This window comes from Hibiscus syriacus, unplaced genomic scaffold, assembly GCF_006381635.1.
Source record: "Hibiscus syriacus cultivar Baekdansim isolate YM2019G1 unplaced genomic scaffold, ASM638163v2 tig00016563_pilon, whole genome shotgun sequence".
Classification (NCBI taxonomy): Eukaryota; Viridiplantae; Streptophyta; class Magnoliopsida; order Malvales; family Malvaceae; genus Hibiscus; species Hibiscus syriacus.
Genome location: NW_024062387.1, coordinates 201,890 through 346,068, shown reverse-complemented (window position 1 = coordinate 346,068; position 144,179 = coordinate 201,890). Strand labels below are relative to the sequence as shown.

The 144,179-nt window shown below is 34.8% G+C and overlaps 10 protein-coding genes and 4 pseudogenes across 10 annotated transcripts in view; 6 read left to right on the top strand and 8 right to left on the bottom strand.

Annotated features, from left to right (window-relative positions):
- LOC120208475 (50S ribosomal protein L1, chloroplastic-like) overlaps window positions 1-1,332 on the top strand; it is an 11,053-nt gene extending 9,721 nt beyond the window's left edge. The window contains exons 2-4 of the mRNA XM_039207755.1: window positions 600-736; window positions 1,017-1,144; window positions 1,285-1,332. Of these exons, the coding sequence (XP_039063686.1) occupies window positions 600-736; window positions 1,017-1,144; window positions 1,285-1,332 (313 nt within the window). The remainder of the gene's footprint in view (window positions 1-599; window positions 737-1,016; window positions 1,145-1,284) is intronic.
- A 20,975-nt stretch (window positions 1,333-22,307) lies between these two features.
- LOC120208394 (phenylacetaldehyde reductase-like) lies at window positions 22,308-24,868 on the top strand. Its single transcript, XM_039207679.1, has 6 exons — window positions 22,308-22,467; window positions 22,536-22,705; window positions 23,866-24,057; window positions 24,143-24,305; window positions 24,401-24,587; window positions 24,667-24,868. The coding sequence occupies exons 1-6, from the start codon at window positions 22,350-22,352 to the stop codon at window positions 24,812-24,814; spliced, it is 978 nt and encodes a 325-aa protein (XP_039063610.1). The 5' UTR covers window positions 22,308-22,349; the 3' UTR covers window positions 24,815-24,868.
- A 292-nt stretch (window positions 24,869-25,160) lies between these two features.
- Window positions 25,161-27,818, bottom strand: LOC120208363 (cation/H(+) antiporter 2-like). The gene is made up of 3 exons (XM_039207651.1): window positions 27,663-27,818; window positions 26,599-27,582; window positions 25,161-26,506 (listed from the first exon to the last, which is right to left on the bottom strand). Exons 1-3 carry the CDS (start codon window positions 27,816-27,818, stop codon window positions 25,301-25,303), a joined length of 2,346 nt encoding a protein of 781 aa, XP_039063582.1. The 3' UTR covers window positions 25,161-25,300.
- Window positions 27,819-28,756: 938 nt separating this feature from the next.
- On the bottom strand, window positions 28,757-33,340 carry LOC120208393 (annotated as a pseudogene).
- Window positions 33,341-53,316: 19,976 nt separating this feature from the next.
- On the bottom strand, window positions 53,317-57,542 carry LOC120208474 (annotated as a pseudogene).
- Window positions 57,543-77,941: 20,399 nt separating this feature from the next.
- On the bottom strand, window positions 77,942-84,334 carry LOC120208473. Its single transcript, XM_039207753.1, has 14 exons — window positions 84,210-84,334; window positions 84,057-84,117; window positions 82,461-83,964; window positions 82,325-82,356; window positions 81,998-82,130; window positions 81,552-81,649; window positions 81,182-81,226; window positions 80,669-80,774; window positions 80,306-80,432; window positions 80,038-80,153; window positions 79,415-79,491; window positions 79,001-79,135; window positions 78,528-78,596; window positions 77,942-78,400 (listed from the first exon to the last, which is right to left on the bottom strand). Exons 1-14 carry the CDS (start codon window positions 84,332-84,334, stop codon window positions 78,128-78,130), a joined length of 2,901 nt encoding a protein of 966 aa, XP_039063684.1. The 3' UTR covers window positions 77,942-78,127.
- Window positions 84,335-88,082: 3,748 nt separating this feature from the next.
- Window positions 88,083-90,626, top strand: LOC120208391 (UDP-glucose 6-dehydrogenase 2-like). The gene is made up of 2 exons (XM_039207677.1): window positions 88,083-88,167; window positions 89,112-90,626. Exon 2 carries the CDS (start codon window positions 89,131-89,133, stop codon window positions 90,568-90,570), a length of 1,440 nt encoding a protein of 479 aa, XP_039063608.1. The 5' UTR covers window positions 88,083-88,167; window positions 89,112-89,130; the 3' UTR covers window positions 90,571-90,626.
- A 507-nt stretch (window positions 90,627-91,133) lies between these two features.
- On the top strand, window positions 91,134-100,327 carry LOC120208472 (chorismate mutase 1, chloroplastic-like). Its single transcript, XM_039207752.1, has 7 exons — window positions 91,134-91,304; window positions 92,788-92,867; window positions 98,487-98,718; window positions 98,810-98,896; window positions 99,602-99,745; window positions 99,895-99,987; window positions 100,081-100,327. The coding sequence occupies exons 1-7, from the start codon at window positions 91,134-91,136 to the stop codon at window positions 100,315-100,317; spliced, it is 1,044 nt and encodes a 347-aa protein (XP_039063683.1). The 3' UTR covers window positions 100,318-100,327.
- A 3,151-nt stretch (window positions 100,328-103,478) lies between these two features.
- Window positions 103,479-105,074, top strand: LOC120208392 (lamin-like protein). Its single transcript, XM_039207678.1, has 2 exons — window positions 103,479-103,737; window positions 104,488-105,074. The coding sequence occupies exons 1-2, from the start codon at window positions 103,557-103,559 to the stop codon at window positions 104,832-104,834; spliced, it is 528 nt and encodes a 175-aa protein (XP_039063609.1). The 5' UTR covers window positions 103,479-103,556; the 3' UTR covers window positions 104,835-105,074.
- A 1,942-nt stretch (window positions 105,075-107,016) lies between these two features.
- LOC120208471 lies at window positions 107,017-120,917 on the bottom strand. Its single transcript, XM_039207751.1, has 9 exons — window positions 120,869-120,917; window positions 120,676-120,759; window positions 119,972-120,295; window positions 119,720-119,855; window positions 119,466-119,628; window positions 119,251-119,379; window positions 118,477-118,671; window positions 118,216-118,338; window positions 107,017-107,130 (listed from the first exon to the last, which is right to left on the bottom strand). The coding sequence occupies exons 1-9, from the start codon at window positions 120,915-120,917 to the stop codon at window positions 107,017-107,019; spliced, it is 1,317 nt and encodes a 438-aa protein (XP_039063682.1).
- A 4,721-nt stretch (window positions 120,918-125,638) lies between these two features.
- Window positions 125,639-127,465, top strand: LOC120208346 (transmembrane protein 230-like). Its single transcript, XM_039207645.1, has 3 exons — window positions 125,639-125,792; window positions 126,323-126,648; window positions 127,229-127,465. The coding sequence occupies exons 2-3, from the start codon at window positions 126,378-126,380 to the stop codon at window positions 127,306-127,308; spliced, it is 351 nt and encodes a 116-aa protein (XP_039063576.1). The 5' UTR covers window positions 125,639-125,792; window positions 126,323-126,377; the 3' UTR covers window positions 127,309-127,465.
- A 1,892-nt stretch (window positions 127,466-129,357) lies between these two features.
- LOC120208365 lies at window positions 129,358-130,984 on the bottom strand (annotated as a pseudogene).
- Window positions 130,985-131,900: 916 nt separating this feature from the next.
- LOC120208364 lies at window positions 131,901-133,420 on the bottom strand (annotated as a pseudogene).
- Window positions 133,421-136,987: 3,567 nt separating this feature from the next.
- Window positions 136,988-138,424, bottom strand: LOC120208389 (NAC domain-containing protein 92-like). Its single transcript, XM_039207676.1, has 4 exons — window positions 138,223-138,424; window positions 137,846-138,123; window positions 137,138-137,617; window positions 136,988-137,102 (listed from the first exon to the last, which is right to left on the bottom strand). Exons 1-3 carry the CDS (start codon window positions 138,407-138,409, stop codon window positions 137,144-137,146), a joined length of 939 nt encoding a protein of 312 aa, XP_039063607.1. The 5' UTR covers window positions 138,410-138,424; the 3' UTR covers window positions 136,988-137,102; window positions 137,138-137,143.
- Between the last annotated feature and the right edge of the window lie 5,755 nt (window positions 138,425-144,179).

Below are 144,179 nucleotides of genomic sequence, written 5' to 3'. Positions count from 1 at the left end.
TTGGAATAAAAGAGAGAATAAATCTCTTTCATCTTTATCTTAAAACTCCTTGCAAATTTTACTTCCTTATCTCCTTAAAACTCTGCGTGGAATTCTAACTTTTTAGGGCTCTCCTTTTATTTGACGTGATTATGTTAATGAGGTGAATTTATCTATTCAGCATTATCATGCACAAATTAACACACACCAACAATATCTTTTCCACAAAAACCAACCAAAATACAATATCAAACTTAATGGTAAAGGAAACTATGAAATCATGCATGAAAGACTAATAATGCAACTAAAATGGACTCAAGTCTAATAATAATTATGAGTAAAAGGGTAAAAAATATAATACTTTTATACAGTTAACAAGAAGCGTCGTGATCAATAGCTGAGAGCAACAATTAGTTTTTTCTTCACTTTTCACCTTTGGTGTTAAAGTTATACTTGCATGGATTTAAATTGGGGCGCTGTCGGATTTTCGGTTGCGTTGAGTTTATAGCGATTATGGACATAATACATAATATGTGCTATTGCAGTCGTTACGAGTATGGTATATAATAACGGTTTTAGAAATACTGTTGATGCTGTATAATTGACCGCTATTCCGATAGTGACCGCTATACCTATAGTAAACCTCTATTTAAATCCCTCTTGGTATCCTACTTTTCTTCTCACCCTTTTCTTATTATTAAAGGTGAGTTTCCCCTAGGGAATTGGCTAACTTTTAAAGTGGCTGTTGTTACTCGAGGTATTTAGTAGTTTCTTTGCTTTGATGCATGGTATTAGTTGGCTACTGCTTTTCACTTGGTTTTCAATGGTAGTTGTTTCTGATAATGTCCAATTGTTGTAAGAGATTGAGTGGATTCTTAGCTTTCATACCAAGTTCAAAATTTTGATAGTGATAAATGCTAAAACTAAGGACTTTAGGCTGCTGATGATTGTTGAACATCTTATCTGGTTTGGGTTATCAATATAACTATTAGTTGCTTTTCTGGTTTGCGTTTCTTCCAAGTACGATGTCTTTACAGGCGAAAAGTTCGATAAAGCAATAACTGCCGGAGCTGATATTGTCGGTGGTGATGACTTGATTGAACAGATACAAAGAGGTTTCAGGGAATTTGACAAATTAATTGCTTCCCCAGATATGATGGTTAAGGTGTTGCTTTGCTGCTATTAATGGACACCTGATTCCACTAGTCAGCGATATCATTGTTTCATGGTCTTTCCCTTTGGTTCAAAATCGCTATAGTATTGTACTATGGGGTTTATTTTAGCATCTTCTTCCCTTCTGATTAGGTTGTTAGCCTTGGGAAGCTTCTATGTTTACTTTTTATCATGAAGTGAGCTTAGGCTGATTTTCTAGCACACTGGTATCAGTATGGGTAATACCCCAAATTTTGATTAGTGACTAAAATGTATGTTTTAAAAGTTTGGTGGCTAAAGTTAAAGTTTGTAAAAATTCAGGGACCAAAATATAATTTTTAAAAGTTATATATTTTAGCCCGTAAATGAACCGTTTGACCTAAAACAAGAATTTTCGTGAGAATTTTTGATACGAGATTTGTGTTAAAAACTATAAAGCGATAAAATTTGGTATAAAAATCGGATAATCGGATCGAGTCGGAATTTCACTAAAATTTGAAGGATGTTATTTAAGGGTTGAAAATGTTATTTCATATTTTAGATTTGTGAAATTTAGTTCATATTAGTGTATTTTTTTCAGATTTGTCCGAACAGTGGAATTTTAGTGACTAAAATACAATTTTCAAAAATTACATGGCCAAAGTAGAAAGTCAAAGCTAAATCGATTCATCTTTGACTATGAGATATTTTAATAGAAGATATTTTAATGGCAATTGGTAATTATCATGATTCATTAAAGGTGAAATTGGAATTTCTCATAAATTCAATTTTAAATTCAATTTTATTAGAATAGTGCCAAGTGTTTTAATTGATAATTACAAGAAAAATCAAATGAATTTTCAGCTACTTCTCCTTGCTTTGGCCGAACCTCCGTAGCCATTTAGGTAAGAATTTTTATTTTATTTTTAAGCTTATTCGATTAATTTTTGGATCAAGCTATTAGATAGAGAATTAATCTACATGAAATTCTCTATCATTTGGTATAAATATTACATGGTGATCATATTTATTTTAAGATATCGAAAATTAGGATTTATGTAGGGTTTATGGATTTTAAAGAATTGATGAAGGATTATTATGTTTTTCAGGTTGGAGATTAATTCTAAGGCATGTGTGATAATTAAAATGATATGTAGAAGCTTATACATCATTTGACCATATTAGGGTTTTTGTGAATGTTGAGATTTTGATGTAGTGTGAAGTTGTGATGATTAGAATAGCATGAATTTGATAAGGAAGTTGAATTCATGCTTGAAATTTAATGGAAATCAAGCCTTAGGGGTCTCAATATATTTGACCATAGGGGAATAAATTAGGGGAAACTATTAAAAAAATTCATAGGGTCTAGAATTGATATTAGAAGTGTTCTATGTGATTTAGAGATCAATTTGGAAGCTTGAAATATTAAAAAGGGTTATTTAGCAAGTTTTGGGAATTGTGGGATCTTAACGTGTAAATATGCTAATTAAGGAACTCAATGTTGATTTATAAAATTGAAATGCTGGAATTTTAAGTTATAATGTTGTTTGGAACCAAATTTTAAATTTGGTAAAATTTAGTAGTGGAATTCGAAAGGTCTTGATATTATAGGGACTTGTTTGTGAATTTTAAAATGTGTTGATATTATTTTGAACAATAACTTACAATGCTGATTTTTTAGTTTAAATATTGAGTTGGGATTTAATTACAAGTTTATAAAGATGGATGGTTGAATTCGAAAAGTCTAAGAAACTTTGGGATGAAATTTCAAGTTTGTGAACGTTAAAGTATTGATTTGAGGATCTTATTAAGATGTTGGATGTAACATCCCAAAATACGGGTTAGTGACTAAATTGTAAAACTTCAGAATTTGGTGATTAAAGTAGGATGATTGAATAGTTTAATGATTTATCTGGAAGGATTGTTAGTAATTAGTAAGTGAATTGAAGGGTAAAAGAGTCATTTGACCAATAAATAAATTAAAAGGTGATAAGGATGAGATATATACACGTGAGAAATGAGGGGGAGAGGAAACAAAGTTTCCAGAGTTCTCTTCATCCTTCTCATTTCTCTCCATCGTGAACCAAGCTAGAGCAAATGTGAGTTTTCTGATTAGTTGGTTATTTGTTAAATTAAAAGTTAAGTTTTGATCATTAGATGATAATTAAGCTTGCGGAAAGCTTAAGTTGTCTTATAATCAAAAGATGAAGAAGTTATAAGAGATTAAAGAAAATGGGTTTTTAAATGAATTTATGGAAAAGAGTTGATAAGTTGAATTTGAAGTTAAATTTGACTTGTCATCATGCTAATTAAGGAATATGAAGTGTTAGAACTGTATTTAGAACATATTGAAATTTGAGTATGATTCTTGAATTATATATGAGGGATAGGATTTTGAGGTTAAAGATGATTTTCATGGATATAAGTTGGTTTAAGTAATGATGGTTGGGTTTAATGACATGATAGGGGTTTAAAAAAGAAGAATTGAGTGAGGAATTGATGATTTTTCGGGCTTAAAATACAATTTCTGGGTTGTGTGCATCGATGCACATTCAATGTGTATCGATGCACTCTCAAATAAATGATCGAATGCAGTTAGTGCATCGATGCATAAAGAGCGCATTGATGCACCTACTTAAAATACAAACATCGAATGGGATTTATGCACCGATGCATAGATAGTGCATCGATGCACCCGTCAAGGGATGCATCGATACATGGTGTAGTGCATCGATGCATACCTTCATTAAAAGATAAAAATAGCTTTCTTTTTAGCCTAAGGAGTGATAGTTTAGAATATATCAATTAGTATACTGATATGTATCAATGTATTACTATGTAGATTTAGAACGTAATCTCGTTCTGGAACAATCGAAGGATTAGAATCGAGTCAAAACAAGGCTAAGGTGAGTGCATATCCTAGATGAAATGGAATTGAGATAAGACTTGCGATAAGTCTATCTCTTATCATTGAATTTATGATTTCATATTCATGTACACGCATATATATATATGTGTTAATGTTATAGTGATTCCATGCATTTTTCATTCATGATTAACGTGAAATTATATGAATGAATGCTATTATCATAGAATTCTTCCAGGTATGTGAAAAATAATGGAAATGATCATATGAAGTGACTTATGTGGTTATATGGACAGTGATGAAAGAGATGAAATGATAAATGTATTTATAATTAAGCCCATGTTATTTAATATGAGAGTTGTAGGTATAATTGGCATGCCAAGAGTCGAGGGATTATCAGTGGTCTTTCGGGACATAGTGGTTCTTCGGAACAATCAGTGGTCCTTCGGGACAAATATTCAGTGCCCCTTGAGGGAATTATACGAGCTGTGGTGACAGCATAGTGCACAACCTCTATGTACTCACATACCTTTGTTCTCAATAATGTACATGGGCAATTCAAAGATAAGTTAAAGCGGAATTAACATAAGAATATATGTTTTATATGTGCATGATACCATCATATATGTTATAGTGAAATAAAGATGTCATGATCAAATAGTAAAAATGCATGTTCATGAATGCATTGTTATATCTATATATTTATATTATGCCTCACTAAGTCTATGACTTAGCGTGTAAGTGATTTTTACGCGTAGGTACCAAGAATCAAGAAGAGTAGTAATAGAAGGGGCAATGACAGCATCACTAATAAAAGATCAGATCAGAAGTAATTGACAAAGTAGGTATTTTGGTTGTGTATAAAGTGTTGGCATGTAATAAGTTGTTAATTATGAATGCTCTGATCAATTTTTGTATTTTGTGGTCTCTTTTATGTAAATTAATGTATTTGGTTTTAATGAAAGTTTAAAATTTCCCTGTTTTCTTTAAGTGTCAAAGTTTGAAAAGTCAATGTGACACTTCAGACCCGTATCCGGGTCGGGTACGGGTTGGGGGTGTTACACTGGAAATTTTAGTAATTAAGGTGAAATGATCATAATGGTGAAGGGCTATTATGAAGTTAATAGAAAAGTTAAGGTGAATTTTAGAAAGAATTCATAATTTGTGGCGTGATCGTGGAATTGGAAAAAGTTGAATGGTTTACGATGACAATAAATATTTTTGAAATTGAACGAATATTTTTGAGAAGTTTGAAATTACGATGGAAATATGATTTAGTTTCGTATCGATTTAAGCATTGATTTTATTTCCATTGAATCCTATATTTAAGCTTAGATTATGTTAGTTCAATACTAACATATTATTTGAATATTTTATGTTATTATATGACATCGTCAGACAAAGATAAATCTAGTGATCCAAGTAACTTGAAAGGAAGAAAAAAGTGCGGGATTGAGAAGATTATCGTAGAAAATGTTCAATAGTGTGACAAAAGTGAGTGCATATTTAATTTGTGCTTATGTTAGTAAATGAACATTGACTTGCGATTAGCCAATGACGGAGTTATTATGGTAAAAAATGATTCCTAAATATTATGTGATTTGTGATTCATACATATAAGTTCATTTGATAAGCTAATAGAATTATGGAATAAGCTAAGTACGCTAATTAAAGTAAGTTGCCTAGAAATTTTGATTTGATCAGTAAGTTTAGAAAATCACCATAAATTATAAGGAAGTGATTAGAGGATGAACTCTATACCGTTGGATTCGAATATCAGTCTAGTTTCCTTTAAAACAAACGGCTACTGATTTCAAGGTGCACACAAAAAATATAAATTTTTAATCGAGGATAGATAAAAAAATAAGACAATAAATTCTGCTAAAAACAATTTAAGTAAATCAGCTCTGAAAATTCGCTACGAAAGATGGGGAACCAATGAAATCATATTTATCTTCTTTATTCCATCATGCCCGGCCAGCCAGCCACGTCTTAGAGAAGCTGACATAATCTTAATTTTTTCTTAATGTGTTAAGCATCGTTAATTACCTATGGTTCGCTTGGCTAATATATTCATGAAGATGAGCTTTCCCGGCACTTAAAAATATTAGCATTTGATTATGCAAATAAGGACAAGCTTTAGGCCAATGTGTCCGCTCATAAATTCATTAACTGCAAAGAAAATGGCTGCGGACATCATCTGGCCAGTGGCTTGTGTCTTTTCTGATATTTATTAACATTAATTATAATCAAATGCCAAAGCTACTACAAATTATTTTCATATAGTTTATTAAAGTTTCAATAAAAATATATGGTTTGTTTATTTATGCTTTAAATTATATTCTTTTTTTTAACAGTACCCACATGATGATACCATCTTATTACAGCCAGTCATTTGGTGTCTGGCATAGATAAATATATTTTTTTAATAAAAATATCTGATAAATAGATATTTTGTTGTTGTTTTAATCAAAGTTTTAATCATCATTAATATAAATATCTGATAAATTGGTACAACTAGAACCACCAGCAAATTCCAATCGGCAAACGTAACCTTGTGGAAGATATGGATTATGGAATCCACACAAAATGTGCTTTTAAGGTCAAATGAAGTGAAAGACTGAAAGATGTCTACTTATCCCACTTATCCATTAGTGTGGTCAGACTAACTATTAAAATTTGGGTAAACTACGTATTAATATCTAAACTATTAGTTTTGATTCATTTTAATATCTAAACTTTCAATTTTTTTCAAAATCATACCTACAATTTAGTTTTTGATTCATTTTAGTACATCGCTGTTAAAAACTTCACGCGTTTAGTATCTAAACTATCAATTTTGGTCCGTTTTAGTATCGAAACTTTTATTTTTTTTTCAAAAACTGTTAAAATTTGAACGGTAGTTTTAAAATGAAACAAAAACTAAACGCGTAATTTACCCTAAAATTTTTAAATAAAATTATAGTTTAAATTTTAATGATGCATTTAAGCCTTTTTTTCCAAATTAATTTTGTATTTTGAGTTTTTATATTTTGTATAACTATTAGTGTCCAATCAGAAACAATCTTTCCAATCTAATTATTTTCATCCATAACATTAAAATTTTAGTGTTAAAGTCTTGTTCAAAGCATTCCACCACCAAATGCTCTCCTGGGAACTTCAATGAACAATTTTAAGGGAGCAAACAAAAAAAAGCTTTCTAATATTATTATATTTTATGTGTTAATTTTACATATTACAAGTTTATAAAATAAATTGAATCGGGTTAGGTGAGTAAAACGGAATAAAAATTTAAGCTTAGTGATGATTTTGAAAAACAAAATAATAAAGGACCAAAACAGAACTGTTAAAATGATTGAGAGACTAAATTTGTAATTTACCCTTGCTATTTTTAAAGGTTCACGGTTTAGAGCAGACGAACTTTAGGGGTAATGATGTATTCAAGCCAAAAATAAATAAAAATAATAATACGGAACAGTATACACCCACGCATTTTGTATTGTCCTCCATTAGTGGAGCTTATAAAACTTAAACTAGGAAGTTTACTTACGAGCTTAAATTATAAGCTTTGATTCGTTCTCATACTATTCGTCAAAGATGGGTTCTCATACTTTAATTTTATTTAAAAATTTTAGAGTAAATTACACGTTTAGTTTTTGTTGCATTTTAATACTACCGTTCAAAATTTAACATAGTTTTTGGGGAAAAAAATGAAAGTTTCGATACTAAAACGGACCAAAATTGATAGTTTAGATACTAAACGCGTGAAGTTTTTAACAGCGATGTACTAAAATGAAACAAAAACTAAACTCTGGGTATGGTTTTGAAAAAATTGAAAGTTCAGATACTAAAATGAATCAAAACTAATAGTTTAGATATTAATTACGTAGTTTACCCAAATTTTAATAGTTAGTCTGACCACACTAATGGAAAAATAGGGATAAGTAAACATCACACTAATGGAAAAGTAGGGATAAGTAAAATCACACTAATGGAAAAGTAGGGAAAAATTAGAACACCTGGTTTGTGCTTCTCCTCTCCTCTCCCAACCGTGACACATGGTTTGTCTTCATGATTATTATGGTTTGATTTTAACGAGTGGCATCACTATCATATCATGTTAAATTATTAAGAACAAATTTATTTATTTTATATCATTAATTAATTCAATTTAGGTTTAAATCTTTGTACAAAGTTAGATACTATTATAGCCTTCAGTTATGCCATGGACTAACAGTAATAATCCCTAAAGAGATTAAAAGCAACCACCATGCAATTGCTTTTTGATTTGGTAATTATTTATTATAGTTTATGATGTGTTAATTGAAGATCCCTTTTGCAACTGAATTACCATTAAGTAATTATTTTTCGATTAGGCTGTATTGTTTGATATAAATCAGGGTGGTTTTGAAATTGAATTAGGATAATTTGACATTCATATCTGCGTATAAACTTCGAAAGTGTTTCAATTATTTATTTTGATTTTTGTGAATGAACTTTGAACTGTTTTCCATTCTGCTTTTATGCGGTTTATGCAATTTTCTTTATGAATTTCTTGTTAATAGAATATATATTTAGTATTGATATATTTGATTAAAGATTTAATTCAGTAGTATGTAGTTTGATTTTGACTTTTTAGTTAAATATTGTTTATTTTGAATTCAGCTTATATTCGATAATTGGTGAAGTTACGTATTAAATGCGTTTTTAAGGAATTCTGATAGCACAATTTATGTAACATTATTTTGGGTTATTTCATACATTTTAGTGCAATAAAAAATTTCATTCTTAACCTTTGATTGTTATCAAAATATTAAATTTGAATACTAATATTTTGAGACGACTTGATTAAAACCATAAGTCGTTATAGTGACCCAAATTATGGAGTATATTCTATTTCAAATACGAATGATTATGTACTTGTAACTTAGGATATATTTGTATTGATCGGTCCAAAGGAAGATTAATAGTTGACATAATCACATGTACAACTTTGGTAATAAGCATGTGGTAATTATTCAGTTTGATGTGTGAGTAATAAATCGACTCACAAGAAGATTTATGCTTGACATATTCTTATTATCAATGTTTGATTACCGCATCAGATATCACTTAAGGTTGATATTTTTTCTAAAGATGAAATACAAATGAAATATATGATATCTTGAGATAAAGTTTAATTATATTTAAATTTATTATTATTTTGGTTATCTTTCAATTTACTTGAAAGATAAAATTAAGAAAAATTAATTAGTTGATAATATTTATATGGTTTTATTTATATTGTTAAATCAATATATGTATATATTCAATTCGGTTTACTAGTTTTGATTGTTGGTTAATATAATATATATTTTGAGACAAATTAATTCATATTATGGTTATATATGGTATTTTGATAGATTAGTTGAAAAATAATGCTGTCAAAGTGATTTTTTTTGTGTAGAATAATTTATTTAAAATATCAGGATGATTATGTGTTTCTTGTGATCCACGCGTTTATTAATGGGCCCAAAAGAAAGTTAATAATTGACCGAATTGCAAGCGACACTTATAATAATAATAATAATAATAATAATAATAATAATAATAATAATAATAATAATAATAATACGTGACAATTATAAGATACTTCATATGAGTATTACATTAGTACAAAGATTAGTATATTGTTCGACATAACTTATTGTCGATGTTTGATTACTACACCAAGTGTACAGTTTATTGTTAATTTTACCATTTATTGTCAATGTTTTATTTATTTTACTAATCATTTGATAATGAATGTACATATCTCTGATATATGTAGTGCTAAAAACTGTTGGAAGCGTTAGTGGACAATCGATAATTTTATAACTCAAACTATTATTGATACGAATAAAATACGAAACAACGGCGTTATCCCAATACTAACTTCGGCCAATTTACAAACACCACAAACAAAGTTTTGCTAAGCTTTCTCAACTCTCTTGTATTTGTTTTCACTCACACATGCATACTTCAAACTACAAACACATATTTATAGGAAAAATAAATCGGCAGCCTTTCATACATTACCGCCCCAATAGAGCCAACATTTTAGTTCAAGAAGGAAAAGTATAATTCAAAAATTAAAGGTCTAAATTAGTAATTATTCCTATCTTTTAATGGTAAAAAAAATTTGAGGGCAGTGGCCCCAGACCTAATGACTCCGTCACTGAATATTTGCTGTAAAGTATTTCCATACTGTTATTAATCTCTAATTTATGTTGCTGCCACTTGTTACTACATTTCACCGTTATTTTCTCTTGACAATTATGCATTGTTTAATATTGCTTTCAAATCACCAAGTTTATTCTCTCTTGACAATTAAGCATTGTTTTATATGCTTTCAAATCACCAATTTGATCATGGAATTTGCTGCCACATTTCTCATGTAATAATTTCTACAATATTCTTTCTTTTCGCACTATGATCTTGTTGCCTTATGTGGAAACGGTCATCGAAACTTTTTAGAGTTTTTTGAGATCGATTTAACTTAATTTTAGAAATATGTTGGGTTTAAATAAATACATAAATAGATAAATTTGGAATCGTCATTGATCTTTGAGTTAGGTAAGTCGAATATCTAAAAATACATTTTAAAATTATTTTTAAAAAAATAATTTTAAAAGATGAAAAATTTGATTTGCGTTTAACCATAAATTTATTTTAAAAAAGAGTTCGGGAGTCGGTTACGTATGGAGAAATATTAGCATCCCACAACACCAAAAATCGGTACCTAAACAATTATACGTCATCTAAATATTAAAATTGACTAATTTGAATAACATTAATATTATGATATTTTAAAAAAGATAAAAAAAGGATATTATTTTATAAAAATACTCCTTGGAAATACCTCTCTAGACAATTAAGGGATTATTTTTATAGATTCATCGTACAAAATAATATTACCCTAAATTTTAAATAAAAAACAAATTCCTTTAAAATATAAAAGATATTATTTTATGTGAGCAATCATTAGAAACACACTATTTGTCAGTTAAAGGCGTTTCTTTAAATTTCTCGTATAAAATAATATAAGAAAATATTTTGATTTACAATAATTTATAAATATGTAAATAAATTATTAAAATAATTAATATAATAGTTTTAGGGATTAAATTATAAAATTAACAAAAGATCAAAGCAACCATTGTAAATATTTCATATATTAGGCACTTCAAACGTAAATAAACCAATAGTATTATTAAAAATTAAAAATATTAAAATTTGAGGATTAAACTGTAAATAATCAAAATTTGTAGCCATAACAGAAAAGTCACACAAGCTAGGTACTGGAAATGTAATTTAACCATAACTAAATTTTAGGATCAAAATATAAATTATTAAAATTAAATGACTAAATCAGATATTTACCAAAAACATATGTTAATACAGTCAGTGACTAAAATAGAAACAAAATAAAATATGGAATCCAAATTAAAATATATGGAAATAAATTACAGTGACTAAAATGAAAGTTTATAAAACTAGAGGGACTCAAAGAAGGTTTACCCACGCGCTATAATGTAGAAATCCCTTCCCCAAAACGACGTCGTATGGGCAGGGGTATATATACCCCTCAACAGGCCTAAAAATGGCCTAAACTCTCATTCCTTCATTTTTATTCTCACTCTAAAGAGAGATTTCTCTCGACTCTCTCTTCTTTCCCTAACTGGAGGGAGGCCGGCGATCTCTGACCACCACTCGCCAGAGCTTCTTTAAACCTAAACCTAAATCTGATCATCCTTAAGCCTAAACCTAGAAGTTTACCCCAAAACGTAGATCTCAACGCCTTAAACCTAAATCTGATCATCCTTATGCCTAAAAATCCCTACATCTACACAAAATCGAAGATTTTACCTTCCGTTAAACAGCGGTCTCTGGCGAGTTTCAACTTCTACGGTGGTAAGCTTTTCTCTCTTTCTCATTTTCAGTTTTTTAGTGGTTTGGCTACTGTTAGTTTTGTCGTTTCTGGTTATTTTTTCTCTTGTTCGTTTGCATGTAGGTTTTTATAGAACCGGTGACCCTCCCTTTGGACCGATCTAAGAGGAAAAGCCCTGTGAGTCACCGGGGTTATGGCGGTGACTTACCTAGGGGCAGCTGTGAGGTGGATGGGTGCATTAAATGCACCCAGATATTCTGAATCCGGCCGGTGCGATGACTCACGTGGCAGTGGCTGAGAGGAACTCATGCACTGGTCGGTGGTCTTCAATGACGACAGTAGCTCATCCTTGAGCTAGGCAGCGGCGAGGCAGAGCCCTAGGGTTATGATAAAACCTTAGGGTTTTTTTCTCATCTGGACCGTTGGATCAAAGTAAGATCCAACGGCTGAGGACAACGGGCAGCTAGAGCTAAGGGTGAAAACCCTAGTCGGGTTTGGGCCACCTGATCGGGCATGGATGATGGGTTCTGGGTCATGTAATTGGGCTTCGGTTATTATTGGCCCGATTTGTTAGGGCTTCGGGTCACTTGTAACTGGGTTCCTGTTGTTGGGCCTGTAAAATGTAATTAAATAATAATAATAATAAATTGGGACAAAAAATATTGTCTACAACTGCCCCTCTTTGCTCATTCTTGTGTCAACAAGAATAGGGCAAAGATGAAGAGATAATAAGTTTTCGTCCAATAAACTTCATGCTTTGAAATTTGATGAGATATATGCTATATTGTTTTTCCAGAGCAAATCAGACTTGATATGCTCTTCTTTTTTTGGTGTTCAGATCAATTTTGGAAGACGAGTTTGCTTAATTCTTTTTTTAGGGGAGATCATACTTGATTTGTCTTTTTTTCGCTCCGTTGTTCTTCAGGGAAGATTGAATCTGAAAGATTGACTCCTCTACAGGAATAGAAAAGATTGACTTCTTTTTAGGAATAACAAAGATTGACTTCTCTTCACGAGGAAGTCAATGATTGATTCCTCTTCACGAGGGAGTCAGGAATAACAAATGTTGACTTATCTTCACGAGAAAGTCAATGATTAACTCCTCTTTAGGAATAACAAAGATTGACTTCTCTTAATGAGGAAGTCAAGGATTGGTTCCTCTTCACGAGGGAGTCTGGAATAACAAAGATTGGCTTCTATTCACGAGGAAGTCAAGGATTAACTCCTATTCAGGAATAACAAAGATTGATTTCTCTTCACGAGGAAGCCAAGGATTGGTCCATCTTCACGATGGAGTCTGGAATAACAAAGATTGACTTCTCTTCATGAGGAAGTCAATGATTGACTCATCTTCAGGAATAACAAAGATTGACTTCTCTTCAAGAGGAAGTCAACGATTGGTTCCTCTTCACGAGGGAGTCTGGAATAACAAAGATTGACTTCTATTCAAGAAGAAGTCAAGGATTGACTCATATTCAATAAGAAGTCAATGATTGAATCCTTTTTAGGAATAACAAAGATTGACTTCTCTTCACGAGGAAGTCAAGGATTGGTTCCTCTTCACGAGGAAGTCAAGTTGAAGCTTCAAGGGAAAATGATTTTTAGTAAGACAAGATTGAGTTCCTTAGAAGACATGTTCTAAGAAAGACACGATTAAAGTTTCTAGGGAAACTATCTTAATATAGACAAAAATGTTCCCAAAACAAATTTTAACAGACATCCTTGTGAGGGATATCAATATTTATCATGTATAAAATAATGTATGGTGCAGTGACAAATTCATGTATCATGTATAAATGCATGTTTTCTTGATCCGTGATGGGGACGGAGGTAAGAGCGATTTTCATTCTCTTCCTGATTAAGTTATTTACGTTTCCATCAGCGTGTACTCTTGCAAGCCTTGAGTTGTGTCAATTTCTTCTTACCCCAACAAAATTTTGCTCATGATAAGATTGGTTTTCTTCACCTGAACTTGTGTAGAAATTCAATAAAGCTCTCATTTTTTAAAGGAGCATATACCATTTTGAATAATGTGTATATGACTATGCCTAACTCGGCAAAGATCACTGAGAGAGAATCGTCTATTCTAATTTGACTCTTGAAACATATCTAAGGGAGGGTCTATCCTAATTCATTTCATGTCTCCATATCTAATCGGATCTCGAACAAGGATATTTGTACCACATAATAACTCATCGTTCAATCTTAGTTGGCTCCACTAGTTTCTTGCTGTTAAAATTTCATCACCTATTCTAAAGAAATCTTCACTATTCCTCACTTTTAACCTTGGGGTTGTAGAATACAACCTTCATCTTGGGTAAAAATGGAAATACCACATGATCGCAACATTGGCCCAACACCATAGTCATTGGTTTGTAAAACATTCGACAACACGTTCATCATTTTCTGTGACATATGCCTAGATTTTTCAACCATAGAAACTCTTTTGTATAGTGTTCAGAGCTTTTGTATAGCATTACAAGGACACCAAAACTCAATGGGAATATAAGTGGGACACTTTGGCCCGCCAACATTAATGCATGTAAAATCACCAGAGTAATACAAACATATGATGGACAAAATAATAATATATGGTAAGCTCCACTATCCTTGTTTTACCATTTTCATTCTTCATACCTTTATGTCTCAAATAATGTCTTCTCAAATCAATGATCTTGCATTCCAGTATGATATGGGCCCCAAAATAATGTTCCAACATTTATTATTTCTTATTGTTATGGGCCTTCAAAATGCCCTAACATTTATTCTTCTGGATGACACGGGCCTTGAAAAGTGCCCCACCATTCATCATTTCTTGCTCTAGCACTAAATCTAAGCATAAGCTCTATGTCTGAGATGTGTGTTAACTACCAAGATCTACTCCAGAGAGATTGTCTTGTTTGAAAATGTTTTTCTCATTTCTTTTATTTTAAAATCAAAGAATGAAAGAATTTTGTAAAGTATTTCTCCTTTATTCAGACTCACAATTGAATCAAATCATAAACATGAGTTCACATAATATAACTCTTTGACAAGTGTCAAAATTGATGGGTTGGCTTTAAGTTGGCCTTTCTATTTTCTAAGGTTTTGGTAACCAAAGATTTCATTTCTTTCTCGGTCCTTGTGAACATTATAACATGTCCCTCTTTCTTGGCTTGGTATTTTAAGTGGATGCAGACAAAATGCCGCAACTGCAATATTCAAATAATAGACTTTCTAGAACACTTCTATTTCGGTTCTTTGAAATCTTCCATTTTTTCAAGCTTCACAGACTTCTTTAGCAGAGATAGTACAGAGACATCAGTCCAAATATAAAATTCATGAGTTCTTGTGTAAGGTTGACTATAACAGGTGTTCCTCAACTCCCTTAGTCCATTTTACTGAAACTTCTCATTAGATAAATTTGATTTAATTTGTCATTGTTTTGCTACCTAAATTCATCTTTATTGTAATTGCCTTTTTTGGGCTAGCTGAAGAGTTCATCTCATCATAGAGTCTTTGACTTGACAATTACAGTGGAGAAAACACCGAACTGCCGAATACCCAAGCAATGTCATGGTTTGAATGCAATCTATTCATAAAGCATGGGCTTTTGAGTTTCCTCTATAACCAATTGCTTTAGTGGAATAACTCAAATTTATTGTATAATCTTGTAATAATAATAAATATACCAACATTTTGAGTATTCAGATTAGAATTTCTTAAGCTCATCAAGAAGAAAATGTTATAGTCTATGTGTTTTTGATGGACATACAATCCCATATTTAGAATTCAGTTCTCAAATAACTGACATATACTAAATCCATCCACTCCACCATTCCATTTGTGAATATTAGGATCATCACGGAACGACCTCAACAGAAGTGTGGTCTAGTCAGTTTTGCAATGTCATACACAAGAGATGCCCCATTTTTCCACCTATCCATACCTGAATACCAAGCCTCATGTTCATTTCCTTATAAAATGAGAAGGCTATATCAGTCCCTGCAATAGAAGGGTATGGTGTTCAAGTGTATCTTCTAAGGTAAGGTCGAGGGTCCTTATTTTATCAGTTTACAATCTTGTCACTTTGTCAAAGATCCAAAACTCTAATCATTTAAAGAGTTTTCAATTCAGTTGATATTCAAAGAACTGTAAGATTGTCAATTTGATTCAATGTTCATCATTCTTAAAATTAACACAAATTTATTTAAAATAACCTTACAAAAAGACTGAGAAATGACAAAAAAAACAAATTCAAACAAGATACTGCAAATGTAAGGTACAACTGTGGTGGATAACGATCTTCACTTGTTCATCTAGAATGCCCATTACTTCTAAAATATGTGGGTGCTTAGTTGGATATTCAGGGTTATTACAATCTAATGCCCCACTTGCTCAAAAAATGTATTTGAAATGATCAGATTCTGTAAATAGCTCTTTGTCGCCTTATAATTCTTAATGGCATGCCCGAACTTCAAATCTAGCTCACAAATTTTCTTTAGAAACAAATGGGGTGACCTCAATTTACCTTAAATATTACTGTCACAAGATTCTCCACGGTTTACCACCAGGATCCATGATTAATGCATGTTGTGATACAATATATTATACAATGTATGATGTATATATGTGAATGAAAGATAAAAAATGCAAAAACTAATGTGAAAATACAGAAATGAGAATACAAAATGTGCGATACAAATACATGTATGCAAAAGGTATTATTCTAGAGTGACCATCTTAAAACAATTTTCATTGAACAAAAAAGGTTTCATTATATCAGACAAAATTTACATATAAGGAATAGCTTTAACTCCTAACTTCTCTATCCATCTCAAAAGCCAAATTAATTTCCACTCATACTCGGGTGTTGAGTTGCCAATCTGATTTAATTTTTTCGCAAAGCCAGCTAAATTAACCAGTTTATGAGCCACATTTTTTTGCTTTGAGTAACATCCCAAATATCGGGTTAGTGACCATATTGCAAGATTTTAAAATTTTGTGATCAAATTAGATAAATTAAAAAAGTTCAAGGACTTAATTGAAATATTTTTTTGTAGGATTGAATAGAAAAGATTCAAGAAGAGAAGGGAAAAATGGTCTTTTGGCAAGAAAATAATTTAAAATTTTATTCTTCTAGATATTTAAGTAAAGAAGTAGGAAAGGAAGAAGCATCTGTAGAAAGTGTTTATCTCTTATTCCTTCAGTTGTGAACCCCATCTCAAAAGGTAAATTTCTTATAAGTTAGTTTTTTCTTGAAATTTAAGTTTGGTTTATGTTCTTTGTGTGTTACATAAGCTTAAGGAAATCTTAAGATTGCTTAAAACCAAAAGATGAGGAAGTTATGAGTGATTAAGAAAAAGGGGTTTTTGAATAAATTATGGAGAAAGAGTTCGTAAATGAGTTCTGAAATGAAATTTGACTTGTCGTATGATGAAATAAGAAATCTAAAATGTTAGAAAGAATTAAGAACGATATTGATAAGTTGGTATGATTTTTAGTTTTAAGAGATTTCTTTGGATTTTGGATGTTAAGAGGAGTTACAATGAGATAGGTTATTCTGGTTAAGTGTATTTGAGGATTATATTGAAAAATGACTTAAAGAAGTATGATTTAGATAAGTTTTGGTAAATTTTCAAGCTAAAATAAATACATTATGGGCCAGGGGTATCGGTACTGGATGAACAGTACTGATACTCCAAAGTAAAATGAGTAGAACTGGGTTTGGGGTATCGATACTAGAGAAACAATATCCATACCATAATTGAAATTATGATGAAACATTTAAAGAGTATCGATACTGAAGGGGTAGTATCGATACCATTATGCAAGTGCCGATACCATTTTTAGAGATGAAATTCCAGAACCAGAATAGGGTATTGATACTGAAGTATAGTATCGATATCACGGTAAGGAAGTATCGGTACTGTACCTTGGGTACCGATATTGTAACACCCCCAACCCGTATCCGACCCGGATCCGAGTCTGAGGTGTCACATTGATTTTTCAAAATGTTTTCTTTACAAATTGGTAAAAATTTAAATCCATAATTCAGGAAAATGAATAATTTTCATTAATTAAAATATTTGGTTTTACAAAATCTATCAGAGCATATCCACTACAATTCTCTTAATACATGCCAACTAAATATAACAAGGTACACATAATTCAAAATTCTTTTATGATTTGAACTTCTTAAAGGATATGATGACATGTCTTGCTCCTCTTAGCTTCTCTTCTCACTTTCCGGAACCTACATGTGAAACACTCACACGCTAAGTCGATAACTTAGTGAGGCATATAAAACTTATGATATAATTCTAACTTCTAACAATGCATGATCATGAAATATTATAATATCACATCAAATCATATACCAATTCATCCATTAACCAAGCAATACATAACATTGCATAAATCAGATAATCCATTTCATATTACAAATCACATATACATATTTCATACCGTATCTTTGTTTAACCTCTTTATTAGCCCATGTACACATGTGAGAACTAAAGATATGCGAGTACATTGAGGTTGTGCACACATATGCTGACACCACAGCTCGAATAAATTCCCACTAGGGGCACTTGAAATTTGTCCCAAATGACCATTTTGTCCCGAATGACCACTATCCATAAGTCCCGAAGGACATAAGTAACCTGTCCATATGTCCTAAAGGACATAGCTAAACTGTCCATATATCCCGAAGGACATAAGTAACCCTCAACTCTTGGCATGCCAATTATACCTCTAGCCTTCACTTCACATAACATGGGCATTCTCTTTCATATCATTTCCCATATTCATATAAACATATGGTTCACTTTCATATATCACATATCATATCTCATATCTTGTGATCATGCAATCACATTACTTATACTCATAGAGTTCAATATCATTGAACTTACTTCACTTTTTCATGTTATCACATATGCATATAATTTTATATGTCCTATCAAAAACATATAGACTTACGCATGTATTCATGTGTACTCTTTAATGTAATCTACATAATAATGCCATATACTCATATCATATAATAATTTCACCTAGGTCTCCCTCATAGAGTTTATACTACATGTTCATATAATCTTATTTTATCCTATAAGAAATTAATACTCATCTTATCTTACTTTTCCATTTTATTCATATAAATCATTTATAACCGTCCACATGATTTAATCATAGCTAAACTGTCCATTTATGTCTATGACCCCAAATTTATATACTATTCTCATAGAGTCTCATAACCTTTCTTGTGTAATCATTTATACCATATAATATAACTTGTAATTGGTTATCCTATGTTTACATATATATCAAATGATTCTTTAGTTTGTAGTTTATTTCACATATTCATTTAATTCCTTATGTCCTTATCACATAACTTAATTCATATTCTTATATAATCATATAGATCATTTGTATTATTTTACATGACTTATCACAGTAACATATATTTACATAATTCATATAATACACACAATAACATGTCAATACATATACTCATACACACAAATAAATCATAACAAACACATACTTCTATCAATGAATTCATGCATTTACCATCAGAAATAGATTTGTCGCAAGTTTTATTTCCATTAAACATCATATACTGATTAATATGCACTCACCTGACCTCACTTAATTTTCAAACCACCTCTATGGTTTCCTTTCTTTGAATTGAATCATAACTTTGAGGTTGTTCCGGAATATGCTTACACTTGATATCTACATAATAATACATTTATACATATATCAGCATTCCAATACTATGATTCGATCCTTAATTTCTTAAGCTAGAAGAAATGGTTAATCCAATTTTTCTCTTGTAATGGTATCGGTACCCCCATAGGGTATCGATACTTTCCTATCTGTGGTGCCGATACCAAGCCTAGGTATCGATACCCATATTGCATTATGTAATTCTTGTCGAAACGGTTATCGCATCTTTTTATGGCTTTTTCGGGGATCAATCCAACTTAATTTTGGGAACATGTTGGGTTTTAAATAAATACATAAATAGATAAATTTGGAGTCATCATCGATCTTAGGGATAGGTAGGTCGAATACCTAAAAATACTTTTTAAAATAATTTTAAGAAAAATAATTTTAAAAGATGAAAAATTTGATCGGGCTTTAACCATAAATTCATTTTGAAGAAGGTTTCGGGAGTCGGTTACGTGTGGGGAAGGATTAGCAACGCCCGAAATCAGTACCTAAACGATTATACGTCATATAAATATTAAAATTGGCAAATTCGAACAACATTTAAATTATGATATTTAAAAAAAAGGATATTATTTTATATGAATAATCCTTGGAAATACCTCCCTAGTCAATTAAGGGAGTATTTTTATAGATTCCTCGTACAAAATAGTATTACCCTAAATTTTAAATACAAAAAAATCCTTTAAAACATAAAAGATGTTATTTTATTCGAGCAATCATTAGAAACACACTTCTTGTCAGTTAAGGGGAGTTTCTTTAAATTTCTAGTATAAAATAATATAAGAGAATATTTTGATTTGCAATAATTTATAAATATATAAATAAAATATTAAATAATTAATATAATATTTTTAGGGATTAAATTATAAAAATAACAAAAGAACAAAGCAATCATTGTAAATATTTCATATATTAGGCACTTTAAACGTAAATAAACCAATAGTATTATTAAAAATATTAAAATTCGAGGATTAAACTATAAATAATCAAAATTCGTAGCCATAATAGAAAAGTCACACAAGCTAGGTACTGGAAATGTAATTTAACCATAACTAAATTTCAGGATCAAAATGTAAATTATTACACTTAAAGGACTAAATTAGATATTTACCCAAAACATATGTAAATACAACCATTGACTAAAATAAAAACAAAATAAAATCTGGAATTCAAATTAAAATACATGGAAATCAATTACAATTACTAAAATGAAAGTTTACAAAACTAGAGTGACCCGGAGAAGGGTTTACCCAAACCCCAAAACGAAGAAATCCCCTCCCCAAAACGACGTCGTATGGAGAGGGGTATATATACCCCTCAATAGGCCTAAAAATGGCCTCAACTCTCATTTCTTCCTTTTTGCTTCTATCTTTAAAAGAGATAGTTCTCTCGTCTCTCTCTTCTAACCTCACCGGAGGGAGACCGGCAGTCTCCGACCACCGCTCGCCAGAGCTTTCGGCCGCCGTCGACGACGGATGTCAACCTAAAAATTTACCCCAAAACGTAGATCTCAACACCCTAAACCTAAATCCTATCATCCTTAAGCCTAAAAATCCCTACATCGTCCTAGATCTACATAAAACCGAAGATTTTACCTTCAATTAAACAGCGGTCTCCGACGACGTTCAACTTCTATGGTGGTAAGCTTCTCCTCTCTTTCTCGTTTTTAGTTTTTTAATGGTTTGGTTTTCATTGGTTGTTTTTGTTTATGGTTCTCATTTTTTTCTTGTTCATTTGCAGGTGGGTTTTTATAGAACCTGTGACCCTCCCTTCGAACCAGTCGAAGAGGAAAAGCCCCGTGAGTCACTGGGGCTATGTGCATTACATGCACCCAGATATTCTGGATCCGGCCAGTGCGACGGCTCACGTGGCAGTGGCTGAGAGGAGCTCATGCACTGGTCGATGGTCTTCAATGATGGTGGTATCTCATCCTCGAGCTAGGCGGAGGCTAGGCATAGCCCTAGGGTTTCTTTCTCATCTGGACCATTGGATCAAAATAAAATCTAACGACTAAGGACAACGAGCGGCAGAAGCTAAGGGTGAAAACCCTAGCTGGGTTTGGACCACCTTATCGGGTCTGACTTATGGGTTCTGGGTCATGTAATTGGGCTTCATTGTTGTTGGGCCCTATTTATTGGGGCTACAGGTCACTTGTAACTGGGCTCCTATTGTTGGGCATGCAAAATAAAATTATTAAATAATAAGAATAATAAGAATAATAATAATAATTTGGGACGAAAACTACTGTCTACACCTTCATTCTTCGATTGCCAAGTGGTAATTTATCAGTCATGAATGGCTGCCGGTCTTGCCACGTTAAGATTTTACACAATTCCAACATATAATTGCCAAGTTTGACTTCCAACAGAAACTAGAACTTTTACAGATAATAATAAATTCGAGGTCAATTGATTCAACTTATTCTTTTTAAACTGTCATGTAATAATAAGATAAAATGGATATGTTCAAATAATAGGATGAAGTTTATATTTCGCGGTATTCACAGATCAGTGGCGTTAGTCCACGACAATGACCTAAAAATAACGCCGTGACTAATTGTTTGTAAGGGAATAATCCAAACGATGTGTCAAAATTCCACGAGTTATTGTTGGTATCGTCTTTATGTATGTGTCAAAATTATAAATTCAGGGTATCCCCTAAAGTGATGCACCAAGAACCATAAAGAAAAATATCCGAAACCTAAAGGGATATAGGATATTGCACCGACGTGGCTGCCGACCAGAGATGAATGCAAGCGGAATGGTGGTGTGCGTGACCGGAGCGTCTGGTTACGTAGCTTCATGGGTGGTTAAGCTCTTACTACAACGTGGATACACTGTTAGAGCCACTGTTCGCGACCCTGGTTTGTAGTCTGAGATGAGTTTAATTTCAGTTTCGACATCTAGATATAAAATGTCTGACATGAAACAGGTGATCGGAAGAAGACACAACACTTGGTTTCGCTGGATGGAGCCAAAGAAAGACTCCATTTGTTCAAGGCAGAATTGTTGGACGAAGGATGCTTCGACTCTATCGTGGATGGATGCCAAGGTGTTTTTCATACTGCCTCGCCGGTTAACTTCTCAGCTACCCATCCACAGGTTCATCCTTCCATTTTTTGTCTTCTATTTAACGATTTCGTAATGTGACTTTACTAACAAAGGTTAATGTCTCGTTACGATAGACAAACTAATAATGGTAATTGATCTTCAAGTTTTATCATCGTTAATAAACGTGTAATACACTGATACGAATCCGACATGTTCAAGAGAAAGAATTTTATTTTGATTTAATTCAAAGCTTAAAGGACTTCAATTGAAATATTAATGTCAGCTAAGGACTTCATTTCCCATTACCTAAAGCGTTGTGCTTAGTTCGAGGATTGAACCTTTCTCTCCAAAAAAAATTATTACTTTTAGGAAGGACAAATTAGGAATATTTACGAAGTATGTGCAATAAGGTTGCCCTGCATGTTATTTGACACACTTTCGTTTGTTTATCACATTGTATGGATGGCAAATAGGCAGGTGCGAATAACTCTTCTTTCATCTTTATATCTATTTAATATTTTTGTATTCATTATTTACCCATCATTTACAATATGCAAATTTTTTAAATTCACAACCGTCTATGTGAAATCTTGTGATCACTGATAAAATGACATGTCACTTTATAAAAATATATTTTAATTAAAAAATAAAACTCATTTCCCCCTATTTTGACAAAAACATATAAGATATACTTATAATTATTTTATAAAAATATATTTTTATTTAAAAATAAAATAACTCATTTCCTCGACAAAAACATATAACACATACTTACGGTCACTAGATTCCATGTTACTCTTCGTGACAGAAGTGAGTAAACTCCGTTAACAGTAAAAAATACTATGTATGAAATCATGAATTTTAAAACATTATGTATAAAATTTAGAATTTGATACACTTCATGTATGAATGGGTAATTAACCCAATTCATAATGGTCTAAAATTTCTTACAATGGGTGCGTGGGAGGGTGGATGTAAGACGGACGGATACGGGGTGAGCGGATTTGGGGTAGGTAAGGTCTTAAATACATCACTTACCCACTATCCACTTCGGCCTGCGGGTATGACTTTTTACATCCACACTCGTCAATTACCCACTAAACTTATACTCATCTCAGCTCCAATTGAAACGAATGTAGTGTAGAATTCAAGAAATTATATCCTTTTCCATCACTGTCACATTGTCAATGAGTTTCATTTCCCGATTTCAGAAGGAATTAATTGATCCAGCAATAAAGGGTACACTTAATGTTCTGAAATCATGTGCCAAAGTCGCTTCCATCAAGAGAGTTGTAATAACTGCTTCCATCGTCTCAGTTGTGTACAATGAGAAACCTTTAACTCCCGACACGGTGGTTGATGAGACTTGGTTTTCAGATCCACTCTTTTGTGAGAAAAATAAGGTATCTTCATATTCTGCTGTCTTTTCATAATGCATATTACGAGGGAAAAATGTGTTCAGATGACTAAAGAAAGTACTTCTTCCAGCATTGGTATATGGCCTCGAAAACTCTAGCCGAGGAAGCAGCCTGGAAATTTGCAAAAGCAAATGGGATCGACTTGGTTGTGCTTAATCCCGGATTTATGTTTGGTCCTCTTTTACAGCCTACCCTAAACAGCACTTCGGAGGTGGTTCTAGGCTTAACAAAAGGTACATGAGATGAGGGTTCTCTGTCTTCTCTTAAAACCTGAATCATCTCCACTGTTCATTATGTTGTAGAAATATTTAAAATGTTTTGGAAACAGGAGAAAACACTTTTCCTAGTTCAACTTATTGGCTCGTTGATGTTCGGGACGTTGCATATGCGCATATTCAAGCATTTGAGGTTCCTTCAGCTGCCGGCAGATATTGCCTAGTACAACAAGTTGTTCCATTTCAGGAGATTCTGAAGACCTTGAACCAACTTTATCCTACTTTGGGACTTCAATCAAAGTAAGCAAAACTGTGTTATATTTCCGTTTAGGCCATCAGTTGCCAAATGCTAATAAAAGGGGCGTCTTGTTTATGGCAGATGTGAGGATGATAACAAGCCTGTTGAGCGTGTGTTCAAGGTGTCCCAGGAGAAAGCAAGAGATTTGGGTGTCAGCTTCATTCCTTGGGAATTTGGTCTGAGGGATATTATTGAAAGCTTGAAGGAGAAGGGCTTCTTAAGCATCTGAAATTGTCTACTATAGTTTAATGCTTCATGTTGTTGTGAACGTTGTCTCTACTATGTACTGAACTTCAAGCATTTGGATCTTTAGTTTTGTTTATGTTTATCCGCTTGAACCAAATTTTATATATAATGTAATGAATTTGGTGCGGTTTATGGTTAATAATGTTAGGTTTGATTTCTGAAAGTGAATGATCATCTTGTTTTCATCCATGGGAAAACGACACCAACCACTAATTCAATCGCCTTTACTTCACAATAAAAAAACTTGGATCATTCTAATATATCAAACAGTACCGTTGATGATCTATATTTCTGAAGGAATTGAAGTCGTTTGTCAAAGTGCCTAACAGTTGGACTATAACTATCTGCATTTAGGCTAAAGGAGCAGAACCTTTGGCAAGAGCTAGCATGGCAGCTATTATACAAATAGTTTACATGGGTGCATTGCCAGTAGCAGCGACAGTTTTAGCAGCAACGGGAACTATATTGACTATGGAGCGATGAAGTTCTCGTTAGTCTCGGAATGTCGGTGTCGTTGGATGACCAAGAGGGAGCCGTTCATATTCATTTCTGCAGATGCCAAGAGATCACCTACGGAGCCGAGCTCCGGACACTCCTCCCAATCGCTTAAACCGGTCGTCAAGGGGCAATTCCTTCTTCCTCCTTTGCCGACTATCACCAATGAGTACATTTCGTCCAATATCTCTCTTAGAGCTGCTAATGTCTCTGCCACATTGCTCACATGCTTCTCAACCAGACTGGCTTTACCCTGAGAGACAAACCGGTTATAAAACGTGTCGACAAAGGCGTTGTCGATCTCGTTCTCTGCCCCGGCGGTCGATATCGCCATGATCACCTCCTCATCCTTTTGTGAAGCATTGTTAATCCAAGAATTTTGTCTTGTAATTGTTTGTATGAAGCGGAACACCGTTAGATTAACTTGACTGTGCGTCAACATTCTCTTGCTGCATGCTAAAGCCTCACGATCGTCAGGGCCGCCGAAGAAGAATGTCGCTATGTTTTGCACGGTGGGAGAGCCGTGTGGTTGTTGGAATCCGGTCTGTCCACGGTCGATAAAGATACCGACAGAACATGGAGCATCTCGGATAACCTTGTGGTTTATAGTCCTTATTTCCTCCATGCTGTTTTCCATTTTCCCATCAATTCTTTGGTACTTATGGAACGGAAGGAATATAATAGACACAAGCAAGTCCTTAGCACATTCGCATACATCTTGGTCTATGGTTAGAAGGGATGATACAATCTTAGACTGGTGGACCAAGATTTTGGTTTCAAAAATGAAGGGATCTAGAGTGTCGCTGATCTCGACGACATCGTTTCCACCGTAGTCTTCCTCGTCGCTGTATTGATCGCCATCTTCCAGTTGATGGTACATCAATTTGCTTTCCCTTTTCTTAGGAAGCCCCACAAGGTGCACCAGGAAGGGCTTGATCGGCACGTTTCGACAGCCGCTCAATGCCGAGATGAGGCTAATGTGCCCCGAAACATGGCGTGGGATGTATACACAAGCCAGTACACGAAGCTCGCTCTCCTGATTAAGTATTTCCAGCGTGGTTGGATGATGAGAAAAACACTCGTCTCTGTTCAACCAGATTGCAACCACCGGTGCTATGATCAATGTGTTGAGAATCACGACGCTGACGAACAAATCGTGAATGTCTCCTTCCCACAGCTTCTGCAACAATCAAACAACAGTGAACAGAAAATCAGCTATCAAATGCATATACTATGAACAAGGTGAAAGCAAGGGAATCAGGAACTTTACACGGGTACAGGAGGAGTGTTAATGAGTATAAGGTCGTAATTGCCTTTCATGTTGAGTAATAAAGAAAGTATGAGAGACTCGTTCCTGGGGATCTTGAGGTAATAACAAGTGGCGAGTGTGCCGGCGATTCGCGTGCCGGCACAGAGGACAATGATGATGGTGGCAAGAACAACAGTGAATTTATTAAAGACACTGCTTATATTGAACTGGAAGCCGGCGTAGCCGAAGTAGACCGGAAGAATGAATGTATTGACGGCGTAAGTGAGTTTATGCAGCAATGTCCGATACGTTTTGCATTCCCTAGGGAACGTGAGGCCTACCAGGAAACAACATGTTATCGATGTGAAGCCAGTGTTTTCCAAGAACGTGGACGCGCTCGTGAGAAGGAACATGATGATGAAAATTTCACTGTTGGTCACAAATCTATTATGCCGGTTCCTCTTGTTGAAAAACAAGGACAAATACTTGTTGAGAAAGATGACTGTCACGGTAACAAAAGTGACAAGCATTGCAGTCTTGAAATGTCGGGAGGATGAGCAGGCCGTTACCGTAGAGACGATTACGACGCAGAACATCTCGTTAAGGAGGGAAGCGTATATCGCCAGCCGGCCTAAATCAGTGGTGTCGGACTTGGTTTCCGCCATCATCCGGAGGACGACGGGAGAGGCCGAATTTGCCAAGACGGTGAAAATGAGGAGGTAGAACGTGAGGCGGTGTTCAACCACTCTGAACACCCTGATAAGCAACCACAAGAGAGGTCCGGCAAAGATGATGGACAAGAACAAACCACCGCCGGCAACGATACTCACAACACGGAAATTGTGTTTCAAATAAGGAATATCAGTTTCCAACCCGATGGAGAACATAAACAGCATCCGACACAAGAAAGAGAAGAACATGTAGTATTCTGCAGAAGAGGCCTGGATGAAGAAATCCTTAACTTCGCTTATCCGAGTCAACAATGTTGGGCCGACAACAACACCAGACTGCATGTACACAACAACTACATCATTCATATATTATACATATACACGTATATAAATGCCAATGGAGTTGAATGGCTCACCAGAAGTTGAGCAAAAGGACCAGGTTGCCCCAAGGGTTTCAAGAGGATGTGAAAGATATGAGAAGTGACGAGGATGCAGGAGACCTGGAAGCTGCTTGTGACCCAAGGGTTGAATGAGTCACCTGATTGACACATTAAATTCTCTGTTCCTTCCATCTTGTTTTTGATTTTTTCTTTACCACAACAACAATTGCTGCTGCTGTTGCTGCTCTACCAGGTTGAAAACAGAGGTTTCAAGGAACAAGAAAGAAGGGAAGAAAGCAGAGGCTGCTTCTCTTCTCTTCTCCGATCAAACCCTCCCTCTTCCTGTCCCTTTGATGGACGTCCTTTGTTCCGGAAGATTTGGTCATATAAAAGCGGAGGTCTCTTTAACTTTGCTTTTTATATATTACAGATTTTGTACAACCAAATCATATACAGAGCACCTAACTCATCATTCTTCCTATAAATAGATTCACAATAACAAATCATACCTGCATGTGAGTTAATAAAAGATTACATGAAAACCACGTACGTTAATGTCAACGTCTAAACTTTTTCGATTTTCTAAGATAATCGTTATACAGATACAACAATAAACTAAATATAATACTTTGATCTATTAGATATATCCGAACGGTATATATTGCATTCAAGAATAATTTTTTTTTGTGATATTTTTGAAACAATAAAAAGACAAAAATAACAAGCCAACACAAGTATTAAATCATTCCTCAAAATCCTTGAACTCTCGTTCTAAAATGGTAAAAAATTAGTAGAAAGATGAAAACAAGAGAAGATAAACAGAATGGCAGATGGTTAAAATTTAGGTGAGATAAATTTAAAAGTTTGATATAAAAATGAAGATGAGAAATAAATATTCTTTGTGGATCTTTTTAAATTTTCTTGAAACTTTTTTTTTTTGTGTGAATCTTTTATAACGGAAAAAATAAATATTTTCAATTCAATCCCATACAATTCTTTTGCTTGCTTTCATTAAAAGAAATCACCAAAAGAAAGAAACAAGATGGGACAAGTATTGATCACTGTACATATTTTGGACAAGCAAAGAATCAAAGGCAGCTAACCATTTTAAAACTACACGTGAACTGGAATCATAATATTAAACAACACATTTTCTACACTACCTACCTTTTAGGTTAACCAACAGTAACAGTTCCAAGAGAATCCCAGGGAAAACTACAGAAACTCGAATCAATACACATTATAGAACACAATTCAATAGCAAGCTCCAAGTGAGCCAAATCACATGCCAAGATTTCGTCTTGTGGCTTCCATTTTCAGCAAAAGATCTTTAATATCCGCTTCCATTCTTGTCTTCATACTGTAGTATTCCCTGTAAACTCTTTCTAGGGACTGGAATTCTTCAAACTTTTGTTTATGCGTTGCTTCCGCCTCGGCCAACCGTAGTTTTGCGACTCTACTCCTGTACTCTTCTTCAATCTTTTCATCCTTTGCCGTTGCTATTCGTTTCAGGCCTTCTGCTTCTTTTCTTGCATCATCAGCACGTGTTTGGTACATTTTGGCTTCCTCCTGTTTGATTCTCACGAAGCTCTCCAGTTCAGGTAGAAATAGTTGCTTTTCAGCACTCCTCTGCAGTTCTGGCTCTAAAGAGCATTTGTCAGACCGGTCACCACGGAAACTAGGAAGCCGGCTAGATGAACTTTCCAATTGAGGAGCTTTATCAGAATAAACAGATTTGAGACGTGTAGCATCCTGACTTGGCCCAGCTATAGCATCGATTCCTTTGTCTTGTTCTTTTCCAGACAAAACAGTTGTATTGCCAGGCTTGAAAGAATGACTATCTGCAACCAGAACAAAAGATATGGGTTTTGGGTTTAATGGCATTGTCTCGTAGTAGTTCAATTCCAGTGCAGTAATAAGAACGATAACTAAATAATTTATATCAGCCTTCTAGATAGATGTTGCTTACAAATGCCCTAAGGTGCTAGTTCGTTCGAGTAATTTTCTGGTATTGCTATAACAAAAGATATGGGCTTTAGGTTTAATGGCATTGTCTCATAGTAGCTCAATTCCAGTGCAGTAATCAGAACGATAACTAGTAATTTATACATGGCTTCTAGTTAGGTATTGCTAACAAATGCCCTAAAGGTGCTAGGTCGTTCGAGTAACTTACCAGTCAGGAAGCTCATCATTTGACTAAAAAGCTCAGGAAGGTCCAACTTATTCGTCGTCAATCTAAAAAGCACTTGATCAACGAGGTTATGCAGCTGTTTGCCTCTCACATCTTTGCTGCCATAAAATATCCTCTTGACATATTCAAGTTCCTTGGAAAAGGTTTCAAGCGTCCAATCCTTTGCAAAATTCTGAAAAACCTCCTTTACAAAGCCAAACATCTCAGAAGGGTGATCACAGGCAACACAATGAAACAGCATCTCAGCTGCACCATGTCCATTCCTAATATGAGCTTCCCTTAAACCACAATCCGCATGGCACCAATGAAGACACACATCACAACCAACCCAACTACAAGTATTGGATGCCATGTCAAATTTTGAACATACAAGACACATACAAGCGCTGCAAAAACCATTCTTCTTCGAGCAAACCTTGCAATCACATTCATCCACGGGCAGAGAACTTCGGCACGTAAGATTACGGCATCTTAAGTTCAGAAAGACCTCAGCCAAATCAGAAGATGAAACACTATTGTCCAACCGAAGATACTCTGGAAGACCAGTTTTCAGGGCAGCCAAGATTTCCAATTGAGCCCGATGACATTTTAGAAGCATTTCCAACGTTAAATCAGATCGGCTCTGTAGGGCCTCCTGAAATGCACGCAGCTCGCCATGCTTACCTGCATTTAACATAATCTCAAATGTGCTCTCTTTTAGACAGGCAATTGATTGTCCTGTCATTTCATGACACTTCCTAGCCATAACATGGATAGGCTCAAAAACCATCCTGCACAATGTAGTCTCAACAAAATCAGCTCCGCCCATCAGAATTTGTTCTTGCTCTTTTTGGCTACTGCACCTATATAGGCTACCACCATGCCTCTCTCTTGGGGTTTGCTTCTTGTCATAACTGTAAAATGAACCATTTTGGTGAGGCCTAACACACTGTGAAGTGGACCTGACATCATTCTGTTTATGAAAACTCAACTGCCTCTCAAATCCATTGGGTGCCTTTGAGCTTCCTTCAAAACTGTAAATATTTTGTGCTTGAATAGCTTGACTGTTTGTAATGCCCTGTAATGCTGAAGATTGACCAAATGACCCACTACCATTCCTCAGAATCCTCTGAAACATAGGAACATCTTTCTTCCTGGACTCATTCTGAGATTGCCATGATCCTTGAGAAAGTTGATCAACTCCCTGAACTATGGGCGACTGTGAACAGATTGTTCATTGTTATCCATGGAATTCTGAGTCAAAGAACAACTCGGATTATGGCAAAATGACTGGGAACCTGAAAAGGACATGGATGCAGTAAAATCATCAGAGTTTGTACGAAATGTGTTCGTTAAGGACTGCACACTCCTCCCTTGGCTAGGTGAGCCAGGAACAGCATCCGTATGTTGAGCACCAATAGGCAACAACACATTTGGTAAACTAAGAGAAAGATCAAGTGATTCCAACACCAGCTTCTCTTCTTTCTGCTTATCGGCACCTGATTTTCTTCCTTTTCCACTCTCCTAACAGGAGAGCAAGAGAACAACTCAAAACCCTTCGTACCAGGCCTTTCCATGTCAAGATCTTCATCTTTAGCTTCCCTTTCAGTCCAAATCCCGTTCTGTACAGAATCAGTTGCATTAGCCGATTCAACAGCAACCCCTTTACCTTTATCCATGACATTCCAACTCAATCCCATCTCTAACACATCAACATTAATTTTATGTTCACCATTTTCCCTTGCAGCTCCCTTAATAAAATTTGCTTCCTCGCATTCCTCAACCTGCCTCTCAAGATCAATCCCTTTATCCCCCTTACACCTCTCTTCCAGACAGGATGACATCTGCACAACTGCATCTTTGCTACTATCTTCCTCACATTTAACATCAACATTGACACCTTCTTCCTGCATTTCAAATTCTTCACCATCCCCATCATCCATCTTATCCTCATTAACACTATTACCACCATTTAAACTCTTTCCACAATCTAGCAACTCATCATCTACTTTCCCCTCACCCTTTCTTTCATTCCCCCTCTCCTTATGAACATCCTCCTCAATCTCCACATTTGAATGCATGTCACCTCCATCATTCTCTGTTTCTTTATGACAACACTCTTTCCCATCGCTTCTAACCCCAAATTCAGAAGCCAGTTCATGTTGAGGCTCATCCTGAGGTTCAGTTGCTAATTCATGTTGAGGCACAATCTGAGGTTCAGTAGCTAATTCATGTTGAATCTTATCCTTAGGTTCAGTAGCTGATTCGTATTGAGGCTCAGGTTGAGGCTCAGTAGCTGATTCATGTTGAGGCTCAGCCTGCGGTTCAGTAGCTGATTCACGTTGAGGCTCAGTAACTGATTCATGTTGAGGCTCAGCCTGAGGTTCAGTAGCCGATTCATGTTGAGGCTCAGCCTGAGGTTCACTAGCCGATTCATGTTGTAGCTCAGCCTGAGGTTCACTAGCCGATTCATGTTGTGGCTTAGCTTGAGGTTCAGGATCAAACTCACCTTCCTCCATATCGCTACTAGTCTCACTCTCCACCAGTTTTTCCTCACTCTTCTTCACCTCCCCACCACCACCATCATCACACTCTTAGGCTGCTCACTGCCAGAATCCCTTGACTTCGACTTGGAGCTTCTCCTCCTCATTTCCTCCCTCTCCCTTGACTCGCCAACCATTCGCCCTGCTACCAAAGAATCTCTCGACCAACTTGGCGAATTCACATCCCTGACCTCCCTTAGTTGCACCTTACTAATACTCCCTTTGTGCTCGTTAATTCCAAACCTTTGCCATGAGCTGCCACTTTCACCTCGAGTTCGATCTCTCTCTGATCGGAACCCCTTTGGAAAATCTCTACGAGGCTCACGGAAGCTCTCTGATCTGCGGAGACAACCACTACTACCACCACTCACTCTATAACGATTAAACTCTAATTTTCGCCTATCGAAGCTCTCAAAATCATGCTCAGTTCGCTTCCGGACCATCCTCTCCCTGCTGCTATCCTCATCAGCCCCGGATTGTTCTCGATCATACCGAGAAGAATAAGAAGAAGAAACCAAATTGCTTTTGGTGCGGGCGTTGCTATCGGAGGCTGAAGATGGCTTGTAGTAAAAGCCGCCGCTACCGCTACTCCGAGATGATCGATTCTGATCCTGACTCCACTCTTTGCTTGCATTTTTATCATAGGAATCGAGATCGCTGCTCGATCTCAACCGCTTCATGTTTTCTGTATATAAAAAGAAAAACACCTTTCCCCCCAAAATCAAAAGAAGAAAAAAAACTGTTAACGACGACATGATAGTCGATAGAGAGATAGAAACCCTAGAAGAAAGGAAAATACTGAAGCTTTGCATGCAAATACCTGGAGGATTGCTGAAATTGACACCGAATTCACCGAATCTCACAATGTTCGCAGGGAGACAGCCGTTGCTTCATTTTCTAGAAGAAAGATTTATACAATAAGAAATAAATAAATACGAAAAAGAAGCCACCAAAACCAAATACCTCAAAATCTGGGTGAAGTTAAATTAAAATTAAAGGGATAATTGTAAGTACTCTGACTAAAAAAACCCTAATTTTTTAGATAGCGGAACCGGAAAGGGGAGAGGGTAGGAGAGGAAAGGAGGGGAAATTCAAGAAGGATGCAGTTGTATTTTGATTTTGGCGGGGTACAATGGAAAATATTTGGATTTGTAGGGGTATGATTGTAAAGAAAATTTTGATTGCAAAGAAAAAAGGAATTTTCTCCTTGCCAAGTCAACTACAAGAGACTGTTTTGGAATCTGGGATGGATAATGGATTCGCCAATTGCAAGCACACTGCGTTCTTTGCTTCAGACTCGGGGTCTAATAGTGTTCTCACCACTTATATTCATCACTTATTTAAAATCTAGTTCTTTAACTTTTAATTCCATTATTTTAATACTTCTTATTCTTTTGATAAGACTATCCGATTATTTTATATGACATTTTTAACAAAAAAATCTTACTCACATGAGTAATTTAAAGTTGTATGGAAGTATTGTAAGTATATAAAACAAGGATAAATTATGTTTTCCGTCACTCAACTTTGATTATATTTTTATTTGAATCACTAAAATTTGAGGACAAGTTTAATGAATTGGAGGGGATATGCAATCCAACTATTGCAAAGATGTATCAAGGTGCTGGTGGTGCCGAGGTGCCTAATGGCGGTGGTGCTGGACCCAAGATTGAGGATGTGGATTAAATTTAAGTCTCATTAATAGGATTTGGGATTGGCCTTTGGTGTCTATTTTCCTTATGTTTTGTTTCTTTTAATCTTTGCTTTGGTTTGTGGAATGAATGCCCTATGTGAGGCTATACTTGAGATGCATAGACGATTGTAAAACATAATCATGCAATCAAAAACAAAATCTTCAATTTCCCATCAAAAGTAATATATTGTTTCATTTTTTTAATTAATCAGGTGTTAGAATTTCCTCATTAACGATAGTTAAAATTTCAATGACTAGACATTTAAAAGTCGACAAGATAAGTGATCGTATCTTAGTTAAATAAAAATAAAATGATCATATCTTAATAAAATAAAATGACTAAATCTTATATTTTTTTGAATTCAGTGAAAAAATATAAAAATATTTAAATGATAGTGATGAATATTATATTTTACCCTTTTATTAAATAATATAAAATTGATTATAGCTTTGTTTTGAAGTCTCTTCGCGGTTATTAATTTAACATCATTGTGACAGGGCGTCATTCTTTTAAATTTTATGAAAAAACCTCTAAAATTTTCTTATAATTTTGTTAAGTCCCCCTAAAATTTGTGCTACAAGATGACGTTGAAATAATTTGTACTACAAGATGACGTTGAGTAAAGTATGGTTGCGTTGTTAAATTGATAAAATAAAATTAATTATTACATTGTTGAATAAAGATATAATTTAAGTGGTCAGAGTGATAATTTTTTTTCAACAATGTCACGTTATTAAATAAAAGTATAATTGAATAATCAAAGTACCACATTATCAAGTAAAATAGAATCGTGTGATTAAATTACTATTTAAGCCAATATAAATACAATAGTATAATATGCAAATATTCAAGTATATTTCAATGAGTTGAATATCATGTTTTCTGTATTATTTCAATCTTCTAAATCTTTTTATTTCCCAATCTGATTATCTAATTGAATTTGAAGGATTTATATTATTTAAATTACAATAGGACATTTTTTTATTATAATAATATTATCACGTTCAAAAGCAAAAGTATGGTAGGTGTTGATGCATTAGCAATAATTGTTTTATTATATATAATATTACCACGTGTAACAGCAAAACGTATGTTAGGATTTGTGTATTATTAGTATCGTAACCGGTTTTCGTCCGGGCACGAAATATTATACTTGGCGGGGAAATTGATGTGAATAAATGGTTTTGAAAATAATTTGGGAGTCGCCATCGGCCTTTTGGGTCAGGTAGGTCGAATACCTAAAGATTATTTTTTTTTAAAGAGTTTTAAGAAAACACTCATTAAAAAATGAACTGATCTGCGTTTATAACCAAAAATTCGTTCTTTTTAATAATAAAAAGGGATTCGTGGTCGGTTACGTTTAGGGAAGGATTAGCACCCCTACAACGCCCAAAATTGGTACTTTTTAATTATAAATTGTCTCTATTATTAAAAATATTAAAAATTTAAAATATATTTAATTTATAATCCTATTATTTCAAAATTATAAAAAATATTTATTTAAAAAATATCAGAAAATGACTTCTAGGTGTCTTAAGACAGCTCTTTTCTTTGATATTGATTAATTTACATAAAATTAAATAATAATTTTTTTATAATATTTAATTTTAAAATACCAGAATAGGACATCCAGTTGTATTAAGACTGTCCTTTTCTTCGATATTGAAAGATAAATATTAAAATAATTTATTTGAAATAAATATTTATTTATTATATATATATTTATGACTATAAAAATATTTAAATAAATAAACAAGTAAAATTAAAATAAAAATACAATTGGAGCTATATATTTAAAAACAATAAAAAAATGAAAACATTTAAAATAAATGAATAAATTATAGTAAAAATAAAATTAAAAACCTAATTAATAATTAATCAAAATTATAGGGATTAAACATGCTATTTCTTTATTTTATAATTTTAGTGACTAAAATAAACTTATCTAAAATTCGGATACTAGAATAAAATAAATTAAAAATATAAACTAGGGATTAAAATATTATTTATTAAAATTAAGGGATTAAATCTGTTATTTATCCTAAATATATTATTTAACATAAAGGACTAAAATAAATGAAATTAAAATTTAGAGATCAAATTAAAAAGATTATAAATTCGATTTAGTGACTAAAATGTAAAGTTTACAAGTTTGAATGGCTTCAGACGGGGTTTAACTATTATTTAATTACACGCAGAGTCCTTCCCGAAACGACGTCATTCGGGAAGGCCTATAAAAGGTCCAAAACGGCTGGCCCGAAGGGCCAGCCTTCATTTCATTTTTTTTTCTTTCTCTCTCAAGCAGAGAGAGCTCTGGCCTCTCTCTAGCTTCCCTCATCGGAGGGAAGCCGGTCACCGGACGGCAACCGTCTGCCGCCGTGACCGTCACCGCCGGCCACCGCATCCGGTGGCCGGAAAATTTTATTTTTATACTATTGGGTAGATCGGACCGTCCTAAGGACGGTTCCGGTGTTTTTTTCTCCTAAATAGCTCCCAATCGGAGCAAATCCAAAGAAATACCTTCGGTATTTTCGAAGGTTTTGGTGAGATCCGGTGGTCGGGCTTCCTCGGTAAGTTTCTCTTCTTCCTTTTTCTTTCTTTTCTGTTTCTTTGCTGCGTTGTTGTTGAGATCGTTGGTAGTGTTTTGTTTCTTTGTATTTCTCTTCTCTCTGTGTATTTTCTGTCTCTCTTTTCTGTCTCTGTCCCTCTGTGTTTTTTTTTTTTTTGCAGGTTCGGGTGGTGGCTTTTATAGCCACCATCGGTGTGGTCATCGGACCGGTCCGAAGAGTGAGTTTCGGTGAGTCACCGGACTACCAGTGGTGACTCACCCCTTAGCCATGGCGTGGACGGCTGGCGTTGGAGCTTCTGGAACCTTCGGTTGGGACGTGGCAGCGGTGGAGGCAGAGGCGGCTGGAGGCAGAGGCGGCTGGAGGCAGAGGCGGCCAGGGATTAGGGTTAGAAAATCCTAACTGAAACCTTAAATGTTTAGGGTTTCGGTTTGGGTTTTGGGCCGGTTAACTGGGCTTGTAATTTAATATTATTTATATATGTATTTAATATATTTAATAATAATAATAATGATAATAATAATAATAATAATTATTATTATAGTAATAATAATTATAATAATAATAATAATAATATTTATAATATGGGTAAAAAATTAGTATCTTCAGCTGCCCCTCTTTGCTCATTCTTGTGTTAACAAGAATAGGGCAAAGATGAAAAGATAATAAATTTTTTTTATCCATTTGGCTTCACTTGATTATAATGGAGATGTTGAATAAATTCTTCTCTTTCTTTCAAATGAGTTATTCTCATTATGAACTTTCCGCTGGGGATGATGTTGACCTCTTTCTTTCTGTGATAGAGTCATTCAAAAGGTTGAATAAGCTCTTTATGAGTTCTTCTCATTATGAACTTTCTCTAGAAAGGCTGATGCTAATCTATCTCCTTCTGTGATAGAATTATGCAAAAAGTTGAACAAGTTCTTCTTATTATGAACTTCTTATTCCTTCTTTAGATGAGTTCTTCTCATTATGAACTTCTCTGGAAAAGATAATCCATCAATTGATGAATTCAGGTAAAAGGTTGAACAAGTTCTTCTCATTATGAACTTCTTCTTCCTTCTTCAGATGAGTTCTTCTCATTATGAACCTTCTCTGTCAAAGCTAATTCATCAAGTGATGGATTTGAGCAAAAGGTTGAACAAATTCTTCTCATTATGAACTTCTTTTTCCTTCTTCAGATGAGTTCTTCTCATTATGAACCTTCTCTGGCAAAGCTAATCCATCAAGTGATGGATTTGAGCAAAAGGTTGAACAAATTCTTCTCATTATGAATTTCTTCTTCCTTCTTCAAATGAGTTCTTCTCATTATGAACCTTCTCTGGCAAAAATAATCCATCAAGTGATGAATTCAAGCAAAAGGTTGAACAAATTAACTTCTTCTTCCTTCTTCAGATGAGTTCTTCTCATTATGAACCTTCTCTGGCAAAAATAATCCATCAAATGATAGATTTGAATCTTTGCTAAAATCTTTGAAATTCCTGTTAAAAATTCAACAAGAATAAAAATGAATGAAAATGCATCTATTTTTGCAAATGCCTAAATATGATGCATGAATGTTAAGTTGTTTGATTTCAGATTGGTGAATTGAGTATTTCTTCAATTGTAAAAACCCAATAGATCTTTCTTCTTCAAAACAAAGAATCTATCATCTTTGACAAATGTAGATGTAGATATAATGTCACAAAACCTCTTGAGAATAAAACTCAATAGTATAGACTCTTGAAAAGCTTGCATTCAGGCAACATGTTGATTCTGATAACAATTCATCTGATTATGAAGTGACCTTTCAAGATGATTTCCCAGATATCGATAGTTCTTCTAATATCGAGAAATATTGAATTCTGATTCTGATGAGGAGAATAAACTGTTATACTTGACAAAAATGGGATTCTCAAAGGCTGAAGCTTCAATAGCCATGTAGAGACGTGGTCCAGATTCATCAATTGTAGAATTGGCAAATTTTATATGTGCTGCTCACATGACTAATGTTACTGACACATTTCTTCCGGTACAAGATGAGAAGCCATTATACATTGATCCCAATTACAAGAAAAGGCGAAACATGGGCTATGATTTTTGGGAAAGGAATAAGCAAAAGAAGCTTGAAAAGAAACTTCTTAATGAAGACGATCATGCAGTTCATCTTTTAATTCCAATGATTGGTTCTGTAGTTCTTACCAACCCAGATCAAATAACTCAAAGAACACTTCCAAAAGATGCTATTGAGTCTCCTTATTTCTACTATGAGCAAATTCATCTTCCAAATTCAATGATTGGTTCTGCCAAACCAGATCAGATAACTCAAAGAACACTTCCAGAAGATGCTATGAACACATTCATCTTCTAAATTCAATGATTGGTTCAGCCAAACCAGATCAGATAACTCAAAGAACACTTCCAGAAGATGATATGAACACATTCATCTTCTAAATTCAATGATTGGTTCTGCCAAATCAGATCAGATAACTCAAAGAACACTTCCAGAAGATGCTATGAACACATTCATCTTCTAAATTCAATGATTGGTTCTGTAGTTCTTACCAACCCAGATCAAATAACTCAAAGAACACTTCCAGAAGATGCTATTGAGTCTCCTTATTTCTACTATGAGCAAATTCATCTTCCAAATTCAATGATTGGTTCTGCCAAACCAGATCAGATAACTCAAAGAACACTTCCAGAAGATGCTATGAACACATTCATCTTCTAAATTCAATGATTGGTTCAGCCAAACCAGATCAGATAACTCAAAGAACACTTCCAGAAGATGATATGAACACATTCATCTTCTAAATTCAATGATTGGTTCTGCCAAACCAGATCAGATAACTCAAAGAACACTTCCAGAAGATGCTATGAACACATTCATCTTCTAAATTCAATGATTGGTTCTGCCAAACCAGATCAGATAACTCAAAGAACACTTCCAGAAGATGCTATTGGCAAATTCATCTTTCAGTTAATGTTTGGACTAGGATATCACAATACTTATTTGATGTAGAGCCAGAATTTATAGATTCGAAGAATTTCTATACTACTACACTAAAAAGGGCTATATTCATAATTCTGCCAATTAAGAACAGATTTTCTCTTATTCTGCTTCCTCCATGTGCTGATGCTTTTCCATTGACAAAGAAATGATGGCTTTCATGTGATCCAAGAACAAAGTTGAACTGTTTATAAACATGTACAGGAAGTGCCAAATTGACATAAAGGATCTGTAAGGCTCTTGAAGCTTATGACAATGAGCCACCTTTGAGTATCCAGAAGTATGTTCTTGATGAGTGCTGAAAATGGAATCTAGTATGGGTTGGAAGGAATAAAGTTGCTTCACTTGAACCTGATGAGGTGGAAATGCTTCTAGGTTTTTTTAAAAACCATACACAAGGATCTGTATAGAGACATGTTTCCCAGTGATATCAATGTCTTGTTTTTTTTTGCTGGAATCAGTTCTGCAAAGATCGCATTCTACTGTCTTAGTATATCTTTGAAAACAGATGTGCAAGAACTGAATGGTGATCGGTTGGAACAATTGATGAGTAGATTTGGCGGATTCGACCTTGTTGTCGGTAGCATCCCGTGTAACAATCTTAATGTTCATGGCTTTAAGATGATGATGATTTGTTTATTTCGTATTCCATGTATTTAAAAATATTAACATAAAGTATTTCTAAATTAATCAAGTTGACACAACTTAGAGAAATGATGTAAGTTTTTATCTGGAAGATCTCAAACGTTGTCGAAATGCTTGTAGATGTGAAATTTCTTCCCAACTGTCAAAATCTTAAGAGAATTCAATTGCCGGATGCCTAATATCAACCTGCATTTGAGCCGCCTTTTCAGGTTTTCAACTCAAATCCTTCCTTTGGTTACAAGATGCCCTTTGCAGGTTTTCACCTTGACCCCCCTTTTTCTTTTTTCTTTTCTTTTTTTTTTCTTTTTTTTCTTTTTCTTTTTTTTTCTTCAAGCATAATATTTCTTGACAGAATCCGAGTTTATTGGATTTCTCAGAATTTTTCCATCCATTTCTGCTAAGATCAATGCTCCTCCGGAAAAGGCCTTTTTTACAACGTATGGCCCTTCCCAATTAGGCATCCATTTCCCACGGAAATCTTTATGTATAGGCAAGATCTTTTTAGTACTAGATCACCCTCTTGGAATTCTCTTGGATGTACTTTTTTGTCATGAGATTTCATCATCCGTTTTTGATACATCTGTCCATGGCAAATAGCTTTCAATCTTTTCTCTTCAATAAGGTTCAATTGATCAAATCTAGCTTGGATCCATTCAGATTCATCCAATTTTATTTCTCTCAATATTCGAAGCGATGGAATCTCAACTTCAATTGGTAAGACTGCTTCCATCCCGTAGACTAAAGAAAACGGTGTTGCCCCAGTAGATGTTCAAACAGTAGTTCGGTATGCGTATAGAGCAAAAGGTAACTTCTCGTGCAAATCTTTGTAAGTTTCAGTGGTCTTTGTAATGATTCTTTTGATGTTCTTATTTGCTGCTTCAACTGCCCCATTCATCTTTGGACGATATGCCACTGAGTTTGCATGTTTGATCTTAAACTGTGCACAAAGTTCGGTCATTATTTTGTTGTTCAGGTTCAGAGCATTATCTGTAATGATCCTTTCTGGTAAGCCATACCGGCAAACTATCTCTTTCTTTATAAATTTGCAGACTGTGGACCTCTTAATATTGGTATATGAAGCAGCTTCAACCCATTTGGTAAAATAATCAATTACCACAAGGATGAAACAATGTCCATTCGATGCTTTTGGTGTGATTGCTCCAATGACATCTATTCCCCACATGGAAAATGGCCAGGGTGCTGTCATTACATGTAACGGAGATGGGGGTACATGAATCTTGTCTGCATATATCTGGCATTTATGACATTTCCTTGCATAATCAATGCAATCAGTGTACATGGTAGCCCAATAGTATCCATATCTCATTATTTTTCTGGCCATGGAAAGACCATTTGCATGTGTTCCACATATTCCACTGTGTACTTCTTCAATGACATTTCGAGCTTCGCTAGTATTTAAACATCTCAATAGCATTTGATCATTGCTTCTTCTATACATAATCTCTCCATCAAGAAAATATCCATCAGCTATTCTTCTCAAAGTTCTTTTTATCAATTTCCGATGCATTTGGTGGATAACTTTGATTTTTGATATATTGCAGAATATCATGATACCATGGTTTACCATCTACCTCTTCTTCCACATTATAACAATGTGCAGGAATTTCATATACTTGCATTTTGATTGGCATCATATCAACTTTTTTGGTTGCCTGAAACATAGCAGCTAATGTAGCCAAAGCATCTGCCATTTGATTTTCTTCTCGAGGGAGATAATTGAAGGTGACTCTCTCAAATTCTTTCACTAATTCGAGGGTAAAATTTCGATATTCCAACAATTTGGGATCTTTTGTTTCCCATTCTCCTCGCAATTGATACACTGCTAAAGATGAATCTCCATATATCTTGAGACATTTGATTTTTCTTTCTATAGCTGCTTTCAATCCCATGGCACAAGCTTCGTATTCCGCCATATTATTGGTTCAAAAGAATTTCAGTCTACTTGTAAAGGGATAATAAACATTTTCGGGAGAAATTAACACTGCCCCGATTCCTCGTCCCAAAGCATTAGATGCTCCGTCAAAGTACAGCTTCCAAGTTACCAATGCATCATTTGTTTTGACTTCTTCATTCATGGATATGCACAACAAATCTTCATCGGGAAAATTGAAGTTCAAAGGCTGATAATTATTTGATACACGACTGGCCAGAAAATCAGCTATTACACTTCCTTTTATTGCTTTTTGGTTGACATATACAATATCAAACTCAGATAATAACATCTGCCATCTAGCCATTCTGCCTGTCAAAGCTGGTGATTCCATTAAGAATTTCAAAGGATCAAGTTTTGATATCAACCAAGTAGTATGGTATAACATATATTGTCTGAGTCTTCGAGTAGCCCATACCAAGGCACAACATAATTTTTGTATTGGTGGATATTGAATTTCACAATCAGTAAATTTATTGCTCAGATAATAAATAGCTTTTTCTTTTCTTCCAGATTCATCATGCTGTCCTAGTACACATCCCATCGAATTTTCGAAGACCGTCAAGTAGAGAATTAATGGTCTATCAGGCATTGGTGATACTAAAATTGGGGCATTGGATAAATATTTCTTAATAATATCCAAAGTTTCTTGACATTCTTCATTCCAGACTTCAGGATTGTTCTTTCGAAGTAATTTGAACACTGGATCACATTTGTCAGTTAATTGAGAAATGAACCGAGATATATAATTTAATCTTCCCAAAAAGCCTCGAACTTCTTTTTTTGTATTGGGTGGTGGAAGATCTTGAATTGCTTTTACTTTATCTGGATCAACCTCGATTCCTTTTTTGCTGACCACAAATCCCAAAAGTTTCCCGGAAGTTACCCCAAAAGTACATTTAGCGGGGTTGAGCTTTAATTGATACTTCCTCAATCTTTGGAAAAGCTTTCTCAGATTTTGAATATGTTCTTCTTCAGTTCGAGATTTGGCAATCATGTCATCTACATATACTTCAATCTCTTTGTGCATCATGTCATGAAACAAAGTTACCATGGCTCTTTGATATGTTGCCCCTGCATTTTTCAATCCAAATGGCATCACTTTATAACAGAATGTGCCCCACATGGTTACAAATGTTGTTTTTTCCATGTCTTCAGGATTCATTTTTATCTGATTATATCCTGAAAAGCCATCCATAAATGAAAACCATGCGTGCCCTGCAGTATTTTCCACCAATGTGTCTATGTGGGGTAATGGAAAGCTATCTTTCGGACTAGCTTTGTTGAGATCTCTGTAATCCACACACATTCGAACTTTTCCATTTTTCTTTGGTACTGGAACAATGTTGGCTACCCATTCGGGGTATTTAGCTACCTGGAGGAAACCTGCATTGATCTGTTTCATCACTTCCTCTTTGATTTGCAACAACATTTCTGGCCTCATTCGTCTGAGCTTTTGTTGGACCGGTTTATATTCTGGATTGATTGGAAGCTTGTGTATCACTATATCTGTGCTTAAACCAGACATATCTTGATAAGACCAGGCAAAGATATCTTTGAACTCTTGAAGGAGATTTATCAATTCTTGTTTTATCTGGATTGTCAGAGTAGTACCAATTTTCACCTCTTTTATTTCTTCATCTGTTCCCAAATTCACAGTCTCAATCTCTTCTTTGTGGGGTAGAATTTGTTTGTCTTCTTTTTCTACCAATCTTAATAGTTCAGTAGGAACATCATATTCCAGTTCATCCTCACACCCATTGATTTCTTCCAGACATATAGGTTGCTCTAAATTGATCTCTTGATTAAATTTAGGAATAAACATGCTATTAACATGGTGACACCTGCAAATTTAAGTCGGACATATTTCCGAAAGAATATAGTAAATTTATGGAATAAATAAATGTAAAAATGTAAGAAAATGTAAAGAATGATTGCCATCTGAAAGTTTTAAAGAAAATTTCTTATATTTAACATAATTTCCTTTACAATATAACAAAAAGTTTTCATATTTTTGAGCTAAACATAAAGATTAGTTCTGAATATTACTCTGCGTTAATATTAAAAACTATAGAAAGATCTTCAGTGGTCCAATTGTTGAGTGTTTCTCCATGAAAACATGGGCGAATCCTATCCAAGTATTTGCCAGTCTTGTTGTCATTCATGATCATGTTGATAAATAATCCATTCATAGCTTCTTCAACTATGTCTTGGTCTTTCGTCAACTTTTCTTCTTTAAAGGCTTCAACAAGCTGATGTTCTACATTAATTGTTCCCCCTGATCTGAATATGGTCTTCAACTGTGGGAATGACATGTGTTTCCAAAGGATTTCTCCTCCTTTCAATTTTGCCTTTCTGTCTTCACATCTTCTTTTCATCTCTTTGTTCTTTTGCTGAAAATTGGGCTTAAACCCAAGCCCAAAACGATCTTTCTTCATCTTTATACTGACAGGAACTGAAATCCCTTGAAGATTCTTTCCTAACCCTTTTCCAGCTTTAGCTCCGATGCCTAAAGTTTGTTGTACCGTCATCTTGGTGCAGTCAGACAATCTGGGATATGGAATTTTGCTTCCTTCTGCAATAAAGGTTGCATTTACAAATTCAAGAGCTCGGAAAGAGCATTCAAGAGCATCATCATTGGTGTCGATATATGGAACATCACTTGTTACCGACGCAATGATTTCTTCTTCAGCACCGACGCATATTAGTTGTCCATCAATAACAAATTTCAATTTTTGATGTAATGAAGAAGGAACGGCTCCTGCTGAATGAATCCATGGTCTCCCTAATAGACAATTATATGTAGGGTGGATGTCCATCACCAAAAAGTCAATATTGTACACGACTGGTCCAATTAACAACGGTATTTCCATTTTCCCGAGCACCTCTTTTTGAGTACCATCAAAGGGTCGCACTACATTCTGATAACTCTTCTTGTGTGATTGATCCAGAGGCATTCTTTGAAGTGTGACTAGAGGCATTAAGTTGAGAGCGGATCCATTGTCAATCAATACTCCTGGCAACACATGACCATGACAATGTGTCGTGATATTCAAAGCTTTTATTGACCCCATTCCGCCTTCTGGTATTTCATCATCCGTGAACGTTATGTAATTGTCAGAGGCTATATGTCCCACAATTCTGTCAAGTTTATTGAGGGATATATCTTCAGGGATAAATGTTTGATTGAGAATTTTCATCAAAGCATTTCTATGTGCTTCTGAATTCATCAATAGATCAAGAATAGAAATTCTCGCTTGTTGTTTATGTAGTTGTTCAACCACACTATACTCACTATGTTTCAGGAATTTCAAAAATTCTTGAGCTTGTTTTTCTGTCACAGGCTCATTGAATGCTGGAGGGGATTCATCATCAAATACCTTCTGAGGTATTGCCATGGCTTTTCCTTTTGCTTTCACTTGTTCTGAAGCATTGGATGTTTCGGGAGAGTAACATCTCCCACTTCTTGTAAAGAAACCGACTTCGCTTATTGCTTCAGACGTCGATGTTGTACTCAAACTCTGTATTTTCTCTTCTATTTTTTCTAGAGAAACAGATCATCCTACCATTGAAACATTGGTAGTATAATTCCAAGGTACCCTGCGGGTATCTTTGTATGGAAATGGTAGAGGAGTGGTGATAACTACTTTCGGCTTTATTGGTGCAGGAATCGCCGTAGATGATTTCACATTAATGATCACAGGATCATTTATTCTTTGACTCGGTTTAGAATCCTCTGATGAGCAAACATCATCTTCTTTTTTCCCTGGTTCTTCTTCAAAGAATTCTATTTCTCTGTTGTTCATCAATTTTTGCACCAAATCCCTAAATTCAGGACATAGTTGAATTTTATGCCCTTTCTCCTGATGATATTCACAATAATTCTTGCATTCATTCTGCTTTGGCCTGAATTGTTGTGGAATTATACCGGCTAAAGAAAGTTGTTGGAATACCCAAACTAACGGAGATTTAATTTCAGAAATGTCAATTTTTGATTTCTTTCTGTTCTCTTCCTGAATTGCATTCACGTTTTTATCTCCATGATTTGGCAATGGATAATTTGATGCAGATGGTGTATTGAATTCCAACTTCCCAGTGTTGATCAAATTTTGAACCACCCTTTTGAATGCCAAACAGTTTTCAATAGAATGACCCGTGATTCCTTCATGGTAAACACAGTGTGCCTTTGTATCATACCAAGGAGGGAATGGTGGTTGCATGGGAACCAAAGGATAGGGCCGTATGACATCTGCTTTTAACAGCGAATCATAGATCTCCGCATATGGTACTGGTAAAGGTGTAAAAGACAACCTTTCATTTTCCTTTCGAGATCCTCTGGACTCTGCTCGATTAGTGTTTGTTTCCTCTTTCTTAACCCTTGATTGGGTTATTGTAACACTTTTCGATGAATCCTTGTTGTAAGAATTTGCATTGTTGACTTCATTCTCCTTTTTCCGGTACGTAGGTCTTTTGGAACTAGACCCCTCATTTAATTCAATTTTGCCACTTTTCAAGACATTTTCAATGAGTTCTCCAGAAATGACCAAATCTGCAAAATTTCTGGTTGCATTCCCCATTAGATGATTTAAATAAGGAGCCTTCAATGTATGAACAAATATTACTGTGGCCTCTTTTTCTGACAAAGGTGGTTGAACTTGGGCCGCCGTGTCACGCCATCTCTGGGCATACTGTCTGAATGTTTCATTATTCTTTTTCTCCAAATTTTGGAGAGTCCATCTATCAGGAACCATGTCTGTTACGTGGCGATACTGCTCTAAAAATGCTTTAGCCAAGTCTTTCCAGGATCTAATGTTGGCTTTGGTCAATTGAGTATACCATTTTAAAGCCGGTCCTGTCAAACTATCCTGAAAGCAGTGAATTAACAATTTCTCGTCTTTCACATATCCTGCCATTCTGCGACAAAACATAGTAATGTGGGATGAAGGGCATGTAGTACCGTCATATTTATCAAATTCGGGAGCCTTGAACTTGATGGGGAGGATTAGGTCTGGAACCAAACTCAACTCACTAGCGTCAAACCCATAGAATGATTCAGTTATTTCCACAGATTTCATTCGTTCTTCTAAGCTCTTGATCTGTCTGGTCAATTCTTCATTTACTTTTTGTTTCTCATTCAGCTCATTCAAATCTGGGATTAAATGCTCAGTATTAAGATCCCCTATTTTCACATCTGATATAAGCGGATTTTTGCTTGAAGATGCAGGATTCACTTGTTGATCTTCATGTGGTTTGGCTTCTTGTAATGCAGATGTACGAGCATTGATTTGTATAGGTGTAGTATCAGAGTGATAAATTGGTTCTGGAGGAAAACCTAGAGGATACATAGGTTCTTGGTCGAAAGATACAGGATTTTCAGGTATTTTTCCAATGATAGCCTGTCTTTTAAACATGTCCTCTATTTTCTGCATCATGCTGTCTTGTGAATTTGCAATATTGGCTTCAATTTTCTCCAGCTTCATTCTCATTTCTGCTTGTTCTTTATTATGCTGTTCCTCAATACGTTGTATTTTATCCTCCATAATTCTCTTAGTAGCTTGTCTAGTACCGTAGTGATGTTGTATTTCTCTTTTGGCCAGAATAACTGCGATTGAAAAATCTTTTAATATTATTTTTTCCAAATTTTAATTAATGAATTTTATCTTAATAATAAAAATTATTCATAAAGAAAATCATGAAATGAATGATGAATGTATGCAAAATGTATGTATGCCAAAAAGGTATTGATCCCAAAAAGTTAACTGTCATAGAACAACTTTCATCGGCATACAAAAGTTTCTTTATAATAGTTCATAACTACATATAAGGCATAACTTTCCTATTAAGCTCTATAATTTCTTTCATTAACCATGACACCTTCTTTCCGCACTTAGAAACTGGATCAACGTGATGCTCAATTATTTCGGCTTCAACAGCTAGTTCCCCAACATATCTAGCAACTTCGCTCATTTGTACCATGGCCTCGAACACCATATTACTTCTTTCTTCACTTCTTTCAACATAGAACTCAGTTGACTTTTGCCATTGTTCATTCGTTCCTTCAAGAGTTTGCTCTAACTCAGTGATTCTGACTTGACAATTGTGCAAAAATTTTTCAAGATCTCTAATGTGTCTTCGCAGTGAAGCACTTTCCTCATTACTTTCTTTGAGATCATTAGGCCCTAGACGAACCTTTTCTTGAAATAATGATTCTTCAAGTTGCAAAATGTAAGCGTTAAACTCTGAGTTTTTGTTTCTAGACTGATCCAGATCTTCTTCAAGTTTTGTTCGTGCTTCTTGCGTTCTTTGATTAAGCTTCTGGATTTGAACATCCTTGTTTCTGCATCTTTGCATCCAATTGCTAGCCACCTCCTGCTCTACCTCAAGTCTGGTGTTGAAATTTTTTCTTTCTAACTCCCATTTTTCTTTTTCAATATTGGATTATTCCATCTTTTGGCCTCTGACTTCAAGTTCAGCAATCAACTGGTTCATTTCAGATTCAAATCCCTTGAACATGATATTTTTCTCACCTTCAGATTTATTAAAGATGTCATTCTTCATTTCTTCTAAATCTTTGACTCGATCCCTTTCTCTTTGCATTTCATTCATGATCTCGCGGTGTTCAGCCTTGTGTTTTATAATTCGTTCTCTTCTGTCGACCTCAAAATCTTCCATTTTTTGCTTTCCTTTCTCAAGGCTTTTGAGTAGACGGTTATTCTTTCCTTTCAGATCTTCAACTCGTCTTTTCTCGATGTTCAATTCTCTGGTCATCTGTATTGTTGCTTGGCTTGATCCTGATGCTTTCCGGGATTTATATAACTCCTGGTAATTTTTCTGTAATGCTCTGAATTCATCATCAACTTTTTCTTTATCTTTTCTCAACATTGCACATTGTGATGAATGAAAGTCAATGTCAACCCCCAACATAGCTTTATCTTGTCTCATTTGCTCTAATTCTTTCATCCAGCCTTCTCTTTCTGCTTCAAACTCAGCTCTCAGGATTTCAATCTCTGATGGAACCACCTTAATGCGATCTTCCATAGAGATATCCTCTTTTTGATCTGGTAGAGGAATATTTTCATTTTTCCTGACAGATCTCCATTCTTCATAATCAGGAGTTAGCATTTCTTTTGCTGCTTTAGCTCGGATACAAAAAGTTGTTTTCCAAGCTGTAACGGCTTCCATGATACTTATTTTATAATTTTTACTGTGGAATGCGAATTCAGACGACTGTAATCCAGCAGTGACAGGTACAAATTGACGACCCTCATACTGTCTTATGACCAGAAGTGGTGCATATCCAATTCCTCCCCATAATCCGAGCAGCATTATCCAGTTGTAATCTCCACATTTGTAAAAGAATTCCCTTTGTATTTGCCACGGGGCTCGCCAAACAATGTCATTGCTTTGCAGATTTCGAAAGGCATTAATCCACATATCTTTCTTAATTTCTTTCGGCCATTCCTGCTCCAGAAATTCTTTTAATGGTGAGTAATCCGTATTAAAACGTCGGTATGAAACATTTTCTGTCCTCCAGAAATGACTACGGATCCAAACATATAACAACTGGGTACACCCTGAGAATCGTCCACCTCCTAGCCTTCTACAAGCATTTAACGATCTGAAGGTCTCTGCTAGGATTGCAGAAACAGGATTAATCTTTTTCGGTAGCTGTTCAAACAAATCTACCACTGCAGCTTCAACATATCCCAATACTTTTGGGAAGATGACCATACCATACATACCCAGAGCAAATAAATCGAATCGTACTTTAATATCTGGATTACTCTGAATAAGTTCTTTAATGTTGGTCCAAGCAATGCCTTCGCTTTCGCCTTTTTGTTTTGTACGGGATGCCACCCATTCTTCTCGTACCCCGGCAATCTTTGCTAATTTAACTCGAAAGGGTTGAGTTTTAATTGACTTTGAATAGATTCGATTTTCCAAAGCCCCTTCGATATGTAGCAAAGTTGTGTATTCTTCAATAGTAGGGACCAAGTCCTCCTTATTGAGAGTGAAGCAATTGTACCCTGGATTCCAGAATTGAATTAGGGCTCTGAGTAATTCATCATCAACTTCTACATAGAGCAAATATGGGATGTCTCCGTAAGTCTGATAAAACTGCAATTTTTTGTTTGAATCCCAACTTTCCCAAATGCTTCGCAAATCTTGCATATCATTTCTTTTTAGCGAAACTGGAGCATAACTGGCCAAATCAGATACATAATCATCCTGCAGGCTGTCTCCTTCTTGTCTTTGTAAGTCCTCAGCCCACTGTCTTACTTCTGAGTTTAGAATTACTTGATTTGAACACTTTTTATCCATAGATGAAGGCTTTCCAATGAGACAATTAACACTAGGATCAATGCCTTTTATCCTGTATGATGCTATGCAAACAGAAAAAATAAAGAACACACAAAAAGAAAATAAATTAGTTTACATAATAAAGAAATTTAATAATAACATTTACATAAATATTTTTATTTAAACATGCTTTTCTAAATTTAAATAATTTAAATATACATGTAATTTAATCAGTAAAGAAAATAAATAAAACAAGAAAGTTTAGAATTCATTTCTCCTGTGTGTACACCTATTTTAGACAAAATTTCGGCATGACTTCGGATCGGAAGAGTTTCTAGGGTTTTTTATATGCAGGGTTTCAGATCTAAGAGTAAAGGTACTCGAATTGTCCTTGTTAGTGCCCCCTTGGGTTGCTAACCCTCAATCCTAGTCCATCACAGACTAAAGTGGATCGAGTTCAATTCGAGGGGATACATTTCTCTATGCCTGACACGGAGAATAAATTCTCACGAAGACGTCGCTTTCACTCCCACTTAAAAGGGACAACTCAATTATAGAGCTTTATGTAATGTAATGCAAGTGTTGTGTGTGAGGAGAAATGTTCAAACATTTGACAGAAAAATAAATAATGAAATAAAATACTTGCAAATAAAATGAAATATTAATAATATATATAAATACTATATAAAAAATAATATGTATATAAAAAAAATTATAAATTAAATATATGAAATTTTCATTTATAATTAATAGAGACAGTTTATAATTGATTTTTAAAAGTTTGACCAGGTCCCCAGCGGAGTCGCCAAGCTGTCGTAACCGGTTTTCGTCCGGGCACGAAATATTATACTTGGCGGGGAAATTGATGTGAATAAATGGTTTTGAAAATAATTTGGGAGTCGCCGTCGGCCTTTTGGGTCAGGTAGGTCGAATACCTAAAGATTATTTTTTTTTAAAAGAGTTTTAAGAAAACACTCATTAAAAAATGAACTGATCTGCGTTTATAACCAAAAATTCGTTCTTTTTAATAATAAAAAGGGATTCGTGGTCGATTACGTTTAGGGAAGGATTAGCACCCCTACAACGCCCAAAATTGGTACTTTTTAATTATAAATTGTCTCTATTATTAAAAATATTAAAAATTTAAAATATATTTAATTTATAATCCTATTATTTCAAAATTATAAAAAATATTTATTTAAAAAATATCAGAAAAGGACTTCTAGGTGCCTTAAGACAGCTCTTTTCTTTGATATTGATTAATTTACATAAAATTAAATAATAATTTTTTTTATAATATTTAATTTTAAAATACCAGAATAGGACATCCAGTTGTATTAAGACTGTCCTTTTCTTCGATATTGAAAGATAAATATTAAAATAATTTATTTGAAATAAATATTTATTTATTATATATATATTTATGACTATAAAAATATTTAAATAAATAAACAAGTAAAATTAAAATAAAAATACAATTGGAGCTATATATTTAAAAACAATAAAAAAATGAAAACATTTAAAATAAATGAATAAATTATAGTAAAACTAAAATTAAAAACCTAATTCATAATTAATCAAAATTATAGGGATTAAACATGCTATTTCTTTATTTTATAATTTTAGTGACTAAAATAAACTTATCTAAAATTCGGATACTAGAATAAAATAAATTAAAAATATAAACTAGGGATTAAAATATTATTTATTAAAATTAAGGGATTAAATCTGTTATTTATCCTAAATATATTATTTTAACATAAAGGACTAAAATAAATGAAATTAAAATTTAGAGATCAAATTAAAAAGATTATAAATTCGATTTAGTGACTAAAATGTAAAGTTTACAAGTTCGAATGGCTTCGGACGGGGTTTAACTATTATTTAATTACATGTAGAGTCCTTCCCGAAACGACGTCGTTCGGGAAGGCCTATAAAAGGTCCAAAACGGCTGGCCCTCATTTCATTTTTTTTCTTTCTCTCTCAAGCAGAGAGAGAGCTCTGGCCTCTCTCTAGCTTTCCTCATCGGAGGGAAGCCGGTCACCGGACGGCAACCGTCTGCCGCCGTGACCGTCACCGCCGGCCACCACATCCGGTGGCCGGAAAATTTTATTTTTATACTATTGGGTAGATCGGACCGTCCTAAGGACGGTTCCGGTGTTTTTTTCTCCTAAATAGCTCCCAATCGGAGCAAATCCAAAGAAATACCTTCGGTATTTTCGAAGGTTTTGGTGAGATCCGGTGGTCGGGCTTCCTCGGTAAGTTTCTCTTCTTCCTTTTTCTTTCTTTTCTGTTTCTTTGCTGCGTTGTTGTTGAGATCGTTGGTAGTGTTTTGTTTCTTTGTATTTCTCTTCTCTCTGTGTATTTTCTGTCTCTCTTTTCTGTCTCTGTCCCTCTGTGTTTTTTTTTGCAGGTTCGGGTGGTGGCTTTTATAGCCACCACCGGTGTGGTCATCGGACCAGTCCGAAGAGTGAGTTTCGGTGAGTCACCGGACTACCAGTGGTGACTCACCCCTTAGCCATGGCGTGGACGGCTGGCGTTGGAGCTTCTGGAACCTTCGGTTGGGATGTGGCAGCGGTGGAGGCAGAGGCGGCTGGAGGCAGAGGCGGCTAGGTATTAGGGTTAGGAAACCCTAACTGAAACCCTAAATGTTTAGGGTTTCGGTTTGGGTTTTGGGCCGGTTAACTGGGCTTGTAATTTAATATTATTTATATATGTATTTAATATATTTAATAATAATAATAATAATGATAATAATAATAATAATAATAATAATAGTAATAATAATAATTATAATAATAATAATATTTATAATATGGGTAAAAAATTAGTATCTTCAATTAGTAACTTAAAATGTGAGTGCAAATTAATAATTTTAAAAAATATGGGTAAAAATAAATATTTAAGAAACTTTAATTAAGTGACAAATATTTTTAATCATTATGAACTAAGTATTATGAACTGTTTACGAACTTATCGAGTGAAGTTGTATGTTATTCGACTCAATCCATTAAAATCTCAAATTGAGTAAACTCAATTTTTCTAATTTGTTAACTAAATTTTACATATTGAATCATTTTGTTTACTCTTCGTTTTCTCTCTAACGACTGATTATTTTATTATTATTTAATATAAAATAATTTAAAAAATAAAATAAAAATTAAGTGTGACCGGATACTACCATCGGCCATCGTTGACCTGCCTTTGATATATCTACTAGAACAACAATACAATTTCCGAAAAAAAGTTTCTGTGGCAGGTGGGCTACAGCGCGGCCTGCAATCAGCAGCGAATCGTAGAACAACAGTTCCATCACCTTTTCCACCTCTTGCTGTAACTATGCAACTAGTTACATAATCAAGCGTAAGCACAAATGCTGACAAATGAAGTTGTGTTTTTGAGCAATCAGATGATTTAGACAATACCCTTTGTCTCATTTTCTTGAAATTTTCAGTAGTTATGGTAACTGTGGCTCGGACTAGATTAGGAGCTGCTCCCTTGTATGCTGAAACCTTCGAGCTTTTATTACCGATATTTTCTATCTGTTGTGTTGAAAGTCATGCTTTCACATTGCATTTGTCAAAGTAATTTTCGGTAGAATTTCAGTAGATTTTTCGGTGGTGTAAGTTGGCAGGAAAAATTGTTGACAATTTGAAAATGGTAAAATCATAAATTTAGTACTTTAGAGTATTTATAAGATTAATCCTTAAGTTTTAACTATAAATACTCTAACCCATTGAACTTCAAAATCATCCCAAATCATTTTCTTTATTCCATTACTAAATAGTTTAAATAGTTTTCTTGTGAGTTGTGAGTGTTTTGTAAACACCTATATATTTTCTCTCTTTAGTAAAAGATCTGCAGCAGTCCGGAGACGTAGGCATAATTGGCTGAACTCTGTTATCAATTTCGGGTATTATTTTTCTGCATTTATTTCACATTCTCACTAATCTGGTTATAGGAAAATTACTCGTTTATTTCCCAACAACTGGTAATCAGAGCTTTTGGTTGTGAATTTTGTCAAATTTTCTGCGAGGTTACTATTCACATGAATAGTTAATTTTGTGAATAGTGAAATTTGGTCGGCGATACGAGTTTGTCGATGGAGGTGTTCTAATACACGGTGGTTCGCAGAAATTGTCAGAAACGATCCAAACGAAGTCATATTCGAGTGGGAACGCTGGCTGCAGATGAAGGGAATGTGAAATTTGAGAAGTTGAATGGTGCGCTTAGGTCCTTCTTGGAAGAACTTATACCAGAGGCGATGCTCGGGGGAGAGCAAGGTGATACCCAAAGACTTTCGGATGCCATAGTTGTAGCCGGAAAGCTGACTGAGCTTGCAAGTGACAAGCCAAGTAGCAATGTGTCGTCCAGGCTCATGCCCAGAGATAGTGGCAACAGTGGTGGAGACCGGGAAAAGGTGCAGTAGGGAGATGGTAGAGAAAGCTCTTCGAATGGCCAAGGTGAGCCATCGACTGTTCGTAGCCAAGGAAATCCATCGGGAAAAAATGGCAAGGCTAAATCCGGTATAAAGAAGAATGGGAGCAAGGAAAAATTGAAGTGCTACTTCTGTGATGGTCCTCATTTGATTAGAGGATGTCCCGAGAAGCGTCGCCTTACAACCATCATGAATAGGGTGGAAGAAGGAGAAGTAGCAGGAATTGGCGCAGTTGCAAGTGTTAAAGCTGCCAAGCCAGGGAAAAGACTTGGTCCAGTTGAAGGGATCAATGCGGCCAGGCAAGGAACAAGACATGGTATGACTACAAGTTCTCAAGTAGTCAATCCAAGATCGAGACGTGACGAGACTGCAAATGTCAAAGCAGTCGTGCACAGGAAAGGACCCGATGCGATAGCAAGAGATAAAGTTGTCAAGCCGAGGGTGCAAAGTGAACAAGTCCGCTCACAGTATGACAGGATAGAGGCGTGGTCCAAGTTGAGGCGTCTCAGGCATAAATGGACACTTAAGGAGTATGTGAGCCGATTCAGAAGACTCATGCTCAAAGTCCCAAGTTTGACTGAAGAAGATGGATTATTCACCTTCATGTTCGGATTGAAGCCATGAGCGAAGAGAGTGTTGGAGCGAAGGGAAGTCAAGGAGTTGTCTAAAGCTTTGACAATCGCTGAGTCCATCAAAGAATTTGGATTCAAGAAGAACAAGACTTCCAAAGCAAAGCCGAAAGCCGATGATAACAGCAAGAGATTCAATGATGAAGACAAGTCAGAGGATGAGGAATATTGTTCCTCAAGTGGCAGAGAAAATCCACTCAATGATGAACCAAATGGTGAGTCTGGTGAAGATGTGTGCAGTCTTGGCACAAGTTCAAGTGTATAAGATGCTAAGCCGAGGGTAAGAGTCGAGCAAACGAGGGGGCGCAGACTTAAGATTCCAGAAGTGTTGCCAAATTACCCGAGGAGAGCCGAGTAATCCAAGGTGATGGATGAGCCCAAGATCGAGTTGTCTAGAGAAGAGGACGAACCCAAGATCGAAGAGGCGTTGAGAGTTGGCTCAATAAGGTTCATTTCTGCCAATGCGAGTAGAAGCCAAGTGCAAGAAGAGTTGTCTGTGTCCAAGGAGTTTGCCGAGCATGTTCGTGTAGAGAACATGGCTTCAGAGACCATCTTAAGAGAATGGTCGAAGCAGGGGCCTGCTGAGGATATTCAAGTGAGGAACAATCCTTGAAAGACTAGTGGACAAGAGTCAAAGAGATCCAAGACGTTGAGGGACAAGACAACCACTGAGAAACTTCCCAATAACAAGTGGGTTTACAAGGCAGTGACTACAGACAAACTGAAGTTGTGTTCAGCTGGCATGCTAGAATAACAAGAACAGAAATACTGCTGCATTGATCGAGGTGTGAAGACAGATTAAAACCAGTCTTCAAGTGGGAGATTGTTGAAAGTCATGCTTTCACATGGCTTTTGTCAAACAAGGAGGCACTGCACATTGTATTTGTCAAAGCAATTTTCGGTGGAATTTTAGCAGATTTTTCGGTGGTGCAAGTTGGCAGGAGAAATTGTTGACAATTTGAAAATGGTAAAATCATAAATTTAGTCATTGTGCTTTAGGATATTTATAAGATTAGTCCTAAAGCTTCAACTATAAATACCCTAACCCATTGAGCTTCAAAATCATCTCAAATCATCCCAAATCATTTTCTTTCTCCCATTACTAAAGAGTTTAGAGAGTTTTCTTGTGAGTTGTGAGTGTTTTATAAACACCTATAAATTTTCTTTCTTTAGTAAAAGATCTGCAGCAATCCGGAGACGTATGTATAATTGGCTGAACTTTATTATTAATTTTGGGTATTATTTTTCCGCTTTTATTTCGCATTCTCACTAATCTGATTATAGGAAAATTACTCATTTATTTCCCAACACGTTGGTTCAAGCATAGGATATCAAGGTCAAGCCCTCTAGGATCTTTGATAATTTTCCTGCAAAAGATGGGATTAGTTCTGGTGGCAGCTCCGAGTTTTGTTCAGTCCCTTGCCTGCACAAGTAAGTCCAGGTTTTCATAAACATGGTTCTAGTTTTACCATCAAGAAATATATGGTGAGCTGTGATCCCAATAGAAAACCCTTTATCAGGAAAAAGGGTTATTTGAATAGACAAAATGGATGCCGAATCATCTGATGTAATCATCTGGGACATCAAAGGATGCAACTCGAGAGCTTCGATTATCCCATCACCGGTGAGACGGTCGAAGTCTGCATCAGACTCGGCAACTATGAGTGAAACTCCGTTGTTTAGAGCGTAGTAAATGAAGGGTTTGGGGGCATTTGATGGCCACTTGCGGTTTCCAGTGATGGGGAGGTAATGGTGGGGTGCCACAGAAAGGGATTGCTTGAATTTTGGGACGATTTGGGAGCTGAAATATGCACGGGTTGAGCCATTGAGGTTGTAAAAAAAGAGTCGCTCAACTGGTGAAATTTTGAACCAGTTAGTGTCGAAGAAAGTGAGTGAAAGGGGGGATTGACTGGCAGAGTTTGGTGATTCAGAAGATGGCTTGATTTGGGTATTCTCAAGGGTCTTTACAGTGGAAGAAGATGCCATGGCAGAAGTGTTGGACTTGTTTGACTAGACCTGGAGCTTAAGACAAGAAATTTCATGCAAAATATAAAACTAGTGAAAGACGGAAAGAGTCTCAGACTTGGAGCTTAAGAAACGAAATTTCATGCAAAATATAAAACTATTGAAATACGGAAAGAGTCGAAGAATGTACATGATACTGAACTGTCTAGACTGAAAAGTATGCTTTTTTTATTGGACAACAAATGGAACTCGGATATAATTGTACAGCTTGGATAAGAGAAAATATACATATACCTGCATTCTTTTGCAGAGTAATCAGTGAACCCCCTATAGGACAAATAGCATCAGAAAAATTGGGGAAGACCTGTGTTGCAATTTACAAAGTGGCAATAACTACACCTTATAACTCTATCTAACGGTGGCTGAAGACAATAACCGAGAGCTTCACCTTCCTCAAAACACTATGTTAATCGACAGATGCTTTATCATGTAACTAACATGATGGTGGTTGAAGTTGCTTCAGCCGTCGAGCAACTTGTTTCATTGTAGGTCTAGTGGATAGCAAATCGACGGTACAAACAACGGCCAAGTGTAGAATTTCGACCAAGTCATTCTGAGGGCCTGCATCCCATAACCCTGCAGTGAACTCCTTGGCCTGGCTTTGTCGCAAGAGCATGCACGACCATTGAACGATGTTGAAGCCGTTTCCATAAGGAGAAAATGAGGGATCTGATGCTTTCTTATCTGAGATCAACTCAAGGAGTACCACCCCATAGCTGTACACATCAGCTTTATCAGAAACACGACAAGTCATTGCATACTCCGGTGGAACATACCCGAAAGTTCCAGCAACACCAGTTGTAGCTTGTGTTTCAGACGTGCCCAAAAGTCTGGCTAAACCAAAGTCTGATAAAAAAACATTGTAATCATCATCCAAGAGGATGTTGCTGGGTTTGACATCACGATGGAGAATCCGCGGGACGCATTCATCATGTAGATAGGCAAGAGCACGGGCTATGTCGAGGGCGATCTTGTGAAGTATCCTCCAGTCCATTGCTCTGGCGGGCCTCTCCTGAATAAACTTCTCCAAGTTACCTCCTGGAAAGTAATTATATACAAGGAATGTTTCCATTTCACTGGCATGATAACCGACAAGGGTAACAAGATTTGCGTGGCGCAACCTCCCAAGGATTTTTATTTCAGCGTCAAACTGTTGAAAACCTTGCACCCGTCCAATTGCAAGCCGTTTTATAGCCACCAAGACTCCGGGTCCGGGAGAGATCTCTGCTTTATAAGTCGACCCAAAACCTCCATTAAGGATTAATTTAAGGATTTTTTTTTCATATAAGGATTATTTTTTATGTTTATGCTCGATTAAAAGTATTAATCGAGTTCACATTCAAATAAAGAATTTAACGATAAATAATTAAATTTTATTGAAATTGAAGATACTATTTTTTATCCATATTATTTTTATCCATATTATTGTTATTAATATTATTATTATTATTATTATTATTATTATCATTATTATTATTATTATTATTATTATTATTATTATTAATTTATATTAAATATATTAAATACATAATAATATTTACAGGCCCAATTACAACTGGACCGGTCCAGTTACAAACCAACCAGAACCGGTCCAAAACTAACTAGAAACCCTAAATGTTTAGGTTTCCAGTTAGGGTTTCCTAACCCTAATCATCCTCAGCCGCCTCATCACAACCGTTGGATCTGGCACGATCCAACGGTCCACATGGTTCCAGAGAGAAACCCTAGGGTTTGATACCCTAGGGCCACGCGGCCGCCGCTGCTGCTGCTTCCAGAAGACTCCGCCGCTGCCACGTCCAAACCGAGGACTCCAGAAGACAGAATACCAGCCTTCCACGCCAAGGCTACGGGTGAGTCACCACTGGTAGTCCGGTGACTCACCGAAGCCCCCTCTTCGGACCGGTCCGAGACGAACACCGGTGGTGGCTATAAAAGCCACCACCCACCTGAAAAAAAGAAGACGGAGAGACAAAAAGAAGAGACAGAAACAGAAAACGAAAAAAATACAGAAAAAGAAAAAACAAACTAGTACCAAAGATCCCAGCAGCAAAGAACCAGAAGAAAAAAGAGAGAAAAAGGAAGAAGAGACTTACCGAGGAAAGCTACACCACCACCGGAGTAACCACGCGCCTCCACGCTCCACAGCAAACCTTCGAAAACCGAAGGTATTTTTCAAGATTTGCTCCGATTAGGAGTTGTTTAACGAAAAAAAACATCGGAACCGTCATTAGGACGGTCCGATCTACGTTTAGATAAAAGAAAAATTTTTCCGGCCACCGAAGACGGTGGCCGGCGGCGGTGGTTGACGGCGGATGAACGACGGCTAACGGCTGCCGGCCGACTGAACTTCTCTCAGTTTAGAGAGAAGACAGAGAGTTCTTCTCTCTGTTTGAGAGAAAGAAAAAAAAAAGAAAGAAAAAATGAAATGGCTGGCCCTTCGGGCCAGCCGATTTGGACTCTTATAGTCCTTCCCGAACGACGTCGTTTCGGGAAGGACTATACGCGTAATTATGAAATAGTTAAACCCCGTCCGCAGTCCTCCGGATTTGTAAAATTTACATTCTAGTCACTAAATTAAATTTATAATATTCTTAATTTAGTCTTCGAATTTTAATTTTATTTATTTTAGTCCTTTTTATTAAAATAATATATTTAGGATAAATGACAGATTTAATCCCTTAATTTTAATAAATAAATTTTTTTATCCCTAGTTCATATTTTTAATTAATTTTATTATAAAATTTGAATTTTAGATAATTTTATTTTGGTCACTAAATTATTAAATTAGAAAATAAAATATTTAATCCCTATAATTTCAATTAATTAAGAATTAGATTTAAGTTTTATTTTTATTATAATTTAGTTATTTATTTTATATGTCTTCATTTATTTTATATGTTTTCATTTATTTTATTGTTTTTAAATATATTATTTTAGTAATATTTGTATTTTTATATTGTTAAATATTTTTATGATCATAAATATATAATAAATAGTATTTTTTAAAAAATATTTATTTTTAATATCAAAAGAAAGGACAGTCTCAATACAACTGGATGTCCTATTCTGATATTTTAAAATTAAAAAGTAAACAATATTATTGAAATTAATATTTATCAATATCAAAGAAAAGAGCTGTCTTAAGGCACCTAGAAGTTCTTTTCAGATATTTTTAAATAAAAAAATATTTTTATAAAATTTTGAAATAATAGGGTTATAAATTAAATATATTTTTGAATTTTTAAATTTTAATAATAGAGACAATTTATAATTGCAAAGTACCAATTTTGGGCGTTGTAGGGGTGCTAATCCTTCCCTAAACGTAACCGACCACGAATCCCTTTTTATTATTAAAAAGAACGAATTTTTGGTTATAAACGCCGATCAGTTTAATTTTTTTTAATTGATGTTTTCTTAAAACTCTTTTAAAAGATATTTTTAGGTATTCGACCTACCTGACCCAAAAGGCCGATGGCGACTCTTAAATTATTTTCAAAATTATTTATTAAACATTAATTTCCCCGCCAAAATTTAATATTTCGTGCCCGGACGAAAACCGGTTACGACAGCTTGGCGACTCTGCTGGGGACGTGGTCAAACTTTTAAAAAATCAATTATAAATTGTCTCTATTAATTAAAAATTAAAATTCATATATTTAATTTTTAATTCTTTCTTTTCAAATTTTTTATGTATTTATTATTATAATATCTATACGTTTTATTTTATTTACAAGTACTTTATTTCATTAATTTTTCAAATGTTTGAACATTTCTCCTCACACACAACACTTGCATTGCATAACATAAAGCTCTATAATTGAGTTGTCCCTTTTAAGTGGAAGTGAAAGCGACGTCTTCGTGAGAATTTATTCTCCGTGTCAGACCTAGCAAGTAACTTCCGGGGTTCATATGCTCTATGTCTTCGTGAGAATTTATTCTCCGTGTCAGGCATAGAGAAATGTATCCCCTCGAATTGAACTCGATCCAATTTAGTCTGTAATGGACTAGGATTGAGGGTTAGCAACTCAAGGGGGCACTAACAATAACAATTCGGGTACCTTTATTCTTAGATCTGAAACCTTGCATATAAAAAACCTTAGAAAACTCTTCCGATCAGAAGTCATGCCGAAATTTTGTCTAAAATAGGTGTACACACAGGAGAAATGAATTTTGTCTTTCCTGTTAATTGTTTAAATTACATGTTTATTTAAATTATTTAAATTCAGAAAAGCATGTTTAAATAAAGAATATTTATGTTATTATTAAATTTCTTTATTATGTAAACTAATTTATTTTCTTTTTGTGTGTTTTTTATTTTTCTGTTTGCATTGCATCATGAAGGATAAAAGACATTGATCCTTGTGTTAATTGTCTCATTGGAAAGCCTTCATCTATGGATAAAAAGTGTTCAAGTCAAGTAATTCTAAACTCAGAAGTAAGACAGTGGGCTGAGGATTTACAAAGACAAGAAGGAGACAGTCTGCAGGATGATTATGTGTCTAACTTGGCCAGTTATGCTTCAGTTTCACTAAAAAGAAATGATATGCAAGATTTGCGGAGCATTTGGGAAAGTTGGGATTCAAACAAAAAATTGCAGTTTTATCAGACTTACGGAGACATCCCATATTTGCTATATGTTGAAGTTGATGATGAATTACTCAGAGCCCTAGTTCAATTCTGGAATCCAGGGTACAATTGCTTCACTTTCAATAAAGAGGATTTGGTCCCTACTATTGAAGAATATACAACTTTGTTACATCTTGAAGGTGCTTTGGAGAATCGAATATATTCAAAGTCAATTAAAACTCAACCCTTTCGAGTTAAATTAGCAAAGATTGCTGGGGTACGAGAAGAATGGGTAGCATCCCGTACAAAACAAAAAGGCGAAAGCGAAGGCATTGCTTGGACCAACATCAAAGAACTTATTCAGAGTCATCCAGATATTAAAGTACGATTCGATCTATTTGCTCTGGGTATATATGGTATGGTCATCTTCCCAAAAGTATTGGGATATGTTGAAGCTGCAGTGGTAGACTTGTTTGAACAGTTACCGAAGAAGATTAATCCTGTTTCTGCCATCCTAGCAGAGACCTTTAGATCGTTAAATGCTTGCAGAAGGTTAGGAGGTGGACGATTCTCAGGGTGTACTCAGTTGTTATATGTTTGGATCCGTAGTCATTTCTGGAGAACAGAAAAGGTTTAGTACCGACGCTTTAATACTGATTATTCACCATTAAAAGAATTTCTAGAGCAGGAATGGCCGAAAGAAATTAAGAAAGATATGTGGATTAATGCCTTTCGAAATCTGCAAAGCAATGACGTTGTTTGGCGCGCCCCATGGCAAATCCAAAGGGAATTCTTTTACAGATGTGGTGATTACAACTGGATAATGCTGCTCGGATTATGGGGAGGAATTGGATATGCTCCACTTCTGGTTATAAGACAGTATGAAGGTCGTCAATTTGTACCTGTCACTGCTGGACTACAGTCATCTGAGTTCGCATTCCGCAGCAAAAATTATAAAAGAAATATCATGGAAGCCGTTACAGCTTGGAAAACAACTTTTTGTATTCGAGCTAAAGCAGCAAAAGAAATGCTAACTCCTGATTACGAAGATTGGAGATCTGTCAGAAAAAACGAAAATGTTCCTTTACCAGATCAAAATGAGGATATTTCTATGGAAGATCGCATTAAGGTGGTTCCATCAGAGATTGAAATCTTGAGAGCTGAGTTTGAAGCAGAAAGAGATGGCTGGTCGAAAGAATTAGAGCAAATGAGACAAGATAAAGCTATGTTGGGGGTAGACATTGACTTTCATTCATTACAATGTGCAATGTTGAAAAAAGATAAAGAAAAAAGTGAGGATGAGTACAGATCCTTACAGAAAAATTACCGAGAGTTATATAAATCCCGAAAAGCATCAGGACCCAGCCAATCGACGGTACAGATGACCAGAGAATTGAACATTGAGAAAAGACGAGTTGAAGATCTGAAAGGAAAGAATAGCCGTCTACTCAAAAGCTTGGAAAAAGGAAAGCAAAAAATGGAAGATTTCGAGGTTGACAGAAGAGAGCGAATTATAAAACACAAGGCTGAACACCGTGAGATCATGAATGAAATGCAAAGAGAAAGGGATCGAGCCAAAGATTTAGAAGAGATGAAGAATGACATCTTTGTTAAATTTGAAGGCGAAAAATAGCATGTTCAAGGGATTTGAATCTGAAATGAACCAGTTGATTGCTGAGCTTGAAGTCAGAGGCCAAAAGATGGAAGAATCTAATGTTGAAAAAGAAAAATGGGAGCTAGAAAGAAAAAATTTCAACACCAGACTTGAGGTAGAGCAGGAAGTGGCTAGCAATTGGATGCAAAGATGCAGAAACAAAGATGTTCAAATCCAGAAGCTTAATCAAAGAACACAAGAAGCACGAACAAAACTTGAAGAAGATCTGGATCAGTCTAGAAACAAAAACTCAGAGTTTAATGCTTACATTTTGCAACTTGAAGAATCATTGTTTCAAGAAAAGGTTCGTCTAGGACCTAATGATCTCAAGGAAAGTAATGAGGAAAATGCTGCATTGCGAAGACGCATTAGAAATCTTGAAAAAGTGCTGCACAATTGTCAAGTCAGAATCACTGAATTGGAGCAAACTCTTGAAGGAACGAATGAGCAATGGCAAAAGTCAACTGAGTTCTATGTCGAAAGAAGTGAAGAAAGAAGCAATATGGTGTTCGAGGCCATGGTACAAATAAGCGAGGTTGCCAGATATGTTGGGGAACTAGCTGTTGAAGCCGAAATAATTGAGCATCAAGTTGATCCAGTTTCTAAGTGTGGAAAGAAGGTGTCATGGTTAATGAAGGAAATTATAGAGCTTAATAGGAAAGCAATGCCTTATCTGTAGTTATGAAATATTATAAAGAAACTTTTGTATGCCAATGAAAGTTGTTCTATGACAGTTAACTTTTTGGGATCAATGTTTTTTACATACATGCATTTTGCATACATTCATCATTCATTTCATAATTTTCGCTATGTATTATTTTATTTGTTAAGTTAAAATTCATTAATTAAAATTTGAAAAAATAATATTAAAAGATTTTTCAATCGCAGTTACTCTGGCCAAAAGAGAAATACTACATCACTACGGTACTAGACAAGCTACTAAGAGAATTATGGATGATAAAATACAGCGTATTGAGGAACAGCATCATAAAGAACAAGAAGAAATGAGAATGAAGTTGGAAAAAATTGAAGCCAGCATTGCAAATTCACAAGACAGTATGATGAAGAAGATAGAGGACATGTTTAAAAGGCAGGCTATCAGTGGAAAAATGCATGAAAATCCTGTATCTTTCGACCAAGAACCCATATATCCTCTAGGTTTTTCACCAGAACCAATTTATCACTCTGGTACTACCCCTATACAAATCAATGCTCGTACATCTGCATTACAAGAAGCTAAACCACATGAGGATCAACAAGTAGATCCTGCATCTTCAAGCAAAAATCCGCTTATATCCGATGTGAAAATAGGGGATCTTAATACTGAGCATTTGATCCCAGATTTGAATGAGCTGAATGAGAAACAAAAAGTAAATGAAGAACTGACCAGACAGATCAAGAACTTAGAAGAACGAATGAAATCAGTAGAAATAACTGAATCATTCTATGGGTTTGATGCTAGTGAGTTAAGTTTGGTTCCAGACCTAATCCTCCCCATCAAGTTCAAAGCTCCCGAATTTGATAAATATAACGGTACTACATGCCCTTCATCCCACATCACTATGTTTTGTCGAAGAATGGCAGGGTATGTGAAAGACGAGAAATTGTTAATTCACTGCTTCCAGGATAGTTTGACAGGACCGGCTTTAAAATGGTATACTCAATTGACCAAAGCCAACATTAGATCTTGGAAAGATTTGGCTAAAGCATTTTTAGAGCAGTACCGCCATGTGACAGACATGGTCCCTGACAGATGGACTCTCCAAAACTTGGAGAAAAAGAATAATGAAACATTCAGACAGTATGCCCAGAGATGGCGTGACACTGCGGCCCAAGTTCAACCACCTTTGTCAGAAAAAGAGGCCACAGTGATGTTTGTCCATACATTGAAGGCTCCTTATTTAAACCATCTAATGGGGAATGCAACCAGAAATTTTGCAGATTTGGTCATTTCTGGAGAATTAATTGAAAATGTCTTGAAAAGTGGCAAGATTGAATCAAATGATGGGTCTAGTTCCAAAAGACCTACGTACCGGAAAAAGGAGAATGAAGTCAACAATGCCAATTCTTACAGCAAAGATTCATCGAAAAGTGTTACAATAACCCAGCCCAGGGTTAAGAAAGAGGAAACAAACACTAATCGAGCAGAGTCCAGAGGATCTCGAAAAGAGAATGAAAGGTTGTCTTTTACACCTTTACCAGTACCGTATTCAGAGATCTATGATTCGCTGTTAAAAGCAGACGTTATACGGCCTTATCCCTTGGTTCCCATGCAACCACCATTCCCTCCTTGGTATGATACAAAGGCACACTGTGTTTACCATGAAGGAATTACAGGACATTCTATTGAAAACTGTTTAGCATTCAAAAGGGTGGTTCAAAATTTGATCAACACTGGGAAGTTGGAATTTAATACACCATCTGCATCAAGTCATCCATTGCCAAATCATGGAGATAAAAACGTAAATGCAATTCAGGAAGAAAACAGAAAGAAAACAAAGACTGACATTTCTGAAATTAAATCTCCGTTTGTTTGGATATTCCAACAACTCTCTTTAGCCGGTATAATTCCACAACAATTCAGGCCAAAGCAGAATGAAGGCAAGAATTATTGTGAATATCATCAGGAGAAAGGGCATAAAATTCAACTATGTCCTGAGTTTAGAGATTCGGTGCAAAAATTGATGAACAACAGAGAAATAGAATTCTTTGAAGAAGAACCCGGGAAAAAAGAAGATGATGTTTGCTCATCAGAGGATTCTAAACCAAGTCAAAGAATAAATGATCCTGTGATCATTAATGTGAAATCATCTACGGCGATTCTTGCACCAATAAAGCCAAAAGTAGTTATCACCACTCCTCTACCATTTCCATACAAAGATACCCACAGGGTACCTTGGAATTATACTACCAATGTTTCAATGGTAGGAGGACCTGTTTCTCTAAATAAAACAGAAGAGAAAACACAAAGTCTGAGTACAACATCGGCATCTGAAGTAGTGAGCGAGGTCGGTTTCTTTACAAGAAGTGGGAGATGTTACTCTCCCGAAACATCCAATGCTTCAGAACAAGTGAAAGCAAAAGGAAAAGCCATGGCAATACCTCAGAAGGTATTTGAAGATGAATCCCTTCCAGCATTCAATGAACCTGTGACAGAAAAACAAGCTCAAGAATTTTTGAAATTCTTGAAACATAGTGAGTATAGTGTGGTTGAACAACTACACAAACAACAGGCGAGAATTTCTATTCTTGATCTTTTGATGAATTCAGAAGCACATAGGAATGCTTTGATGAAAATCCTCAATCAGACATTTATCCCCGAAGATATATCCCTCAATAAACTTGACAGAATTGTGGACATATAGCCGCTGACAATTATATAACATTCACAGACGATAAAATACCGGAAGGCGGAATGGGGTCAGTAAAAGCTTTGAATATCACGACACATTGTCATGGTCATGTGTTACCAGGAGTATTGATTGATAATGGGTCTGCTCTCAATTTGATGCCTCTAATCACACTTCAAAGAATGCCTTTGGATCAATCACACATGAAGAGTTATCAGAATGTGGTACGAGCATTTGATGGTACTAAAAAAGAAGTGCTTGGGAAAATGGAAATACCTTTGTTAATCGGCCCAGTCGTGTACAATATTGACTTTGTGGTAATGGACATCCACCCCACATATAATTGTCTATTAGGAAGGCCATGGATTCATTCAGCAGGAGCCGTTCCTTCTTCGTTACATCAGAAATTGAAATTTGTTGTTAATGGACAACTAATATGCGTCAGTGCTGAAGAAGAAATCATTGCGTCTGTAACAAGCGATGCTCCATATATCGACACCAATGATGAGGCTCTTGAATGCTCTTTTCGAGCTCTTGAATTTGTAAATACAACCTTTGTTGCAGAAGGAAGGAAAATTCCATATCCCAGATTGTCTGATTGCACCAAGATGACAGTACAACAAACTTTAGGCATCGGAGCTAAAACTGGGAGAGGTCTAGGAAAGAATCTTCAAGGGATTTCAGTTCCTGTCAGTATAAAGATGAAAAAAGATCGTTTTGGGCTGGGGTTTAAGCCCAATTTTCAGCAAAGGAACAAAGAGATGAAAAGAAGATGTGAAGACAGAAAGGCAAAATTGAAAGGAGGAGAAATCCTTTGGAAACACATGTCTTTCCCACAGTTGAGGACAACATTCAGATCAGGGGGAACAATTAATGTGGAACAGCAGCTGGTTGAAGCCTTTAAAGAAGAAAAGTTGACGAAAGATCAAGACATAGTTGAAGAAGCTATGAATGGATTATTTATCAACATGATCACGAATAACAACAAGACTGGCAAGTACTTGGATATGATTCGACCATGCCTTCCTGGAGAAACACTCACCAATTGGACCACTGAAGATCTTCCTATAGTTTTTAATATTAATGCAGAGTAATATTCAGAACTAATCTTTATGTTTAGCTCAAAAATATGAAAACTTTTTGTTATCTTGTAAAAGAAATTATGTTAAATATAAGGAACTTTCTTTAAAATTTTCAGATGGCAATCATTCTTTACATTTTATTACATTTTTACAATTCATAAATTTACTATATTCTTTCGGAAATGTTCCGACTTAAATTTGCAGGTGTCACCGTGTTAATAGCATGTTTATTCCTAGATTTAATCCAGTGATAAATTTAGAGCAGCCTATATGTCTGGAAGAAATCAATGGTTGTGAAGATGAACTGGAATGTGATATTCCTACTGAACTATTAAGATTGGTAGAAAAAGAAGACAAACGAATTCTACCCCACAAGGAAAGGGTTGAGACTGTGAATTTGGGAACAGATAAAGACAGAAAAGAGGTGAAAATTGGTACCACTCTGACAATCCAGATAAAACAAGAATTGATAAATCTCCTTCAAGAGTTCAAAGATATCTTTGCCTGGTCCTATCAAGATATGCCTGGTTTGAGCACAGATATAGTGATACATAAGCTTCCAATCAATCCAGAATATAAACCAGTCCAACAAAAGCTCAGAAGAATGAGGCCAGAAATGTTGTTGCAAATCAAAGAAGAAGTGATGAAACAAATCAATGCAGGTTTTCTACAGGCATCTAAATACCCAGAATGGGTAGCCAACATTGTTCCCGTACCAAAGAAAAATGGGAAAGTTCGAATGTGTGTGGATTACAGAGATCTTAACAAAGCTAGTCCGAAAGATAGTTTTCCATTACCCCACATAGACACATTGGTGGACAATACTGCAGGACACGCATGGTTTTCATTTATGGATGGCTTTTCAGGATATAATCAGATAAAAATGAATCCTGAAGACATGGAGAAAACAACATTTATAACCATGTGGGGCACATTCTGTTATAAAGTAATGCCATTTGGATTGAAAAATGCAGGGGCAACATATCAAAGAGCTATGGTAACTTTGTTTCATGACATGATGCACAAAGAGATTGAAGTATATGTAGATGACATGATTGCCAAATCCAGAACTGAAGAAGAACATATTCAAAATTTGAGGAAACTTTTCCAGAGATTGAGGAAGTATCAATTAAAGCTTAACCCTGCTAAATGCACTTTTGGGGTAACTTCTGGGAAACTTTTGGGATTTGTAGTCAGCAAAAAAGGAATCGAGATTGATCCAGATAAAGTAAAAGCAATTCAAGATCTTCCACCACCCAATACAAAAAAAGAAGTTCGAGGCTTTTTGGGGAGATTAAATATATATCTCGGTTCATTTCTCAATGACTGACAAATGTGATCCAGTGTTCAAATTACTTCGAAAGAACAATCCTGAAGTCTGGAATGAAGAATGTCAAGAAACTTTGGATATTATTAAGAAATATTTATCCAATGCCCCCATTTTAGTATCACCAATGCCTGATAGACCATTAATTCTCTACTTGACGGTCTTCGAAAATTCGATGGGATGTGTACTAGGATAGCATGATGAATCAAGAAGGAAAGAAAAAGCTATTTATTATCTGAGCAAGAAATTTACTGATTGTGAAGTTCGATATCCACCAATACAAAAATTATGTTGTGCTTTGGTGTGGACTACTCGAAGACTCAGACAATATATGTTATACCATACTACTTGGTTGATATCAAAACTTGATCCTTTGAAATTCTTAATGGAATCACCAGCTTTGACAGGCAGAATGGCTAGATGGCAGATGTTGTTATCTGAGTTTGATATTGTATATGTCAACCAAAAAGCGATAAAAGGAAGTGTCATAGCTGATTTTCTGGCCAGTCGTGTATCAAATGATTATCAGCCTTTGAACTTCAATTTTCCTGATGAAGATTTGTTCTGCATATCCATGAATGAAGAAGTCAGAACAAGTGATGAATTTGCAACTTGGAAGCTTTACTTTGATGGAGCATCTAATGCTTTGGGACGAGGAATTGGGGCAGTGTTGATTTCTCCAGAAAATGTTTATTATCCCTTTACAAGTAGACTGGAGTTCTTTTGCACCAATAACATGGCAGAATATGAAGCCTGTGCAATGGGATTGAAAGCAGCTATAGAAAGAAAAATCAAATGTCTCAAGATATATGGAGATTCATCGTTAGTGGTGTATCAATTGCGAGGAGAATGGGAAACAAAAGATCCCAAATTGTTGGAATATCGAAATTTTACCCTCGAATTAGTGAAAGAATTTGAGAAAGTTACATTCAATTATCTCCCTCGGGAAGAAAATCAAATGGCAGATGCTTTGGCTACATTAGCTGCTATGTTTCAGGCAACTAAGAAAGTTGATATGATGCCAATCAAAATGCAAGTATATGAAATTCCTGCACATTGTTATAGTGTGGAAGAAGAGGTAGATGGTAAACCATGGTATCATGATATCCTGCAATATATCAAAAATCAAAGTTATCCACCAAATGCATCAGAAATTGATAAAAGAACCTTGAGAAGAATGGCTGCTGGATATTTTCTTGATGGAGAGATTATGTATAGAAGAAGCAGTGATCAAATGCTGTTGAGATGTTTAAATACCAGTGAAGCTCGAAACGTCATTGAAGAAGTACACAGTGGAATATGTGGAACACATGCAAATGGTCTTTCCATGGCCAGAAAAATAATGAGATATGGATACTATTGGGCTACCATGTACACAGATTGCATTAATTATGCAAGGAAATGTCATAAATGCCAGATATATGCAGACAAGATTCATGTACCCCCATCTCCTTTACATGTAATGACAGCACCCTGGCCATTTTCTATGTGGGGAATAGATGTCATTGGGGCAATCACACCAAAAGCATCGAATGGACATTGTTTCATCCTTGTGGCAATTGATTATTTTACCAAATGGGTTGAAGCTGCTTCATATACCAATATTAAGAGGTCCACAGTCTGCAAGTTCATAAAGAAAGAAATAATTTGCCGGTATGGTTTACCAGAAAGGATCATTACAGATAATGCTCTGAACCTGAACAACAAAATGATGACCGAACTTTGTGCACAGTTCAAGATCAAACATGCAAATTCAGTGGCATATCGTCCAAAGATGAATGGGGCAGTTGAAGCAGCAAATAAGAACATCAAGAAAATCATTACAAAGACTACTGAAACTTACAAAGATTGGCACGAGAAGTTACCTTTTGCTCTATAGCATACCGAACTACTGTTCGAACATCTACTGGGGCAACGCCTTTTTCTTTAGTCTACGGGATGGAAGCAGTCTTACCAATTGAAGTTGAGATTCCATCGCTCCGAATATTGAGAGAAATAAAATTGGATGAATCTGAATGGATCCAAGCTAGAGTTGATCAATTGAACCTTATTGAGGAGAAAAGATTGAAAGCTATTTGCCATGGACAGATGTATCAGAAACGGATGATGAAGTCTCATGATAAGAAAGTACATCCAAGAGAATTCCAAGAGGGTGATCTAGTATTAAAAAAGATCTTGCCTATACATAAAGATTTCCGTGGGAAATGGATGCCTAATTGGGAAGGACCATACGTTGTGAAAAAGGCCTTTTCCGGAGGAGCGTTGATCTTGGCAGAAATGGATGGAAAAATTCTGAGAAATCCAATAAACTCGGATTCTGTCAAGAAATATTATGCTTGAAGAAAAGAAAGAAGAAAAGAAAAAGGAAAAGAAAGAAAAAAAGGGAAAAAAAAAGAAGAAGAAAAAAAATAATAGAAAAAGAAAAAAGAGGGTCAAGGTGAAAACCCGCAAAGGGCATCTTGTAACCAAAGGAAGGATTTGAGTTGAAAACCTGAAAAGGCGGCTCAAATGCAGGTTGATATTAGGCATCTGGCAATTGAACTCTCTTAAGATTTTGATAGTTTGGAAGAAGCTTCACATCTACAAGCATTTTGACAACGTTTGAGATTTTCCAGACAAAGGCTTACATCATTACTCTAAGTTGTGTCAACTTGATTAATTTAGAAATACTTATGCTTATAATTTGTGGAGACATTTGAATTTTTATGATTGCCAGAACTTTGAATACAATTCTATCTATTTCAAGTTCAACTTATTGGAGATTCAATTTATTTTTGGAAATTCAATTTATTCTTTTCTATTGAATTAACATAATTTTGAAATAAATTAAAGATTTCTGAATATCACTTTATGTTAATACTTTTAAATACATGGAATACAAAATAAGCAAATCATCACCATTTTGAACAATAAGGGTGTTATGCTAGATATAACCAACAACAAAGTCGAATTTGCCAAATCTACTCATCAATTGCTCCAACCGATCACCATTCAGTTCTTGCACATCTGTTTTCAAAGATATACTAAAACAGTAGAAGATGATCTTTGCAGTACTGATTCCAGCAAAAAGAAACAAGACATTGATATCACTAGGAGACATGTTTCTATACAGATCCTTGTATATGGTTTTTAAGGAAACCTAGAAGCATTTCCACCTTATCAGGTTCAAGTGGAGTAACTTTATTCCTTCCAACCCATACTAGATTCCATTTTCAGCACTCATCAAGAACATACTTCTGGACACTCGAAAGTGGCTCTTTGTCATAAGCTTCAAGAACATTACAAATCTTTTCTATCAATTTGGCGCTTTTTGGTACATAGTTATAAACAAGTTCAACTTTGTTCTTGGATCCCATGAAGGCTATCACTTCTTTGTCAATGGAAAAGCATCAACACATGGAGGAAGCAGAATAAGAGAAAATCTATTCTTAATTGGCAGAATTATGAATATAGCCCTTTTCAGTGTAATAGCATGGAAATACTTCGAATCTACAAATTCTGGCTCTACATCAAATAAATGTTGTGATATCTTAGTCCAATCATTGAATTTAGAAGATGAATTTGCCAATAGCATCTTCTGGAAGTGTTCTTTGAGTTATCTGATCTGGTTAGACAGAACCAAGCATCTTCTGGAAGTGTTCTTTGAGTTATCTGATCTGGTTAGACAGAACCAAGCATCTTCTGGAAGTGTTCTTTGAGTTATCTGATCTGGTTAGACAGAACTAATCATTGAATTTAGAATATGAATTTGCCAATAGCATCTTCTGGAAGTGTTCTTTGAGTTATCTGATCTGGTTGGACAGAACATAGCATCTTCTGGAAGTGTTCTTTGAGTTATCTGATTGGACAGAATCAAGCATTGAATTTAGAAGATGAATTTGCCAATAGCATCTTCTGGAAGTGTTATTTGAGTTATTTGATCCGAAGAAGTGCATCAGCAGCCTTAGTCATTTGAGCAGCACATATAAAATCTATCAATTTTGCAATTGATGAATCTGGACCACATTCCCCCAGGGCTATTTGAAGTTTCAGCCTCTGAGAATCCCATTTTTGTCAAATATAACAGTTTATTCTCTTCATCAGAATCAGAATTCAAGATTTCTTGGTATTAGAAGAACTATCGATATCTGTGAAATCATCTTGAAAGGCCATTTCATAATCAGATGAGCTGTTATCAGAATCAACATGTTGCTTGAATGCAAGCTTTTCAAGAGCCTACACAATTGAGTTTTATTCTCAAGAAATTTTTGTGACATTATATCTACCTCTACATTTGTCAAAGAGGATAGATTCTCTGATTTGAAGAAGAAAGATTTATTGGGTTTCTACAACTGAAGAAATATTCAATTCACTCAGCTGAAATCAAATAACTTAACATTCATGCATCATATTTTAGGTGTTTACAAAAATAGGTGCATTTTCATTCATTTTCATCTATGTTGAATTTTTAACAGGAATTTTAAAGATTTTAGCAAAGACTTGAATTCATCAAATTGATGGATCATCATTTCCAGAGGAAGAGTTCATAATGAGAAGAACTCGTCATCTGAAGAAGGAAGAAGAAGTTCATAATGAGAAGAACTTGTTCAACCTTTTGCTTGAATTCATCATTTGATGGATCAACTTTGCCAGGTAAAGTTCATAATGAGAAGAACTCGTCATCTGAAGAAGGAAGAAGAAGTTCATAATGAGAAGAATTTGTTCAACCTTTTACCTGAATCCATCATTTGGTGGATCATCTTTTCCAGAAAAAGTTCATAATGAGAAGAACTCATCTGAAGAAGGAAGAAGAAGTTCATAATGAGAAGAATTTGTTCAACCTTTTACCTGAATCCATCATTTGGTGGATCATCTTTTCCAGAGAGGTTCATAATGAGAAGAACTCATCTGAAGAAGGAAGAAGAGGTTCATAATGAGAAGAACTTGTTCAACTTTTTGTTTAAATTCATCATTTGATGGATCAACATTACCAGAGAAGGTTCATAATGAGAAGAACTCATCTGAAGAAGGAAGAAGAGGTTCATAATGAGAAGAACTTGTTCAACTTTTTGTTTAAATTCATCATTTGATGGATCAATATTGCCAGAGAAAGTTCATGAATGAAAAGAACTCATCTGAAGAAGGAAGAAGAAGTTCATAATGAGAAGAGCTTGTTCAACCTTTGTTTGATATTATCTGAAGAAGGAAGAGAAAGTTCATAATGAGAAGAACTCATCAAGAGCTTATTCAACCTTTTGAATGACTCTATCACAGAAAGGAGGTCATCATCATCCCCAGCAGAAAGTTCATAATAAGAAGAACTTATTTGGAGAGAGAGAAGAATTTACTCAATATCTCCATTATGATCAAAGTAAAGTCAAATGGATAAAAATTTTATTATCTTTTCATCTTTGCCCTATTCTTGTTAACACAAGAATGGGCAAAGAGGGGCAGCTGAAGATACTATTTTTTATCCATATTATTTTTATCCATATTATTGTTATTAATATTATTATTATTATTATTATTATTATTATCATTATTATTATTATTATTATTATTATTATTATTATTATTATTATTATTAATTATATTAAATATATTAAATACATAATAATATTTACAGGCCCAATTACAACTGGACCGGTCCAGTTACAAACCAACCAGAACCGGTCCAAAACTAACTAGAAACCCTAAATGTTTAGGTTTCCAGTTAGGGTTTCCTAACCCTAATCATCCTCAGCCGCCTCATCACAACCGTTGGATCTGGCACGATCCAACGGTCCACATGGTTCCAGAGAGAAACCCTAGGGTTTGATACCCTAGGGCCACGCGGCCGCCGCTGCTGCTGCTTCCAGAAGACTCCGCCGCTGCCACGTCCAAACCGAGGACTCCAGAAGACAGAATACCAGCCTTCCACGCCAAGGCTACGGGGTGAGTCACCACTGGTAGTCCGGTGACTCACCGAAGCCCCCTCTTCGGACCGGTCCGAGACGAACACCGGTGGTGGCTATAAAAGCCACCACCCACCTGAAAAAAAGAAGACGGAGAGACAAAAAGAAGAGACAGAAACAGAAAACGAAAAAATACAGAAAAAGAAAAAACAAACTAGTACCAAAGATCCCAGCAGCAAGAACCAGAAGAAAAAGAGAGAAAAGGAAGAAGAGACTTACCGAGGAAAGCTACACCACCACCGGAGTAACCACGCGCCTCCACGCTCCACAGCAAACCTTCGAAAACCGAAGGTATTTTTCAAGATTTGCTCCGATTAGGAGTTGTTTAACGAAAAAAAACATCGGAACCGTCATTAGGACGGTCCGATCTACGTTTAGATAAAAGAAAAATTTTTCCGGCCACCGAAGACGGTGGCCGGCGGCGGTGGTTGACGGCGGATGAACGACGGCTAACGGCTGCCGGCCGACTGAACTTCTCTCAGTTTAGAGAGAAGACAGAGAGTTCTTCTCTCTGTTGAGAGAAAAAAAAAAAAAAAAAGAAAAAATGAAATGGCTGGCCCTTCGGGCCAGCCGATTTGGACTCTTATAGTCCTTCCCGAACGACGTCGTTTCGGGAAGGACTATACGCGTAATTATGAAATAGTTAAACCCCGTCCGCAGTCCTCCGGATTTGTAAAATTTACATTCTAGTCACTAAATTAAATTTATAATATTCTTAATTTAGTCTTCGAATTTTAATTTTATTTATTTTAGTCCTTTTTATTAAAATAATATATTTAGGATAAATGACAGATTTAATCCCTTAATTTTAATAAATAAATTTTTTTATCCCTAGTTCATATTTTTAATTAATTTTATTATAAAATTTGAATTTTAGATAATTTTATTTTGGTCACTAAATTATTAAATTAGAAAATAAAATATTTAATCCCTATAATTTCAATTAATTAAGAATTAGATTTAAGTTTTATTTTTATTATAATTTAGTTATTTATTTTATATGTCTTCATTTATTTTATATGTTTTCATTTATTTTATTGTTTTTAAATATATTATTTTAGTAATATTTGTATTTTTATATTGTTAAATATTTTATGATCATAAATATATAATAAATAGTATTTTTTAAAAAATATTTATTTTTAATATCAAAAGAAAGGACAGTCTCAATACAACTGGATGTCCTATTCTGATATTTTAAAATTAAAAAGTAAACAATATTATTGAAATTAATATTTATCAATATCAAAGAAAAGAGCTGTCTTAAGGCACCTAGAAGTTCTTTTCAGATATTTTTAAATAAAAAAATATTTTTATAAAATTTTGAAATAATAGGGTTATAAATTAAATATATTTTTGAATTTTTAAATTTTAATAATAGAGACAATTTATAATTGCAAAGTACCAATTTTGGGCGTTGTAGGGGTGCTAATCCTTCCCTAAACGTAACCGACCACGAATCCCTTTTTATTATTAAAAAGAACGAATTTTTGGTTATAAACGCCGATCAGTTTAATTTTTTTTAATTGATGTTTTCTTAAAACTCTTTTAAAAGATATTTTTAGGTATTCGACCTACCTGACCCAAAAGGCCGATGGCGACTCTTAAATTATTTTCAAAATTATTTATTAAACATTAATTTCCCCGCCAAAATTTAATATTTCGTGCCCGGACGAAAATCGGTTACGACAGAAATATTCATATTAAGTTTCTAATAACATTAGATTAAGACAATTTATTTATCATATATGAGAAAGATATCATTAATATTTTAAGGACATGATTCCGTACAACGTCCCTTAATAAATCTAACTTTCAATTATTGTCCTTATCAATAAAATAAATAATAATTATTTTGTACTCAATTCATAGAAGATGGTGTGCTAGGTATAACGTACTTTGTAGTGTATGTTACTCAAACGAGTGCTGTGGCTAGCCGGGATGGATCGGGTGGGAGGGTAAGGACAATCGTTCTCTTGAAACTTTAAAATTATTATAGATTTTAGATTTTTTTATATATTTTTATTGAAAATATGTTTTCGTCTTTCTTACAACTTTATAAATTCAAACTATTCCTCTTAAAATTTTAAAATTTTGCATTCATTCTTCTAACGTAAAATATTACGTTCATCTCTAACGTTTTTTTTTTTTTTGGAAAAAAGAAAAAAATGAAAGGCAATCCCTCAAGTGACGAATTGTTCTACTTTAATAGTATATATTGCCTTTATTTTTAATTAAAGGAATAAGGAGATATACATATATTGCAAAAGGTCCCATGGAATATATTTCATTTAAAGTAACACCGAAAATATACATAGTTAAGTTAACCAAACTTGGACCTAACTTAACTCGGTATAGTTAACTTTAGCAAAATTTAAACATTGGAATTAAATGATAAAGAAAAAAAAGAATACATAAAAATGGCTGAAATCAATTCATCAGATTTATTGACTTGAACCAAACTGATACCCTCATCTCTTATTCCATGACTTATTCAAGGTTGTATGCTGCCGTTTCCAAGATCGATGTCGTCGTCGGTACAAAAGCGGACTTGTTTCCGTCGGTTTTTGTGTACACGATTGCCGTTATTCGTTTAATAATATAAGTAGAGATTATTGGTGGCTTGGCTTGAGATTATTGCCTTAACCAAATCTGATAATCCGATCCTTTGTCAATGAATTTTTGCCAACTACCATCCAGCTGATTCTCCTTTGAAGGATTCCAGTTGAAATGTCCCAGTTTCATCACTAGGGTGTCGCCGACCCGAGCTACGTACCCTTCGTTATTGGCATGGTATATCTTGACAGAACTTCGGCAGTGGATCCCGGCTCGTCTTCGAGCTTCTATTAGTTCCGTCAAGACATCACGCATGCCGAATTCGTATAAGTGGTCATAAAATAATACAGGCTGCAACATATTGAGAGAAGTGCATTAGAAGTATGCAATCTGTAATTCAGCCATGTTCATCCTTGATATTTCTGTACATGTGTCTGTTTCTGGAATCATAGGACAGTTTTGATGGCAGGTAACTTACAGTTCCGGGATGCGTCAGGATGTAAGCGTATCCCTGTCCAAGCTTATCGCGGGGAAAGGGCCAGTGACCCTAAAATAAAACTCAAAACAGTTAGTAACTTTCCACTGCCGATATGACAAGTTCATGAGCTGATATGATTGGGATGTACCAAGGCTCAGATCGAATTGGACTGAAACTTGCAGAAAAATTATTTGAAGTTAAGACACGACAACGGAAGATTTATCGTGATCTCAAAGAACTACTTTCAATCTTTCGGTTGTTCCTTTGAGAAATTAGCTATGTTCTAAACTGGACTACAGAGGAGAGTTTAGCCCTCAAAGTGATACATGAAAGCTACTGAACCTTACAAGTTTCTTTTAGCTCCGCTAGAAGTACGCCTGTTATGGCACTCAGAAAGATGGTACTGCTCCGAATTTGTGTAATGTGTATTTACGTATGAATGTATGCATGCCGGTGAGCAATATAGGGAGTACCTGGGTAGATCCTGTATCATGGTTCTCTAGAAATGTACAAGCGCGTGAAGGCCACCATCCCATTACTCCGGTTGGTTTTCCTTGAGGATCTATCAGTCTCCAATATTGGCCATGTAAAGCAGAGTGAAGTATCCCCTGCAATGGCAAATTATTTCAGTCTGCATTTGGAGAAAGCATGCACCTACATGACAACAATTTTTCCTCCAGGCTTATTTTGGTCAAGTTGCATACATATTATGGATATGGACATTAAAACTTGTAAAAAATGCACCAAATATGTATACAACTTGAGACAATGGTGAAGCAAAAGTGTGGCAGGCAGGCAGAGCTCTTGCCTCACTTGGCTTGTCCAAACGCTTGAGGGTTTTTTAGTATGTTCCTTCTCAAAAAGGGTTGAAAACTATTTAGGAATACCTTTGTCGTGACATCGAAAGCTGAGGAAGTACCACCAGTGGCATTGATCCAGTTGACTATCCGTTGTCGATGAGCATCTAGACATGTTAACAAAGTCCCATATATCATTGCAGGGACTGGGGTAATTCTATTCTATGAAAATATTATATAAATCAAGAGAAAAAGGAAGCACATGGGACTTAAATCTAGTCACCAGAAAGACCAAGAGGCACAAAACATGAACGAGGGAGGGTTTCTGAATAAAAATGGGCATCATGTTGGACATTGCACAATTTGTGAAGCCGAGTAAACAAATTTGAATAAGGAGTTTGGTAAACAAAGCCTTGTTGACTAAACAACCAAAATATAACTCCTTTCTGCAATGAATATGACCAGCTAGACATAAATTGAAGGGGAAAAAGTTCAGATATCATCACTTTGAGAGTTGACAATAACTTTTCAAAAGCCCCAATATAAGCTCTATTTCAATAAAATGCCAGACCAACCAAATAAGTTTTAATTTTGAAAATAACCAATACAAGAAGATTAATCAGGCTTTAGGAAAACGGAGTTTGCTACCGTCTCAGACAAAATCAGGAAGAAGAAAAAAAGTTCATATTTCTTAGGCAATACTAGATGATTACCTTGATTGTAAGACAAGTTACCATTTTCATAAGCCATACAGTCCCAATATTCTCCTATAGCAAATGCAGGATGTGAAGCTTCTATATATTCTTTAACAAATGTACCAGAGAAGCCTCTGCAAACAATAGCAAACAAGTCATCAGTGCTGTTAGCTATTGCATCATCCATGGTATCTTCAAATGTTTGGCCTTCTTTTTCCACCTTTTCAGAGTCAAGTGAAAATTTTATGTTTCTGATTATCCTTTTAAATTTTGGACAAATCTTCACCTCACAAAGTCAAGCCGCCAACCATCATAACCAATATCATTACGGAGCCAGTTCAACCATTCCTTTATATCTCTTCGCACGAAGTCCTGCGAATGATCAACGTTTGGCGCCGCATGGAAAATATCACCTAAACATAACACTTAATCAGTCAAGTTTACAGGAAGTTCTATTTTCAATTAACTTAATATTCGGAAATATCATGTCATCTGATGCAATCAATAACAATGGCTGATTTAGTTAGTCAGCACCCTGTCAAAATGTGATTGCCATATTTTAGACCAGTTCCTAGTAGCCACTGAAATTTTGATTAAACGAATAGGGACGGAAAAACACTCTGAACCCACCACCTTATCATATACATACCACTTGAAGGATTTCCACGCCCCTGGAAATTCGGATCATCACAAACAATAGCTTCAGGTCCCCAAGCAAGCTTGCCACCGAAAATATTCCAGACACCATTCGGACTCTGAAATGAGCAAAAGTTCATTTAAATGCATCCCTGCTATAGACTTGTTAAAGTTCATGTCAAACTTTTAGCCTTGCCAACAAGATCAGGACTGCCATAGAAGTTTATACTTCTGTGTTTATGTCATTTGACTGCCCAAAGAAAGATTAGCTGCAATTTTTTCTCATTCATGGTAGTTAAAGTTGTATACAATGGAAAATTAACCACCACAGAATAAAAATGGATTTGCAGTATTTGAGCAAATAAGCAAAAGGACATGTGCAACAATATGTAACCAGACTCTCTTGATAAATAGTAATAAATAAAGTTCCATAACCACTCACTTTATTCTTGCATAGTTTGAAGTCAAAGGGTGAAAATGCGGTGATAAAAGGTAAAATAATGACTTAAAAAACACTGAATTTTACCTGTTTATGAGCGCATCGATGGTTAAGCACGACATCTCCTAATGCCTGCATACATAGGCAACACAATTTAAGTTTCAGCTCACCATAAAAGTACCATCTACGCAACTTCCAAGAAGAAAGATGATGTTTCTTGGCCTTTCGCTCTTTCAGGAATACAAGATTAGCTCAAAAGTTAAAATGACACTAGTATTTGTTCCGAAATCTTTCTTATTAAACACAATAATTTCTTAATAATGCACATAAATATATAGAGAAATTCTATTCCAAGGCTTTGAACCAACAAAGAAAATGAAAATGTCTGAAGCAAGAAGAAAGGAGACCCAAACATTAACAAGTAAAGCTTACTATTCTTAAAAATTGCTCCACATACCAAAAGGTCCTGAGCATGCATTTCCTCTATGCAAGATTTCAGGTCTTCAACAGATCCATATTTGGAGTTCAAGTTGTAAAGATCAGAAGGCATGTAACCTGCATGTTATTCCATATAATTTATGATAGTGTGCAGAACACAATATGAATGTCCACAATTTTTAGCAACTGCATACATGTTAATTGATGTGTGTACTACTGAACAAATAGTTGGAAGAAGAAAAAAAACTGCTCATTAGGTAGATTTCTTAGGATTGCAACATTATCATAACATGACCATTACATTATCCTCCATTCCAGAATAACCACACACATACACGGTACGTCATCTAGAACGACAATTTACTCTATCAAAAGTGATAGAATGGCTTAAATTTCAGATGAGCCACGTTTCCAGTGACAAATAAGATAACAGTAGACGAACCATTGAAACTATTGAAGGTTTACCTTGGGGTGCAACAGATTCTGTTGGTGGTGGGAACCAGACTGCAGTAATCCCTGTTTGTGATAAATCAGCAGCCTTGATAGCTAACTCCTCGTACCATTGCCTTCTCCAGCTTTCCCAATTGAAACCTTGGAACTTGAAGACCAACAAATTAAGATTTAAGTCCTATACTAGCCAAATAAAATCATTTCTTTTTCCAAACGTAGTGGACATTTGACCAGGATAATATATTTATAGATATCTCTACTTCAAGTTAAAATCATGAAGCCTCTGTTAGTCAGTATCATGAAAAATGAACCAAGAACAAGTATATCCAACCAACAACTCACCACAATTTCTCGTCCCGTTCCAGTTCCTGGCTCTGCAATGTGTTTCAAATTCCAAAGCAAATTAGATATGACCCTGCTTCTCAAAATTGACATAAGAATGATAAAAAGTACAAACAAGAAAAGAAGGAAAACTAACCAAATTTTGTTTCTTCTCGAGTCCTCTGCCATTGAACTGTTTTTCGTTGAAGTGCTCGTTCCAAAGTTTTCCTTTTCTTCTCTATTACTTCTTTTTCCATAACATGTTCAACAAGAATATCACCTTCTCTAACCTTTTCTTCAGCAATAGACCAAACCTTATCAGGTTTGGGCAATTCCAAAGATTTAAACTTGGACCTTAAGGCTCTAGAAATGTCGGCCTTTCGAGGAGGAAACTTGGGACGGATACTCCATATCCTTCTTGCCATCCATGGAGGTATCTCCTTACGTGGACCACAACTAAGAAGTTTCCATTTCTGTGAATCATCATCAGTTAAAAGGTTTATTCTCCCACCGTTAGAAACATAGACATCATCTCTGGTTTCTTCCTTTTCTGATCTTTCCTTCAATAACAATGAATGTGCCATCTCTGCTCTTTGTCTCCACATATTTAAAGCACTTTCTGATGTACTCAGTGACCTCTGCAAGGCTTCACACCTTTTCATGTAAGCGTTTTCTCTCGAGTGCGTTGTGTCTTTGGCAGCATCAACAGCAGCCTTGATGCTTTGCAACTCGGCGTTAAAAGCCTTGGACAAAGCATTCTTTCTTTCTTCTGCTTCTTTCTTTATTCTCTCCAATAAATACCTAATATCCTCTTCCTGCTCAAGAGCCTTTTTCCTTCTCAAGTCTTGGAATTCAAGCAATGCCTTCTCGGCATTACTGGCTCGGAGTTCGGCTGCACTTGCTTGTTCTTGGGCCATTTTAAGCTCCAGTTTCAACCTGTCGAACTCACTTTTCGAAACCAGTAATTGAGCTTCTAAATCACTGACAGCACCTTGTAACTTAATATTCTCAGAGTGAACAGAAGCAATAGCATCAATGGGATTTATACCATTAGTAAATGCTGCAATAGCTTTCATAGCCTGCTCACTGGCGTTTTCTGCCACATCAAGGGCCTCTTTTATAGCATCTCTGGACTCCTCAATAATTGAGGATATAGTACCTTCGGTGGATTTTCTTATTTGATCTTCGATTTGAAAAGCTGACTCAGCAGCCAATGTTTCTGCAGCTGAAACCCTCAGCTTGGCATCTTCTAATACGTGAGATGTGGTCTGTTGGAAAGCAATCTCCGCTAACTTTTCGACTTGTACTGCAAGGTCAACCGCGTCTTGTTTTGCAAGAACCAACTTAGATTCTAAGGCAGATTTCTCTTCCACTGTCTCCTGCAGCTTCTGATGGAGCAGAGATTTCTCCGATTCCAGTTCCGAAACAACCAATTCCTTGTCATGCAAAATAGAAGCCACATTTTCCTTCTGTTTAGCCTCCGAAGAAGCAAAATCTTCAAGCAATTGATCTCTTTCTTTTTCAAGGGCTTCTCCTCTGGCCTTAGCCTCAGAAAAAGCTCTTTTCGTCTCGGTTAACCTGTCTTTTTTCGCGTCCGAATTTTTATTTCTCCTTGATGTAAAACCATCCTCATCATCGGCGAAAGTGTCATTGGAATTACCCTGCCATAGAAATCAAAACTTTTAGCATCCATTCCCCAACTTATCAGAAAAAGAACCAATGACAATAATCCAATATGCATCAGTAAACACACCCTATTTGAGGCAGCAATTATTCTTGGCCCGCACCGCCAATTGCCGGTTACTAAATTCCTCCTGCAACAACAACATCGTCATCTTCTTCCATCAATGATTTGATAGCCACACCTTACCAGAAGTATGGAGCTTGAACATAAAAAATAAATAACCTTTTTCTGTTAGAAGAGCCTCCCAAGATTAAAGGAAACTGCCCAAGTGGTCTGCCTAGAGAAACAACAGGGGAATGGGGAAGAAGCATCCCTGAGGCTGAACTTGGCTTTAAAAAAGTGTCCATTTTTTCTCTGTCAAGATAAAATAAAATAAAAACTTTAGCAACTTTTAGGACTGCACAAAACCAAAAGTAATTGCTTCATGAACAAATCTATAAAGATCTCAAAATCAGCATAGACAAATAATATCTTTCTTAGATCAGAACAAATAATAATTTCTAGAACAACAAAAAAAGTAAAAAAAGACAAAAGAGATAAATTAAATCCCATGTAGTAAACATTTTCATACATTTATACACTGAAGTCAATGAACCAAGTAACAAAGAATGAAGATTGAGATAAAATCATCAACTTGGTTATGTGTGCGCGCGCGCATATATATATATATACATATAGAGCCTAAGAAACCAACCAATTGTAGCAGAAACAAAAGTATTGAAGACAAAACAAAAACCCCATTAAGAGAATATTTCAATGCATCAAAACAAGTCATTGGATCATGTAGAACAAATAAAAACATGTAACAAAGAGAGTGCAAACCTGATATGTACCGAGGTGAAAAGAGTTCTGGGAATTCAATTCATTGTATTTGATGAAGGGTCGAGTTTTGTGATTGGTGAAAGGGAAAACGACAATGGGATTTCGGTCTTGGAGATCAGCATTTGCAGGGGAAACAAGAAAATGTAAGAGAGAAGAATGGGTCAGGTAGTTTCTATGGTAGAGAAAAGTGGAGTGCGACTTTCTTTTTTTAAGATCTGCATTAACTATTATTTATAGTAATCAATTATTTATTGCATGTTCATGCAGTTTGACTGTCACACTAATTTTGGTGGACCAATATTATCTCTTAAAAGACGAGACGGAACGAATCAAAAGCAAAAGAAACCTAAAAAAGATTGGGAAAAGCAATTCTTTTGGATAATAATTATTTCCCAATCAACCCAACAATCTTACTGCAAAAAAAAGATAACCTTTTACTTTAAATACTTATGCTTTTAATAGAAAATTAATCTGAAGTCGTAATTATATTTTATTTGATCGTGATTTATTTAATAAAAAACTATTTTACAGAATGAAATCTAATTGAAATTTATATATTTTTCCCTTCCCCTTTTTGTTTTACTTGTATACAAATTGAACGTAAATGTTTACATTTTCATGCACCCGAGAAACTAACTAGAAAAAATTTAGTGAACATTGGAAAAGCATCTTCTGCTTATCTGTGCAGTTTGGTTCTCACTCTCGACAACTACTGACTCGTGCAAACTCGGCAATCAATTTTACGTCACCGTGAGGCTTCTTAACATGAGGAAGATGACCCGTATCTGATTCTTGTTGCATGCTTGCTTTCGGGAGCTCGGAAAGCAGTCTCTTCTAACATGTCGAGAAAGAAAATTCCCAAGTTAATCGTTAAACCATACGTTTTCAGCGTTGTTTCTTGATAAGGAAGGTATCTGCATAAACATGTTTGTATCGACTTCATTGCGAATATAAGAACAAGCAATGAGAGAATTTGTGTTCCATAAGCAGCTCTTGTTGGTAATTTTCCGATTGTTCGATCGGGCAACTTGAAGTAGGATCTTGTTAATAACAGCCTGAAATGCGAAAAACTCACCATTGCCAGTTTTTTGCGCACTATCTTATAATTCTCTCCACAGATGATCAATGTTTTCTTCTTCACCTGCATATAACAAAATTCGTAAGTGTTAAAGATGTTTCGGCTTCCTACTTACGACAACCTAATACTACTATGTCTGAGATGTAATGAACAGCTTGTCGTTCGAAATAGTCAGACTGATGGAGGAAACTATCACCTGACCAATTCCATTTGGCCTAATATGCAACAAGCATTAGAAACATGGTTTCCAACCAAGCATTCCCTAGCAGTTCATCTTGTGTATTCTATTAGCATAACACATACAGAATACAACTTAGTTCGAACTTTAGTCGGTTCATCTTCCCACCATGGCATGTGGCAATGTAAGCGATCTGCCTGTATTGTCTTATGAAAAACGAGACCAGAGAATGGCTTTTTAGAGATAGCAAATTGTTGCAGAAGAAAAACTTGACAGCGATAGAATAAATTATATTCGGAACTCGAAACTTACATTTGTCCAGTCTAAGCTCTTGGACAATGGTATGCCATTGAAAGCTAATAGGCTTGCATAAAGGCGTAAAGGGAATGTTTTTAGTAAATTAACCTGATCGATAAGCATTAAAATGTTAGCATTGAGCTCATTGATGGAATAAATCAACAATTAAAGCGGAAATGTCAGATAATGAGACTCACCCCGGCATACGCTACTAGTTCCGGTAACTTCACAAGGCTTCCCTTGCCTTCTGCATACACACTCGGATTGATCAAAACCAACTTGTCGACCTGACAACGGAAGATCAAAGGTGGGGCTGTTTACAATATGTTCATTGATAATCATGATGATCAAAATTGGAGCAATTCAAAAAGTTGAGTGATTAAATTATAAATTTTTAAAGTTTAGTGACCAAAATAGAAGAGAAAAAATAAGAGGGCTAAATTGAGTTATTTTCTTAAATTGAAGAACCAAATTGAGAGAAAAAAGAGATTTGACCTACTTAACGTGTCACGTCAGCATAAAGTAATGATCCCGTTGGTCAACAACGAAAAACATTAATCAAATGAACACATTAAATCTTTTTTTTCTAAGTTGGAGAGCTACATTAAATGGAAAAAAAATAGAGGACCACATTGATTTTTTTAAAAAGTGTGGAGTACCTCATATACCCTTTTGACTTATAATTATCAATCATCATCGTTAGACCCTTTTTCTTTCTTATTAATAAAATGTCTTCAATTGCAATCAAAACTTTTTTCCCGAGTCAAGCAAAGTTCATTCTTGGCTTTGAAGGTTCCATATTCGCACGCTTCCCCACCAGAAAATTATGCCACAATAATCATGTGGCCTTAATGCACATGTAAATTATTTCTAATAGTAATGACAACAACACCAATATTTTAAAAATACATAATAATAATAATAATATAATTTTTAAATAAAAAAATTATAAATAAAAAAATACGTTAGAAACTAGAAACCGGCAAAGTGCAACTAGAATACCATTTGCTTTTGTTTAATTTCTTAGTTTATGATAAGGAAATTACTGCAAACAATCATATATAATCACGTAATGCAAAATAGTGTATGCTAAAATTATGGAGATGGGGTTTTAGCATAAAAATAGACCTCAATTATTTATACTATAAATGAAAAGATTTATTTATTCAATGATATTATTCGGTGTGATTTTAGTTTGCTATATTTTTTTAAATGGTACGGAGTAATTATAAGGTAAAACTAAGTATATGTGTAGAGTATTTCTTAACTATTAATAACATATATGTATACGCGATTACTCCAATTCGAGATTTTAAAAGACAACAATACTCTTTTCGATCATTAAAATAGATTAATAAATTTTTTGTCTCAAAAGCGCGTTATATATCTTACATATAAATACGTTATTTATGCATAAAACTTGGTCAAAGTCTTAATCCAATTCATTAGCATATTTTTAAAAAATATACATTTTATCATGTTAAAATAATTATTATTATTAAAAAAATGGGTTGCCTGCAGCAATCAAGGAAGGTCTCCATGTTATTCGAGTCCAGAACAGATTATGCCTTGCTGTTAAAAAAGAAGCGCGTTTAGATGCTAATACGGCACCGTTTTCACTTGCCAGCCAATTCCCGTTGACAATTCTGCCCGTTGGCAATCACGTGACGTATTTACCCCCTCGTATAAATATCCCCACTCTGATTCTTCATATAGTCGTGGAAGCGAAACGCCAATCTTCTTCTTCTTCTTCCTCTCTGAAGTCTGAACTCCTTGGTCTCTATTTAGAAAATCATCTTTTTGAGGTAAATTAATACAAAATTATTCCATTTTATTGTCTTTAGAGATACCATCTTTCTTGATTTGATCTAGTTAGCTTCATTTCGTGGGTAGTGTGCTTTTTCTTGCTTCGTTTTCTGCTTCAATTTCCCCCCGAGTGGCGAGTTGTCGGTTCTTTATCTGAGTTTCAATTTTCCTTCTTTTTTACATTGGTTTTCCATGAATTAAAATGGATAGTTTTTTTCTTTTTTAGCTGACATTACTTTGGTTGTTAACTGGCTTAAGGTTTGACTCGTTTTCAGAGGTAGTTCTTGATTTGAGTCTCTATTTGACCAGATTCAAAATAGCTTTCTTTTCCCCCCATGAAGTGATGTAAATAGTTTCAAATTTCGTAAAGCTTGGTTCGACCAAACAGATCTGTGGTTGATCTGTGAAGTATGTAAACATTTTGCTCAATAAACTTGAATGAGAACTTTGAATCCAAGATGATTTTTACGGATCTGAATTCAGTTGTACTGATTTCATTAGTTTCAATTTACATTTTCTGGATCTATCGTTTTACTGATCTGTTAGTTAAAATGTAACTAGAGATAGGCGTCGGTGCTTTGATGCATTGGTCAGATCTGATGGTATATTATTCTCTGGTCATTGTTTTATACATTATTCTCAAGTAATTGTTCATTTTATTATTAGTTCAACGTTTGTATTGTACAGGAGCTATGTCGCTTATTTTCTTATTAGGCTCATAGATGCATACTAGTATCCAACACTTACCTTGAGTCCAAGTAACATAGTTTAGATATGCACTTGAAAAGGTGATGATCAGATGTTGAAATACAACTTGTCATATGGATCTTGTTGTTTTCAAGATGAAATGAATTGTTAAGTTTCTTCTAAGTTTTGGAGTCGGGTGGATCCAGGAATGGTTTTCGCCATTATGTTATTTGAATAGTTGTTTCTCTTTTTTTAGGTTGTAGTATACAAAGAAAATGAAGATTTGTTGCATTGGAGCTGGTTATGTTGGTGGGCCGACGATGGCTGTGATCGCACTTAAATGTCCGGATATTGAAGTGGCTGTTGTCGATATCTCTGTGCCTCGGATTACTGCCTGGAACAGTGACCAACTCCCTATCTATGAGCCTGGTCTTGAAGATGTTGTCAAACAATGTCGTGGAAAAAATCTTTTCTTCAGCACCGATGTAGAGAAACATGTGCATGAGGCTGATATCGTCTTTGTTTCTGTCAACACTCCCACCAAGACTCGGGGCCTAGGAGCTGGCAAAGCTGCAGACCTTACATATTGGGAAAGTGCTGCCCGCATGATTGCGGACGTATCGAAATCTGACAAGATTGTCGTTGAGAAATCGACAGTCCCTGTCAAAACTGCGGAGGCAATTGAAAAGATTCTCACCCACAACAGCAAGGGAATCAAATTCCAAATCCTTTCGAACCCAGAATTTCTTGCTGAAGGAACTGCAATTCAAGATCTTTTCAACCCCGATCGTGTTCTTATTGGAGGGCGGGAAACCCTAGAAGGCAATAAGGCTGTCCAAGCATTGAAGGCTGTTTATGCTCATTGGGTCCCTGAGGAGAGAATTCTTACCACCAATCTTTGGTCTGCAGAGCTTTCCAAGCTTGCTGCCAATGCTTTCTTGGCTCAGAGGATCTCATCCGTAAATGCCATGTCTTCTCTTTGTGAGGCAACTGGGGCTGATGTTACGCAGGTCTCCTATGCTGTTGGTAAGGACACGAGGATTGGGCCCAAATTTTTGAATGCTAGTGTTGGTTTCGGTGGATCCTGCTTTCAGAAGGATATTCTAAATCTGGTTTACATCTGTGAGTGCAATGGCCTTCCTGAGGTGGCAGAGTACTGGAAGCAAGTCATTAAAATCAACGACTATCAGAAAAACCGATTTGTTAACCGTGTTGTATCATCAATGTTCAACACTGTTTCAAACAAGAAGATTGCTATTCTAGGGTTTGCCTTTAAGAAGGATACCGGTGATACTAGGGAAACCCCTGCCATTGATGTATGCAAAGGACTTTTGGGAGACAAAGCTCGGTTGAGCATATATGATCCGCAGGTCACTGAGGACCAGGTCCAACGGGATCTTTCCATGAAGAAGTTTGACTGGGACCATCCTCTCCACTTGCAACCCATGAGCCCTGCAACTGTTAAGCAGGTCAGTTGTGTCTGGGATGCTTATGAGGCAACCAAGGGTGCTCATGGTATTTGCATTCTGACAGAGTGGGATGAATTTAAGCAACTCGACTTCAAGAGGATATACGACAACATGCAGAAGCCGGCTTTTGTTTTCGATGGAAGGAACATCATGAACGTGGAACAGCTGAGGGAGATCGGTTTCATAGTTTACTCGATCGGTAAGCCACTGGATGCATGGCTCAAGGACATGCCTGCAGTAGCATAAGTGCCATGCACAGGTTGAATGCTTATGATGGATACAAAACGATTACAGTTCGAGTTCAATTCTTTCCGGTTGATTTTTTTGATGACGAGTTGTGTTGTACCTTGTTTCCTCCATAGTAAGTCGAGCATAATAGGAATTTTACCATCATGACGAAGATAAAAGGAAGGCTATGTGTTATGCCTCCAATTCTTGTTGTTTGTTAGGGAACACACGTTCTTGTTCGATTTGAACTTCTTCCATTCGTAGATTTTGAAATTGCATTATCGATTTTCCTCTTTAATGGAATACTTCAATTCTTGGTATTATTCGTTGTTTTCTTTCAATTATGTTGAGGGATCAATTAAAATTCTATGAGATTAACTTATAATATTAATAACGTGATTTATTATCCTTAATTACTTGTTAAGGGAATTAGCTGTAACTAAATTACTTACTCTCTTTGAGAGATCACTAAGATGTCTTTTTACCCTAGTGAAATGTTGAGCAGAAGATTCATGCAAAACACATAGCTAGTGAAGGTAAAGAAATGGTAGACTCATATGTGGCATTAGAAGATGAAAGTAATGGTTGTTGTGCAGTTGAAGATAAATGAGAATCCCATGGTTTTGGATGATCGTGGAAGAGACTATGAACATTCGAATCTCGAGTTTTCTCAACACTTAGCTGGTGGGGTAACAGAGCCTACATTAGATGTGGAGTTTACTTCGGAGGATGATGCTAGGAATTTTTACAATGTTTATGCTTGCAGTGAAATTAAAGCAAGACAATTGATGCAGGGGGATCCGAGACAGATGATGATGAGCTGTCAGATTGCACATTGATGGCGTTGAGATACCATGAGTTGGCAGATCAGCGCAAAGGCGGGAGTTGAGTGTGATATGTTACTCATTTGGGCCGTTTTGAGTGCGTTTCAGTCTTTTGGCCATAACTTTGGCTACGGGTGTCGGAATCGCGCATAAGACCTCAATTCGGAAAGCCCCTTTCGACGCGCACGCTGTCCACATCGAGCATTACTCCATATGGCCTTTTTTCGACCTCAAATTCTGTCGTTTTCCCCTTCAAATCACTAGTTTTATTTATTTTTTACTATTTATGGTAATATTTCGCTTGTCAATTATGAAGTCATTTTAAATCCGATTTGGGCCCGATTTTTTTGCAGATTGCTTAATTTATTTCGAATTTCAATTTAGAGTGATTTCCGAGATTTTGCTATTTTTGGCAAAATTCGGATAAAGACGATTTTTTGCTATAACAGTCCGGCTTGTGGACTGATTTTCGCATTGTTTTTGATTTTATATTATTCTATTAAACCCTAGAGATATTTTCTCTGCGTTTTTGGGTGAATTTTCTCATGTGAATCATCTGTTGGAACTAGCCTGCAGGATAATCGATATTCTGTCCCGCGTCAGTTGGTATCAGAGCTTCAACATCTTTCTGGGAAATTTCACCAGTTTCAATGGCTGGAGGTCGTGGTCGTCGTGAGCAGGTTCCGAATGAGGAAGCCCAACGCCGTGATCGCAACGTTCAGGATGCGATGATTGCGGATTTGCAGAGACAAGTCGCAGAATTAACCCAGCGCCTGGCGGCACAAGATTTCGAGGATCGTGAGGCCTCTGATCACGATACTAATTCCACTTTCGAAAACCCGTATCACAATCGTGCTCTATTCCGGGAGCACTGTGGTCGGGAGGAGCATCATAGAGACCTCGGTTTTTTGGTCGATCTTCTTGAGTTTTCTGGTACGTTACAAGCCGAGGGATTTATGGATTGGATTAATGAAGTGGAGCATATTTTTGATTATAAGGAAGTCCTCGATCGTGTGAAAGTGAAACTGATCGCCATCAAACTCAAGGGCAGAGCATCTGCGTGGTGGGAGCAGTTGCGACGTTCACGAGACAGATAGGGCAAGGCCAAGATCACTGATTGGGAGAAGATGAAGAAGAAGATAAAAGGTCACTTCCTTTCCTTCGGCTACACGCAATCCTTGTTTCAGTGACTTCATGCATTGAGGTAGGGCGCACGATCAGTCGATGATTACACGGAGGAGTTTTACCAATTGGTCGCTCGAAACGATTTATCTGAGACGGAGGAGCAGATGGTGGTGCGGTATGTGGGGGGTTTACGCCAACCCTTGCAAGATGTCCTCAGCCTTCATTCACTATGGAGTGTTTCGGAAGCTTACCAGCGTGCACTTGCTGTTGAAAAACAACAAAACAGGAGACCAGTGATCAGGAGCAATCACAACAGTCGGCCAGTTCGCCCTCAGGATTCCCGTCCTGCTCAGCAGCCACCGCAGGGTAATTATAACCCTAATATTAGATATTTTCGTTGTGGTGAACAAGGGCATAGGGCGACTGATTGCAGGAAGACTGCTACTCAAAAAGGGCAAAATTTTGTTGATTGAGGAAAACGCGGAATACGAGACTGAGGAGATTGGCGAACTCGTGTATGACGATGATGAGACTGATGATGTGTTGTATGGAGATGGTCATGAGACTCTGGTCGTTCGCAAGAGTTTACTGACTCCTAAGGGCGATTTAGGGGACGATTGGTTGAGAACCAATATTTTCCACACAACCTGCACAGTTGCAGATAAAGTCTGCAAAATGATCATTGACAGCGGCAGTTGTGAGAATGTAGTATCCGAGGAGGTTGTCCAGAAATTGCAGTTGAAGACGGACCATTATCCTAATCCATACAAGTTTTCATGGCTAAATAAAGGAAGTGAGGTAACAGTTGATAGGCGATGCCTCGTGTCTTTTTCAATTAGTATAAAATATTTTGATAATGCCTGGTGTGATGTAGTGTCTATGGATGCGTGTCATATATTGTTGGGTCGACCTTGGCAGTATGATCGCAGTGTCATTCATGATGTACGGAAGAATACATATTCCCTTAGCATCAAGGGAAAAAAGATTGTGTTGGCACCCTGGCGGGAAGGACTCACTCCTACCCCGGTAACCAATAATACTAACTTGATTTCTATGTCCAGGTTTTTAGATGAGATTGAGCATGGAGGCGTGGTCTATGCCTTACTACCTTACGAGAATAGTGCAGTAGACGTGGATACATATTTACCAGTAGAGGTGCAGAGGCTGCTAGCATAAATCTCTAACTTGATGTCAGAGGATCTTCCTCCTGGACTATCTCCTATGAGGGATATTCAACATCAAATTGACCTTGTTCCTGGGTTAAGTTTGCCAAATCGACCAGCATATCGCCTCAGTCCCAAGGAGGCTGAAGAGTTGCAGCGACATGTGGAAGAGTTGTTGGAGAGGGGCTATATCTGAGAGAGTATGATCCCATGTGTAGTCCCTGCTCTGCTAGTACCAAAGAAAGATGGTTCTTGGCGTATGTGTGTTGACAGCCAAGCGATCAACAGAATTACAGTGAAGTACCGGTTTCTAATTCCCCGTCTAGATGATATGTTGGATCAGCTATCCGATTCTAAGGTCTTCTCAAAAATTGACCTTAAAAGCGGATACCACCAAATCAGAATAAGACATGGAGATGAGTGGAAGACGGCGTTTAAAATTCCAAAAGGGTTGTATGAGTGGATGGTCATGCCTTTTGGGTTATCCAATACACCCAGTACATTCATGGGATTTATGCATCAGGTCTTGCGACCTTTTATGGGGAAATTTGTTGTAGTTTACTTCGATGATATCCTCGTTTATAGTCCGACATGGGCTTCACACTTCGATCACCTCCGTGCTGTTTTTGAGATGCTGTAAAAGGAATGCTTGTTTGTCAATCAGAAGAAGTGTTATTTCTTTACTACTTCTGTGACTTTTCTTTGTTTTGTTGTGTCTACTGATGGTGTTCATGCAGATCAGTCAAAGATAGATGCAGTCTTGGAGTGGCCCAGACCAAGGACCTTACATGACATCCGAAGTTTCCATGGATTGGCATCTTTCTACCGCCAGTTCATTAGAAATTTCAATACTCTGATTGCCCCTATCACAGAGTGCCTCAAGGGGCGTGATTTCCAGTGGTCTGAGGAGGCAGAGGCCAGTTTTCAACTGGTCAAGCAGAAGATGACCGAGGTACCAGTTTTGGCACTTCCTGATTTTGACAAAGTGTTCTAAGTAAATTGTGATGCATCCGGCGTTGGCATTGGTGGTGTTCTTAGTCAGATAGGTCGTCCGATTGCTTTTTTCAGTGAGAAGCTATTGGGATCAAAGGAAAATTATTCCACTTATGATCTAGAGTTCTATGCCATAGTTCAGTCCCTGAAGCATTGGCGTCACTACCTAGTACAGAAGAAGTTTATTCTATTTACCGATCATGAGGCCTTGAAGTACATCAATGGCCAATACAAGCTAAGTAGACGTCATGCCAAGTGGGTGGCATACTTGCAAGAATTCACTTTTACGCTGAGACACCAAGCAGGGAGTTTGAACCGCGTCGTAGATGCCCTGAGCCGTCGTACCTTACTCCTCACCACCATCAGTACCAAAGTTGTAGGCTTTGAGACGTTCACAGATATGTATGTAGCTGATCCTTTCTTTGGAAGGATATTTCAGGAGGTAACTGAGGGTCACCGTCATGATTTTGTTTTGCATAATGGGTATTTGTTTCGTGGATTACAGTTGTGCATTCCAGATTATTCATTGAGGTAGCAAATTATAAGTGAACTTCATAATGAGGGACATTTTGGCCGAGATAAGACCTTGGCCCTTATCTCTTCTTATTTTTATTGGCCCAAGTTGACTAGTGATGTGGCCCATTATGTGGACCGTTGTTATGTGTGCCAGTGGTCTGAGGTAGTTCTCACCAATGCGTGCTTGTACACTCCCTTACCTGTCCCTGAAGCTCTTTGGTTCGATGTCAGCATGGATTTTGTATTAGGCTTACCCCGCACCCAAAGGGCCTCGTATTCTATCTTTGTTGTGGTTGACAGGTTTTCCAAGATGGCCCATTTTGTAGCTTGTAGAAAAACTATGGATGTTGATCGGATTGCCCATCTTTATTTCGAGGAGATTGTGCGTTTACATGGTGTTCCTCGATCCATCACTTCAGATCATGATACTAAGTTCATCAGTCATTTTTGGAAGAGCCTGTGGGGGAAACTGGGAACGCAGTTGAATTTTAGTAGTGCCTACCACCCCCAGACGGATGGCCAGACCGAGGTGGTGAACCGAAGCTTAGGTAACCTTTTGAGGTGTTTGGTAGGAACGAAGCCCAAGAAGTGGGATTTGGCATTGCCTCAAGAAGAATTTGCCTACAACAGATCAAAAAATAGATCCACAGGTTTAAGCCCATTTGAAATTGTCTATGGTAAGAACCCATCCGGGGTGCTGGACTTAGCCCCTATTCCACGTATAGGACGTTTCAGTCCTAAAGCATATGAGATGGCAAAGTATCTTCGGGGTATCCATGAGCAGGTGAAGCAGACCATTCATAAGAGCAATACCAAGTACAAGACTCGGGTTGACAGTCATCGTCGTCAGGTACTTTTTGATGTTGGTGATTTTGTTTGGGCTGTATTAACTCGTGATCGTTTTCCTACTGGCGAGTATAATAAGTTTAAGGATCGGAAGATTGGACCTTATGAGGTCGTGCAGAAGATCAATGATAATGCTTACAGGTTGCACCTTCTTAGTCATTTAAAGACTTATGATGTCTTTAATGTGAAGCACCTAAGTCCTTGTTTGTGGATTGTGATGACACTACTATGAACTCGAGGACGAGTTCTTTCCAACCCAGGGTGACTGATGCAGGGGGATCCGAGACAAATGATGCTGAGCTGTCAGATTGCACATTGATGGCGCTGAGATACCATGAGTTGGCAGATCAGCGCAAAGGCGGGAGTTGAGTGTGATATATTACTCATTAGGGCCGTTTTGAGTGTGTTTCAGTCTTTTTGCCATAACTTTGGCTACGGGTGTCGGAATCGCGTATAAGACCCCAATTCAAAAAGCCCCTTTCAACACGCACGCTGTCCACATCGAGCATGGCTCTATGTGGCCTTTTTTCGACCTCAAATTCTATCGTTTTCCCTTCCGAATCAGTAGTTTTATTTATTTTTTACTTAATATTTCGCTTGTCAGTTAGGAAGTCATTTTAAATACGATTTGGGCTGGATTTTTTGCAGATTGCTTAATTTATTTCGAATTTCAATTTAGAGTGATTTCCAAGATTTTGCTATTTTTGAAAAAATTCGGATAAAGACGATTTTTGGCTATAGTAGTCCGTCTTGTGGACTGATTTTCGCATTGTTTTTCATTTTATATTATTCTATTAAACCCTAGAGACATTTTCTCTGATTTTTTGGGTGAATTTTCTCCTGTGAATCATCTGTTGGAACTAGCCTGCAGGATAATCGTTATTCTGTCATGCGTCAACAATGGATTAACAAAGACGTATGAGGTAACAAGATTCGACGAAGAACATAAAGTTTATCTGGTAGGATTAAATATAGCCGACTAGATAGCTAGTTGCAGTTGCAAGATGTTCGAGTTTGAAGGGATCCTTTGCAGACATGTGATTGTTGTGTTCAAAGCAACCAAGATCTTCCTGCTTCATCAACATTATATTCTAAAGCTATGGACTAAAAATTGCAGAGGAGGAGGCCAAGTTCAATGCTTTACCATCCGTTGAGACGCATGGCGATTCTCGGGTGGGGAAGAAAATAATTGTCGGTGATAAAAAAATGCCTTAATACCTTGTAATTCATTTTTCCATTCTCATGGGAGAGAATAATAAAACTACAAGACATTTACTCTAAATTCTCTCGTCCCTTTTTGTTGTTCTAATTTTCTTTGTGTTTGTAGCCTCTCTAGATGGCTAAGAGTACCTCCTGTGGTGTTTACACTTCTACACGAGTGTTCAATTTTTGTGGCTTGAGTAGCCACGTTGTGTTAAAGCTTTTGCATCCATCGAAACCTTGAGGGCTTGGTGCTAGCCTCTGTTAAGTTTTTGTGCTCATAAGACGTGGTGTAAAGCTTACTTAGGCGTAGAACCGACGAAGTACTGTTAAGAATTGTCTAAGACCGCACGTTTTGGAGGTTCAAAGATGTGACAACCACACGTTTCCGAGTTTAATTACTTTCGTACCTGTTTGTTGTATGATTAATATACCATATTGGCATGTATGTAATAACATTCTTTCAAATAAAAAATAATAGCTCCACGATGATCGAATATCAAGATCCAACGGTTCTGATGTTGCATGGAAAACAATAGGTTTAGGGTTGACTTTCATTATTATTTTTTTGGAGGAAAAAAAGTGAAAAAGACTGGAATATTTCCAAATTCCATAGCTCCACGAGAACAAGGCAACAAAAGGAATCATTGGCCATAGATTTAGAGTACTCCGAGACACACTCGTTTTATAGATTTATTATTTGATCTCTTCTTCATTCTTGATTTATTGATTTGATCTAATAATATAACAATTACAAAGCATCCCAGACCTCTATTCGTCATGAATTAGCAGACTTTTCTGCCTTGGTTCTGCCTTGGGTTTGTTTCAATTCGTCAGTTCAGTTGTTTATAATTCCATTGTTAAATTTCTTGGATTTTAATTGTTTTTCTGATGTTTGGCAAGAAAACGTTTTCCTGGAAAACTCATCTTTGAGTGCAGCAGCCAACATTTTATGTTTTTGCCTGCTTCTTTGGATAAATGCATCGATTTCTATACTTCTGAACACTATTCTGCCACATATGCACATCTATGTTATCTGTATTCGAGTTTTTCAATTACTTCGAGGATTATTTGAGATTCATTTCCATGTATAAATTAGATACCAATAATTTAAGAAAAATGAAGAGTTGGAAACAACATAGATGCAAACTAGTACAGATAATTATTTTCTCAATATTTTCCCATCTACATGGTGTTTCCTTGGTGTAGTACCTGATTTCGGTTTGACAATTGATGTTTATGTGGACTTAATGTTTCGGTAACATCTCTATAGATCAACGACGAGGAGGCTAAGGGTGGATGAGAGCGAGAACTTGACCCTCGAGGCAGTGAGGAACTCTTTAATTCTACAAGAGGACAGCATAATATTTAGCCTTCTAGAGAGAGCACAATATTGTCATAATGAGAATACATATGACCCTGATGCCTTTTCATTGGAGGGGTTCCATGGCTCTTTGGTGGAGTACCTGCTTCGAGAAACCGAAATGCTTCATGCCCAAGTATGTCAGACTCAATAAGCATAGAGAGAAAGGGAATAGGTGTAGCAAAATCCACGCTGCTTTGCTGATAAACCCTTTCATTGTCCATTAGGTTGGCAGATACATGAGCCCAGACAAGCATCCATTCTTCCCATACGAATTACCGGACCCCTTGTTGCCACCTTTGAAATACCCTCAGGTAAAATGATAGGAGGCATTACGTATTATCGCTATTTTGCTGTGGCATTGGACTTATGTTCATTGCCACCTTTGTCCGCATTCTCACTAATACATGAAGTATTCTGTTAATTGTGTGTTTTATCAGAACTTTTAAGCATTCGTCACTGCCATCACTCTAGTTGTAAAGAATGGAGTACGTTAGGTCGGTCTTAGATTCACATCTGAAAAGCGTAAAATGATATCAGGGGAAAATATAGTCATCGGCTGGGAAATTGGTATTAAGTAGCCTCTTGAAGGACTTGTGGAGTACTTCCTTCTCTATGACCCGTCTTCCTCGTTAATTTAAGTATCGGATAGAAATGTGTCCGATATAGGCATGTTTGATATTTTCTGAAGTTTTTTCCATATTTGGAGGGTCGTGTCTCATACTCGTTTTTTGAATATGCGTCAAATGCAGGTACTTTTAGACCAACAGATCTCTTCATACTATCTTTAGGTGATGAATGATGCTCTTTATGGCATCATGAGAACATAAGATTTAAATTGTTATGTTGAGTAATGGTACTGAATGGCATTCTATTCGAAGAATTTAATCCTCTGCACATGGTCTGTATCTCTCTTTGTCCGTAATATTTATGTATTTTTTAGACATTCAGATTTTTCCACTGTTGAGTGCTCGGTTTTTAACTTCTTACTGAAGCCTTTCTTTCTGAAAATCAAACAGGTAATAAATCCCATTGCTGATACAATCAATATAAATCCGAAAGTGTGGCAAATGTACTTCACAAATATTATTCCGAGATTAGCAAAGGAAGGAGATGACGGCAATTGTGGATCTACCGCCGTTTGTGACACCATGTGTTTGCAGGTAAATATTTAAGACAAGTCTCACGTGCATTTCCGATTGGTTTTCAGGGCATGCGTAGATAGATACCTGTTGTTCCGATTGGTGGTTGTATGGGTACAACATGATGTTCGGGAAACCACTGGATGCTTAACATTTATGTGTCATTCCAGGCTCTTTCGAAGAGAATTCATTACGGAAAATTCGTAGCAGAATGTAAATTCCGGACATCTCCCGATGCTTATCAAGCTGCCATTAGAGAACAGGTATTGTTTATGACATGAGTTTTCTTTCCCAGACTCGTTCATCGAAGCATTTATCGGATTGCGTTCACATTATTTGTTCTTCCAAATTTGCAGGACAGGGATTTGCTGATGAAGTTGCTGACATCCCCCTTGGTCGAAGAATCGATAAAGAAAAGAGTAGAAATGAAAACTAGAACATACGGACAAGTAGTGCAGGGTGATATACGCAAAAACGACCTCGACCCGGTATACAAAATAAACCCGAGCTTGGTAGCCGACTTATACGGCGACTGGATCATGCCATTGATGAAGGAAGTCCAAGTCGAGTACCTGATGAGAAGGTTAAACTGATCGGAAGGTATTTAATCTTAGCTGTTATGATGAAACAGAAGTATGTGAGAATGGATTGGGGATCAATGTTTATAGGTAATCAAGTTCTCATTGATGCCATACTGCTGATGTTGTACATTGAAATGTTTTTATAATGATACAGTTATTGGATATTGCTATAATAATGATGAAAGATTATAGGATAATCTAAGTATTTAATACCTAAACTATCATTTTATTTCGTTTTAGTACCTAAACTTTCAATTCTTTCAAAATCATACCTAACGTTTAGTTTTCGTTTCATTGTAGTATCATGACGTTAACAACTTAATGTGTTTAATGCTTAAACAATCAGTTTTGGTGTTAGTACCTAAACTTTCATTTTTTTTAAAAAACTTAATGTTAAATTTTGAACATGGGTACGGATAATGAAACAAAAACTAAATTTTAGATATGATTTTGAAAAATTAAAAATTTAGGTACTAAAACCGATAGTTTAGGTACTAAATACATAAATTTACCCAAGATTATATGATACCCGAATCGTACGATCTATGTAAATTTTAGTTTATACAAGTCTATCTATTTTACCGATTTCGGGATTTATATTTAAATTTTGGGGGTTTTAAAACCCTTTTATCGAATTTTGATCGGGTTGATTTTGAACAATTAAGAGATGGAATTCTCTTATGGTATGTCATTATGGCTAAAGAAATTGCAGGTTTAATGATCCTCCCTTAAGTATGATGATCCTATACCCTTAATAATTATGAACACATGGGAGAGGACAATTTGATTTTTATTCTTTTGATATTCTTGGGCAAATTTATTCAATCAATCATAATGGTCCCTGACCTAGGGACCATTGTCACCTACATGGAATAATTCATACACCCCACTCCGGATTTGATGATGACCTGGATTTTTATTTTTAAGTACAACTAGGAGGGGTCATTCATGCTCGTTTTAATTGTTGTAAATATTAAATCTTTGTCTTTCTAAGAATACTATTTTAAAAATAAAATGATAGATCTAAAAGAAAATTATATTTCTTTATGTGACGCAGAACATTATTTCTGTCATTATCAGTAAATATGTTTTCAAGAAAAATGCTTAAGTTAATTTCAGAAAATGGAAAATAAATAATTATATGATAATATTTTTGATTTTTTTTTAGAAAAATTATAATACTCGTGATTAATTTTTCAGAATAAAATATATATTTTTTAAAATTAAATCAAATAATTCTTTCTTTTTTTTGAATTAATCACTGGTATTCGATCTATTGATCGACTAATCTAGATCGGGTACTGCAGAGGCGATGACAACTCTCTCAACCCAGTTTGCTCTATTCATAAATATCAGGGTTCAAACCCCTGACTTTAATTAAAGAACCTAATATCTCATCCCACTAGAATAACAACCAACTTATTGTTGGTAAATCGAATAATTCTTTTTCTGAATAAATTACAGAAAACAGTGGTAATCGAAACTCCAAAAGGGGTCAAAGTCAAACTGTCAGCTCCGGTGAAGTAATTTATTCAGTGAGATCCTCCAAAAAGCGTAAAAAGTAAAGGATAAACTATACTATATTTCTGTGAACTATGCAAATATTATATTTCGGACGATTGTCTTTTAAATGTTATAAAATTGTCATTAATTTTCTTAAAGGATTATAAAATGATCCTCTGTGATGTTAGAATAGCAATAAATCATGATGAGTTTTCGGATAATTTTGTAATGGTTTGATAAATTTAAAGACTATTTGGTAATAGTTTGATAAATTTTAATGATCATTATGCAACTGTTTAATAAATTTAATAATTATTTTTTTACAATATTTGAAAGATCGTTAACTGAAATAAGTTTTTTATAACGGAAAAGGTAAAAACCTAAAAAAATAGTTCCTAAATATTTATATATAAATTAAAATCTACACGATTTATATATTAAATAGACACTTTAAAATAAAATTAAATACTAAATTATACTCAAAATCAATAATACATGTCTAAAGATTTTTCGCTCTTGTCTATTTTTTTCGTTATATTTTTAGGCGTTTAATATTAAATTTTATCGTTAAATGACACGTGTCACATTTATAAATTTTTTATTTAAATTAAAAAATATATAATTATACTTTATAAAGTTATAAAAAGAAACCCTAAAATCCCTAAAATATATAACTTCGTCATCCTTCCTCGTTGGCCTCCACCACCAGCGTTGATATGTTCATCGCCGTCAACCAAAGACTCATCAGTTGAAACCCTTTACTTTTTCCCGCAACATTGCTATCGAAATCTTTAAATCTTAATACTTAAATCCTTAAATCCCTAAATACCGGCATCAAATTTCGAAATCCCAGTCAATATTTATACATGGAGAAGGTAGTTGCGGCAGGAGATTGGGGAAGTGGAGGCACGAAACGAGGGAATTTAGGGATTTTTTTTTAATCTTAGGGCTTATGTTGATATTTTCGAATCATTTGAGTTTCTTTGAAAATAATAATTTTATTTTTAAATAAAAAAATTCAAAAAGAGAGAGGGAGAAATATATCAGTTAGGGGCAGAATTTAACGACCATTACAATTCAGACACTTAAAAGTGTATTAAATAAAACGCTTGACACCAATTTTTTAACGAAAAAAAGTTTAGTTACCAAAAACCAATTTTAAATATAGTTTAAATATTTATTTTTTATGTTAAGCATAAATAAACTTTTAAATAATAAAAGTCCAATCGAAATAAACCTAAACTGAAAATCTATATATAATACATAGTGGCAACTCAAATTTTTATCAATACAGACAAGATGAAATAATAAATTTAATAAATAAAAAACAAAAAAGACAGAACAGCATGAAATGCTGAAGTTTTGTCTATAACACAAATGACTAAGCAAAAAAAATCAATGAAGTTTGAAGCAGAAGAAAAAACTGTGAATTTGTGAAACATAAAATAAGGGGGGTTTTTTGTTAATACACTAAATACTGATTTTGTGAATAAAACAATTATTTTTATAATATTTGATTTAAATTAATTTAAAAATAAAACTTTTGTTTAACCCATGTTACTCAATCCAGATTTTAAAAATAATATTCTGAACCGGTTGTGGATCCAGAAACTGCCCCAACCCTAAAAAAAAGTTGTTTTTTTCTCTTTTTATTGGTAACCATTAGCTGGCTATTTTCCTATAAACCCATAACCAGGAGCAATTCCAAAGCCAATTCAGAGCAGGCCAAAAGAAAAACAAACTCAGCAATGGAGAGAAGCAAAGTGATGAAGATGACAATGGCAGCACTGGGATTAGCTTTAGTGTTAATGGTTCAACAGGCCGATGCTACAAGGTACATTGTGGGAGGGGGAGGCATTGGTTGGACCACTAATGTCAATTACACTGTATGGGCTAAAGGAAAGCAGTTCTACAATGGCGACTGGCTCTGTAACTTGTTATCTCTTAATCTTTCTTTAGATCTACTCTACACTATTCTTTTCTTTCCTTTTCTGGTTATCGCCGTTTTACCTTCTTTTACGGTTGATAAATTGATAGATCTGGACATGGGTTGTTTTCAAATGAATTGTTAATCTCAAATCTTGAATTTTTGTCTTTGTTTCCATGGAAAGTTATAGTTTACATGCTAGTTTTAGAATATTCTTAACTTTTTTTTAATCTTTTTTATCACTTTGTTGCAGTTGAACTAAGAAAAGAGAATGATTTAATATAGGTTTATAAGAACGGAGTTTCTAATTGTGCTTTTTATGTGTTTATTGGTCTCAAAATTGATGTTAAAGTTCATATTTTTGCTGGCCCAGAAAATGCAGAAATATGAAGGAAGGTGGGAAAGTTTAACTTTGGTCTGGAAATTTTAGTTTGGTTGCTTCTGCAGTTGAGATTCATAGTTCATGTTTATGCACAATGAAATCACCTTGGTCTTCAAAACCATCTAACAAGCCTCTCTAAGCACTGGATACATGTTATTCCAAATCTTCATTTTTCTTGAAGTATTCGTATCCGAGTTCGAGTAACCAGTAACTAATTTCATGTCTGACACATATTCGAATATGGATCTAAATAAGTTACTGCAGATCCTGTTTGAGTTACAGTTGATCGAAGATTTAGTTTTTTAAGAGAAGTGACTGATACCTGATAGTTAACTATGCATCTGATTGTTCGTGTTTGTTTATTTCCCAGTTTTCGTATACGATCGGAACCAGATGAACGTGCTAGAGGTGAACAAGACGGACTACGAGTCGTGCAACTCTGATCATCCACTTCACAACTGGACAACCGGAGCAGGAAGGGATGTGGTTCCGCTTAACGTGACTCGCCATTACTATTTCATTAGCGGCAAAGGGTTCTGCTACGGAGGCATGAAGCTAGCAGTCCGTGTCGAGACCCCGCCTCCACCTCCTAAGGCTGCTCCGTTGGACGAAAAGAGTGGCTCCTCACCGAGTACCGCTGTCTACAGGGGCCAGCTTGTTATACCGGCTGCTCTCGCCATTGCTGCAGTGTGGGATGCATTTGTTCGAATCTGGTAGTTTCGGAAATGAGATCGAACTCAAGATAATTCCTTCATCAATTGTGAAACCGAATCGAAACGATTCGTATTCCATTTCTTCTTAAATTATTGGTGTGTTTTTTCATTTCTTTTTTGTTCCAAAATAGTTGACATGGAACCAGCTTTAGGAGGCGTTTGAACTTTGAAAATAGTTGCCTCCTTTGTTGGAGAAATTATTGTTTGAATTTGTGGAAAAATGCAATGTTATTTAGTTTTTTCATCAATTCTTCAAATAGTTGCCTCTTTTATATTTCGAATTCGAGTTTTGTCAAGCACAAATATGAAAATTTTGAAATAATTATAAGATAGTATCAATTCAAAAAAAAAAAGTCTACCGATGACGGCACGACGCACACATCTTGAATCTTGACGGAACTGCTTAAATTCAAATCTTTTAATAAAAATATCTTTTTTTTAACACTAAAATCACTCGATATTCTATATGATTCCGGACATAAATGTTCGAACATTGGGTTCCAAAGTTGTGCATGTGGTTAGGTCACTTTCTGTTGATGTTTTGTCTGGTCCTGAAAATAGGGCACTGATTTCGGAACCATTTTCTTCTTTCTTTGTTTAAAGCTTTTCTCCACAAAAAGTGCAATCATTCATTTCATAAATGTGAATGTTTGAATTTTAAAGTTTGGTCTTGCAACTTTGAATAAAAATTTGACACTAAATAATAATTTTAATAAACAAATTAGACAAAAAAAAAATAGAAAATTGAATAAAAATATCAAAATCATGCCCATAGGTACAAGTTGATAAGGATTGGTATGAAAATTGAAACGATATAATGTAATATCGTATTGGTGCCGTAAGGAGAAATCAAGCATTCCATTAAGGGGCGTTTGGATGGAACGTAGGATTCCTCCGGGAATGAAATCCTCATTCTTTCGTTTGGTTTGGCCGGGAATGTCATTTCTGATAATGTTTTATTATCAATAGTGAATTTTTTGGGATATATTACCGGGAATATCATTACCTCCATTCCCTTAGGTATTGTAACAGTATCGGCGTTTTAGACTAAAATGTCCTTAAATTTTTATTTTTTTTTTCCAAAAATATCATTCTTCTGTCATTGAATAATAAAAATTCTACGAAGGTTAAATTACAAATTTATCCTTAAATTATTTTAGATTTACAAAAAAAAAGTCTATGATTAAAATTTTATATGAAGTTCAGATATTAAAAATAAAATTTTACCCTTTCATTACACCTTTTTTATATTTTTAATTTTGTAAAAAAAATTATATAAATATTATGAATTTAAATTTTTTAAAGAAAATATATAAATATTTTCCAATTTGTAATATTATACAAATATATAATAAGGACAATTTGGTCAAATATACATTCCAATAATCTTTTATTCCTTTAACCAAACACGGTTATCTTACATTCTGGCTAAATCAACCAAATATAAAATATAACATTCCCAGTAATCCTATTCCCTGATAATCTTTTATTCCACTGGTAATCTTACATTCCGTGAACCAAACGCACCCTAAATATATTTGCAGTAAAGCAAGTATTATAATAAGGGTAAACTACATGGGAGACCACCAAACTATGGTTAAAAGTCAATATGACCACCAAACTTTTTTTTGAATTAATCGGACTACCAAACTTTTTAATTGATTCAATCAGACCATCGCGCCGTTAATTTTTAACAAATGTGGTGACGTGTCCGTTAATAAATTGGCATAATTATATATTTGGTCCTTAATATTTACATATTCTATCAATTTAGTCACTATTTTAATTCAATTAAATAAATTTAACTATCCAATTAAAACATGACACGTGTCAATATATGATTGAAAGATTTTATTTATGAATTTCAAATTATTTAATTAAATAATTTGTCTATCCAATCAGGTGATGACATGTGTCACCACCCAATTGAAATGAAAAATAAATAGACGTTTGAATCAATAGTTATGCCAATTTATTAACGGACACATCACCACATCTGTTAAAAATTAACGGGTCTGATTGAATCAATTAAAAAGTTTGGTGGACACATTGACTTTCGACCATAGTTTGGTGGTCTCCCTTGTAGTTTACCCTTATAATAATGTTTGAGATTCAACAAAATGAAATTGATCCCTCCATGTAAGTTTCTAAATTTGGTATCATGCACTTCGACGACGACGACCTCATTAGGCATCCTGAGCCGTCTGAAGCGTCGGTATATGGCCGTGATCGGAGAAGTCGATCTTGTTTAGTCTCAGACAGCAAAATACTTGCTCCGGGAGTTCCTCTTGTTTTTGTGCCTGTCAATCCAAGGCAAAGATCATTAACCCAAAGTTAAGCATCGATGTTTTGAGCTAACTTTACTGTATTTTAAAGTATAATTTCCTTTCGGTTTTTGGTTATTTTGTAATTTTATTGGTGATCAGGAAATCGAAAGTAGGCCTGTAAACGAACCGAACGCACACGAACGGAGGTATGTTCATGTTCGTTCATTTAATAAATAAAAGAACATAAACGAACACGAACATAAACGAACAATTTTTTTTGTTCATGTTCGTTTATTAAGGAATATAACTTGTTCATGTTCGTTCATTTAATAAATAAACGAACATAAGCGTCGGAGACCCTAAGCGAACACGAACATAATCGCTCGACTCGAGCTCGAAAACTTTCAAAGTCAGCTACTCGAAAACTCGCGGGCTTAAAATTATCAAGCTCGACTCAAAATATAATATTGAAACTCGACTCAAACTCAAAAAAAAATTTAAGAGCTCGATTAAAACTCGAGACTCAAGCTCGATTGAAGCTCGATTCTGAGCTCGATTCAAGCTCGGTTCTGAGCTCGATTCAAGCTCAACATTGCCCAAAACGCAAAGATGCTTAAACCTATTCTCCCCCCATCTTCTTTTATATAAGTTACCAACCCTGAGCTGCTTGTTTGCTACTGATGTGAGATTGCATAACGTTCCTCCACTTTCTTTCTTCCTCTCTCCTTCAACAACAGTCGAGATGAACACAGATTGTATTTCGTGTGATTGCAGACCTTAATCCTTGGGGATCAAACAAACATGTCCTTAGTTTCGTGCTATGTAGAAGTTGAAAATTGGGAGATGAGAGAAGTAGGTTGGTTTATTGTTCACACCAACTCATACATCAAAAACCATTCTTTCTCAGCTGGCTAAACTTCCATATCCGGATGGCGCACAAAATTTTGTTTGATGAAACGCGTTAAAGAACTTCTCAACCTATGGAATAAGGCCTCACCATTATTGGGTTCTTGAGTTCAAAGTAAGTTGACTTGAGTTGCTGGTTGATCGCTATTTACTTGTAAATTCGAATACTCCATTATATATGAAAGAAAAGAAGATTATTTGAGTAGAAGAAATGGTGCTTAATACTTAACATCCCTTCTGGAATCCATCATGTTGAGTTAATCGATTGACGGAATTGGCCAAGAGGGGGTGAATTGGCAATTAAAAGTTTGGTGGAAACTTTTGCAGAAAATTGAAAGTAATTGCACAGTGATTTAGAGTGGTTCGACTTTCCCAATCAAAGTCTACGTCCACTACCTTAGCTATCCACACTAAGGATTTTCCAACAAATTCACTAATTTGTTCTTTCTTTTGAGGCCAAAGAGATAACCTTACAACACCCTCAAGAATATATCCCAATTCTTGAGAACACTCTTTCCCAAAGAGAAGATTACAAATTTGCAAACTTACAAGGAAAACCTCACAAGGTAAGATGTTTGCACAATTCTAGAACAAGAAAAGAACACTCAAAGATAATTACAAATGAGCACAAATGGTGTTCTTGAAAGCAAAATGAATATTGAAAGGAAAATTGGCTTGATTTGCACAAACTTGGTGTTTGATGCTTTCTCTATTGTTTCTCTATGATTTCTTGTTGATCAAGGGCTTCAGAACTTGTTTAAATACACCTTGAATCACTTATGAACGTTGGGGATGATTAGTGAAGATTATATAGCCGTTTTAGTGTGAAAACAATTAATAAAACAGCTTGGAGCATGGGGGGGAATCGGTTCCCCCTCATAGGGAATCAGTTCCCTAAGTGTAAAATTCAAATATTTCGACCGTTGAACAGGGGGGAATCGGTACCCCCTATGGGGGAATCGGTTCCCTCCGAGCATTCTGGAAATCTCGATTCAAGGGGGAATCGGTACCCCCTTGTGGGAGAATCGATTCCCTCTGAGCAATCTGGAATTTTTGGCTTTGAAATGGTTCGAAATACTTTGAAAGATTATTTTGAAATTGTTTTAAGATTAAAACTTAATTTTACACTTAAGTAAGGATTAAAAATGATTTTTGAAATATTTGGAGTAATGTTTTGATATTCGAATAATTATATCGAATATACTTAGAAAATCATTTGGAAAATCTTAAAATTCATTTAACTTAATTTGTTATATCGAAATATCAAAATGTTTTCAACAATCTCCCCCTTTTTGATATAACAAAACATTTTAGTAATTTTAAGATTTTGAAATCAAGTTTTGAAATTATTCCCCCTTACTTTAACACTTCTCCCATTTATCATTTTAAAAACACACACTTCTCCCCTTTTTTGTTAAATCAAAAAGATTCAAAGAAACGTGAAAATCATTTAGCCAATTGATTAGGTATAGGTATGCATAAGCTGCTAAGATCACAATCAAGAGAAACGTTAGCCATTAGTTCCATAATCAATATTCATAAACAATGTGATATGACAAAATTGGTCATATTGCTAATAATGATGTAAATGATGCAATAATGAATAAATCACACCAAACATATAAGTTCATACCATCCATAAATCCAAACAAATTCACAATCAATCAATTCACAAATTCAAACATTCCAAAATATTCAAAATGTTAAAAACAATAAGTTTGGAGTTCAAAGTAAAACATTTCATCACATATCCGGATCATGAGGAGGAAAACGAGCTCGCATAGCGGCCATTTCGTTAGTGAGGTCATTAATACGTGCGTTGGTTGCTTCATTATTTGCACGTATTTCCTGAAGAATTTCTAATTGTTGAGCTCCCATTGTGGATAAATGGGACTCTATAGATGTAAAGCGCGAATCCATAGTCGCATATCGGAAATCAAATGTCTCCATAAAGGATTGAAAATATGGAGGCATTTGAGTCGATTGTTGTGCGTGCTCCTCGGGTTGCTCAGGCTCATCTTCGGCTTCATCGATATCCCTCATTAATTGTTCAAACTCTGGATCTTCGTCAGCTTCGAGTGGAGCTTGTGAAGAACTAGCTCCCGGAGTAGTTGCAGAAGATCGAACCCATTCACTGGTTTCTTTATCTTTGACCCATCCTGCTCTTGTTAAAGAAAGAAGATTGATTTGTTTCTTAAGAGGAAAAGAGGCATCTAGACCAACTCGAAGCTCGACTTTAGAAAAGAGATTACTAAGGATACAACCGTAAACTAGTGAAGAATAGAGTTTCTTATTTGGCACTAGGTTAACGGTTTCAACAATCTCAACAAAGATAATCTCGGAAAGGTTTATTTTTATATTGTGTTCAAAACAATGCAACCACCAAAGATCTAAAGCTCTGAGAGTATAATAACGACCCCCGGATGGTTGAAACCACCTAGTGATCATGAGATGAAAAAAACGCTCATGAAGATCTAGAACACTTGCACTATCATTTTGTTTATATCGAGAGCCTAAAACTTGTTTTTCATTTGATAAACCTTCATTATCCAAGCCTAAGGCATTGGCTATGTAAGCCGAATCAAGATGGAAATACTGACCTAGGAGGTAGGAACGTACTCCTATGGTTTTGGTTTTGTCACGATTTTTGATACAAACGGCATTACAATAGAAGATACGAACAAGTTGATGATAGACAACGGGTTCAAGTTCGAAAAGTTTATCAAATTTCCATTCGTGCAAGATAAAGAGATATTTAAAGTTAATAGCAACCATAGCTTGAAGAGATGGGATACGTTCTTCCCTAATCTTATACGGGTCAAAATATTGGTAAAACCAAAAACGATAATCTTTAGGACCCGGTTGATTGAAACAAGAATTTTGGATAGTCAAGTTAGGATCAAGATTTGGAATAGGATTTTGAGGAATAGGAGGTGGATTTGGTTGACAACTAGAACGACTAGATGAAGACCTAGCACGTTTAGGATTGGACATGGTGAAGGAAATCGGAATAGATTGGATAACCTGCAATTTTAAAAACAAATGTATGCAATTCAATTAATCCCAAAACTCAATTGAGTCCTCAATATTTCAAGGTTCGCTAAATCAATCCTATTGAGCAAAGTTTTTGAAAAACTTTTGACAAATACGGTTTTGAGAAACAATATAGGTATAATTTTCATAACAACAACATAATTTAATCAAAACACAATAATTTGAAAAACAACAATTTTTTTTTTAATTTCGGAAATTTAAAATTTTTTGAAAAATTCTTGTGTTTTTGATGAAATTAGTTGTAACATCTAGTTTCAAATCACTAAACAATCAATGCCCGATCACTATTTCAACCTAGAACTAATTAAAACTAATCCTATGTTCAAAATCAATGAAATAGAGAGTTTAGAAAATTTACCTTGAAAGATGAAGATTGAGGGGATTTAGATGTTGTTTGCACGATTTTAATGATTCCAACATGTTTAGAAGATGATATTTGATTCGAATTCCGATTAATATCATTGATTTGAGGCAAGAATGAAGATAGGGAAAGAGTTGAGAGGGAACGACGGCAAGAAGAAAAATAAGAGGATTTTGGGGTGTTTTGCCCGATTTTAACAGAACCCCAAGGGGGTATCGATTCCCCTGTGGGGGGAATCGATTCCTCTTCAAAGGGGGAATCAGTTCCCTCATGGGGGGATCGATTCCCTCTGCACCAAATAATAAAATCCGATTTTTAAGCACACAAAATGCTAAATAATCTTCTCTAGTGGTATAGGCAACTCATATATTAAAAAATAATTATGTTCAAACAATTAAATTAATCTTTAATTGATATTTGAACATAAAATTAATTTTTCATCAAGAACCATAAACTCCCCCTAACTAATAGCAATGAATGCAATAAAAAATTATTATTATGAGCATTTTTCAGTATTTATTAAAAGTACTGAATTATTTTAAACACTAAGTGAATATAGGTCAGTTAAACCTAATTCTCTCCTAAGTGTCCAAAACCTCTCCTTATCTAAGGGTTTTGTAAAAATATCCGCTAATTGATGCAAAGTATCAACAAATTCTAGAACTACATCTTCCTTAGTGACAAGGTCTCTAATGAAGTGATGTCTAATTTCAATATGTTTAGTTCTAGAGTGTTGGATGGGATTTTTAGTGAGACAAATATCATTAGTATTGTCACACTTGATAGGAATAGTACATACTTCAATTCCATAATCAAAAAGTTATTGTTTCATCCATAAAACTTGTGCACAACAACTACCGGCTGAAATATATTCCGCTTCAGTGGTAGATAATGCAACACAATTTTGTTTCTTTGAAAACCAAGAAATCAGCATATTTCCAAGGAATTGGCAAGTACCGGATGTGCTTTTCCTATCTAATTTACATCCTCCATAATCCGCATCAGATAAGGCATGCAAGCTAAAACTAGAGTCTCTAGGATACCAAAGTCCTAAACTAGGAGTGTCCTTAAGGAATCTAAAGATTCTCTTAACAGCTAGTAAATGTTATTCCTTAGAACATGATTGAAATCTAGCACATAAGCAAACACTAAACATAATGTCCGGTCTACTTGCAGTTAGATAAAGCAAAGAGCCAATCATTGACCTATATAATTTAACATCTACACATTTACCTCCTTTATCTAAGTCAAGCTTTGTTGAAGAGCTCATTGGAGTGTCATGAGGTTTCCCATTTTCCAATCCAAACTTCTTGAGCATATCTTTGACGTACTTAGCTTGATTAATGAAGATGCCATCTTTTCTTTGCTTGATTTGGAGTCCCAAGAAAAATTAGAACTCCCTCATCATGCTCATCTCAAACTCACTTTGCATTAGCTTAGAAAATTTTTGGCAAAGAACATCATTAGTATAACCAAATATTATATCATCAACATAAATTTGAACTACTAATAAATCTTTACCTTTATGCTTTAAAAACAATGTAGTGTCAACCTTTCCTTTTGAAAAACCTTTTTCAATTAAAAAATTTGACAATCTTTCATACCAAGCTCTAGGAGCTTGTTTTAAACCATAAAGAGCTTTTGTCAATTTAAGAACATGATCTGGAAATTTTGAATCTTCAAAACCTGGAGGTTGTTCCACATACACTTCTTCTTTTATAAAACCATTTAAAAATGCACTTTTAACATCCATTTGATATAATTTAAATTCATGAAAACATGCAAATGCTAATAAAATTCTAATTGCTTCCATCCTAGCTACGGGAACGTATGTTTCATCATAGTCTATGCCCTCTTCTTGAGTATACCCTTATGCAACAAGTCTAGCCTTGTTTCTCACTATATTACCACTCTCATCAAGCTTATTACTATATACCCATCTAGTACCTACAGTAGATTTATTACTAGGCCTTTCAACTAATGTCCATACTTTACTTCTCTCAAATTGATTTAACTCTTCTTGCATAGCCATAATCCAATGTTCATCATTTAATGCTTCTTTAATATTCTTAGGCTCTATGCATGAGATAAATGCAACATAATTACAAATATTTCTAAGAGAATATCGAGTTGTTACCCCTTTTGATGGATCACCTATAATTTCACCATCCTTGACATAGTTGTACTCTCTTGGATAAGATACTTCCCTTTCTTCAATGGTTGGATTCTCAAGAGGATCATGAGTTTCCTCATTTTTCGTTTCTTCCTTTGATGATGGTTCTCCAACTTCATGTCTAACATCATTTGTATTTATAACACCTACATCATCATTCACACAAGAATCCTTCCTTGGAAGGGGATTATCATCGAAAACAACATGTATAGACTCTTCTACAACTAAAGTTCTTTTATTAAATACTCGATAAGCTTTAGAATTTAAAGAGTAACCCAAAAAAATTCATTCATCACTTTTAACATCAAATTTGCCAAGGTTTTCTTTACCGTTGTTTAAAACAAAACATTTACATCCAAAAGGATGAAAATAGCTAACGTTAGGCTTTTTATTTTTGAAAATTTCATATGGAGTTTTCTTTAAAATTGACCTAATCATTACTCGATTAACAACATAACAAGCAGTATTTGTGGCTTCCGCCCAAAAATATTTTGGCAAATTATTTTCACAAAGCATGGTTCTAGCCATTTCTTCTTAAGTTCGATTTTTCCTCATAACAACTCCATTTTGTTGAGGGGTTCTAGGTGCTGAAAAATTATGACAAATACCATTAGAATTACAAATTCAATAAATTCAAGATTTTCAAATTCAGTGCCATGATCAGTCCTAACACTAGTTATAGAGTAACCCTTTTCATTTTGGATTATTTTTGAAAATGTGATGAACTGTTCTAATGCTTCATCTTTAGTACTTAAAAATATAACCCAAGTATATCTAGAATAGTCATCTACCAAGACAAATGCATATTGTTTTCCACCCAAGCTAGTAGTCGTAGTTGGCCCAAAAAGATCTACATGGATCAATTGTAATACTCTACTAGTTGATACGTCATTAATGGATTTAAAAGAAACACGCTTTTGTTTTCCTTTAGCACAAGCATCACAGATTTTATCATTATCAAATTTAAGCTTAGGCAACCCTCGAACTAAATCACCTTGAATTAGCCGTTGCAAAACACTCATACTAGCATGTCCTAGTCTCCTATGCCATAACCAACTATCATGTTCATCCTTAGCAACTAGGCATAAATTAGTCATATCAAAAGAATCTAAATGCACCATGTAAATGTTCCCTATTCTATGACCAACAAGCATAATCCGATTAGATGTAATGTCAATGACTTTACAACCATTAATTTCAAATAAGACATTGAATCCTTTATCGCACAATTGACTAATACTCAATAGATTATGCTTTAATCCATTCACATATAAAACATTTTTAATTTGTATGGAAGAGGTATTACCTATTGTACCAATACCTTCAATGTGACCTTAGGTATCCATTTGTGTAGGATATTTTTATCTTTAGTAGTAATGAGTTCTTTAGGAACCCACATACTTCTAACGATTTTTCCATTTGAGGTTCTTTGGGGACCTCTATGATTGTAGTTTCTAAAACTTTTTCTAACAAAGTTGGATTTTGAATTCCCACCTTTTTCAAAATGTTTTGTTCCAACTTTATCAAAAGAAGTTTTAAGATCATCAATTTTCTTTTGATGATCATCATTGATCTTTGAAAGTAAATTTTGCAAATCTAAATTTTTCTTTTCAAACTCTTCTAGTTTGATTTGCAAATCTTTGATTTTACTTTCAAGATCGTTGTTGGTTTTGGATATGAGTTTGTTTTCATTTTTCAATTTTGAAACATCATTTTTATATTTTAAAAATAATTTCTCATAATCCGAAGCCAACCCATTATATTCCTCTAATAACTCATCATAGGATAAATCATCAAAATCGGATGAGTTAGAGGTTACCTTAAAATCTTCCCCTAATGCCATCAAGCACAAGTTAGCTACTTCTTGTTCCTCTTCATCGGAACTTTCTTCATCGCTCCATGTAGCCACATGAGCCTTGTGCTTATTCTTTGATTGACCATTTTTCTTCAATTGTGGGCAATCATATTTAACATGCCCTGGCTTTTTGCATTCGTAGCAAATGATTGGGCCCTTCTCTTTCGGTTCATTTTTGAGGCCTTCATTTCGTTTGAATTTTCTTCCTCGATAAGGTCTCATCATTTTTCTGAACCGTTTGGCAAACAATGCCATTTCCTCGTCATCGTCATCGTTATTCGAATCACTCTCATCTTTTGTGGATTTGAGAGCAACTCCAATGTTTTTCTTCTTCTCCTTCTCCTTTGGTGTCTCGTCAATCTTGTCGAGGTCCACCTCATCTTCGAGCATCATTTCATGAGTGAGGAGTGACCCAATTAGCTCTTCAAGAGTTAAGGACGTTAAGTCCTTAGACTAGATGATTGTCGTCTTCTTTGATTGCCACGATTTTGGGAGGGAGTATACTAAATTCCTCACAAGCTTTTCATTTGAAATGATCTCTCCATATGATTTGAGACCATTGACAATCGTTGAAAATCTATCCGTCATAGCTTTGATATCTTCATTTGATTTCATCCTGAAATTTTCATAGCTATGCGTTAGAATACTAATTTTAGATTTCTTTACCTCATCGGTACCTTCATGAGTGACTTGAAGTTTGTCCCATATTTCTTTGACGGTTGTACACGATGAAACTCTTCCGTATTCATCTGGTCCAAGAGCACAAAAAATGATATGGATGGCTTTGGAGTTGAGCTGGAACATTCTTGTCTCTCCTTCACTCCACAACCTTGGATGAGTGAGAGGTTTGATGTATCATTCTTCTACAACATTCCATGCTCTCATGTCACTTGCTTGAATGGAATACATCATTCTATTCTTCCAGTATGCATAGTTAGCTCCATTGAAGAAATGAGGCTTGTTGACGGGCATCGAGTCGAGACCGGAGTCGAAGTTTGAAGCGGAGGCCATTGATGACTTTGATTATCGATATAACTCTTCCCGAATCGACTCAAGAGGCGATTAAACCTTCAAATGAGTTAGGCTCTGATACCAATTATTGAGTTAATCGATTGACGGAATTGGCCAAGAGGGGGTGAATTGGCAATTAAAAATTTGGTGGAAGCTTTTGCAGAAAATTGAAAGTAATTGCACAGTGATTTAGAGTGGTTCGACTTTCTCAATCAAAGTCTACGTCCACTACCTTAGCTATCCACACTAAGGATTTTCCAACAAATTCACTAATTTGTTCTTTCTTTTGAGGCCAAAGAGATAACCTTACAACACCCTCAAGAATATACCCCAATTCTTGAGAACACTCTTTCCCAAAGAGAAGATTACAAATTTGCAAACTTACAAGGAAAGCATCACAATGTAAGATGTTTGCACAATTCTAGAACAAGAAAAGGACACTCAAAGATAATTACAAATGAGCACAAATGGTGTTCTTGAAAGCAAAATGAATATTGAAAGGAAAATTGGCTTGATTTGCACAAACTTGGTGTTTGATGCTTTATCTCTTGTTTCTCTATGATTTCTTATTGATCAAGGGCTTCAGAACTTGTTTAAATACACCTTGAATCACTTATGAACGTTGGGGATGATTAGTGGAGATCATATAGCCGTTTTAGTGTGAAAACAATTAATAAAACAGCTTGGAGCGTGGGGGGAATCGGTTCCCCTCATAGGGAATCGGTTCCCTAAGTGTAAAATTCAAATATTTCGACCGTTGAACAGGGGGAATCGATACCCCCTATGGGAGAATCGGTTCCCTCCGAGCATTCTGGAAATCTCGATTTAGGGGGGAATCGGTACCCCCTTGTGGGGGAATCGGTTCCCTCTGAGCAATCTGGAATTTTTGGCTTTAAAATGGTTCGAAATACTTTGAAAGATTATTTTGAAATTGTTTTAAGATTAAAACTTAATTTTACACTTAAATAAGGATTAAAAATGATTTTTGAAATATTTGGAGTAATGTTTTGATATTCGAATAATTATATTGAATATACTTAGAAAATCATTTGGAAAATCTTAAAATTCATTTAACTTAATTTGTTATATCGAAATATCAAAATGTTTTCAACACATCACCTTTGGACTTGGTTTCGAAAGCAACCGGTTTCTGGGACTCCTCTTTGCTCATCGGATAATCAGCTGGTAGCGCATTCAGATAAGGTTCCGACACAATGGATGTTGACGGTGCTGGGTATGCAGCTTATGGATCGTTCAAAAAGAACTAAACCATGTTAATATTGTTGGGTTTTCCAAATAAAATTAGGTTAATTATGGAATTGGTCATCAGAATATCAGATTAATTAATATTTTTAAGATACTTACAAATTGATCCCAAAATTGATTTAAGAAGATTGGGTTAAACATAAATGAATGAACATAAACGAACATAACCGAACGAACATAACCGAACGAACATAACCGAACGAATATAATCGAACGTTCACGAACGTAAATGAACGAACGAGACCTATGTTCATGTCCGTTCATTTAATTAAATGAACACAAAATCTTGTTCATGTTCGTTCATTTAATAAATAAACGCACATAAACAAACTTCCTGCCTCACGGTTCATGAACGGTTCGCTGAACGTTCAGTTCATTTACAGGCCTAATCGAAAGTGCTGCACAAAGGTCGAATGCAACGAACTTGCGATCGGAATGACATTAACTCAGCTAGATCCCGAATCAGTATCCAATCAGAGATTGGGGTGTTACCTGGATGGTTAAACCCGGATCAATAATTTCGTTTTTCAATCGATCTCGAAACGACTCAAACCCCTTTCTTGATATGTAACTGAAGTGATGAATGTCCATATCGATCTCAAAGTAATTAGAACCCTGCATGAGAATTATAGAATCAACATCCTCGCAACCAATCCCGATAATGACTTAGTAGCGTTGTCCGTGTATGTAATCTATCGGCTAAGCTGAACACTAACAAACCCAATGAACAAAGTAGAAACTTGTGTGCCATACCTTATAAAAATCATGTTGAGGTCGTGAGAGAACCCGCTTTTCGTTATAAGCATTTACGAGTTTCTTCTCGGTAGAACTCAAATTGAGATCATCGGGATTAACCAAACCAACCATGATCTTTAGCCTTTCTCTGAAGGGAACGATCGAGTCTATCGCGAACCCTTTAACCTTTTCCATCTCATCATCGACCAATTTCTGGAGCAAAAGCAGAAACTATCAACAGACATTACAAAGAGAGAGAGAGATAAAAGAAAAAGTGGCTAATATTGGATGAATGAACTGGAAACAACGTAACATACCATTTTTTCAATTCAATTTTCATATTATCTGCCATACTAGAACTACAAAATATTCTAAAAAAACAAGACATGCATGTGATGCCGAGAAAGTGAAGGTAAAACGTACATTTAAATCTATGTTACTTAAACTAGAAGGTATGAGATATGGGTATGTATCCAGCATGATACATTAAATGTTTTTTTTAACGTTTTTCATGTATTTAAACGTTGCTTGGAAAGTAATATCTTCATCCTGAAGTCGGACTCGGGTATCAACGCAAATACTTCAAATATATATGAAGAGTCAGAGCAATATCGAAAAAAATTACCACACAAGTGAGTACAAGATTATAGTTCAATATGCCAAGTAGATTCTCTAGCAGCAAAGAGGAATAGCTAAGAACCATTTAGCCTGAGAAACTGGATTAGGCACCCTTCTATTACCGAGACTACGGATATTACCATGCTTTCCAAAAGTGGAATGTTATAATGTTACCTTGATGCTCTCTTGATACTGTGGAGAGATGAGTTCGTCGAAATTCTCGTGAACTTTGAAATAAAGAACAAGACTCATTCCTTCACCATCACCATCACCGAGGAACATTGCAGCGGGATAAGTTGGCAACTGCAAGAGAAGACACGAGACGATACAAATCGCTTAAAAGAAATTGCCGGGAAGCATTTTTATTAATGATCTGCAGGGCAATATACCTGAATATTTACAATTAGAAGAGGGGGAACTTTCCCATTTGCTTTTACATTAGGAAGCTCGATATGTTGGGCAATATGATTAATCTTTCTTGGGCAGATAAACAAGTCAACGCCTACTGGAGTATAGGGGGAGAAATGCGGTGCAGGACACTTCCGTTTCTCTCTGTACGGAAAATAGATCATTAATCGGGAACTTCAACAGAAAACTACTAACACAAAAGATAAGTCAAGGGTGAGAAGAATCACTAGCATACTTGAAATAGGTCTCGCCTCGAAGTTTAAAAGTTGAGGGTGGAATCTCGGACCAACATCCTGAACTCGCCTTCTCCTCCTTGCTACACGGAATTATATATCCTGCTCTGGGACGATATAAAAACCGTTTTGATGTACCTGTTATCGATGAAGTTGATATTATACGCAAAATTTCTACTTTAGGAGTAATCATTGAACTCAATAAAGTAGTTCTAAATAGAACTTTGGAAATAAACTTAACCCAAATTACTTACGGTCTTCAAGTTTGTCTTCTGCATCACACGACCTCCTCTTAAAAGAAAGCCTTAAAACGGCCGATTTCTTTCTTTGGGATTGTGGAGTCGTACCCGATGTTAAAATCTTCTCATTGAAACTCACAAAAGGAATCATTCTTGATAATCCCGATCTTAAGTTTTTCTCTTCGGAATTACGCCTATCCTCTTTCGGACCATTAAAGCTTCCATAACGATGATCTAATGGTTTCTTCTTCCTATTACAAATTTCATCGGCCTTTCTGTAATACTGAAGCAGCTGACCACTTGACATATTCCCAATGGCATTACCCAACGGAAAACCATCTGGAAAAGAAAAGTCCGGACAAATTACATATATAAGACGGTCATAGATGATTAATATTCTCATTGTCCATTCAAAATTACTTGCAAGAATTGTGCACACAACAACTAAACAGTTCATATGGTAGAGTACTAAACAATGCAAACTCTACGATGTAAAACACCGAGAAAATTAGCAATCATAAGTTTGTGATATATTTTGCCCCCGCCATTGTCTAAATTTCACCAGACACGGAAAAACTAAGACAGATAATTACTAGTTTTATACGGTGACTGATAGTTCATTAGTCAGCTCCAAATTGTTCCATTGCTATATCATCATTCTTTATTTTCTATTACAGAAGTTTAAATTATCATCAAGCAAAGGTTGAATCGTCGGTTACCTCCTTGAATGCTGATGAAGTCATCATCTGAATCAGATTCAAGAATACTAACTGAATCGAACCAAGCATCCTCTCGGGAAGCTCCTGCAGCAAGGAAAAACTTAAGTCAACTTGGATTTACATCGATAGTATGCACTAAAATCTAGTGCTAAAGGACTAAAGGGAAAAAAAACACAGATATTGTTGTCAAGACGGTTCATTGCATAGAATGAAAAGTTTACTGGAAAGAAAAAGAGTGCCATTTTACTCCTACTCCTCATTTTTCTTTAAGTTTACATGTCTGATACTTGTGTTTGAAAAATATTCGAACTTGGGTACGGAGTATCATCCTCCAATATGGAAAAACATAAAAAAAAATGCATTCTCATGTCTCATACCCAAATCCAACTCCCATCCTTGAGTTCAATTAGCAAAATGCTTATGTTATACTACCATTTGTACTCGTTTCCAATCTAACAAAATAAGCAGTGCCTTCAATTTTGGGAGGAAAAAAATGTGTTTTTCATCATTTCGTCGCAAGTTTTCGGTAATCTTCTATATTTAGCAAAATGTATCTGCAAAAACTATTAATATCTACCAAAATAAATGATCTACCATTTGTATCAATTTGACTCAGATGCCACTGCAACTGAGTGAGATGAAATGAAGAGTTCTAAGCCTCAGATTTTCTACGAGTAGCGGTTATACCATTCTCAAAATCCATATGTACATATCCACTAACAGCTATCCGTTACACGGGCATCACTATTCCTTTTCTTGGTTCCATCCGTCATAGAACTGGTACCCTTCCTACAGCATTTTCGGATCCGACGACGAGATCTCCTTATAGTCCTTATTCTTTCGGCAGGTGCTGATACACAACTCCCCATCAAGACTGTAATTTCAGAACCCTGGTTAACAGCAAATATCGTCTACAATGGATATGCCAGCCGTTTTTGCCAGAAGCCAAATTTACTGTAGAAAAGAGCGAACGACTTGCAGTTAACAGCAGACATCATCACATGATCAATGCAGGGATAAAAAACAAGTTTTTTAGGTGAATATAAATGGAACCATCGTGGTCATAATCATAAAAAATCCTTAGGTAAAGAACTCATGTCCGGCAAATATGAGGGGAATGACACGACCAAGTTCGAATAACACAGCATATTATCAAACAAGTATAGATTTAAACAACCAAGTTAAGAACCAAATATACAGTCCTCAATTTATCATGGGGTTTTTTTTAGCTTAAACCTGCCATGTTAAACAAAAAATCTAAAAGAGAAAAACAAAACAAGCCTTGAAAAAAAAATCCCCAAAAAATAATAATTTGAAAAAACTTAAGATGATCAATGTAATAAGAAACCAAATGTTTAAACATGAAGCAAAACCTCTTTGAAGTTTGAAGTTTAACCAGAGAGGTTAAGGAGACAAAAACGAAGAGGACAGAGGCCAACAGAAACAATGAAATCTGCCCCACATCAGAAAGTAACATGAAAGTAGGAGGAAAAGAACTTTTTGCTAATTTAATTATATAAAAAATAATTAAAAACTCTATTAAATTGGGAAATATTTGTTTTTCTATAGATGAAAAGAAGCAAAACAATGCTCAAACTTAAAAAATAATAATGCCAACATGATTTAATAACATATTTTATTTCTTAGAAAATGGCAAGGAAAAAAAATCGAAACTTTGAATCCAAAACTGAAATTTAGCTAATACATGATACACGCAGAACCAACCAATCATATATTCAAAAGCAAATACCTTTGCAAAAAAGGGGGGAAGAAAGCATTATTAAAGTGAATAATAAAAGTCAATGCTGCCAACTTCAAGTCTACAAGAAACGAGAAAAAAATGAATCTAAAGTAGAAATTACAGGGAAAAACTCAATTTTTATGAACAGAAAACTTCGAATGTGCTGAGGTAAAACAAACAAAAACAAATATCTTTACAAAGATGGGGGAAAAACAACAACGGTTGATGAACAGAAACACAAATATAATAAAATTAAGAGAAATGGAACAAATTCAAATAAAAGTTACCTTGATCGTTTTGTTTTTCTCTCCAGAAAAGGGATCTCTCTGGTGAGAAAAACAGACGAGGAACAATCCAGTTCGGGTCGGATCGGGTAGAAGATTGAAGAAAAAATATGCAAGTTCTGTGTGTGTTTTTGTTTCAAAGAATGAGAAAAATAAATAAAGAGATGATAGAATGTAACGTAGTAAGAATCTGGAATTAGTAGAGAAGAGACTTCATATGGCTAATTAAAAGCTCCTTTCTTTTACTCTTCCTAGTTTAGATTAGGGTAAACTGTATTAACAGTCACTAAACTTTCAGATAATTTACAATTTAATCGTAAAATATTCAAAACTCACATTAGAATTACTGAGATTTAAGATATTTTTATTTTAATCGCTTTGTTTACTAATTTGATGTGATACGTTTAAACTTAAGTTTTAAAGGTTTTCTGACCAAATTGCAAGTATCTTAAAGCTTGTGACTATTAGTATAATTTATTCTTTATATTGTGATAGGGATAGCGTTGTCTGATCGCCATTTCTAACCTTTTTATTTTTTCCCCTGGTAAAATTACAATTAGATGGACACGGTTTTGTTTTTTCTTCAGATTCTTGTATGACTTAAATTCAAAGTGATTGGTCAACGAACCTACAATTGTACTAGTAGAATCGTTCCAATTTTGGGGTAATTGCACTTTTACTCCTCAGCATTTTCCGTCTGCTGTAAATTCTTAATATTATACTCTTCGATTGATCCCTAATTACAAGTTTAATAAACTTGAACAATTACATCAAATTTGGTACGTTGTTTATTATTACGGTCTCTGAATTTTTGAGGCAATTTTGTTTCTTAAGCATTACTTGCCCGTTTGTTTCGATGAGTCATTGATTTCATTTTGGAAATTTGAAAAATAGGTGTTTAATACAATTATTAAACTCTAACAGATTTAGAAAGAAATAAAATATCAAAAACGGATCGTGTTTTATCATGTTTTTTATTTTCATTCAATTATTTGGGTAAATTTAGTGTTTGGTGCCTTGACTTGATTCCGTAATTCAAATGGGTAATTATATCTTATAAATTAATAGACTTCATTAGATTGCGTGTAATTATATCTTATGAAAATATCTAAAGAAACATAAAAATCAGTGGTCGGGAGAGAGTGTAACTACTACATCAACAATACACGTTATTATGATTGCTTTTACAATCACACTCTCAAAATTTAATAAAAAAATAAAAACTAATTTATTCTCTCTAAAAATTCTAAATTTGATTAATTATGTACATAGAATATATATATATATATATATATATATATATATCATTAATAGTACTCAAACTCTCTTTAAAATATGAAATTATCATGTTGACATGTTGAGCCCTAGGATGTTCAAAATTCGGTTTTAACCGAATTAATCGATCGAATCGAACTAATTTGATTAATTCGGTCGGGAAATGGTTAAGATTTTTTTGGATATTCGGTTAACGGTTAATTTGGTTCGAAATCGGTTAATTAATAGAATTAACTGAATTAAAATTTTAAATATTAAATATATTATATATAACATATGGGTTCAGCCCAAACTATTTAAAACCCAATTAATAATTTAAGATTTAATAACTTTTACACCTAAATCAATATTAATTAATTAAAAATTTTATATAAAATTTTTATTTTATAATTATATATTATTTGAATTAATTGTAAACTGTTTTTCTGAAATAAAAAATAAAAATATATTATATATAACATATGGGTTCTACCCAAACTATTTAAAACCCAATTAATAATTTAAGATCCAATAACTTTTAAACCTAAATCAATATTAATTAATTAAAAAAATTATGTAAATTTTTATTTTATAATTATATATTATTTAAATTAATTATAAACTATTTTTTTGAATTATAAAATATTTAAATTTTATATAAATTTGAAATTTTAAAAAAATCGATTAATTCGAAAATTAACCGAAATTTATTCGGTTCAGTTAATATTTTTTTTAAAAATATTCGATTCAATTAACGGTTAAAGATTTTTTTTGATTAATTTAGTTAATACTAATTCAATCGATTCGACCACAAAATTAATCGAATGAACAGCCGTTTTGAGCCCTATGATTAGTACATTTCCTAAGGGGAGAATGCATTTAATTGGTAATAGAGATAAGAACAGGAGTTCATTACGGATGTCCCAATGGTTTTGTCGTTTTATCTATTTTTATATGCTTTGTGTCGCATTGGATGAGGATACGTTGGTCCTTGTAGCTTTTTTTTGGTCGCAATTAGGGGTGTATTCGGTTCGGTTCGGTTCAGTTTTTTATCAAAAACAGAATCGAACCGAAATAAATGAGTTTTTAATATTTAAACCGAAACCGAATAGTTAAAAAACCGAAAAAACCGAAACCGGTTTTTCGGTTTGGTTTTTTTAATGGTTCGGGTTTTTCGGTTCGGTTCGGTTTATCGGATTTTCAATAAAAAAAATCACTTGAAACTATAAATTTTTTTACAAAAATTGCCTATTCGGTTCAATATGGAACAAATGGGTTCCATATGAAAAACCCGAACCGAACCGAATCAAAAAAATAAAGCCTTTAAACCAAACCGAAAACCGAACCGTTTAAAATTAAACCGAACCGAACCGTTTTACTCGGTTCGTGTCGGTTTTTCGGTTTTCTCAATTTCGTTGCTCAGCCCTAGTCGCAACTGTGCAAATTTCATACCTTTGAAATAGGTAACATTAACAATATCGGTCATACAAATTTTATTATATCTTAATCAAATATATTAACCTCCAACTTAAACAAACGTAATATTTTAACTAAAGTTTTTACTGGTAACACGACGCTTGCACTAAAGTTTTTAGGATTAAATTATGGACTTCTATTGCTAGTTAATGATATAGATAGTCTGCCTTTACAATGTCTAACAAAGGACTTATTCGAAACTAAAAGAACGTTGAAGGGCATTTACGTCATATGATGTTAAACAAAGGAAACCTCCAAAATCTCGCTTACGATCTTGAATATTTGCTTCGAAGTTGCAACAAGTTTGATTCTTTCTTCATTCGTTGTATAGATTTGCGATCGAATTTCTCCTATTCTCCTCTGTGAGTATTTTTCCCTCTCTTTATCGTCGTTGATATTTCTATATTTTCATTTTGTAAACAAATTATTAGAAACGATAAGATCTAGATGGAACTGGGTTTCTTGAGAAGTGAATTACGTAGGTATTTTAGTTTCTGGGTCATTTTAAATTCTATCGTTTATTGTATTTAATGGTTACCCAACTTTATATATAGGTAAAAGATAGGTTGTTTAATTCGGGAAAACTGAGGAAAATGGTTGTTTATTGATTTTATTTTGTCTGCTAAATCATCCATATAGAAAACTGCAAATTTGACGTTAAATAATCTGATTTGTATTGAATTAATTAGTATCAACTGCTAAATTTTGTATTTATTAAGCTTGGATCCTTGAATTTGGATGTTCGGTGGTGATCTGGTTGTGTGGTTTCTAAGCAATAATATATAGCTTTTTGTTCGTAAATACTATTTATTGGTTTATTTCTTTGTTTCTTTCGTAACTTCTTCATTTGATATCTGAAATGGGTGAATTTGTGACTTTTTTTTTTGTTTAGACGAATCTGGTTTAACGTCTAAGGATCCCAAGAGATAGTTGCGTGCTTAACTAATATGTCGTCTAGGCGTCATGTTCGTTACAGTCCTTTAGCCGTTGATGAAGACGATGATTATGTCGGTGGGAGGCGTTATGACCCGAGGTTTGATTATGCACCGAAAGCCTTCGATAGAGTCCCATGGAAATCCATTGCCCTTGCACTCTTTCTGCTTTGTCTAGGGTGCTTGCTTCTTTTTCTTTCTTTTTTCATCTTCACAGGGCATATGGGAGGAGAGCAATCTCAGGCATATGGCCTCTTAGTACTCGGAATTCTTACTTTCCTTCCAGGTATGCCTTTTAGTCCTCGCAATTCTTACTTGTCTTCAACTACACATGCTTTAAACTGGATGGTGTAGAAAGTATTTTTAACTGTTGAAAGGGGGATTTCATTTCACAGTTCAATGCATTTTGCATGGTTATGCTTAACTTGTTTCTGTATAACTGATGGTGATATCTTGTTTCGCAACGGTGAAATTACTCCGGTTTCTCCTCTCTTTTTGTAATGTATTGCTGCATTTTGGGAAGTTTTGGCGTAGGATAACATTTAGGTCAGTCAGACTCGAGTGTATGCGTTTAGCCATACATATTTTGAAGTTTTGCAGATATTTGAAGTGACCTTAGAGGCTGTATACCGATATCCATGTCTAGATATGCATCGGACAGGGGTGCGTTTGATCAAACGCTACTTATTTCATTACAACTGCAATTGAAACAAATATTCCTGCAATAGGCAGGCATTATGCACGAAATAGTGCATGACGGTTACAACTACCATTGGTGTTGCTGGCAAAGTTATCCTTTGCTATTGTCAAACATCGAAAGAGCTTGATCGACCGTTTTTTTATTGATCGGAATTCGTATGGTGCAGGATTTTACGAGACTCGGATAGCTTATTATTCTTGGAGGGGTGCTGATGGATACTCCTTTGCTTCCATTCCAGATTATTAAGAAATGATGTTCATCCGGTCTATTCATCCGCCTCCCCTTTAATCGAACGAAAGTGTGTTACATTATAGTTAAGACTTAAGAGCTTGATTAAAGCAAACCTTACAATGCTGTAAATACTTTAATTTTGAATTCAGTCGATTTGTTACTCAAGCAAAAATTGGCTGAAAACTTCCTTTAGTTTCGTTCCTCTTAGAGACGGGTCTCGTGCAAGTAATCGAATCAATTAAATCATCCAATTAATTGATCGTATCAATTAAGTCGTGTGCCACAACATAGACTGTTGTCGTTTGTCGTATATGGTGATCGTTGAACCCTGAATTTTACTATATAAGATCTACATCGATCTCCTTATTTGATTCACAAATTAGATTCCAGATAATGTCTCTCAAAACTCATGAAATCGTCCTTAAAATTTCGAACTTCTTCAACATCATCCACCTTCAAATGGACTCTTTATTTTTTTTTGTTATGTCCATCTCACAAATGGCAGCCTCCCAACTTCGAGAAGACTAAAACTCGAAATAAGTTTTCTTTTACAATTTATTAAGGGTGCGTTTGGTTCACGGAATGTAAGATTACCAGTGAGAATAAAAGATTATCAGGGAATAGGATTACCGGGAATGCTGTATTTTGTGTTTGGTTGGTTTAGTAGGAATGTAAGATTACCGTGTTTGGTTAAAGGAATAAAAGATTATTGGAATGTATATTTTACCAAATTGTCATTATATATTTGTTTTTTTAACAAGTTGAATTCTATTATAATATTACCATAATTAATTTATATATATATTTTAAAAAATTTAAATTCATAAAATTCATATTTATTTTTACAAAATTGAAAAGATAAACAGGTTTAATGAAAGGGTAAAATTTTATTTTAACCCCTGAATTTCATATAAAATTATAATTATAGACTTCTTTTGTAAATCTAAAATAGTTTAAGGATAAATTTGTAATTTAACCTTCGTAGAATTTTTATTATTGAACGACAAAAGAAGGATAATTTTGAGAGAAAAATTAAGGTCATTTTAGTCCAAAACACCGATAATCCAATAATACCTAAGCGAAGGAGTAATCACATTCCCGGTAATATACCCCAAAAAATCCACTGTTGGTAATAAAAGATTACCACGAATAAGATTATCGGCCAACCAAACGGGGAAATGAAGATTTCATTCCCCGGTAATGTTGTATGTTGTGAACCAAACGACCCCTAAATGATTGATTTGTGAATTTTTGAGATTAGAAGACTTATTTATAATCTTACTAATAATTGGATGACACATTATAATCTTACTAATAATTAGATGATTTGTGATGTAATTATCCAGTATAAAAATTATTAAAGAGATTTTTGAGCGACAATTTTTAATTCCGTTTCATTTTTAACAACGGACAATACATTTGTAACAATGAATAAATTAAGTAATTTATTTGCAACTCTTTAAAAGTAGGTAACTTATTTATAATATTATTAATAATTGAGCGACTTCTGTAGTTTATCTTATGAAATAATAAGGGTAAAGTACATAAATAGTCATCTGACTATAAGACATTACTTTGTTGATTCTCAAACTATTAAAAGTTACAAAATAATTCCTAGACTACAGGATGCTACTTCGTTGAGTCACTTGACTATTAAAAGTTACAAAATGATCATTTGATTGTTCATACGTTCAAAACTATATAGTGCAGTATTGCACGAGCATGGTATGTCGAAAGCTTATATGATACTTGAACCTTAAACTCTCTCTTTGATTGCAGCTTCATGGAGTGGATGACAACATTGGCAACAGCAAGAAAATTTTGACAGCTTTGTCTAGGAGGATGAACCGGAACAAGTGAATCATTACTATCATTATTACAATTGTTATCGTCACCTATCATCGTTGTTTAAACTTCAATCTTCTTAAATAGGTGACCTTCTGCATGTTCACCATCTTGGTTCATGATATAATTTTAGATAAAAATGTATACACTTCTTGTAGATTTTTATGTATACATATTTGGAAGATGATATTTTTCCAACGAGCATTGGACATTCAAGCATGCGAGAGGTACGGGTTCGATACCCCGCATCTCCACATCACATTTTGTGTTCCCTTATTTGAGAGCTTTAATTTGGCCTTACATATGAATCTAAACAATCTTCCTCCTCCTTCCAATGCAACACTTGAGTTTTTAAAGTTCGGTGAAGTTCCGGCGCTCGTTCTTGAATTTTCTATAATCTGCAAGCAGCCTATCGTCCATATTCTGGCTCATACTCTTAGCCATCTCTTCCATCACCTTTCAACGCCACAGTTCTCTTCAATTAGTTACCACGTTCAATCATAATTCACACAACGAAATCACGAGTATGGTGTTTGATGTACTTATTACCCCTTTCAAAAAACCGTCACGAATACCCGCCGGAATCAGCATAGCCGCCGGAGGATACACGACGCTGATGTTCATCACGGAGTCGCCCCTAATCTGGCTTTCGGTTGCCTCTCCTATCAGGGTATAACATTCCTTTCACAGCAAATGTGAAATACGATGGATCTATAAAATTATCGAGCCCTTGGAGTTGCCATCTTGTCTGCAACTCTCTCAAAGGAGATAAATGAGTCGTTCTGTGTACATAAAGTGTCTTGCGTGATCCAAACATAAGCATCCGGTTACTGCAGCAGCATTGTTAATTGAAATGTTTTTGCTTACAGTGTGAAATTCGAGGACTTTTGTGATATCCTGAGGAACTTCCGTCGGGTAACCTCTATCTTTTGATTTACATCCCAACCTGAAGTCGACCATGGGCCATATATTTTGAGCAAATAACTTAAATGGTACCATCTTAACCCTCCATTCATCCTGCATTAGTTCAACACAAATCACATCTGATTTAGGGCTTAAGGTGAACATTTGATAATGATACGTATACGTCGCTGATGGAAACAAATTTATCTCGTGGTTCATTCTTTCTGGTTTGGACTTCAAATCATGACCGGTGGATGCATAAAGAAGGATTACATACTGATCAAGAAGAGGAGGTACAGGGAGTTCCTCCATCAGATTTGTCTGATTCTGATAGTTGGTATCAGATCTAGGATTATTATATCTGTTCATTGGTTGACAGATTATACATATACGATTGTTATCGTCTGTCAAAGGTCATATCAAATACTTCTAGTGTAATATTTCCATACAACTTCTAAAAATCTTTATCGACAAAGATTTAGTAGTTCTTTAAAGATTTCTCCGAAGATATAACAATATATAAAGCAGATTACCTGATTAGCTGTTGGATACTATGATTTCCTGGAAACGTGGCAATGAAAGCTCTACGCCCATCTTCCAAATAATCATCAAACAATGCCTGTCTCAACTCATTAATCGTTCAGTTCGATCTACGTAATCACTTTTAAAAGATGATACGAATCTCATTATCCATAGTTATAACGTTGATTAAGTCCGAGGTTTGAATCTTGATATTATGACTTCGATGTTCTTTATACAAAAAAGAAGGAAACAAAAGGAAGTAATGGATTACCCGAGGAGTCTCGTAAAGGGGAATATCAGCAGACATTCTGGTGGAGGCCATTGAAGCTGCGGTTTCTTCAGCTTCACTTTCCCTTTCCCGTCGCTGAAATAACGGTCATAATATTAATAATTCAGTTGCAGTGGAACAACGCTGCTCACATTTTTGTTTTCTTCCCCTTGTAGATTCTAATGCAAAAAACACACTGCAACATCTTCCATTTATTTATATTTCATTCTGTATTTATATTAATTTTAAACTATTTTTAATTTCATTTTGTATTTATATTATTCTTTCCGTTCCTTTTTTATATTTAACATATAATATATATATATATAAAGCATTGAACAAGTTTGATATCTAGTAGTATCTAACATTTGGACAGACGTGGTAGATGAGCTGCCTTGAATCTGGAAATGGAGATTTTTTTTTAATAAATCTAAAATAAATAAAAGATAATATTTATTTTAAAAAAATCAACCTTTAATAACAAAGGGTTATATATATTTGTATACCCTATGTTTGAACCCGAAAACTCAAAGAATGATAATAAATCTCTTAATTACCGAAATTATTTGGTTCGTGCTACGTATAATTATTAAATAAGTTGAATTAAAATATAAAGAAAAAAATCTGATCACGTGGAGGTTTGGGTCTTGTACCCATCAAGCTTTACACTATTTAACTCTTAGAAAGGGTTATTTTTTCCATTCCTAAAAAGGAAATTAGGAGATTATAATTATATATTTAATGAATTATAGTAAATAATAACAAAATGTATACAAAATAGATTATTTGCAAGATATGTAATATCTTAAATATGAAAAACGTACCTTTACTTTCTTCATCAATTGATTTTATATAAAAAATAAAAATAAAAAGTTGATGCCAATAAACACTACAAGACAGACGACAGAGTACTGCAAAAACATAGAAAAATTATGTGAACTAAAGATGGTTGAAAACAGAGAAAAATGGCAGAGCTTAGAATGACAGCAATGGAAGGTTTTATTCTACATATTATAAAAAATGACAAAACACATTTATTATCACTCATGCAAAGCTTCTGCAGTGATTTCTAGGCATTAACTGGGATTCTGTGGCCCATTCTCTGAGCAAGCCAAGAGTGTTCTGGATCAGCGTCGATGAATTTATGTACTAGGAACACTTCTGCTTCTTCGTTGTTCAGTTCTTTCGACCAGGCCACTCGTTCGTTTCGATGCGCACCCGGTCCGAAACATCTGCAGTTTCAATCAAGGAAAACACCTCGGTATGAATCGTTTAGATTCTCGGTTGATCCTTCGAATAAACTCGTAATTTATCGATCCTGGGGATATACCTGAACTCGTAGAAGCAAACAGTCTTCTCCTTTTCTGAATCTTCCCGGTTATTCCAACCTTCGGTTTTGATGCATTTATCAATGAAAGTGAATGCAAAGAGCACCCTTGCAAAGGGTCCCATGGACGCCGCGTACCCTGGCTCTCCTTTGCCGGTTATGACGCATCTGCAACAATGTCACAAGTTGTTCACAGGAAGAACTGCAAATGATCATGGAAGTAAACGTTGTAATCGGATCGGGTTGTCTAAGGATTGCGGACCTCGGAACACATAAGCGGCCGTTTCCTTGGCGGTATTGCGTTTGTGCGCGGTTACGAAACCAGGTGACTTGCAGTGGTGATGACAATGCTCGAAGAGAGCTGTACTAGCTCCGAAAATGTAGTCCACGTTTCCTTCGATATAGAAATCTCTCACGAAGTGCCTTCTCTTGTGCAGGTAGAGAGTGTCCTGCAAATGTTATGTTAGTCATGAACCATTGAAATGCTATGTTATTTGGACTCGGACGAGAGTGTCGGATACTCGGATTCGAATGATCGAACGAATAGCTAATTAAGTACCTGTCACCCCAGAAATCTGCACTATAGAATGCACACCTATCTCCTGTCACCCTGACTGCAACAGCTTGGTGTGAACCCTGGAAGAAAGAAAAAAGAGTAATCAAATACCAATTATGTCTCATATTCATGTGTCCAATACGAGTGTTTAACATACGTAATTCGAAAATAAGCATGAAAAAGAAAGGAGAAATTTAAGATTTTACCTCTGGAGCACTATTCTCAAAAGAGACATTTTCAGAAATGAAATCGTCTCCTACCACCATCGCACTCCCGGAAGCAAATGTGCCTTTTCCGATCACTCTCATCCTTGAAAAAAGAAAAAAGAAAAAAGAAAAAAAGTTAGCCAATTAACAGTCATCAGACAAGGAAGAACAAAAGCAAGTCTTATATTATGTTAGAAGATAATGTCAAATATAACGATCTTACATGAAATTCATTACGGTCGGAAGTAGTCTACCAGGTGATGCTCGGTTTTAGTAGCCGTGTTGTCCCGCGTGAGAATAGTGTCCTCTGGTCGGACACCGACCAAGGTGATGAGGTTCTTTTCCTTGGGAATGAAAACGGGTTGCTTGTAAGCACCGGGTGAGATTCGAATGATTGTTCGAGTGGTGCTGTTGAGTGGAACGGCGTCTATGGCTTCTTGTACAGTTTTGTGGTCGGCGTTGCCGTCTTGGCACACCGTGATTACCTTCGGTTCGGCCATTGATCAGAAATCAGGAAACAATGCTCAGCTTGTACGTATGAAAATGTTGTGAATTCTGTTTATTATATTGTTAGCGGATGGTATCATATTTTTTGACTTTTTCTTGCGTTTTTTATGTTCTTAAATTTGGTCTTTATTCTTACGTTTTTTCAATTGTTAATTTTTTGTATCATCAGTTTTAGATGAAAAGTTATTAATTAATTAATCATAATCACGCTTTAAATACATATAATAACTAATATTATAAATGTTATTGTATATGTCACGTTTGTAAATCATTTTAAATTTCAACATATAATTAGAAAATGATAAATATTATCTTATAAATTGTAATCACCTATCGTACATAAATATAAATTTGAGCATGTGTTCGGCTCCCATTATAAGTATATATATTTTTTGTATTTTGTAATTTTAAATTTATTTTTGAGATACTTATCAAGATTAAATTTGTCTTTTTAACTGAATAAATATCATATAATTTATCCCTACTCGACTTTTTGCATTTATCATCATCAACCAAATTAATCTCAAAACTAAAAAGAATAACAATTAACGAAAATTTCATTTTCATTAACAAAAGATGAATTTTCTTAATTTGTATATCATTGACTTTGTATCATCAGACACAATTTTTTTTATCATGCCATATAAATCGTCTCGTTAATATTATCATAATAAGAACATTGACTTTATATAATTTAAGGAGAGATAAAATATTATTTTATAAGTGATATTTTGATATAATAATCAAACACGGATGATAAGAACATATTAAATAAGAAATTTTACTTGGGTTCATTTATTGTTAATATGTATAATCGAATAACCATAGCATGTTTATTATCACTAGGGGTGTAAACGAGCCGAGTCGAGCTCGAGTATTGCTGAGCTTGACTCGACTCGAAAACTCTGAAATAAAGCTCGACTCGACTCGAAAACTCGCGAGCTTAAAATTTTCAAGCTCGACTCGACTCGAAAACTCGCGAGCTTAAAATTTTCAAGCTCGACTCGAACTCGAAATCCTGAACTGAAGCTCGTGAGCAGCTCGAAAAGGCTCAAAATGAAAAAAAAAATCTTAAACTTAACTCGATTAAAGCCTCAAACTCGAACATGAACCTTAAATACATGAAATCTTACTGTATTTAAAAAAAACAATACATAAATATTAATATTAATATTAATTTATTTTTTTAAAAGAAAATATTAATATATTATATTTTCGAGCTGCTCACGAGCTTTTCGAGTCGAATATCGAGTAGCTCGTTTCAGCTCGTTAAGAACTCGAGTCGAGCTCGAGCTCGAGTCGAGTCCATTCGATCCGAGTATTTATCGAGCCTTGATCGAGTCGATCTCGAATAGCTCACGATCTGTCTCGTCTCATTTACAACCCTATTTATCACAATTGCACATGTAACTTTGTTGTTAATTACTATTCTTTGTTTGATGCCATTTATTGCTCATATGTCAAATTGAAAAAAATGCATTTGTTTATTAACACATTTGTACATATAATTTTATGAATTATTAATCTCACTTTAGATCGATCAATATTAACATAACCTAAATTAAACGTACAAAACCTATTATATTTTAAAATGAAATATATTTTATACAAATAATCATTTTAATATCCGACCATTTTCATTAAATTAGTCTCAAATTACATAATTATATCAATATTTAAAATTAATATTTTCATAATAATTACGAATCAAAGCCTTTTTTTTATTAAATTGGATATATATCACATGGCATCTAGGACATATTCTTTTTTTCAGGAGCAAAACATACAACTCTTTATCAGCACCAAACCACAATAAATCATGAATTTTAATTGGTAAAACATTCGTCCAATAAAATTAAAATATTAACATATTAATTTCATTTTTTTTGGGCATAGTGAGTCATGGGAATACAAGAGGTTGAATAAAGTCTTTTAATTTAGGCAAGGACGAGAGCAATATTTTAAGTTGATGAGTGAACTTGAATTTATAAAATTTTAAATGGTGAACTTGAACTTATAAAATTTTAGGGGACAAAAAAAGTTTTTTAGTAAAAAATACATAAAAAAAATTAAAACATATAGTAATTTTAAATTTTTAAGGGGAAACAGCCACTACCCACTCTCGTAAGTCTATCCGTGAGGAACGACAATAACCTAACATAGTACAAAGACAGTGGGAATAGCAGCCAAAAACACAAGGTTCATTGCATTTTGCATAAAAACAATCTAACAAGGGAAGTTCCGAAGTTTCTTTTAATCCATTATTAGCTACACAAACAATAAAAGAAAAAAGAAAATTTTGTTAAAATAGGACTTTAGCATGAAAGTTAAGAAAGAGGCCAAAGAAAACATATGATCAAATACCTTATCCATACTATACATATTTTATTAAAAAAAAACTCATTCATTTATAATCAGAAGAGATGAGAGCATTATTACGTTAAATCTTTAGATGTATCTTCATCAATTTTGAGTGAATATCATGAAAAAACCCAACCTGAATAAAAGAAAAAGTAATAAAATACGAACGATTTAATACTGATCATGTCGTACGGGTAGTTATTAGTCAAAGGAATTGACGATTTACTACCAACAAAAAAAAGGGAAGGAATGATTAACTCATCCCAAAGATCTAATAGAATCCAAAATCAAAATTAAAAACTTACACTGAAACATATTAAAGTTAAGTGGTAAAATCAATACAAAATCTAAAATTTAATGACTAATTGTATAGTTTATCCTATCATCCAGACATCACCGAACTTTAGGCATTGTATCATTTATACCGCTTGATTTTCAATTTTGTCAATTATAACACTGAACTTTAATTTTCGTTTTAAATATACCACTGGGTCATTAAATCGTTAACATTCGAATAAAAATGACGTCGTTTCAGTGAGGTGTCTACATCGACAGCCATCAGCCACATCATCATGCCTTTGACGATTTAATAATTCAGTGGTATAATTGAAACAATCAAAATTTAGTGCTATAATTGACAAAATTAAAAGTTCAGTGATATAAACAATACAACAGCTAAAGTTATATTTGATGTACTTTACCCTATTATTAATCATTGATGAACTCTTGGTTGGTGGCCTAACGTGACACAATCCATGGAAACAATGGGAGACATGATATTTGCTAACTAATCTACCAAAGAAGAGCAAAGGCCTAACCTCTCATTCTTTTTTCTTTCTTTCTATTTTTCAAACATTAAACCATACTCAAATTTTCGATTACAAAATAATATAAGTTTTGAATACTATTGATCATTTGACAATGAACACTCAATCACCTTGCAACGGTTACTAGTGCTCGAACCCATAACTTTAAGAACAATAACGATTCATTTAACCACTGAGATAAATTGGTTATTGTAAATTATCGATACATTCAAACTAAACTTATTTTAAAGATATATTCATATTCATCCCTCATTAAAAATTCGAATAAAATTGACTAAAATTTACAGTAGTTTTGTCTAAAAACAAATTTGGCATGCCAACATGATAGTGAAAATCTACAATGGCAATGAAAACCTTAAACAAAGTTTTTTTTTAACTACACACAACACATTCTTCTTTACTTTCCTACTGATGTTGAGAAATCAATCTATTCACACACAAATCTATATGACAGTAAGATTCTTGAATCTTGAAACTCTTCCAATCTATGTAGAACTCTTTGATTCTTTCTGCTGTTTAGCTTCAAATTCAATAATCCCAGAAGCAATTACCCAGGCCTACCGGTCCTGCAGCACATGAAGGATCTTGAATCATTTCGGCTGAATCCTGGGAAATATCTGGCTTCGAATCACGACTTTGGATTAGAATCCTCAATACAGACTGATCTTGAACCCAAAAATAATCCGGATACTGCAAGTTTCCGATGTTCGGGTTGGTTTGGTTGGCCTTGGTGGTGATATATGAGGAGTTGTGCAGAGAATTTGCAGAGGATGATGAAGAAGGTAGGAGGCAAGCGTCGAAGCTATCAATCATTTCATCCAGTGCTTTACAGTCGTCCATCGGGTCGGAGAAGCAGGTCACGTTTGACGTCTCGCCGATGACGACGGCTCTGGTTTCGCTGTTGCGAGGCGGTGAGGAGTCCACTAATGAAGGCAAACCTGAAATGTGTATTTTCTTTCCGTTGGGACTCTTTTGGAATACTCTACAAATAACCCAGTCGTTCTGAAAAGGAAACAAATTAAAAAAAAAAAAGTGAATAAACCATTGAAGGGACACCTGCAATATATAAAGGTAACAGATATTCTGAAATCGTTATTGTACGATCCAGTTATTCGTATCGACTATAATAACATCAGTATATTTACATATAAATGAAAATGTAACTGCAACTGTAATTTAAATCCACGAGTGTGGGAAATCGGATACAGAGGAAAACAGAGAGGTGATAACCTTGGCTGTTTTGGGGAGATTGAAAATGGAAAATTGGCCTTCCAAACGAAATTCATGCATGACCCAATTGGTTTTTCCACCTTTGGGTGCTCTCCCTTTGTAGAAAACCAAAGTTTTCTTCATCCCAACAAGTGATTTCCCTTTGAAAATGTCTTTATCTTTGCCTGTGGCTTTCCAGTAACCGGCATCGGTCGCCCTGTTTGTTCTCAGTCCAGTCGGATATTTCCGGTCCCTAAAGCAGAAAAAATACCACTCTTTCTCCCCCATTTTGGCTCTCCCTTTTTTCATTTCAACGAACACATGGAGAGCAAAAGAGTGAGCCAGAATCAAAATCTACGTTTATGAAAGATGGAATTAAGAAGACGAGAGAAACTTACAAGGCAAATCCCAAGGCTCACACTTGTTCAAATCAACCTCACCAATGGCGATACAAGAGTATAAGCTGTTGAGAACCTTCTTGGAAAGGTAGTGAGTTATCAACTCTTCATCGGTTGGGTGGAATCGAAATCCCGGAGGCAATTCCAGTCGAACATCTTCGTTCCTGAAGCTATAAATGTTCTCCATTCCAAACCCTCAAAAACCCTTCCTTTAGTGCCCGATTTGATGATCTAAACTACACTAAATGAAGAAAATTAAAGAAACCCAATGATCGCGAGACGAAGAAAGCAATGAACAAACAAGGTGGTGGCAATGGTGTTAAGAAGAAAAGGAAGTGGTGCGAGCAACAAGGCCATAAATACTGGGTTTTTAGGGAGGAAAGAAGCGTGGGTTGTAAGGCACTTGGTGGATAGTTTCAACTTTCAAACACTGTTGTTGAAATCGATTTACTGGAAGACTTGGAATGGGAAATTGATGGTTTAATACAATATAATTTCAATCTAATATTTTTTATAATTATAATTATTCAGATAAAATGAATATAAATTGTGAACATAACCTAAAATGATAATTAAATGAACTAATCGATCCAATGGATTGGACTTAACTTTTTTTTTATCAATACTTTTGAAGCATTAATTATGATTGTAAATGCATGTATCATGCATGTATTTGGTAACATCAACAACATATATCAATGAGATCTACTAAATAACAATTACAAATTTAGGTTTTAATTTATAAGACACTTGCATGAAGCAACTTATTTAATTGGTTAAAAAACTTATTGTTGTTCCTACAGGTCATAGTTTCGAGTATCAACGATTACAACAGGGTGATTGAGCGTTCATTGTCCAATAATTGAGAGTATTTATAACATATACTACTTTATAATCATTTTAGCTTAATAAAAAATTAATATGGTACTTATTTTTTTATTAAGTTGATCTTTCATGTTTTGGATATTTGAATTAGACTTAATATGTGGTTTATGTTCTTGTATATATAGTTTTTCTATGTTGTTCGACTCTATTTATGGTTTTTCAATAGTTTAATTTTTTATGGTTTGTTTACCGGTGCAACTAGATCTAGGGATGGGCATGGGTCGAGTATCGGTCAACTCGACCCGAAAATTTTACATCCTTCAACCGACCCGACCCAATTTTTTGAGATAAAATTTGATCCCAATCCAAACCGACCTAAAATAATAAAAAACATTATTTTTATTCAATAAAAACAATGATTTAATTGAAAAAATAATATATATAGAGGGATATTATTATAATTATTCATAAATATATAAGGTAAAATTATATTTTTTTCGGGTCGGGTTTTTTCACCCTAAACTTGAATTGACCCGACCCGAACATCACCTTTAAAAAAAACCCGACCCGACCAGGATATGAACCCGATTTTAAAAAAAATCCAACTCGATCAGGTCGGGTCGGGTCGAAATCCATCGGGTTCGGGTCCCATGCCCATCTCTAATTAGATCTATTTGTATCTATCTTTTATTTGAATTTGTAGTTGAATTTATAAAATAATTTTTATAATAATTTTTAATTCATCAATTTATATTATTTTTTTATAATTTTAAGGATAAACTACACCAAATGCCATCGAACTTTAGGTGATGTCGATTATACCACTGAACTTTCAATTTTGCCAATTATAACACTGAACTTTGATTTTCGTTTCAATTATACCATTGGCTCGTTAGATTGTTAACAGACTGTTCAAAACGAAGTCGTTTTGGTGAGGTGTCTACTTCAATAGACGTCAACCACATCATATTGTCGTTAACAAGTTAACGGTTCAGTGGTATAATTGAAACGAAAATCAAAGTTCAATGTTATAATTGACAAAACTAAAAGTTTAGTGGTATAAACAATACATCGCTTAAATATAAGTGATATCTGATGTAATTTATCCTAATTTTAATAACATATATATTTTTGGGTAATGTTTTTAATATTTTAACAATCTTTATTTTTTAATAGTCTATACTTCAAATAATTTAAAATTTTTAAAATTATGGTTGAATGCTAAATAAATCATCAAGCTTTCTAAAAAAAAATCAATTAAATCTCTCTTTCACCTCATCTTTCATACATAAGTCGTAACGTCAATACCATGAATCACACATCAAAATCGTAAACTACCATAACATCATCATGAACCAACACGTCAATATCGTAGTAGTCAAAGAAAACTTTCATGATTCAAGGGTATTCCAACTTCATAAATCATGACCTTCATATAAAATATGGATTATAGTTTGAGTCAATTGTATCGCACATCTATGAGATTATGACATTCATTTTAAATTGGTCTTCAAATTTTTGAATATTTCAGTTTCATATTCGAAATGTGACACTCATTTTAAATTAGTCCTTAACTTTTAAACATTGTAATTTCATTCTCAAACTTTGACCATCAGTCTAAATTGGTTCATAATGTTCCAAACCTTCAAATTTTATCTCAAAATTCATCCACTTCTGTAATTAGTTTTACCATAGTTTAACTTAATTTTTACAACCATATAATAATATAGTTTATCCTGGAGATTTATTAGAAAGTGATGTGATTAGTATGTATCAATAGCTTGGGATGAAATTAAAACATTCAAAAGTTTTGGGACCAATTCTAGAGTTATAGTTTGAGGATAAAATCAAAATGTTAAAAGGTTTAAGGATTGATTTAAAATGAGAGTTATAGTTTAGAGATAAAATTAAAATATTTAAAATTTATGAAAACAAATTTAATATAAAAATCATAATTGGAAGACGTGTGATATAATTAGCTCTTATAATTTTATAAAATACCACCTTAATCAATATTTAATGAAACGAATACGTTCTTATGATGTAACTATGAAACTTAACTATTGGTTAGTAAAACAAAAATGAATTTAATAAAATATAGGGTAAAGTATATAAATAGTCATCGAACTTTTCAGATGCTTACATTTAGCTCCATTAACTTTTAAAACTTGCAATAAAGTCACCAAACATTTAGTTCGTTTGCAATATGATCCCCGACATAACATCCGTTTCACTGCCATTAGGGTCAATTATATAAATGGTAACTGAACTTTTTAAGCGCATGCATTTACGTCCCCCAACTTTTAAAACTTGCAAAATAGTCATCAATTACATTCTAAACCCTAAATTCTAAAATGCTTCAATTACTTTCTAAACCTCAAATTCCAAAAATACTTCAATTACATGCCCAACCCCAAATTCATAATTCATTTTCAAAATCTACCATAACAAATTAAACTTGAAATAGCAACCCTAAACCCTCAAAACTAACCCTAAATGCTAAATTTCCCCACCAATTAACCAACATAATCAACAACATTTAGTTCATTTTGGGTCCATAACAATAAGTGATTATGTTGAGTTTAGGATTTAAAAGTTAGATTTAACCAACTATAAGTGAACAATACTAAATTCGATTCGAAAAAATTATTTTTCGACTTGAATTGATTCAAAAAATTTGATACAAATTGACTTCGAGTTGTAATTTCATAAACTCAACTTAAAAAAATTTCAAGTTAAAATCTAGTTATATTTTACAACTCGAATATCTCAATTTTTTTAGTAATTAGTAGATTAATTTTTAAGTTTGAGTCAAGTCCCTTGACTTTGTATGATATATGTATATCACATATGGAAAAATTATGAAGAATATATGTATTGTATGGTTAAAAAACTATTTAAATTGGAATCAAATAATATTATAATATAATAAATATTTATAATTAAATTTAAATAGAAACTCGAAAATTCAATTCAATTCGACTTGATTTAAATTTTATAAACTCAAATCGGAAAAAAAATTAACCAACTATTTTATAAACTGAATTGAGTATTTATGTCCAACATAACTCTAAACCCTAAACCCAACATAATCACTTATTGTTCACTTATAGTTGATTAATTTTTCCCCGAAATGATTATGTTTTAAGGGTTTAGGCTTGCTTAGTTTGTTATGATAGATTTTGAAAATGGGTTATGAATTTGGGGTTAGACATGTAATTGAAGTATTTTGGAATTTGAGGTTTATAATGTAATTGAAGCATTTTGGATTTTGGGTTTAAAATGTAATTGATGATCGTATTGCAAGTTTTAAAAGTTAGGGGACCTAAATGCAAGCACCTAAAAGTTTAGTGACCATTTATATAATTTACCCTAACGACATTGAAACAACAGTAACGTCGGGACCATATTGTAATGAACTAAATGTTTGGTGACTATATTGAAAGTTTTAAAAGTTTGGGGACCTAAATGAAAGCATCTTAAAAGTTCTATGACCATTTATATACTTTACCCTAAAATATATACGGAACAAATTAAATCCAAAACAAAAATTAATGATTAAGTATTCACGTTTTTCTCGACCAATGAGAAAAAATATTCTCAAAATGATTATTTATTTGTTTTAATGTACTTGCATTGAACATTTTCCGGCTAAACATGCTTTTAAATCATTAAAATAATAATTAAGATAATTCCTTACCCCAACTGCTTCTCCAAGTGAGGGTCACCTCAGGGGTGATCGTTATCTATTGAAAAAGACTGAAATACCCTCCCGTTATTTTCACAAGCTTGAAATTCAGAAATTGATAAAGAGTGTGAGCACATAGTGTTATGTTAGGGTAAAGTATATAAATAGTCACCGAACTTTTCAGATACTTGTATTTATGTCCCTTAACTTTTAAAATTTGCAATAAAATTACCAAACATTTAGTTCATTTGCAATATGGTCCCTGACATAACATCCGTTTCACTGTCGTTAGGGTAAATTATATAAATGGCAACTGAACTTTTTAAGCGCTAGCATTTAGGTCTCCCAACTTTTAAAACTTGCAAAACAATCATCAATTACATTCTAAATCCTAAATTCTAAAATGCTTCAATTACTTTCTAAACCTCAATTCTAAAAATACTACAATTATATGCCCAACCCTAAATTCATAATCCATTTTCAAAATTTGCCATAACAAATTAAACTTGAAGTAGCAACCCTAAACCCTCGAAACATAACCCTAAATGCTAAATTTCCCCACCAATTAGCCCAACATAATCAACAACATTTAGTTCATTTTGGGTACATAACAATAACTGATTATGTTGAGTTTAGGATTTAAAAGTTAGATTTAACCAACTATTTGAGTTGTAATTTCATAAACTCAACTTAAAAAAATTTCAAGTTAAAATCTAGTTGTATTTTACAACTCGAATATCTCAAAAATTTTAGTAATTAGTAGATTAATTTTTAAGTTTGAGTCAGGTCCCTTGACTCTGTATGATATATGTATATCATATATGGAAAAATTATGAAGAAATATATGTATTGTATATGGTTAAAAAACTATTTAAATTAGAATCAAATAATATTATAGTATTATAAATATTTATAATTAAATTTAAACATAAACTTGAAAATTCAATTCAATTCGACTTGATTTAAATTTTATAAACTCAATTTGAAAAAATTTCGAGTTAACCATTTTATAAACTGAACTGAATTAGAATCATATAATATTATAATATAATAAATATTTATAATTAAATTTAAATAGAAACTCGAAAATTCAATTCAATTTGACTTGATTTAAATTTTATAAACTCAAATCAATTTTTTTTTAAATCAACTAGTTTTTAAATTGAATTGAGTATTTAGGTCCAATATAACTTTAAACCCTAAACCCAACATAATCACTTATTATTCACTTATAGTTGGTTAATTTTTTTCGAAACGATTATGTTTTGAGGGTTCAGTGTTGTTGCTTCAAGTACAGTTTGTTATGGTAGATTTTGAGAATGGGTTATGAATTCGGGGTTGGGCATGTAATTGAAGTATTTTGGAATTTGAGGTTTAGAATGTAATTGAAGTATTTTAGATTTTAGGGTTTAAAATGTAATTGATGACTATATTGTAAGTTTTA

Excerpts from the sequence above, each read along its gene's own strand:
- LOC120208472 (XM_039207752.1), top strand. The coding sequence starts at position 91,134 with ATGGTTGTTGTGCAGTTGAAGATAAATGAGAATCCCATGGTTTTGGAT. Across the intron at positions 91,305-92,787 it reads ATGCTAGGAATTTTTACAAT|GAGACCAGTGATCAGGAGCA; the intron begins GTTTATGCTTGC and ends ACAACAAAACAG. Across the intron at positions 92,868-98,486 it reads TGCTCAGCAGCCACCGCAGG|CTATAGATCAACGACGAGGA; the intron begins GTAATTATAACC and ends TCGGTAACATCT.
- LOC120208473 (XM_039207753.1), bottom strand. The coding sequence starts at position 84,334 with ATGGACACTTTTTTAAAGCCAAGTTCAGCCTCAGGGATGCTTCTTCCC. Across the intron at positions 82,131-82,324 it reads GAACGGGACGAGAAATTGTG|TTCCAAGGTTTCAATTGGGA; the intron begins GTGAGTTGTTGG and ends TTGGTCTTCAAG. Across the intron at positions 79,492-80,037 it reads TAACTTGTCTTACAATCAAG|ATGCTCATCGACAACGGATA; the intron begins GTAATCATCTAG and ends TAACATGTCTAG.
- LOC120208394 (XM_039207679.1), top strand. The coding sequence starts at position 22,350 with ATGAATGCAAGCGGAATGGTGGTGTGCGTGACCGGAGCGTCTGGTTAC. Across the intron at positions 22,468-22,535 it reads AGCCACTGTTCGCGACCCTG|GTGATCGGAAGAAGACACAA; the intron begins GTTTGTAGTCTG and ends GACATGAAACAG. Across the intron at positions 24,306-24,400 it reads GGTTCTAGGCTTAACAAAAG|GAGAAAACACTTTTCCTAGT; the intron begins GTACATGAGATG and ends TTTTGGAAACAG.
- LOC120208391 (XM_039207677.1), top strand. The coding sequence starts at position 89,131 with ATGAAGATTTGTTGCATTGGAGCTGGTTATGTTGGTGGGCCGACGATG.
- LOC120208363 (XM_039207651.1), bottom strand. The coding sequence starts at position 27,818 with ATGGAAGGAACAGAGAATTTAATGTGTCAATCAGGTGACTCATTCAAC. Across the intron at positions 27,583-27,662 it reads GTCCTTTTGCTCAACTTCTG|TCTGGTGTTGTTGTCGGCCC; the intron begins GTGAGCCATTCA and ends GTGTACATGCAG. Across the intron at positions 26,507-26,598 it reads TTAACACTCCTCCTGTACCC|AAGCTGTGGGAAGGAGACAT; the intron begins GTGTAAAGTTCC and ends TGATTGTTGCAG.
- LOC120208389 (XM_039207676.1), bottom strand. The coding sequence starts at position 138,409 with ATGGAGAACATTTATAGCTTCAGGAACGAAGATGTTCGACTGGAATTG. Across the intron at positions 138,124-138,222 it reads TGAGCCTTGGGATTTGCCTT|GGAGAGCCAAAATGGGGGAG; the intron begins GTAAGTTTCTCT and ends AAATGAAAAAAG. Across the intron at positions 137,618-137,845 it reads ATCTCCCCAAAACAGCCAAG|AACGACTGGGTTATTTGTAG; the intron begins GTTATCACCTCT and ends TTTCCTTTTCAG.
- LOC120208471 (XM_039207751.1), bottom strand. The coding sequence starts at position 120,917 with ATGGCACTCTTTTTCTTTCCAGTAAACTTTTCATTCTATGCAATGAAC. Across the intron at positions 119,856-119,971 it reads AGAAGACAAACTTGAAGACC|GTACATCAAAACGGTTTTTA; the intron begins GTAAGTAATTTG and ends CATCGATAACAG. Across the intron at positions 119,629-119,719 it reads CGAGGCGAGACCTATTTCAA|AGAGAAACGGAAGTGTCCTG; the intron begins GTATGCTAGTGA and ends TTTTCCGTACAG.
- LOC120208392 (XM_039207678.1), top strand. The coding sequence starts at position 103,557 with ATGGAGAGAAGCAAAGTGATGAAGATGACAATGGCAGCACTGGGATTA. Across the intron at positions 103,738-104,487 it reads CTACAATGGCGACTGGCTCT|TTTTCGTATACGATCGGAAC; the intron begins GTAACTTGTTAT and ends TTTATTTCCCAG.
- LOC120208346 (XM_039207645.1), top strand. The coding sequence starts at position 126,378 with ATGTCGTCTAGGCGTCATGTTCGTTACAGTCCTTTAGCCGTTGATGAA. Across the intron at positions 126,649-127,228 it reads AATTCTTACTTTCCTTCCAG|GATTTTACGAGACTCGGATA; the intron begins GTATGCCTTTTA and ends CGTATGGTGCAG.